Source organism: Fundulus heteroclitus, chromosome 21 (assembly GCF_011125445.2).
Source record: "Fundulus heteroclitus isolate FHET01 chromosome 21, MU-UCD_Fhet_4.1, whole genome shotgun sequence".
In the NCBI taxonomy this organism is placed as follows: Eukaryota; Metazoa; Chordata; class Actinopteri; order Cyprinodontiformes; family Fundulidae; genus Fundulus; species Fundulus heteroclitus.
Window position 1 is genome coordinate 2,484,879 of NC_046381.1, and position 144,179 is coordinate 2,629,057.

Below are 144,179 nucleotides of genomic sequence, written 5' to 3' on the forward strand. Positions count from 1 at the left end.
GCAAACATTCGACCCATTATGTGAAAACTGCCTGTTATTGTCAAAAGTATTTGTTATCTCTTAACGATTCGGGGACTGGACCGATCCAGTCAGTCTGCAAATTGACCACGGAATATAACCCCCCTTTGCTGAAGCAGGCTCGGTCTAGTGCCGTGTGGGTTGTAACTGGCTGCAGGTTAAGCAGCCTTGTACATACTCCTGGTGTCCTGGGCCATTGAAGGCCGGGGCGTCACCTGTGGGAGAGTGGTCAGATTAGCTTTGAGCTTCTGTGTTTCTCCCCTACTGGTGAATTCATGGACGTGTGTCAGGTGTGATCCCAAGTTCGTTTGAATCTTTGGGCTGAATGGGCTGAAACTCATAAAACAGCTCCTTAAGTGGCTGTTTCCTCTGTTTCAGTGGTCATGCATCAGCTTTTTCCAGCTGTTGCATGATTTCTGTTTCGAAGCCAGGCAGGGCTCAGGGGTGAGTCTCCAATTCTCTGGTTGATTTGGTGCTGGTTCTGTTGGGTTGGTTGCTATCGCTACACCAACAGATTTCCTTCAGCTTCAAGCGTTGCACCACAATGGATCCAGCAGGCCGAGCTTCATGTCGCCTGATTTGGATCATGCTGGAGGAAAGGTAAACACGGTGTCTGGAGAGTCCTGTCTGCAGTCAAGAATAAGGCAGGTCTCCGATGGACGGGAATGCTCAACTCAAAGTAGTGGAAAGAGGTTTTCGATGAGCACCCAAGAGGTTTCTTCGCCACCACTTGGATCGGCATGCGAGTTGGATTCTCCACTAAAAGGTAAGCTGAGCGGTTGTTCAGCTCAAGCAGGGGTGTGTCAGAGGATTTGGAAATCGGCTCTGTGGAAGGCAGAAATGGTGCTAAAAGTTCTTTGGGCTCCTCGGAGCATGTCACCTGGTTGATAGGGACGGACAGTCCACTTCCAGAAGTGAGGGGCTTGGGAGTCCCCTACTTGGGCCCAAAGATGACCATGATAGCAGTCAATGAGTGGGGCTAACCTGTTCAACAGGTCCTGACCCACAAGAAAAGGTTCTGTGTCCAAAGTACATATGTAGATGGGGTGCACCAGGGTCATGTCACGGAAAGTGATGTCTAACCACGCCCGTTTGGTGATGCATGACTGATCCTGAGTGTAGCTAGTGATGCCCACGTTACAGGTCTCCACCTGGAACGGTTTCCCAAGAGACACCATAGCTCTGGTCACCTCATCAAACAAATCTGAGCACATTAGACTGATCTCGGAACCCGTGTCTAAAAGAGCATTTGCAGTTACACATCCTCCGATAACTGTCGAGCAGTATAAGCGGTGTGCATTTTCATGATGGTTTAGCTCACCTAGAAACCTTAGAAAAGGGGCTTTCTGATCACCTGCTGATGGGATCTTAGAAGGTTGTCGGTGAATTTTCGGTTGGTCCCCCCCCTTAATCAGATAAACTCTGTTAGAAGGGGAAGCCTGTTCCACGCCTAGTCATGCTGGCTGGGGTTTTGGGCCTGGCTTACCTGGAGGGTCGACAGGATTGGATGGTGGCTGGTACGGCTGCGGCGCGATCTGACGCACTGTTTCGGCGAGCGACCTGCGAAAAGTCTCCTCCATCTCCTTTCTCATTGACTCCTCTATGCACAGGTTCCAGCCTTTGTGGTCATGTGTGCTTTTCGACCTTTCCGGCCTGTCAGCTTGCTTACCGTATCGAGCTGGATCCGGCCTGTGCCATTTTTGAAACCTCTCACCTTCCATGCTGCCATGCTGACCTCTCCTATCCTGAGAAGCTTTCTTCTGCTGCGGCTCAAAACCATGTTGCTTCTTAGGACCAAATCTAGTTTTAGGTTTGAAGGGAGGCATCTCATGTCCCTCCAGACCTAAACTCTTTTCTGGTTTGGCTCGAATCTGCAGAACCTTTTTATCACTATCGGCTCCTTTGTTGGGCCGGGACACGTGTTTCCCATGCCACCTGCGCGTATTTCCTGATTTCCTGCATGGTAAGTTTCTTGGTTCTACAATGCATGGTAACCTCATAACGCACGCTTTCATGAAGATTATGGAGGAACAAAGATTTGAAAGTGTGGTCTTCCTCCAAGCCGGGAGCATTTCGTCCCTGAAGGTAAGCAGCCCGCAAGCGACGGTAGTACGCTTTTGGTGCTTCAGTTCTCTTTTGCTGAATTGCAAAAGCTCCAAGAGTTGCAGAAGCTGGGTCTGTAAACACCGAATATTCTTCTCTTAAAGCCTGACAAAGAGCTGAATAACGGTCACGTGTAGCTGGAGGGAGGCTTTCTATGAAAACATGGACACTTCTGGACGTGGTTTTCCAGATAAGCTTCAACTTTTCTCGAGCTGAGGGGCTATATAAGTCTAGCAGACAGCGCTCTACCTCTCTGAGATAGTCACCAATGGTGGATTCTGTATTGCTAGGATCAAAACGCTCTATGTCTCGGGCCAGGGACTCAAGTTGACGCATCCGCAGTCCCTGTTCAGGGATCGGAGCTGGTCCATCTGAGTCCTCTCCTGACGACTCCTGCCTGTGGTAACCACGGTGGGAGGGAGGCTCCAGTTCTGACCACCTACCTGGCATCGGCGGCCGTTTGTGGGACGCAGGGGGACCCCCCCTGTCATGAACTCTTGTCTGTGGACGCAGTTCAGAGGAGTGGGGTTCACCTGTGTCCCAGGAACGGTGCTCTCGTCGCCCTGGTGGGGGGAAAAGATCATAGCGAGCCGTGTCAGGGGTCAGGTGGGAAGCAGGTGTTTTCCCATGATTTACATCATGTGGATCAGTCCTGATTGCCACCGTAAGTTGTTTAGGCATTTCTTTCTGTATCACACTGCTATATCTGTCCTGACCTTCGCTTACCCTTCGCTCAGAAGGTGTCTGAGGGCCCAGTTCATCCAATGTCCTCCAGGTGTGATCTCCATGTTTTCCTCTGGAGTCCTCACACTCAGATCCTTCTGTCTGCAAGCTAATGCGATCCTCCTCTCGCTCCTCTGTGGGATGACAGCTGCCCTGAACACTTCTCTGTTCTAGCTCCCTAACTCTTTCCTCAGCTGCGATCCGCATCTCAACCTCTCTGTTACGCAGATCGGTCTCTAGCGTTAACCTTCGGTGGTATAACGCAGTTAATTCACCCAAAACATCTGCTACCAATCTATGTTTAGGTTTGCTCTGGACCTCCTGCACCAATTCCTGAATTCTCCTCTCACAGTCTTCTATGCTAAACTGATTCAGATGGGTTTGTTCGTCCGGTGTCATTTTAAGCAGTGAGCTAATGACATCCTGGGCCTCCATTCCAATGGAATGGTTTGGACCTTCAGCTCCTTTGACTGAAGAACCGCTACTATCCATTCTTTGTCAGCTATGGATAACAACACAACAAGTAACACTGTAGTTTAGCAGAGCGCTAAATGACAGACAACAAATAACAACGCTGTATTCCAGCTTAGCACTAGGTAACAACGCATACGCTTTAATTTAGCTCAGCGCTAAACAACAACTGCTAACAACAACTGTTAAGTGGCTTCACTTTAACTGTTAACAGCAAACACGCACTATGACTGGCACTTTAACTGCAGTAAGTGGGTTCAAATACGTGCGTTTAATTAGGCTGCGCAGGGGAGAATCAACCCTGCGACTTACAACTCCTATGTTTTAGGAACGGTTAATATGCTTGTTTAACTTTGAGAAAATTAACTTTGAGTGACATGGGCCACTAACCTTTCGGCCAGTGATTAAATGATAAAGCTGTGGCTTTGTTTGTGATGTAAGTTATTTCAGAACAGGTGCTCTACACATGTGTGGAAAATAGCAAAGTGTTTTGGAGCTTCAGAGGTGGCAAAGAATGACAGTTAAAAACCGCTAAATTGCAACCTTAGTTTCAAAATCACAGCTCAATTTTGACCACTTATGATGAGCAGAAGGGGGATAAGGGAGGAAAGAGAAAAAAAAATGAATAAAATAAAATAAAAAAAGACAAAGGGGCGTAACCGTAAGGTAAGTTTAAAGAAACTGACTTTCAAAACTGTCCCTCCGGGACACTGAGCGATCTAAGCTGTCTTTAAAACCGTGACTGCAACTACCTATCCTGGCCACCAGATGGAGGCAAGGTCTCTCTTTTCAAAGCAGAACACGACACAGACTCTGATTGACAAGTAGCAGACGCTGGCTGCTGTGTATTTCAATCTAGCTGACTTCCAGTCCAGAAATCAATATTCAAACCCCAGGTTAACAACCTCAAACCACCACAAACACGTATATATTTAGTAATGATACCTCCTTAATCAATTATGACTGAATAGTCCTTTTGGCAAGGTGAGCAGTCAAAATGCTGGAATATGGATTGTGTTCATTCAATTCATAAGTTGCTGGTTATTCGATTTAGTCTAAAGGAACGCCAATAAGTAGACTCCAGCCCACACCGGGAAAAGCCAATTTATGCTATGCCATAAGCTGGTTGAATATGCTTATTATTATTATTAATTATAATTTGGTATTATAATTTAAATAATAAATCATTCAACTCAAAATTTTGCTATAACAAATATAGTTCAAATGGTGGTGATGTTAGCTATAAGCTTATAAGTATTTATACCACTAATGCATTAGTTAACTTGCTGTTATGAACTCATTTATGCTGGAATAAATGATCAGGTCGGACTGTTAACCGACCAGGTTTATCCAGCAGGCTGTGAGAACCCCAATGTAACTGCAATTAGAGTTTAAATCCTTATTCCTTATCACCATCCAATGATATTGTCTCTGTATTAATGTCAGATGTTAACTCCAAAGGAGGTTAGCTCTGATTTCTGAATAACCATGTAACTGTGAATTGGACTGAACACAAAACAATGTCTATTCCGCAGTCGTGGTTTTATTGAACCAAAAGCAATTCCCTGTTACAGTAATTCTCTGATTCAAACAACTTTGGAATTCTTACTCATTACTAAACTAAAACATGCAAAATATATATGTGGAAATAAAGAACAAAACAAAAATAAACAATGGATTAAAATGAGCGGTTAGCAGATCTTAACTTAACTCAAAAGTTGTTTAACACCGCCCTCGAAACACCGGCATTTCACGTATCAGCCTTGATAGACAGAACAGCTTCGGGAATCTCACTGGACGCTTTGATGTCTTACACAAAGCTAGTTCAGCTAAGCTACCTACAGTTCAGATACACGTGACCCTCCCAAGATGGCTGCTACGATGACGTATGAGGGGAGGTCCTAATGACGTAACCACGCTTACGCTGATAGGATAATGCCTCGCTTCGAGAGGGGGGGCAGCTAACTGGGAGTTTAAAGCAAAGCCCGCGACTTGAGCTCGGACAAAGAAATTAAACTGATAAGGAGCGAAAAGAGAGAGAGGGGGGAAGCAGGGAAGAAGATAGAAAGGAATAAAGCGGCAACCCACGGCGGGGTTCTTAATGGATCACAAATCAACACAGCAAATCAATTGTAAAATGCATGCACATACAAAGAAAATGTTCAGCAAAGTAATTCCAACTTCGTCGTGGAATAAAAGCATTAACCAACACCTACAAAGTTCTACCGCCTGCCCAGGCACTTCTAAACACCCTGTTGGTGAAACAGAAATGAAAGGGGAAAAACCCCGTTACTTTGAGTTGCCTCGGGGCTGGTCCGGAACGCTCCGAGTGTGGCTTTCTGGACGCGCTTCGACGAGCGCAGTTGTCCACAGGCTGCAGCGGCACGGGGAAGAAGCTCCTTCGTTTCTTCCTCCGGGTTCACAGTCAGTCGCTTTGTTGGCCAGACAAAGCGGGGTCCTCTTCGATCACTGGGAGATGCGGCGTCTCTCAGTCTTTTGATCAGAGGGAATTTAAAAGTACTTATTTAAGTCGACCTCCTGTTATGAAGCAGGGAATCACCGTTGCGTCGAAAAATCTCGGTCCAGCGAGCAATCGAACACGTGGCGTGGGAATCAGCTGTGTGCGTGTCTTCTCGGGTTGGCTAAAAGCCAGGGAAGAAGGAAGCTCATCGTGTGTGATCGGCTTTTATAGCCATCACCATAGCAACTTTATCTTGATCGGCGGCCATTTTGCCGTGTTGCGTGATGGGAGTTGGTGGCCATTTTGACCACATTGCATCATGGGTAACGCAGTCCGTTACGTCCCGAATTGATGCTGTTTCCTTGATCGGCGGCCATTTTGCCGTGTTGCGTGATGGGAGTTGGTGGCCATTTTGACCACATGAGTTGGTGGCCATTTTGACCACATTGCATCATGGGTAACGTAGTCCGTTACCGCTTTCTGTCACGTCTGAACTGGCACAACATACCCCCCTTTAGCTTTGAAGAGTGGGATGCTGGTCACAGTCTTTAAAGCTACAACCAAGTCCATTCTGGCGTGACGAAAATCCGTTGTGCATGAGTGGAACAACCTAATAGTCTTTCTAGTAGTCCATTGGGATTCATGCAGTTCAGTTCATCATCCAAGAGGAGGAAAAATGAAGCATTCATTGTGCCTGGGTCAGTGACCTAGCCTGGGCAGGACTAAGCTATAGCTAGTCGTTTCTATTGGCTAATAAGGCAACAATAAAGTAATAAAAAAAAAGAAATGCAAACTTCACAATCACCATTGTCAATACATTCATTGGTCATCAGGTTTGAACTTTGAACCAAAGAAAGGAGAGAGGGAAAAAGGGAAAGGAAAGAGACAGCGGTTCGTAGTCTAATCAGCTTATGACCTTCAAGGAGCTGGTGCTACGAACCTGGGAGCGACAAAGGTGAGGGCGTCAATCCTGGTTTGCAACTGTTTGATCTGCTTGTATGCTGCATACGCCATCGCGGTAGTGATGGCCCATCCAAATACAAGGAGAACCACAATAATGGTCATAATGTGAGTGTCGGTCGACTCTGTAGCTCTGGGGAAGCGAAGCAGAGGGACCGAGCTCAACTCTGATGGAGTGAGACTGAATTTAATCAGCTGGGTGCCTGCAAGTAAAAGCTGTCTTTCAATGCCGACATCAATGCTGAAATTGTATCCCTTAAAGACATTATTTCAATCTCTGAGTCATATTTATCAACGTCAAGGTGATGCAGAACCATGTTTCCAATGTGGACTGGAGCACCTTGAGGTGGGGAACAGAAAATGGTTTGGTTGGGCAGTTTTAGTCTAGTAACTGTGTCATGCTGCTCGTAGGATAACAGGGCTTCTGCCTCTGGGGTGCTAACGAGCCAGCGGTTACCTGCCCGCTCAATTTTGGTTTCCACACCTGCATCTTTAAGGGTCATTCTAGCCTGACAGTTTTGTTCAGGAGATTCATTAGACCACACAGGTAATTGGTAACGTCTCTGATAAATGGGTTGCTTGGGCATACCCAGTGGATGTCTTTGGTTTTGGTACACAAATCCAAATTAGGGACTAAATAAAGCTTGGGATCAGCATCATGATAGGCCAATATTGAGGGAGTTTGTAGGTGTACGTGGGTCTCACCTTGCCAAAAACCGACATTCAATACTGATTTAAGCCTATACACATTAGCTCTTTCAATGATGGGAAGGTTTAGCATAAATCCTATCTCCAAGTTGTCAGGATTTACAAATATCGGAATTGCACTACCTAGGCTGTGCGCCAGGTGTATTTGTGGTGGTTGCAGTGTTTCACTAGAGGCAGATTTGAGAACCTTTTCAACCAAATCTACTGGTACCAGGTACGGAGGAATCCGTCCTTCAGCAAGGCTATTTATGGATGAACTAACCTCTCGAGTGAGGTCCTGCATTAAATCTCTAACAACCTGAGTATACATCATGTCATTCTTTACCACTTCTGTGAGCGTTTCCAAAGCAATGCATGGTGTTATGGCTGAGTGTGAAATTATAGACGTGAAGTTATGTATGGACATTTGCTTTGTTAGTGCATGTTTAAAATGTCCTAATTAAACGTGCACTTGTCCTATTTAATGCTATGCATTGTTCTCTTCGGCGGGGGCGGAGTTAGGCTCCCTTCCCTGTGAGGAGAGTTTAGTGGACGGTTTAGTTCGGTTCGAATGAACCCATGTGTACTCTGGACTTTGCACGCTGGCTTCTAGGTTCTTTCGAGGCCACGCGAAAGTCGTTCGGAGACGGTCTTTTAAGTCAGTGATGCACTGGTGTGCCGTGTAGACGGTTGTCACACTGACGTCTTCGGGCTGGTAGATGAGATTCAGGGGAAGTGTCCTTTGTCTTCCTGTCATCATCTGGAAAAGTGTCATCCCTGTGGAGCATGGTGAGGTAGAGCGGATTAGCATTAGGACCAGGGGAAGCTTTGTATCCCAGTTCCTACCATGGCTGCTGGCATGTTCCTTTGACATGCTGACCACGGTGCAGTTCATTCGCTCCACCTGTCCGGATGACTGTGGGCGGTAGGTGATGTGGAATTTAACTTCCACGCTCAACATGTCAGAAAGCACGGTCAAGATGTTTGACGTGAAATGCGTTCCTCTGTCCGAGTCGATGGACAGGGGAAGGCCCCACCGGCTGAAAACGTGATTTAGCAGCAGGGCTGCTGTGGTGACAGCGGTGTCTTTCGGTGCCGGCAAACATTCGACCCATTCTGTGAAACTGCCTGTTATTGTCAAAAGATATTTGTTATCTCTTAACGATTCGGGGACTGGACCGATCCAGTCAGTCTGCAAATGTGACCACGGAAATATAACCCCCCTTTGCTGAAGCAGGGCTCGGTCTAGTGGCCGTGTGGGTTGTAACTGGCTGCAGGTTAAGCAGCCTTGTACATACTCCTGGGTGTCCTGGGCCATTGAAGGCCGGGGCGTCACCTGTGGGAGAGTTGTCAGATTAGCTTTGCAGCTTCTGTGTTCTCCTACTGGTGAATCATGGACGTGTGTCAGTGTGATCCCAAGTTCGTTTGAATCTTTGGGCTGAATGGGCTGAAACTCATAAAACAGCTCCTTAAGTGCTGTTTCCTCTGTTTCAGTGGTCAGTGCATCAGCTTTTTCCAGCTGTTGCATGATTTCTGTTTCGAAGCCAGGGCAGGGCTCAGTGGGTGAGTCCCAATTCTCTGGTTGATTTGGTGCTGGTTCTGTTGGGTTGGTTGCTATCGCATACACCAACAGATTTCCTTCAGCTTCAAGCGTTGCACCACAAATGGATCCAGCAGGCCGAGCTTCATGTCGCCTGATTTGGATCATGCTGGAAGGAAAGGTAAACACGGTGTCTGGAGAGTCCTGTCTGCCAGTCAAGAATAAGGGCAGGTCTCCGATGACGGGAATGCTCAACTCAAAGTCGTGGAAAGAGTTTTCGATGAGCACCCCAAGAGGTTTCTTCGCCACCACTTGGATCGGCATGCGAGTTGGATTCTCCACTAAAAGGTAAGCTGAGCGGTTGTTCAGCTCAAGCAGGGGTGTGTCAGAGGATTTGGAAATCGGCTCTGTGGAAGGCAGAAATGGTGCTAAAAGTTCTTTGGGCTCCTCGGAGCATGTCACCTGGTTGATAGGGACGGACAGTCCACTTCCAGAAGTGAGGGGCTTGGGAGTCCCTACTTGGGCCCAAAGATGACCATGATAGCAGTCAATGAGTGGGGCTAACCTGTTCAACAGGTCCTGACCCACAAGAAAAGGTTCTGTGTCCAAAGTACATATGTAGATGGGGTGCACCAGGGTCATGTCACGGAAAGTGATGTCTAACCACGCCCGTTTGGTGATGCATGACTGATCCTGAGTGTAGCTAGTGATGCCCACGTTACAGGTCTCCACCTGGAACGGTTTCCCAAGAGACACCATAGCTCTGGTCACCTCATCAAACAAATCTGAGCACATTAGACTGATCTCGGAACCCGTGTCTAAAAGAGCATTTGCAGTTACACATCCTCCGATAACTGTCGAGCAGTATAAGCGGTGTGCATTTTCATGATGGTTTAGCTCACCTAGAAACCTTAGAAAAGGGGCTTTCTGATCACCTGCTGATGGGATCTTAGAAGGTTGTCGGTGAATTTTCGGTTGGTCCCCCCCCTTAATCAGATAAACTCTGTTAGAAGGGGAAGCCTGTTCCACGCCTAGTCATGCTGGCTGGGGTTTTGGGCCTGGCTTACCTGGAGGGTCGACAGGATTGGATGGTGGCTGGTACGGCTGCGGCGCGATCTGACGCACTGTTTCGGCGAGCGACCTGCGAAAAGTCTCCTCCATCTCCTTTCTCATTGACTCCTCTATGCACAGGTTCCAGCCTTTGTGGTCATGTGTGCTTTTCGACCTTTCCGGCCTGTCAGCTTGCTTACCGTATCGAGCTGGATCCGGCCTGTGCCATTTTTGAAACCTCTCACCTTCCATGCTGCCATGCTGACCTCTCCTATCCTGAGAAGCTTTCTTCTGCTGCGGCTCAAAACCATGTTGCTTCTTAGGACCAAATCTAGTTTTAGGTTTGAAGGGAGGCATCTCATGTCCCTCCAGACCTAAACTCTTTTCTGGTTTGGCTCGAATCTGCAGAACCTTTTTATCACTATCGGCTCCTTTGTTGGGCCGGACACGTGTTTCCCATGCCACCTGCGCGTATTTCCTGATTTCCTGCATGGTAAGTTTCTTGGTTCTACAATGCATGGTAACCTCATAACGCACGCTTTCATGAAGATTATGGAGGAACAAAGATTTGAAAGTGTGGTCTTCCTCCAAGCCGGGAGCATTTCGTCCCTGAAGGTAAGCAGCCCGCAAGCGACGGTAGTACGCTTTTGGTGCTTCAGTTCTCTTTTGCTGAATTGCAAAAGCTCCAAGAGTTGCAGAAGCTGGGTCTGTAAACACCGAATATTCTTCTCTTAAAGCCTGACAAAGAGCTGAATAACGGTCACGTGTAGCTGGAGGGAGGCTTTCTATGAAAACATGGACACTTCTGGACGTGGTTTTCCAGATAAGCTTCAACTTTTCTCGAGCTGAGGGGCTATATAAGTCTAGCAGACAGCGCTCTACCTCTCTGAGATAGTCACCAATGGTGGATTCTGTATTGCTAGGATCAAAACGCTCTATGTCTCGGGCCAGGGACTCAAGTTGACGCATCCGCAGTCCCTGTTCAGGGATCGGAGCTGGTCCATCTGAGTCCTCTCCTGACGACTCCTGCCTGTGGTAACCACGGTGGGAGGGAGGCTCCAGTTCTGACCACCTACCTGGCATCGGCGGCCGTTTGTGGGACGCAGGGGGACCCCCCCTGTCATGAACTCTTGTCTGTGGACGCAGTTCAGAGGAGTGGGGTTCACCTGTGTCCCAGGAACGGTGCTCTCGTCGCCCTGGTGGGGGGAAAAGATCATAGCGAGCCGTGTCAGGGGTCAGGTGGGAAGCAGGTGTTTTCCCATGATTTACATCATGTGGATCAGTCCTGATTGCCACCGTAAGTTGTTTAGGCATTTCTTTCTGTATCACACTGCTATATCTGTCCTGACCTTCGCTTACCCTTCGCTCAGAAGGTGTCTGAGGGCCCAGTTCATCCAATGTCCTCCAGGTGTGATCTCCATGTTTTCCTCTGGAGTCCTCACACTCAGATCCTTCTGTCTGCAAGCTAATGCGATCCTCCTCTCGCTCCTCTGTGGGATGACAGCTGCCCTGAACACTTCTCTGTTCTAGCTCCCTAACTCTTTCCTCAGCTGCGATCCGCATCTCAACCTCTCTGTTACGCAGATCGGTCTCTAGCGTTAACCTTCGGTGGTATAACGCAGTTAATTCACCCAAAACATCTGCTACCAATCTATGTTTAGGTTTGCTCTGGACCTCCTGCACCAATTCCTGAATTCTCCTCTCACAGTCTTCTATGCTAAACTGATTCAGATGGGTTTGTTCGTCCGGTGTCATTTTAAGCAGTGAGCTAATGACATCCTGGGCCTCCATTCCAATGGAATGGTTTGGACCTTCAGCTCCTTTGACTGAAGAACCGCTACTATCCATTCTTTGTCAGCTATGGATAACAACACAACAAGTAACACTGTAGTTTAGCAGAGCGCTAAATGACAGACAACAAATAACAACGCTGTATTCCAGCTTAGCACTAGGTAACAACGCATACGCTTTAATTTAGCTCAGCGCTAAACAACAACTGCTAACAACAACTGTTAAGTGGCTTCACTTTAACTGTTAACAGCAAACACGCACTATGACTGGCACTTTAACTGCAGTAAGTGGGTTCAAATACGTGCGTTTAATTAGGCTGCGCAGGGGAGAATCAACCCTGCGACTTACAACTCCTATGTTTTAGGAACGGTTAATATGCTTGTTTAACTTTGAGAAAATTAACTTTGAGTGACATGGGCCACTAACCTTTCGGCCAGTGATTAAATGATAAAGCTGTGGCTTTGTTTGTGATGTAAGTTATTTCAGAACAGGTGCTCTACACATGTGTGGAAAATAGCAAAGTGTTTTGGAGCTTCAGAGGTGGCAAAGAATGACAGTTAAAAACCGCTAAATTGCAACCTTAGTTTCAAAATCACAGCTCAATTTTGACCACTTATGATGAGCAGAAGGGGGATAAGGGAGGAAAGAGAAAAAAAAATGAATAAAATAAAATAAAAAAAGACAAAGGGGCGTAACCGTAAGGTAAGTTTAAAGAAACTGACTTTCAAAACTGTCCCTCCGGGACACTGAGCGATCTAAGCTGTCTTTAAAACCGTGACTGCAACTACCTATCCTGGCCACCAGATGGAGGCAAGGTCTCTCTTTTCAAAGCAGAACACGACACAGACTCTGATTGACAAGTAGCAGACGCTGGCTGCTGTGTATTTCAATCTAGCTGACTTCCAGTCCAGAAATCAATATTCAAACCCCAGGTTAACAACCTCAAACCACCACAAACACGTATATATTTAGTAATGATACCTCCTTAATCAATTATGACTGAATAGTCCTTTTGGCAAGGTGAGCAGTCAAAATGCTGGAATATGGATTGTGTTCATTCAATTCATAAGTTGCTGGTTATTCGATTTAGTCTAAAGGAACGCCAATAAGTAGACTCCAGCCCACACCGGGAAAAGCCAATTTATGCTATGCCATAAGCTGGTTGAATATGCTTATTATTATTATTAATTATAATTTGGTATTATAATTTAAATAATAAATCATTCAACTCAAAATTTTGCTATAACAAATATAGTTCAAATGGTGGTGATGTTAGCTATAAGCTTATAAGTATTTATACCACTAATGCATTAGTTAACTTGCTGTTATGAACTCATTTATGCTGGAATAAATGATCAGGTCGGACTGTTAACCGACCAGGTTTATCCAGCAGGCTGTGAGAACCCCAATGTAACTGCAATTAGAGTTTAAATCCTTATTCCTTATCACCATCCAATGATATTGTCTCTGTATTAATGTCAGATGTTAACTCCAAAGGAGGTTAGCTCTGATTTCTGAATAACCATGTAACTGTGAATTGGACTGAACACAAAACAATGTCTATTCCGCAGTCGTGGTTTTATTGAACCAAAAGCAATTCCCTGTTACAGTAATTCTCTGATTCAAACAACTTTGGAATTCTTACTCATTACTAAACTAAAACATGCAAAATATATATGTGGAAATAAAGAACAAAACAAAAATAAACAATGGATTAAAATGAGCGGTTAGCAGATCTTAACTTAACTCAAAAGTTGTTTAACACCGCCCTCGAAACACCGGCATTTCACGTATCAGCCTTGATAGACAGAACAGCTTCGGGAATCTCACTGGACGCTTTGATGTCTTACACAAAGCTAGTTCAGCTAAGCTACCTACAGTTCAGATACACGTGACCCTCCCAAGATGGCTGCTACGATGACGTATGAGGGGAGGTCCTAATGACGTAACCACGCTTACGCTGATAGGATAATGCCTCGCTTCGAGAGGGGGGGCAGCTAACTGGGAGTTTAAAGCAAAGCCCGCGACTTGAGCTCGGACAAAGAAATTAAACTGATAAGGAGCGAAAAGAGAGAGAGGGGGGAAGCAGGGAAGAAGATAGAAAGGAATAAAGCGGCAACCCACGGCGGGGTTCTTAATGGATCACAAATCAACACAGCAAATCAATTGTAAAATGCATGCACATACAAAGAAAATGTTCAGCAAAGTAATTCCAACTTCGTCGTGGAATAAAAGCATTAACCAACACCTACAAAGTTCTACCGCCTGCCCAGGCACTTCTAAACACCCTGTTGGTGAAACAGAAATGAAAGGGGAAAAACCCCGTTACTTTGAGTTGCCTCGGGGCTGGTCCGGAACGCTCCGAGTGTGGCTTTCTGGACGCGCTTCGACGAGCGCAGTTGTCCACAGGCTGCAGCGGCACGGGGAAGAAGCTCCTTCGTTTCTTCCTCCGGGTTCACAGTCAGTCGCTTTGTTGGCCAGACAAAGCGGGGTCCTCTTCGATCACTGGGAGATGCGGCGTCTCTCAGTCTTTTGATCAGAGGGAATTTAAAAGTACTTATTTAAGTCGACCTCCTGTTATGAAGCAGGGAATCACCGTTGCGTCGAAAAATCTCGGTCCAGCGAGCAATCGAACACGTGGCGTGGGAATCAGCTGTGTGCGTGTCTTCTCGGGTTGGCTAAAAGCCAGGGAAGAAGGAAGCTCATCGTGTGTGATCGGCTTTTATAGCCATCACCATAGCAACTTTATCTTGATCGGCGGCCATTTTGCCGTGTTGCGTGATGGGAGTTGGTGGCCATTTTGACCACATTGCATCATGGGTAACGCAGTCCGTTACGTCCCGAATTGATGCTGTTTCCTTGATCGGCGGCCATTTTGCCGTGTTGCGTGATGGGAGTTGGTGGCCATTTTGACCACATGAGTTGGTGGCAATTTTGACCACATTGCATCATGGGTAACGTAGTCCGTTACCGCTTTCTGTCACGTCTGAACTGGCACAACACCAACATATTTTCTTTTTCTGCTGAACTGACATGATTTATTTCTCCCACTTATTTGTTGATAGATCATGTCAAAAGCAGGTGAAAGGGGCTTGGGGTGGAGGTGGTATATAGAGCATGACTGCTCTAAATCTGAAATGACTTCGTACTGCCAGAACTCTGTTTCTGTTCCCTCGGTATCTGGGGCATTTCAATGCATATGGAAATAGGTTCATGCATATCACACAGCCAGATAAGGTGGAATCTGTTGGTGATCGCTCTACTCATCCCAGAGCTTTGCGGAGCACCAACTGTGATTATATTTCAAACTGGTCGTGAAAGAAAAAAAAAAAAGAAATTCAAACTGTTAAAGCAAATGTTTGTCCTGCTGGGGCTGCCTCTATCTCCAAATGCGCAGAAGAAAAGTAGAACAAACGCTGGGAGGTAAAAGGTGAACAAAGGCATGGGCGGGGAACGACAACAACACGCATAAAGCCGCATGCGTGCTGCAGAGAACGATGGCAGAGATTTCAAAAACAATCAGCGTCTCCGAAAGTCTGTGAATCAAATGGAAGACGATCCCAGTGTAATTTATGGAATAATGGAAGGGAAAAGTTTAGTCCAACCGGTGCTGCATGCTTCCCTTTTGCCTGCCAACCTCCCACTGACCCCGCTATTAATCTGCAGTACAAACCCTCTCTGATCTCAGGGTCTCAGATCCTCAAGTGAATCATTATATGGCTTCAACAGTGCTCCCTGTTGAATGTCAAGTGTTTCCAGTTTGTGAGGTGACCTCTATTTTCGGCCTCATACTTCTGCAGCTTTGTGCGGAGGAGTGAGCTTCTTTCCTGGCAATATATTGTGCATTTTGAAGTAAATTGAGCGCCTCCCTGCTTGCCTTGTGTATAACACTCGATTTCTTTCTCTTTTCATGTCGCTATTGCTCTTTTCTGCAATCTGATTTTTTTTCCCACTTTGTCTTCCCTCTCTTTTACCTCTTACTGCCATAAATCTTGCTCTCACTCCAGGAGTTATAAAGACGGCTTTGCCAAATATGGACAGAGAAGTGAAGGAAGAGTACCAGGTGTTAATCCAGGCCAAGGACATGGGCGGGCAACTGGGAGGCCTGGCTGGGACCACCATTGTCAACATTACCCTCAGCGATGTCAACGATAACCCACCCAGGTTCTCTAAAAGTAAGTACTGGTATTTGTAAAAGTCTTTACTTCTTTTGATGCCCTTTATATTTTTTCACGTTACAAAGGCAGAATTCAACATATTCAATTTGAGGTTTTGCATACCTTCACAAAATGGCTTTTGTGAAGTTTTTAGAACCTATAGAATAAATATTTACAAAGTCAGAACATTTTTTTTGAAGAAAAATGTATTATTTATAGACAAAGAAGTAAAAAAGCAAACAAATTGTGGAATGATGGCCTTTGTAACATTTATGTCATTCTGTTGTAAAACTGCTATTCAGATTTAGCCTTGAAATACATAAAAACATTCAATTCTATCTTTCCCGACACTAGACTTTTCATGGCAATTAGAGCCTGACCAGTTCATTCTGACATTTTTTAGACAGTCAATATTTCCCATCCAAACTATTGTTGAGTTGTGCTTAAACCCCCTCCTCTGCCTTTCTCTATTTGGGTTAAAGCTCAAACTAGCTAGGGTTCTAAAGATCTCTCAACTGAAACAGCATTACCCTCCTTAGAGTTCCTGTGAGACCTTTTTAGCTAGATAAGTAGGACCGGTCTTCTAACTACCTCCCTCCTAAGGCCCCACCCTTTTTCAGTAAACAAGTTAGGCAGCCTAGCCTGAGGCCACCTACTTCCTGTCTTTCACCCTAGTTAACTGTGTCTCCTACTCTTTCACAACGGCACTTGTTATTGGACCGGTTATGTTTTAGTGAGTCAAAAAATCCAAAGGGTGTTGTTCAATAAGTTTGTATTCCATTAAGTTTGTATTTATTAAGTTTTAAAGACCTCCTAAATATTTCTAGAACCATGCACCATTTCCGTTTTACAACCACTAAAAGGTGACTCAATAAATCGAAAGTCCACAACTTGCAATAGAATTTTCATATGTTTCTTTAGTTAGTACGCTTTAGCATGAAATTAGTAACAGCATAATCAAGCAAACATAGAAATCACAAATTAAAATTTGACTAACTTCCTAACTTTATCTAAGCCCTTCACTCTGTTTCCTGGATGAAGGGGTTGGTCAAATGAAGAACTTCCCTCCTATTAATGGCAACGCTCCAATGTCCAGATGATGTCCTGCTCACAAAGGCTCACAGCTTGACTCTCCGTCATGGCAGCATGGACTGAGGTTCACCTCTTTGGCTCGACCAGTTGTTTCAGCTTCAGCTCCGACATCCGATGGGTGAGGCTGCCACCTCTGGAATGATCAAGTTGTTTTCATCGACGAGTTCAAAGCCACAGCGGCACTAACAGCAGACTCTGTGGATCACTGAGCCCAAATTCTAGGGGAGACACGAGGAAAGGCATCGCGCTTAGCCTCGCTGGTTCTCAGAGACCAGAGCTTCCGCAGTCCTTCCTTGGCCAATTGATCTTATTTCTTCTGTCTTCTGTTCCATAGGAGCCGCTTTACACCCAAACCGTCCCCTTTTTTCTGTGCTCCTAAACCGTTGGTGTGAGTTGCAGCCGTAGCCCCCGTTGATGTTGCATTAGGGCGCGACCAACTCCAGTCAACAGTCCAAGTCATTAAGAGCAATTTGTGCACACCTTAAGAGTGAGCTGTGGCTCTGGAGTCGCAGGTTGCATGCCTCTGGCTTAGTCAAAGACCGTATTTTGGGAATATGTGGCAATACTTGAAAATGCTCTCCATCCAATCTGACTGAGCTTGAGCTTTTCTGCAAAGAAGACAGGACAGACACAACATGTGGAGAAATACCTGCAAGTGACTCGCAGCTGGAACTGCAGTGAAACATGGTTCTAATAAGCGTTTAGTCAAGGAACCTGAATATATATGTGTATATATAAGTTTCTTAGTAAACCTCCTGTGAATATTTCTCCACTTTACAGCTCACTTGTTGTTATATGTTGACCTATCTCACTAATTTTCTCAAAGATACACTGAAGTTAGTGTAATGTGACAACATGTGGAGAGGTTCCCAGACTATTTACAAGGCACTTCACGATGAATCTACATTTTGCAGAGAACACAATGACCTGCCGGATGTTCATACATGCTTTAATAATAAAACAAACACTCCACAATTACAGCAACGCAGGGGGCTTTCATCATCATTTCTCTTCGTAATTGCTTTTCATTATTTGTCATTATGCCCCGTCGTAAGCGGTGGCCTGTTTATGTGGTGTGATTGCATCTCCAGCTACGACTCCTGGCAAATAAAGCAGGGTAGATGTTATTTTGCTCATGGGCATCCGTCTATATTTAGATCAGATTTGAGATTTGTTCCTCCAGCGTCGGGGATTCAGTCAGTGTGTTTAAACTCTGCATTTTTGCTCCATAAGCTGCTGCTAAAACCCGATTAACTCGTTTGCACCGTTTACTTAAACATGCGGAGAGCCAACATTTAAAATAACAAAGGGCGAACCAAAACGTCGGCCGCTCTGCATACTTCAAGCACATGTATTAAAGTGTATGCTAATTATATTCGTGATAAAAGCAGCAGGGGAGCAAAAACAGCAAAGCAAAAGATACCCCTCCGTACTTCTTTGTGTGCTTTGAGGTGACACGCGGCGCTCTACCCTGAATGTAAATACCGCCAGTCAGACGGTCAAGCTCCTCTGGCTGCGAGGAAAAGATGATATTTCCATAATGCTGTCACAGCACTCAGGCTTGGACCAAGTATCACAGCTCCTCTGCCGCTTCCCATCCTCCTTTTGTCTTCACCCTCCTTTACCTCTATGGGGAGCTTTTAGGTTTTGAAGGAGTGAGTGAAAAAATTACCCTTGAAGATTTTTGTGCATTATGCCGTGTCATTCCTGATTTCCAGGGCTGTGAACAACCACACGGCCTCTTTCACTCTTCTGACACGCTTAAATCTCAGAGATCATCATAACTTTAATATCAGACAAACATAACATGATTAAATGTGTTTTGTACAAAATTTTGTACAAAACCCCACTTGCGCAGTGTCTTGAAAAAGTATTCACCCCTGTGGCTCTCTACCTGTTTTGTTACAGTCCAACCTGCAAAATAAATATGTTTAAATCTCATTTTATGTGATTGAGCTCCACAAAATGTTCTAAGGTGGTCCAAAATGGAAAAATATTAAAAATGTTTAAGAAATTAAATAAAAACTGAAAATTGGCATGTGCATACATATCCAACCCCTTGCTATTAACCCTTAAAAGGTTCTGATGCCACCAATTACCTTCAAAAGTCACATAATTAGTGAAATGAAGTCCACCTGTGTGCAACTTAAGGGTCACATGATCTGTCGGTATAAGCACACGTTTTCTGAAGCGCTCAGTCAAAAGCTGCGGTACCAGTAAGCAAGAGGCATCACAGCATGAAGACCGACAAGTCAGGGACAAACAGTTACAACTGAATTCCAGCTGCAGTCAAAACTCAGAAATTCTGACTTCTGAGTCAGAAGAACAAAACTGAAACCCCTCACTAAACTCAGACTTCCCACTCGAAAAGTTGGAGACAAGTTCTAGGCCGATTTGCGGATCCAATATGGCAGCTCCTCGTTTCAACAACTGTAGGCTGTGTTGAAAAAACATGTTTGTTTTACAGGACACCATTGTAAGAGTGCGTCTAACCTCAATGTTATATCTTCTGAAGAAGAATAGCTTCAAACATAATTCAAAAGAGGTACAACCACTTTCCTAGCCATAGCCATAAAGGAAATCCCAACACCTCTAACTTTGTTAACTGGAACGCTGTTAACCCGGGTGTGACATCATTCACAGCTCCAAGTTCCGACATCTGAAGATAAATGGATCGCAACATCAGTTGTTGAGAAGTACAAGTCAGGGTGGGGGTATAAAACAATATCATAATCTTTGATGTTCCCCTGGAGCACCTTGAAATCCATCATCTTCAAATGGAGGGCCCATGGTGCCACAACAAACCTGCCAAGAAAGCGCCGCCAACCAAAAAACTCACAGACCGGGCAGGGAGAGCATTAATCAGAGAGGCAGCACAGAGAACAAAGGTAACCCCGGAGGCGCTGCAGCTCTACAGCCGACACTGGAGGATTTGTACCACAATCAGCTTTACACTCTGTAGAGCTGGGTTTTGTGGAAAAGTGGCTAGAAAAAAAAAAAACATTTACTTAGTGTTAAATATATGCTAACTTGTTGTCTACCAAGTAAAACAATCCATCTAGCCCAAAGCCAACCCATCCCATCAATCCAAAAACACCATGCCCACAGTGAAACATGGTGGTGGCAGCATCATCATCTTTTTTCAGCAGATGCTGCTAAATACAAGGAGAATCCTGAGCAAAACCTTTGTCATTTGAGACTGGGACGGAGGTCCAACTTCCAGCAGGACAATAACCAGAAGCATCGTTTGCTTAAAGGAGAACCATTTGGATGGTTTGGAATGGGCCTAGTCAAAGTCTAAACCTCCGCCTAACTGTGGTTAGTCTTGAAGATTGCTGTTTACAAACAAGATATGAGCAGAAATCCCTGTAGCAGGATGCAGCAAGCTCATAGAGACTGATCTAAAGCCACTTGCAGCTGGAATTGCTGGAAGCTTTACTAAATACTGATTTTGGGAGGTCAATTAAAATAAGTGAATGCAATTGACATCTTGTGTTTGTAGGGTTAGCTTTCATCTTATTTAAATAGGACAATGTACATTAGTCAAAGTCCTTCACGTAAATGCTCCAGATTTTGTCATATAGGTAAATTTTCATCTGCATCCCCTACAAAATGTCTTTCGAAGGTGGCTTTATAAACACTAGCTGTGAATATGAACACTTTTTTTAAACAAAGCCCCAAATAGCATACACTGTTGAAAACAGCATCTGTGAATGCAGCTCTATGTGATGCACAAAAAAAGAATTCCTTTCATGATGTGAAAGGTGTTAATAAAGCATATGAGAAAGGATGAAGTGCTAAACTAAGTTTTTAGCAAACAGCAAAAGCATTTGTTTTGTTTTGCCAAGAGAATAGTGCTGAGGTTGCTCAGGAGCAGGGACTCAGGACTTTTGCAGTGAGCTTTTTACTTTAACCACGTAATGAATTCAGTTTACACTTGAACCAGTTTCATGGGAAAAGTTCATCAATTTGTCAACAGACCGGGCATCACAAAGGCTGAAAACGACTGCAATGGCTTAAGATCTTTTGCTGATTGCATTGAATGAATACCAAAATGGTAAAAATAATTTTCTATTCTGTGTCATAAATCACAATCTGCAGACAAATAGAGAAATAGCCACTGAAAGACTGCAATATATTGTATGCAAATGTGCCTTTTGACTTATTTCTTTAGTTGCAGCATACTCTCTTAATGCTTTATAACATTTTGTTTTAGAAAAGTAGAAAATCAAATAGGGGTCTTAACCATGTTTCACAAACACTGTATTTATTTCCCACCAGCTAAAAAAAACAACCAAACCAAAAAATGTTCTTTCCTTAATCCTATCTCGCTCCAGTTGGAGTCAATTTTGTCAAATCAGGGCAAAAGTAATCAAATTCTAAAGGAAAGAAAACCAGATTTTCTTGAAGTTCCCTGTGCTGCTTTTTGCTATTTCAAAACTGATGTATTTTTGGAATTTACCGAATTCAATTTATAAGAAAATGCACAAGAACAAAAAAGGGAAGTAGCTTAGCCGTTCAGAGGCCAGCAATCTGAATTACTCACAGAATTTCAGTCACTCAATAAAATGTCCCAAACGTATGTAAGAAGGAATCCTTTCTGAAAGAATGCCTAAAGTGAGGATGGCTTGTATTTCTCGAACTGATAAAATAGCAAGAATACTATCAGTTGTGTAAGTTTCCCAAAAATACATCCCGAGACAGGAGATCTTACACAAGGTCATGGACTCTGAATTACCCGCTCGCGCTTCATGATCTCAGGCTGCATAGGCACCGGATCTGAAATGCAAGTGAGAAGTTGTCAGTTCTCTGGCACAGACAGAAACTAATCTTTAAGCAGATCTCAGAGAGGGATGTGAGGCATAGAAATGATTAATTTCTTTCCACTTCAGGTGTAAGAGATTATCAGTCACTCAGCTGTTTGCCCGTCTGTGGATCTCTTTTCTTCTTTTTTTTTTTTTTTTTGCTACATATAGACTTACAGCACCTAGAATATGGTGGTTTTCTTGGTCTTACTGTTTTTCTTTCAGACTATTCCAATGAAGCTGAGTGGCCTTGATGTCTAAAAACTTCAAACTCCAATAATATCATACAAAAAACTAAAGGCTTGACATCAAACAGAGAGAATCACAGCTCCTTTGCTTATGGGTGAATGCTGTTAGACATCCTTTGGTGGGTGTGGGAATAACAAAAGAACTAAGGGTGTGAGGAGCTTGCTGTGTTTCTTTTTGATGTCAGGTGATGATAGCCGATAAACCTGACTGTGCACTCATTGTCTTGGACAGGTTTCTTTCACCTAAGAGTTCCTGAATCCTCTGCAGTCGGGTCTGCTGTTGGCAGGATAAAGGCCCATGACTTGGACATCGGGAGGAACGCTGAAGTGGAGTACATCATTGTACCCGGAGATGGAGGTGCCATGTTCGACATAACCACCAATGAGCACAACCAAGAGGGGATCATCATTCTCAAAAGGGTACGTTGACTACATTTTTGAGTGGGATTTCCACTTCACACCAACTGCACTATGACATTTTTTCCCGTTGTAATATCTTTCCTATCCTTATTGTAACAAGACATAAGGTCACTTTCTTGGTGTCTCTTTCATAAGAGGATGTAGGATGAGGCTTGGGGCCTGATCTGCAGGAATATGGCTAGTCGTTCGGTTTTTCATCCTGAAAAAACAAAGCTGGGTCAAAAATATACGCTTTAATTTACCATCTCCATTTTCATTCCAACTCTCATTTTTGGTCGAAAAATGTGGACCATAACCAAAAATCAAGAATGTTTATTTATGTATTTGTTTACTGTCACCATGTTTTATTTTGGTGACATTACCTTTGAGGCAGAAACCGGCTCAGGATACACACAAATAACATGACACACATACACATCAGACTTAGTATTTACAGTTTCTTTCACACATTAGAGCATGCAAGTTGTATAGGAGTCCGAGGTTTCTGATATCTGTTCCTTTGTGAGTGATATGAGCCATGTTACATTGATCAGTCTCTCATTCATGAATCTAAAGTAATGAGGTAATTTTTGTGCCTTAATCATTTACATAATTGTGTAATTTGATATTCTTGAGAATCAGAGTGTGCAAATAGGCAACAACAGTAGTGTGATTCTAACATGATGGATCAGTGGACATACTTCTGGCCCTTCTCGAGACTCATGCTGCATATAATATAGCTTCCCACAACCCCCTGCGCTCTTCTCACCACCCGTGCTAAGTCCTTCCTCTCCTGCACTGTGCAGCTCCCATATGATACTGAAATACTGAGACAAAATATACTTTCTATGGTAGCTCTGTAGAAGTTCTTTAGCAGTGTTATTGTTTCACCGTGCCGTGTCTACGGTGAAGCACCCTCGGTGGACCCAGCTCGTTTTACCCAGTCAGGCGACCCCCACCTTCTATTACCTTGAATGTAGGACGCATAAAACAGACAAGTATGCTTTTAGTTATATTTTATCTAGGTAAAGACAGAGAAATAGTTACAGTCACACCAGCGCTGATGGGCCCCTGATCGGCAGGAGGCCTCGAGTGCTCATCACACAAACATTATAAAGGGATCTCGGGACACACCCATACAAGGGCGGTACACATCCAAACTGTGACATCAGCAGGGAAGCTGCGTCACCTCCAGGGTGGTATCTGATAGATATGTGCCAATCTTTTGGGTCAGTGCCATCTAAGTGTGCCATGCAGTTCTGGGATAAACAGCTCGTTCCACTTGACCTTGTTGATATCCTAACAGTCCCCCTGATGATGTGTCATTATGGCACATCACCAAAGATGATCAACCAGTGGAACGACAGCTCTCAGTCTGTCCCTCTCCCAGAACAGTCGGTCATTCCGTCCAGTCCAAGCAATCCAATCACGTCAGCTTCCGGCTTCCAGAGTCCATCCATCTGTGATCTCCATGGCAGTCGATAGTGCGGTTCAGTCTCTGGGGTCACACAGTCTCTGCTGGTGTGACTGAAAAGCACTTTGTAAAAACAGTCCAGTTGTCCGTTAGCCCCCCCTGTTGGTGTGCCCCAAAGGCACATCACAACGAAAATAGTTCCAAGAAAAGGGCCGGACAAACCACAATGGAAACATCTTAGCATCAATCAGCATGAATACTTCATAATTTTTTACTCAAGCCCACAGTCCAAGCATTTTATCTACAATTTAGGGTTCAACTATTTGTGCTAGGCCTGTTTTAGGTTCCTATGCGCACATTATTTTAAGTTTACTTTAGACTAGATAAGCTAAAGATGTACATTAATCAAGGCCAAATTTGTCTACTCTACCTCCACCCCGAAAAACCTCCTACTTGGTCCTCCACTCTCCATTCCTATGGACAAATATCCATCGCTTTCAACCTCACAAATCCAGGAGTACCAGTAGGGGGCATCATAGGGCAGGCTGAGTCTTCATCACAAAAAACCATCTCTAAGAAATGGCAAAAAAGTGATGGAGCCCCAGTCAAGGGCACTCCCACTCTGGGCCAATCTGAGCGAGAAGACACCCTGTATTGAATCTAGAAATTAGCCTTACCGAGTAACTTATGGATCTGTGATAGCCATCAGATCCTGGTTCTCTATATAACAAAGCAAAAAGTTAGCAAGAACTGCAGGTCTTGGTGTGTGTGTCTGTAACAGAGAGTTTCCATTCTTAGTCATAAAGCCATAGCGATCATCATAATGCAACATCACAGTATAAACATCATAACACATAAGATCAAACATGGTGATGGAAGTCAGTGGAGAAGAAAAAGGAAAAAATCAGTTTTGTGATATAAAAAGTGTCTGTACGTCAATAACGCAAGTAAAAACCGTCAGGCCAGTCTGAGCACGTGGCAGACATGAATCTATTCGCGCATAAGTGGTCAGCTCAGTGTTCTCAGGCAACTGCTCCTTCATGGCAAACAGAAAGAAGAAAACATAAAAAAAATCCATAGGTCTCTGGCATGTTACTCCCAAACTTCTTAAGTCCTCTTCTTATTCCTCAGCATGGACAAAAACGATTTAGTTGGATGGTAATGAGTGTCCTGTCCTTTTTCAGGCAATAAGCATTTTATCCCCAGGAAAATGCTCTGTTGAGATGGTTGGCAGACACTAGGCCTTGTTTACTGTTGGATAACAGAAACAAGGTGTAATTAGTGTTCTTATCAGGACTCCCAATCCTTCTGTCATTTACCTTCTTCAAACACTTTCACATCTAGATATTTCCTTTCACAATTATTGTGCTCTTAGCTTAACCTCCTTTGCTGTAATCATTAGATCTTGCATTACTCTTATATTAATGGAAAAATCTGAAAGTTCAACTTTTTCTGCAGCAGCACTCCTCTATGATTCCTAATCAAAATTTCCCCCTGTGTGTCTCACCTTACAGTGTCCAACAGCTGAAAATTCTCTGCAACAGAAATTTATCATCACACGTTCCATGGCTACCGTGTCAAGGTTAATCTCAACTTATTTAGTACACAAGGAATTGTATTAAAACCTTTCAGAAACTTCTTACTGAACCAGCTTTAAAAATACCTCACATTTTTCTAACAAGACCAACAGAAAAACCTTTAAGTTTGTAAAAGAAAGTTCTACCAAACATATTTGCAGAATGATGTTGTGATATTAATCAGAAGCAGCCCTATGTACTTCTTGTCTTATTTTGAAAAGCTCAACCGGGAAAAAGAAAGTGTGTGCCTGCCCGTAGCGCACACTGAGTTGTGATTGGTTGCTATTCAGGAAGTGGGTGTAGCCCAGGGCGGAGACAGGAAGTAGTTCTGTGAATCCGTTTCAGCTTGACGTGCATCAGACCAAAAGACTTGTAGTTGAATGCGCCCTCCACCTGAAGCGAAGAGCAATTCTAACCCCATTAATTCTTGATTTTTTAATCACTTCTGCTTGTTTTAACAGACCGCTTTTGTAAGCGACCCTGGTTTTTATCTTATGTCCCCCTGTTTGAATCTTGTTTGAAACAAACCTTTAAACTGTAGTATGCTGTGAGCAGTAACTCATTGTTGCTTATTAAACACATCGCCCCCTGATCATGTAAGTAGCTCCATACTGCTCTAGGTCTTTAAACCTTTTTCAGTCATTCAACATTAGTTTAATTGATAATACATCCAAGCATAATTATATCCCCAAGTAAATCAACCCTTTAACAAGTATCTAGTTCTTGTTCTCATGTGTTTAGTTTATCCTTGAAAAACTTTAAGCAGACATTACTCCGAGTGATTTTCTTACCTTGTCATTTATCCATTATTACTACTGTTGCTTTTTCTACAGTATGTTCAAATTTAGGATCTGTGTTTTGTTAACTTATATCACCCAGTGATCTATAAATCCGTATTTTATGTTTGCACCGTCTTGTCCCAGCATATTAAAAATTCCCATTCTAGAATTTGCTTTTTTGTTTCATCAATCACTGTCTGTTGTGATTATTGAAGAAATTGTGCAGTTCCTTTAAACCCTCTTAAATATTGACCACCCATTGGTAAATGATCAGCTTTAAGTTTTGCCCTTCTTCTAATTCTTTGTTTAGCCTTAGTATCTGCACCTTAAATTGACGAATAGTGGAATTCTTTGTATAAACACTTCTCTATGTCCGTATTTGTTTTGGCCTCTATAATTTTGTTCTTTGCATTTTAAGTGTGAACCTGGTCAGGATAGAGAAAGTCATCTCCGATGCTCCTTTTGGCAACCCCAGCAACCCCAAACATAAAATTGTTCACAGTCAGTGTTAGGTTATAGGTAATCCCTGTGGGAACACGACATCGTCTCCTTTGTTCAACCTGGTTCCAAGCGCCTGGGTCATCGAAACACTCCACCACCTGCGACAAATCTCTGACATTTTCAAACCACAGCAGCCATTCCTGGGTGTCCCACACCCCCTGTCTGTGAAATGTCCCCTTGTCGTAAGCCCAGGCTTTCAGTTTCTCTCCTGTTAAGTGTCCCCCTTTAGAGCCCATTTACCCCAAAGAGTCCAAGAGTGTGTTCTAGGTGCGTTTCCTGAACGCCAACCTCTCTATGTCATGTTCATGAAACCTTGTAGTTGAATTCCATCACCTGTGAAGCAAAGCAGTCATGCATAGTTCTTTTCAAGATTTTCTTTATCACAGCAGGAGTGTCACTGTCTGATGCCATTGCAGCTCTGATGTTCCTCAGAGCCAACCTTCATGCATTGATATCATGTTGGAGCTGTTATCCTCATCTTGTGTCCAGGAGTGCTTCTGCTGTCCTGACCAGATACCAAACGTCCAACTAATCTAATTGACCTCATTACTTTTCTGCATGTACAAGAGGACGATCGTTAGATTATCCTGGTCTAAAAGACCACTAGGTTAATAGATGGCTAAACTATGTTTATGTGGTTTTTTTTTTTTTTTTTTCTGGATGTTTTAACATTTAGTTAAAGAACAACTATTGTGCTATTTTGTGTTCAAACAGATAGTTGTTAGGTCTTCTCAAACCTTTTAGGTAACTGCGTACAATTCCAAACTATTTACACTGGTGCTTCAATCCTAATTTACCCAAGTTATTTATTAGAATAAGGCATTATTATTCCAAACTTCCAGTTTTATCCATTTAAGTCCTTAACCTTTGTGTTGCTTTACATCCTAATAATTAATTTCTTAGTTGCGCCTCTGCTTACTTTAAGATACCCAGTAAATGTTGTGCTCACAATTTCTCCTTCGCTTGAACAAGGTTAAAAGGTTTAGAGTTTATTCTGCTTATATTGAAAAATTAGCTTGCTCACTCGTTAGTTCATTCGTTTATGCTATTAACTGTTGCTGTAATGCCTACTTTAACTTTTTCGCCCATTGATGTTATAGCATACATTGTTCTTATCCACTTTCTTTTTACGTTTAAACGGCCCCTCTATGTAATCCCCTTACTGTAATCCCCAATATAAGTTGTCAAACCTTTTAGGTTTAGCATAATTACTTAAGCTGCTCTATGCTCTCATCCCGTAACTTAATATTTTGGTGCAAAATGGATGTCTATTAGCGGTGTTCCCTATTTCTTCTCGTGCATGATGTATTTTATGTAGCTTATTGTATCTTAAAGGTGCCTCTTTGAATCTACTTCAAAACCCCCTGTGGGGTTAATAAAATTCCAAAACATATCTATATGTATTTTAAATGATTTAAATAAAAACTTCGTTAGAAAAGTAAAAGAAAATCTTTCTTATCTTTGCGAACTCTACCATCTTTGTTTCCAGACCAGTACCACTTGTCCGAATGCGTTTGACCCTCTTATCGCTCGCTAATAACAGCTCTGACTTAAAACAATTAACATCCTAGGGGTTTAATAATAATCTTGATTGCTTTTAATCTGAAAGTTTTCTTCTAAGCGCATCCGCCAATGTGTATGTTTCTAATGTGTGTTTCGTGTTTTAATTATGTGCAGGAAAATCTGATGTGAAATGCAGAAGGGGTGTCTGCCAACTCATCTTTGTTTCGTGTTGCGGTCCATTGAAGGTTATCCGATGCCTCTGTCTTTGCCCCCGCAATTAGTTGTCCATTTTCAGTCCTCATGTCTCAGTTCAGCACCACAACATCGTTCCAGGACGATCATTGTCCATGAATCTTCTTTCTCCCATCGTTGTGTCTGAAACCACAAGAATTCTGCCAGCATTTTGCCAATATGGATTTTGTCCAAAATCAAATTGTCTTATAAAAGAATTGTCCATCTTCATCCGTAGTGTAGTGTAAATAAGTTGAAAAGAAAAAAAATCAAAACAAAAATTACAAGAAAACTGTCTCAAAACAAAAATCTACCACATTGTTCCCTCTAAAACAAAATTATTCTTGAAGTTCTTCACCTTTACCCCAGATCTTGATCCCTTAAAAATTTATCCAAGCAAAATATTTTACAGACAGTTCAACCTCTTTGTATAAGTTAATTAATAAAAAAACATTTCTCTTAACCTTGTAGCATCACATTCCCCATTAAACCTCTATGAAGCTTCTGCAAAAATTACTGATTTTTTTTTTTTTTTTTTTTTTTTTTCCAAAATTTGATTAAAAACTGGATTAGGCAGGAGTCAAGTACATCACCTTTTTTTTTTTTCCGTCCCCTGGACCACTGTGGCACCGCCTGGTGCTAACTTGTCTCTGAGAATGCCTAAGAAAAGAGACTAAAATCTCTCCGTTAGCACATTCCAATTATATATGACCAGGTTTCCTTGCAAGAAAAAGCAGAGAACAGGATAGAAATGTTAATGTGAGTCAGTGGAGAGTGGAACAGTTGGAAGAGGTACATGAACAATTTCCAAAGCCACCTTCTTACCGCTAGAAGGATACTGAATACTGAATTGTACTTTATAACTAAATTTGCCTTGCCTTGCCAAGAAGGTCTCAATATTACCTGTCATAAGTTTGTTAAACTTAGCATAATTTAGTCACTTTTGTCAATCCCTGCACGTCCATTTTAGATCATGACTTCTTACCATACGGCCTGAAAGAGCTCACTTTCCAGAGTCTTCTGTCGGAACAAAAGGTGGCTCTACAGTTTCATCTCACATCATCTAAAAGAAGTAACTCAGAGAAAAACAATTCTGTTAGTGTATTAGGTGACAAAAGAAAACCTGGTCTTTTTTTTTTTTAGTGTCTTGGTTCTTGGTTGGTCCAGGGGAGGTAGGAATCTCTTGTTCCTTTTCTTTCAGCGTTTTGTATTAATACTTCTCCTTTTCTTAAATTATCTGCCAAACAACCTTAAATGTTGTCACTTTTTTGCCGCTGGTGATGTAAAAATTAAAGCAAAGGAATCATTTAACAAAGAAATAATCAAAATACACAAAACAATAAAAACCCGAAAGTAAAAAGTCTCCCAAAGCGTGCATTATGTGTGTTCCAATATCTTATAGCATTCTTTTGATTTCTTTCTAGCTCTTTCGATCATGCAAACTTAGTTATTAATGCTTTTCAATCTTAATTGGTTAAGGGTGAAACTTTAAAGCAACCGTTTTCTCTTTCAGGCTTTTGAGCTTCTAGTGTTTTTCTATACATGATAAGAGTTTTCCCCGTAATTCAGCACATTGAGAAAGCTACCCAAAAACATAGAGATTAGAAGTAGAATCTAACTCTTCACAAGCTGGCTTTATTTTATTTTTTCCCTCTGACATAGTTTTCGTGCCCCCAGGCTAGAACACACAGACCCAGCCTTGCCATAACATTCAGATGTTTACATCATGGTCAGATTTGTTTATCATATCTTTTGTCCTGCTTCAGGTTAAACTGACCCTCTGAGGCTTGCCTCTGCTCAGCATAACTAATAACATCAGATGCTTTTGTAACCGATGACATGCTTAATGTTGCCTTGTGATACCTTAACACTTCTCAAAATTTCTCATTAGCTGCATTCAAATCCCCAGTAAAAAGAAATAAAATAAATTAATACAGAACCCTTAGAAAAGCAACCATATTTAGTCCCATACAGTTTGTTTAAAGCACAGTTTGTCTCATCTATTTAAATCAAAAATCATGTATATCTTAGTGCTCTTAAATTCTTCTTTTTAGGCAGCTGTAAAATCCTTAGTTAAAAATGTCCCCTTAAACAAATCCCATCCGGTTCCATTTCTCCCAAACAATCTCCCATATTCTCCCCATATGCTGTTTGCCATTTTATTAATGTTCTAAAATTACAATATAAAAGCTTTTACTCTTATTATTTCAGCTGTCATGAATTCATTGACAAACACAAGCCAAACGCAATCTAATAGCATAACTGAATACACACCAACGCCTCTGGTTGCTGTATTGCATAATTAAGCTCCAAACAACAAAAACTTTTATCCCCAGTCCCAAGTATTTCTTACAGCCCTGGGATATTTTCTGTTTAAGACACGTTAGCATATCTCAGTGTAACAATTTAATTTGCCCAGATATTTAATGTTAAAAAAACAAACTTTGTTATTTAAATCTCTCTTACTTTTACCTTTTTGTTAACCTAGTCCATGCTCAAAATGTCATTTGAATTACGGAGCTGCAGTTCTCCCAAAACAAATGATCATTTTGAAACCATGAACAATAATTTTTAACCGAATTAATTAATTCACACAGAAGAACGTTTAGTTACAAACGACACATACATACGTACAGTTACATACATACAGATACATAGAAACTGACGACATTCAGACAAACAAACACACGCAGGCCTTTACTTCTGACAGGGAGGAAGGGCTGGTCAGATCCTAACGACGGTTAGGGCAGCTTCTTTCAAAATGCCCTGGGTAACCACACGTCCAGCACAAGGGCACATCATAACCTTTGGTTGGTCCCTTTCTATGATTTCTGTACTGCTGTGTATCTGTGAATTTGCTGTGAATTTGTCCCCATGGAGGATTCTGATACATCTGAAATGGGACTTCTGGAGGGAGGGATCCCACAAACTGGTCTGAACCAAACACAGGTGTCGGGGCCATAACCATCTGAGCTTTTGCAACATTCTTCTTCTTCCTCCTCCTTTTACTTTGATTGTCTCTCAGCTGTTGTAGCTGTTCAGCTACGAGTTGTTGTTTTAAGTTCTGTATATCACTGCTAAGTTGCTTCATGTTTTTATCATCTATATCCAGCTGATGAACCAAAGCTGCCATCCATTGATCTAAAGGCATATCATAACTCGCAACCATTCTATACATGTTCTGCTTAACATCCTGTACCTGGCCCTTTAACATTGCTTGTTTAAAGAGTTGCTGCAGCGTGACTGATAACGGACAAAAGCCTGTGTGGTTTTCCCATACTTTCAACATCCTGTTCACATATGCTGAAGCCGACTCCCCTGCACAACGTGTAGTGTCGTTTAAAAGGGCAGAATCCGTACTTACCGGATAAAACGCCCTCAGTGTGCTCCAAAGTTGCCGTGCCACCGGGGCCAGAGGGGCAGCTGCTTCTAGTCCGTCAGTTCCAGCAAAAACTTCAACCGCATGTACCTCTTGTGGTTCCAGGTATGCTGATAAGCCAGTTCTCACATCACCAATAGCCAATACATACCCGCTTAAAGTCTCCACGAATGCTTGGATCCAAAGGTGCGCCCCTTTTCTGGGATCGGGGAACATGTGCCTCAGATAAACGTTGTCAGCACATAAAAGAGGGCTGTAAACAGCTGCATTCACCTGTCCTGTAGCACTGTGAGTCTGAAACAATGGCAGTTGCACACTTTGTTTTGTTGCAGGTAAAGAAAGATCAGTTTCGCTAGAATGCCGGCTACATCTGGGTCTTACGTCACAGCTTACCTGTCCCCCACATAATTCTATACCAGGCACATGCACCGAAGGGTCTGATGAAGTCACCACACTCCTGGCCTTCGATAACAGCTCTCCACTATCACCAAACAGATTGTTTTGCATAACAGCGGCTGCACCAGAAGCAGAGTAACAGGGGCTGTGTACTTACCTTCTTTTTTGAAAGAAGATGATTCCCTTACCCCCTGCAGATTTTCACTCTCTTGTTGTTTGTCGAGGCCTGAGAAGCAAATGCTGAAATACAGTTCAGTTATTTTTATCAAGCCTGCTATTTTGATTTCCTCTTTTTGGTATTTTTCTCGAGCAAACTCACCTGCATCACCCGTTTCTACTTGTGCTAGGGCTAATCTATTTTTTAACATCTGTAAATAGTAAGTGCACATTTGGGCCTCTGGTGGTGACCCTTCTGTATCACCAAAAACCCCGTCTCTCCTCATTTTTTCACACCACTCCTCAAATTGTTTTAAATAGTTTTCAGCATCTTTGTGTGGGAAGTTTGCCATTATGCTCCTTTTTCCTGTCTCCAGCAGTGTTCCTAAAGAACCCCCCTGGAGCTCATTTTCTGCCTGATTCTCAGCCATTCCAGCACTCACACGTCTTGGCCAACCTGCTGGGACAGCGTCCTGACCCCGGTCCAATGAGAGCTTATTTTTTATCTCTCAGACACCAAAACTTATTATGTTCCTATATGCCTTATTATTGTGTTTTTACACGGCAGTTTCAATGAGCCAGTGTACTCAGGATGAGAAGGCCCTTACCCTTCACTTCCACGGCTCAAAGATAGTAACGTGTCTCACACACACACACACACACACCCACACACTTTCTGGCCAAGCTTTAGTTAACTCTGTACGTACTTTTTTCAAATACCTTTGGATTGGCTGCTTTTAAAGTTCTTTAAGAGAACTTTTTTGGAACCATTGAAACCAAAAATCCAACTCTTATGCGCTCTGTAGGTACCCTTTAACTTACCTTTTTCAAATATCTTTGGATTAGCTGCTTTTAAAGTTCTTTAAGAGAACTTTATTGGAGCCATTGAAACCAAAAATCCAACTCTTACGCGTTCTATAGGCACATATAATTGGATTAGCTGCTTTTAAAGTTCTTTAAGAGAACTTCTGGAACTATCGAAACCAAAAATCCAACTCTTACGCGTTCTATAGGCACATATAATTGGATTAGCTGCTTTTAAAGTTCTTTAAGAGAACTTCTGGAACTATCGAAACCAAAAATCCAACGGCTTTTTGATCTTTTAAAAGCCACGCGTAATGGCGTGTCTGTCAGAATGGCTGCTTTTATGCTAAACACAGAGGAACACGTATTTTCCTCTGTGCCTAACAAGGGGACCTTTTAAACCCTAAATTCTCAAGGTGCACAGTATTTTCGGAACCCTGGCCAAGGGTTCCCGGACTCTCACCTCTGTGACCGCACGCAAATCCCAAGTTCTTATCGACACGTTTGCAAACAATTATCCTCAAACCTTTCTCTCTGCCTTTAGTAGTACAAAAAGTCGGCCCTCCAGGAAGAAAAAGACACTAGGAGATGAATGAAATCTCCTTACCTTTTATGCGGCCGCACGCTGTGTGTTTTTCTTCCGGAATGACGTCCTGGCCAGAAAACGGAAGGTGGTATGCCGCCTTTTGGGTCCGGGCGGAAACACCAATTTTGTTATTGTTTCACCGTGCCGTGTCTACGGTGAAGCACCCTCGGTGGACCCAGCTCGTTTTACCCAGTCAGGCGACCCCCACCTTCTATTACCTTGAATGTAGGACGCATAAAACAGACAAGTATGCTTTTAGTTATATTTTATCTAGGTAAAGACAGAGAAATAGTTACAGTCACACCAGCGCTGATGGGCCCCTGATCGGCAGGAGGCCTCGAGTGCTCATCACACAAACATTATAAAGGGATCTCGGGACACACCCATACAAGGGCGGTACACATCCAAACTGTGACATCAGCAGGGAAGCTGCGTCACCTCCAGGGTGGTATCTGATAGATATGTGCCAATCTTTTGGGTCAGTGCCATCTAAGTGTGCCATGCAGTTCTGGGATAAACAGCTCGTTCCACTTGACCTTGTTGATATCCTAACAGCAGTTTAGAGGAAAGTCCAGTTCTTTTCAGTTTCCTGAGGAAGAAGAGTCGTTGTTGGGCCTTCTTCACCAGGTAGGAGGTGTTCACAGTCCAGGAGAGGTCAGAAGAGATGTGAAGGCCCAGGAACTAAATGATGTCCACTTGCTCCACCACCTCCCCCTGTATGCAGAGAGGAATGTGTTCAGTCTTCCTGGATTTCCTGTAGTCTATTATGACCTCCTTGGTCTTATTGGTGTTCAGGATCAGGTTGTTCCTGGAGCACCAATGTGTGAGATTGCTGACCTTATGTCTGTAGTGGGACTCCTCATTATTGGAGATGTGACCCACCACAGTGGTGTTGTCCGCAAACCTCACCACTGTGTTTTTGGGGTGTGGACAGCAGAACAGTCCTGGGTGAAAAGGGCTGAGTATACAACCCTGTGGCGTTCCTGTATTGAGGATCAGTGAAGCAGATGGACCTTTCCCTATCCTCGCCACCTGGGGTCTGTTGGTGAGGAAGTCCCTGATCCAGGAGCAGAGAGATTTCACCCATGGTTTCTGGCTAGGAAGCACTTTGTCTTTGTAGGTAGGACAGCATCAATACAGAAGTGAATGTATGAAAGCACAGATGATGTATAGTTCTCATGATCAGCGCCTTTTTTAAATACATCCCAGTCAGTGTTTTCACAACAGTCTTGTAGAGCTGAGCAGGCCTCTTCTGTCCAAACCTGAATGGTTTCTGTCACAGGTCTGGTTCTGCAGATCAGTGGCTTGAAGGCAGGTTTCAACTCCACCGCAATGTGATCCAATGCACCAAAGTGAGGAGCTGTGACAGCTTTATATGCTCCTGGGATATTGCCATAGACTTGATCTAATATATTACTGTCTCTGGTCGGGAACTTAATGAATTTATGGAACTTTGGGAGCACAGCTTTAAGCTCAACATGATTAAAATCCCCTGCTACAAAAAGACGAGATGCGAGATGCAAGCATCTAAAAAAGCTTCCTGCATACACTGTCAGGGCTCAGCCATAGAGCAGCGGTAAGGAGGCACAGTAATCCATGGGTAGCTCCAAGTATCCACAGATGACCTCCACAATGTGCCAGTTGTGGTGGTTTGGGGGTTTACTGGATCAATGTTTCCTTGGTCCCTCCCGAAGGACATGTTTCAGGCATGCCTTAGTAGGAGATGAGCCTGTGACAAACCCAGAACTTGCTGGAGTGGGTACATATTCCTTCTGGCCTACGAACACCTCGGGGTTCCCAAGAATGATCTGTAGAGTGGTGTGCTTGGCTCTGCTACCTGTGATGTTACCCTGGTTTTTTGGGTTTTTTTTTTGTTTTTTGTTTTTTTTACAGAAGGCTTTTAAAAAAATTTTGTGAGAGACCCGAAGATAAACTGAACTGTTTTATATAACAGATTGAAGAGGGATAGCAAAAACGAGGACCAAGGTGATAAGAGAGAGAGAGAGAGATCTTGTCCGATTACTATTTGCCTATATTTGTTGAAACGTGCAATACCAAATCATAGAGTAGCTTGTACATAAATACACCTGGAAAATTTAGTATTTTTTGTATAAATGTCATGAAATACAGTCTATAAATGTAAAATATTTTGTACTGAATTCAATTAAAGAGATAACAAAACAAAGCCTTTTACTAGTTGTCAAACTGACGCGAAACCCTAAAAGCATATGGTCGTTTCAAGCCCTGGCAAAGCTGTGTTGTACATCTGTCTTAAAAGACAATACATTTCAAATCAGCCTGCTGGATTTCAGATGTTCTGATTGGCACAACCCACTCATTGAAACTGAGGGTTTGACATTAAATGACATTAATCCATCTCTAGATCCTCAATGTAACAACAACATTAATCGATTAATTTGAATTTACATTTTTTTAAGAGTTTATTTTTAGAAAATCTAAATTTTATTTTGCCAATGCACTCATATGGTTTCCATGAAGAGAACAACATGGTATGCTAAATATATGTTTTGGAAAATATACTGTGAAAATATTGCAAAGAGGAAACCTTTTTTTTTTTTTTTTACCATAATACGAGGCATTTTAATTTACTCATTTACCTATGTTTCTTAATTTAGTTTGAAGTTACATAAGTGAAGTGAAGCCCATTCTTCGGTCATTGTGTAAAACCACTAGCAGAAAACATTTTGTTTTATTTTGATTGTTTACAAAGGCAGGGCCGCCATCTTGTTTTACAAACACGTTTCACAGCTTGCTCTTAGTTGCACTTTCAATTCAGGTCAACCGGCAGATGACCTGCTTGACATAAATGCAAATTTTCAAAACAATTTATTCAATGTCTTTTAGTAAAATGAAAATGAGGGAAAAAAATCGATTGGTCCGATTTGGTACAATAAAATCTGACGTTTTATTTTTAAGCCATATCGCCCAGCCCTACTTCAACATATACTTTATTGACGATTGTAAGCCCTTTCCTCTTACTCCTGTTATATGTGTTTGTGTTTCTAAACTACAGTGACTAGAAATAAATATCAATAGTAAAATATCAGATATATTCACAATATGAAATCCATGGCTTGTAAATGTTTTTTAAACAGTCTTATGAAATTGTTATGAAATTGTCTGTAATGTACTCAATTGTTGTGATCTGTGCCGCTGTCTTGGCCTGGACTCTCTTGAAAAAGAGATTAATAATCTCAATGGGGCTTTCCAGGTTAACCAAAGGTTAAATAATAAGTAGTATTGCTGGTTGCATTTCTGTTTTAAAATAATTCAACCCTGGACAACCCCACTGGTTCATGTTTTGGGCAGAGGCACCTTCAGCATTGTAAAATTATATTTATTTTTTTTAGTTTTCTTGGTAAGGAGCAGCACACAGCCATCACTCAGGAAAGCGCTGAACTTCTGAGGAACCGCCGGTGGTTGAATGCCGCATTTGAACTCTGGCATTTCTTTCAAGTGTTAGAGGCTGTCTAAACCCTGTCCAAAAACTCTTGTGCTTCGACAGATCAGCAGCGAAAGAGAAACATACAGTATGAAGCGCCGAGCCCTGCCCCGCTCGCAGGACTTTTTTTTAAAAATAGAAGAGCTATCGTACCTGACAGGGAATGGAAGAGGTGGGATGCAAGCAGATACAGAAACGTCTCACAACCATGGAGGCTTAAAAATAAACAGCAATTCTTAGTCACTTGGGGGAGGGGGAGCATGAAGGGGAATTGGTTTTTGCAGTTCCCAGAGTCAACATAGACTCATCCACTTGCTAGGCTTTGACTTGTGTGACTCACACTCTTTTTTATTAGATTTTTTTCCCTAAAATATATATCTGCAGCTTTGTTTAACTAAAAAAAAAACAACAAAAGTTGTCCAGGTGTTGTGCAAAGCAGATGTTAGGTCAGAGCCTGTGATCTACGCCTCATGCGATGCAGAGTTCTTGCTGTCCGTGCCATGAAGCACAGCTCAGAGCGATGACATAAGTCTTTCTGAGCGCCTGTGCTATCTAAAGCATTCACTTAGCATGTCAGGGCTCATTTGCTTTGCCATATGTTGCGATGGATTAATGCACCCACCGTGCTGTGACCTCCCCTCAAAAAAAGGTCTTACAAAAGTATCTCATTTAATACCGACTACTTTTACCACATAAAACATTTTTAGAGTCATAATATCTCTTTAGAAAATGGCAAGTGGCACAAAGGAGCGTGCTACATTAGAGACATTTATTACTCCCTAGATAAACCCTCAGAGATACATCATCTCATTTTCGAAAGGGGACCCGCAACTGCCAGAGGTGAATGAAGAAAAGACATTAGAGCTTAAGACTGAAATTAGAGCGAGAGAGATGGTGGTGCAGCCAAAGAGATGAGTACTAATCTGCTAAAAAGCTATACTGTGAGAAGATTGATGGGTAATCAATTGTTGCATTGGCAAAAATGTTTAAATATATATATATATATATATATATATATATATTTCATCTGAAGACCATTTTAATCACATATCTCCAGGACACTGGAAGTAGATTAACAAACCTACTTTAAGAATTCTTAATACGCTGTACTATATCCATGGGCATACTTGTCATATTTATTTGGGGATTTTAAGTATACATTTAAAATAAAAAATTCCCAGTGTCATTACACAACAAATAACTTCAACAAGTTTGAATTAAGTAATTACATAGTGTATGTGGGCATCAACGAGCTTCTAGCATGAATATTTGACCTCTATTATTGGAAGAGTTGGTAGGTTAAACTTAAATTTATTGGTTTTCTAGCATACACCAGGCTTTTAAATCTAATCTAATGATGTCCTGGTTTTCCATACATTTAATATTAGCCTTCTTGATCAATTCCAAATGCAATTAGATGGGTGTTGGGGCTCACACAAAATGCCAAGAAGGATATTAGAACATTACGCAAAGCAGGGCAGCAGCATCATAGTGTGGGAGTGTTTCACTGTCAGCAAAACACTCCCACTGAACCCCATGGGTGGAACAAGAAAGGATAAACTATATCCAACATTCTTGTAAAGCTCTAATCACATGCTAGAAGATCATAATTTGGACACAATCAGATTATCCAACACAACATTAATTCTGAACACAGCAAAACTGGGTTTAAAATGAGTAGAGTCGGCAAAATTAAGCATTTGGAGGGAAAGAGAATGGGATGCCAATAAATCGACCAATTCTAATAAACTCCAACTTTTTGTTGAAAAATATGAAAATAGTCAACCGGAATTATGATGGAAGCTATTTCACGGCTACAAAATGTTGCATCTACTGGCTAAGAGACATTTATTCAAATATTGTTGCGGTTCTATGTGTACATTTGAGCCTGAATGTATAATTTTGAGCCTACATGGATTAACACAAATTCACAATCATTTCAAACTCATGCATCCAATCCTTATTTTCAACGGACATTGAAGTTAGACGCTGTATAATCAGTCCACCCGGGAAAGTAGCCATTCAAATGAATCATTAAAACCCCAGATTTAATGAGATTCTTGTGAAAGCGTATGCATGTCCTTCTAGCTGGAACCGTAGCTCTCGAAATTAGTATTTATCAGAACCCTGTGTTATGGAGCTAGAACTTCACCAGTGTTTTACGGTAAAAGCAGACAGTGAAATCCTCCGTCGGTCTTTATAACGTGCTCTTATAACGTGGTCGGGACTTTCTGGTTCATAAAAGTCTGCTCATTAAGAAAGTATCTTCTCATTTGTGTACGTGGGTCTGCTCTGTCGTGACCCCATCTCCTCAGGGTGTGTGTGTGTGTGTGTGTGTGTGTGTGTGTGTGTGTGTGTGCGCACGCAGTTAAAAGCTTGGAGATCCATCATGTCCTCAAGCATTAATAAAATTAATATCTCGCTTTCCCCCACAGGGCTCGCCGCAGAAAGCGAGGACATGATGATATTAGTTCACTTTAGGCGCTTAAAGCGTCCAGCCTGATGACAGTGGGTGGCTAATGCGCATTTATGAGTGGTGCTTGGAAAGAGAATAAAACAAGAGCCTCAACAAAGTCTCATTAAGGTTTCAGGGGCCAACTCTTAAAAGGTGCACCTGCTATTACGATAATGGTGAGCGTCAACAAAAGGGATATTAATAGAATAACAAATACAGGAAATTAACCTGGGCCTGATTACTTGGCTATGTTTGGCCAAAGTAACTCAAACTAAACCTGCCATTACTGAGAGATTCCGACTTCCTGAACCTGCTTTGATTGCCTTTGTTCGCGGCATGAAACAGTAAAGAAAACCCTGCAGCAAGATCTGCTAAACAGCCCGCACATTGTTACCTTCCCTTACACTGTATGCCTCAGGTAAATAACAGATACCCATGTTATACTTCTACCTGTTTTCAGTCAACATCATCACCAGTGTTCAGTGTCACGCTATGTACCAGTTGCAAAGCATGGAGCACAGGCATGTTAAAGTGGCAATCACCCACAAGAGAGGCTACACGAGAAAACATGTCCCAACGTAAGCTTTGAACCCGCCGACGCCGTTTCCCCGCCGACGCCGTCTCGCGCCATCTGAGTCGGCCCACATAAGAACCCTGCGCGCCGATACCTTTCTGCTCTGTTCTCTGCGTTTCCCTTTGGCAGGATGCAGCAGACCCCTGTGGTGACTTTAAATGCCATTTGTTGTCAGAGGTATTGAGATTCGGAGGAATAAAGAACGGCAAAGGAATGCCACGTTTGCATAATGCAAAAGCCCCAAACAATCTGTGTGATATGGGGGGGGGGGAGAAGTAAATGTCAGTGAGTGATGATTTTTGTAAGCAATGCTTTTGTGCGAGGATGAGATGGGTTTCCTTCATGCTATTAATTCTTTTATCTGCTGAAAATGCTTTCTGGATTTGGAGATGCAGTTTGGTATCCTCGAGTTCTGTTATTATTTCCAAAGCCCTAAAGATTTGCGACTCTTTCTAAGGGAATGCGGTTGGGGAAATAATTGCTGGAAATTAAAAGCTGTTTAGAAGACTTAAACAGCCACTAAGTTATATGGTAGCTCCTCTCTGTTGTGGAGAAATGGAAAATCAACCGAAATCCAGAAACAGAAACATGTTTAATAGTCTATCCAGCTATTGGAAAAAAAAAAACTAATTACATTTCCTGTGACTGTTAGGGTAATTGGTCTCTGAATTGCCATTAGGTGTGAGTGTGTGTGTGGTTGTTTGTCCTGTGTGTGTCTATGTTGCCCTGTTGCTGTGAGGGTCTGGCCACCTGTCCAGGGTGTACCCCAACACTTGCCCAACGACAGCTGGAGATAGGCACCAGCAACCCTGCATGGATCAGCGGGTATAGACAATAAATGGGTGGATTATCTGTAGGATTAAGCTATGGAGAGGGGCTGGATGACTCCATGACTTAAATGGGCTTATTTTTTTTATTAACTTTATATTTTATTTTATTAACTTTATTTGGTGGAACGTTCTGGGTCGCCGTCATTGTGGAAAAACCCATACATGATCCCTTTTAAGTATTCTGGCTGACAGAAGAAGATTGTCTGACAAGATTACTTTACATTGTGTCATCTAATGGCCTCTCAGTGTGGTGGAGTCATTTCGAAGGATGCTGTTCCCACCTCAACCATCTACCAACTTCTAAATCACTGGACATGAATTGACAACGTTAACACATCTCCTCGAGTATAGTTTTATTCTGACTCCTAAACATTCTCAAGATCACCCTCCAGATCAAGGATGAATGATGCTCTTTTCTTCTATTTCCCGGTCATCATGCCAATAGTCATTACCTTCTCATCAAGCTTTTCGCTGACTGTCTTATAGTCCATTTCATCTTTTCGGTAGAAGTGCTGTCTTGTACCCGTATTAATTTGGCTGCTCTCTCCCTCAAGGTGTAAATCATTCAAGTTTTCTTTAAAAGTTCTCTGCTTTATATTCTGCCTCCTCACATTAAAACCATCCATAACCGTCCATAATTAGAGAGTGTTCATTTCTTTTCACCACAATTGATGTCCTACAAACTTCAGCTCTTAAATGCTATAAACCACTGATTATTGTTTTTGTAACACAGAAATATCAATCTTCTTCTCGCTTCATTTTATCAGCCAGACTTCAAACTTTCCTATTAAAGGCTCCCCTTCACATCTTCTCATGCAAATTCCGGTCTGAAGGATCAAAAACGCAGCTTTCTCATTAAATCCGCACCTTCTTTGCCAACAAAATACTTTAAAGGAGCTATGACAAACCCCGCTTTTGTCTGTTGTTTTAATCTGGCATAAAGCACATATTTCAACTGATTGCAGAAGTAAGAGACGAAAGCACTTCAGCCTGTTTTTGTGCCTTTTGGGGCCTTTCTGATGTAAGTGTCTAAAATGTTCTTTGGGGGGGTTATGCAAATCCACATCTGTTTTCTTTCCCCTTTACGTATCAGACAGAGAGGTGTTCGTTACCGGGTACATTTTTAGAACATGCCCCGGCACACGAGCACACAAAAGGTGCGTGATCCTTTGATCCGCAAAGAAATATGCAGCGGAGTGAGTAATTGATTCCCAGCTCAGTGCGGGAGCCGGCTGAGAGTACATGCAGAACCTCGCATGGACGCTGAATGCGAGAGATTCTCGTCATCTCAACGATACATCATGTTTAGTGACCTTCTCATTGACATTAATGGCGCAACAGAAAGAGACGGTGTGCAGTTCTGATGTAAATGAAGACATTTATTTGTTTACATCATGTATGCCCCTGAGAGATGGCCCGGAAGAATTTGCTTCTCCCATTGTTTCATTCCCAGTGTTTGAAATGCTTCCATTTAAAACAATAAGACATTGTGGTCTATTCCCTACCCTACAGTTGTGGGCTCCTGCACAAAGCCATACTGGATGGGTGGGATTGTGAGCCCATTTAATTGACCACATCCCCCACAATTGAATGCAGTGAACATGGGCTGTAAATCACATGGGGATGTAACATTTGCAGGACACAGATCCGGGGAGAGGAACGGAGCGGTTCCTTAGAAAGGTGTGAGTAGCAGGTAGCTAAAGATGAAGCCTCTGTGAGTCTTTCCTCTGTCTTTCCAGAATACTGACCCACCCACATGCTTGTCTTATTTCACAGCGCTGGAATATCCCCCGAGATAGGTGTGCAAATGTGTGCAGAGGATCCCTTTTTGCTCTTCTCTTTGACTTGCTTCCCTCGCACACATATTGATGAGGGGGAAAAAGGAAGAAGGGAGCAACGGGATGGAAGCGAAAGCCACATTGTGCACAAAGCGGAGTTTGGCAGACCCCAAATTAGAGACTCAGGAAGGTTGGTTATGATAAGAGGATCAGGCTGAGTAATGGGTTCAAAGGATGATCATCTGCTTCCCAGTCTGCTGATACAGAGGGTTGGATGGTGGAGGGGGAAAAAAAGAACAGCACGGAGGCATTGAGGGGGTTTACACACCCCATCTGCAAAACAGAAGATTATGGGAGACAATAGGTGAATCCAGCAGAGAATTCCTAGGGAAACTTGCAGACAAATGTGAGCACACAGAGTGACATACTGAACATGAAAAAGCATGCTCAAGGACACGACGGCATTATAAGACTACAGCACATATATGGAGAACATCCCTTGCATACCTTCAGAGATTCAGCAGGATAACCTTGGCTTGTGGAGGTAAAACAGCTTTCAGTCCGATTAAATGTTTGTCCATTTGCTTGTTTGCTGATCTTCTCTTAGGAATGGTGATGATGGGAGATATGCATAATTGAAATGTGCCGTTCTAAGCCCTAAAGGAACAGGGCTGTTTAATGACAGCTTGTGTGGCATAATATTTGCTGGCTCTTTCTCAGGGAACCCATTTTTCGTACAGGACTATCTTCTCACTGAGCAAACTGAAAGCCCCCACTGGCCACGATACACCGAGTAAAGAGTATTTGCATCAGACCTCTAGTGACACTTCCAAATCCACTGGCCCAGAGTCTTACAGGAGGTCCATTAAAAAGTGTCGGAGGGAGTCGCAGATGACTTGTGGATTGCAAACCTCTTAATGCCTAACAGACTGCTACTATGAAAACATGTAAGGGAAAACAAAAAAAAATCGAGGTACACAATCACGCTAAAAAGAAGGTACACTCCTAGAGTTTAAAAGAATAATCTGCTCTTTCCATTAGTCTACAATTATTCAAGTCTACGATTCAAGTGTACTGAAATTCAACATATTTCACGCTGTCAATGAGGGCATCAAGTGAGGCCGAGTCTTAAATCAGGTGTCAACTGTTGCAGTTGGTGGACTAAAGTGCAGGCAAGAGCTTGGGTGTCGCATGATGAGAAGAAAGGTGGTTTATTACAAATGAAATGGCAAACTTACAGGCAAGCAAAACAAGGAGCAGGAGCACCACAAGGAGCAGGCTAGAACAGAGGACCTGATAATGTGTATGACTGAACAGGCTGAATAAATAGAGGAGGAAACAAAAAGTAGGCAAACGGAGCAATTATTGCATGTGGAAGCTGAGGGAGGGAGGGAACAATGAACTGACAGCAACAGCAGGGGAGAAAAACCTAACTGGAACTGAGGACAGGCAGGCACGCAGTAGAATATGGCTCTAACGGAAATGTGACTAAACTATGTAAATCATAATGAAAAGAAAACTAGCTAACTGTGGGAACCGAATCTAATAGGCGGACAAAGAAACAACACTAAAGTGAAAACACAAACAGAACTGCACAATCCCCAGGAACCTTAAATTAATCTAAGACTTGGGGATTGTGACAACAGGCATTTGGAAGGTAGACATTTCGGCGCAAAATGGTGTGGTAACACAAGATATTAGCACTGAACTCAACGAAGCACTTGCTGCCGCTCATCGAAAAATAATTTCTAAACTCTTTGAAGACAGAGAGAATGACTATTATCAAGTGAAAAATGTTTAAGAAAGCTGCACATCTTTACAGGAGTTAATGTTCCAAAATGTTCATCCCAATGTATATTATCATACGTTGGGATGAATTATATGAGGCCTGTAGAGTCTAAACAACTTCACAGAAGTTACACCAAAAGTAAGATTTTCTTGAAATTAATGTATTTTCCTTTTTATTTCAGCAGCTAAATGAGACTATTTGGCAATAGAATAAGATGATGGAGATTAATTGTTCTTGTGTTAAGTGTAAAAATCTCACTCCATTGGCAAGTAGTCTTGTTTAGCTGCTCAAATATAAAGGAAAAATATACAAATAAAAACAAAACCCTCCAACTTACTTTAAGTTCCCTTTTTGCAGTGTGGTCAGACTCTACAGATCGTCAGTTACCTTGTTCAATGTTAACATTACCGTTAGTCAGGCTGAATAAGTGTGGCTTGTTCTTTTTTTTTTGTGTGTGTTTTGCTAAGAGAATGATTAATCTGTATAAAAAAAACAATATGGCAGCAAACAATAGGTTTGCAAAGCTGAATATGACCAAATAAAACTACTTCTGTAACAACGTCTGTGGGACCGATGAAACAAAAGTAAAGATGCTTGGTAATAAAGAAAAGCGACATCTTTGGAGAAAAAACAACCACAGCGTATCTTCAACAAAACCTCATACCAACTGTCAAGATTTGGGCTTGTTCTGCCAACACAGGGCCTGGGCAACTTTCAGCTATTCAGATAACCATGGACTCGTCTGTATACCAAAGTATTCAGGAATGAAATGTGCGGCCATCTGTCCAACGGGCAAATTGGGTCACCAACAGTACAATGATCCCAAAGAGAGCAACAAATCCACAACAGAATGGTTGGGAAAAGAAATTAAATAAGTTGTTGTAGTAGACCAGTAATAGACCTTCATCTGTTTGAAATCATGATGGAACGTTAAAAGTCGCAAACAAACAAATGTCCTCTGAGCTTAAGTGAATAAACTGTTTTCTCAGGTATTTTTTTTTACTTTAAATGGCTAACGGCTGTAAATGTTGCCTTCAATTATGACTGGTAATTTCCACATGGAAAGCAAACGTTATGTCTCTTTTCTGATATAATGTTCTAATACATATTTATTTGTTAAATAAATATCTAGCTGACTATTTTCTTTTTAGAATAAGGTGTTTAAGGAACTAGGTTAATTCAAGGAGAAAGCTGTTAATACTTAGACTGAAAACAGAAAAAGGAAAGAGAGCGAACTGGTAGAGGCCAGATTAAGTCACTTTTATGGTGTGCATAGGGTTTATTAATATTGAAGCATTTTCTTTTTTCAGTGTTGGATACTTTTTGTCTATGTCGACTATTCCCAATAGTTTTATAGTGTACAAGTCACCCAGAGGATGTTTATTAAAAAGTAAGTGAAAGTTTGGCTAATGCTATTGTTGCTAAAGTTTGAAAAAGCACAGTCACCCCTGTTTGCTTTAAGAAAATCTCAACTTTTTAAAATCTTTTTTTTCCTTTTTTTTTCAGGGCAGCTCGCTTAGGTCCCACAAGATCTTAGAGGGGAACATTTCCTTCAGTGAGATATCAGTGTAGCTCCCCTAATGCAGTCAGACTAGCTTAACCTGATCGAACCGAGCACTTTTACTTCTACCTTCTTCTTTTTTTACGTCTAACAGATGCCAGTCAAAATATTCTCTCATTTATCGTCAGTTTATAGTAAGGAGACTGAAATCAGTGTAGACTACAAAAACAGTAGTGACAGAGAAAGTTGTGGCCACAAACATCATTATTCTTGCCGTTCTCATTACCCTTTATCTTTGTTTTCCTTTTCAGGATCGGTATGTGAATTTCTAAATTCCCTCGAGCGACCAAAACGGTGTCGTTTCCGTGAGAAATTTATCCCCATGATGATGCTCTGACACATTTACAGCTTCATAAATAGCTGTACTACAGTTGTCAGGAATCTGCTGACTGCTCGGTGTAAATAAAGACGCGGTTGTGGAGAGAAGTGTGAAGCAGTGAACCAAGGTTTCAGTGTTGACATGAGCTTGCTGCATGGATAGGAAAAACAATTGAAGGGTCTTGTGACAGATATGCCAGGTAAGTTTGACAATTTGAGGCGCTGGAAATTGACATAGTAAATATGTGACTTATTAAAGCAAGAGATTTGGAATGACTCAAAAATGAACAAATAGTGTGGATGTGCTTTTTTTTTAGTGAAACATTTTTACTGCCATAGAAAACTCAAATGGTAAATGTTTATACTTGTATATTTTTAGCTTGTGTTCAACCTGTGCTCGGTTGTTTTCTTTTTTTTTCTTTTACCATTAACATCTTATTGGTAATTGATTTAATGCCACTCGGAAGCGTATCTTTTTCCATTTAAACTGTGCAACATTTGGAAGGAATTTATATATATATATATATATATATATATATATATATATATATATATATATATTCCCAGAATAAGCTGGAGATGTCACTGGGGAGAGGGATGTCTGTGGTTTCCTCCTGGACCTGTTGCCCTTGAGAAGACAATGTATGTATGTATGTATGTATGTATGTATGTATGTATGTATGTATGTATGTATGTATGTATGGATGGATGGATGGACATTTGTAAATGAAATAAACATGCATTTTGGGGTTTAGCAGCACAGTTGAGTATATGGTTTACATATATGACAAAGTTACTATAGTTTGAAAAAGCGGGAGCTCAAAGATCCTGTATTGAATAAAAAGTGACCCAAGAATTGAGGCATCTTTGGGCACTTAGATCTAAAACTGCCAAATGACACAAATGCCAAGTAATCTCTGAATCATTCTAGCAAAACCTCAGACTATACAAACCACCACATTGTCAAAGTTTTCTATTCAAAACACTTTTACCCAAGCAGTCTCAATGCTAAGGTATAATTGAAGTGTTCTAAAAAAGTAGATTATTGATAATCTACCTTTTCTATGATCTTGGCTTGTCAAAATTTGCCATGTTCCCACCACATGCTATAATAATTTAGTGGAATCTTTTACCTGTGCCCTGCGATAGACTGGCAACCGGTGCAGGGTGAACCCTGCCTCTCACCCATCGACAGCTGGAGATAGGCACCAGCACCCTTTGCAACCCCAGTAAGGATAAGCGTGTTAGAAAATGGATGGATGGATGGATGGATTTTACTTGTGTGAAGGCTCGCTAATGCCAGCCTCATTTGGAAGTCAGGTGAGAAAACAGTGACATTCGCTTAGTTTTTTTTAATCACCCCTCATTAATTATTGACTTAATTATACCAAAGCCATTAAATGAGTGCAGTTTAATATCTCAGTTATACTTCTTCTTAGTTGGCTGTTTTTACAGTAAATATTTTTATGCTTTTCTGCCTTCCAAGTTTATTGAGGTGCTACCAGGCATTAAAAAAAAAAAAAAAAAAAAAAAAAAAAGTAAAAATTCCTAGCTCTACTGAGCAACATAACACTGGGTTTACCGGTCGTATGCTGCAGCCACATGGCATGAGATCAACCGTGTCCTGCTCAAAGACAAGGGCTGAAACCAGCCTATTGATTGTAGGGCTGAATGTTCCAGTGGGAGGTGGAATGAGTTATTTTTGTCTCCATGTGGCAGGGACTGAAACGTAGGAGGAAAGGAGGAAACAATACCTTGGAACAGCAGGAGATTCAGGTGCCAGGCACAGAAGAGTAACACCTCACCAAGCGACTAAGCAGGGTGCAACGTGTCTGTTTGTGCCCTGCGCATGCATGTGCTATGCCTGAGTCAAGCGAGGAAGAAAAAAAAAAAAAAATTATATGAGCGGAGTGACAAAGACGGCTGAGGTGCTGCTTCGAGTCGATTAAGTGTCCTCTCTCTGGTGGGTTTGAGAGGCGTGGGTGTAATAGATTAAACTAGTGTCTCGGGGCTCATCCCAGGGCTAACCCTGTCCTATTAAGAGTGGCAGCGCAAGTCTTTTGCAGTCACTCTACTCCACTGCAGTGTGGACAGAGCTTCTGGCAAACCGCTCAAATGGCACTCCACTGTTGTGAGCAACCGAGAGGATGGAGATGCTCGGAGGCAGCCAAGGACACAAACCGATGTGACTGATGGCAGCACAATAAAGTGAGCATCTCTTCTCCACAGTGTTAAGACCCCCCCGGTATTTAGAGGGACAAGGAATGGTTCTCTGGGGCATGTAAGCTTTGCTGTGTGGAAGAGAAGCCATCTTTTTTTTTTTCTCTCCAGTCAGTCGTCCACCGATGGCCAAATATCAGGTAGAGCAATGATTTTAGACTTAGACTTAGACTTAGACAACTTTATTTGTCATTTTGCATGCACAGAGTGCATACAGAACGAAATTTCGTTGCATACAGCTTGTAAATTTCAGTAAAAATTAAATTACAGTATAAGGTGCAGCAGTGATTTAAAAGTAAACAATTTAAATGTAGATAATGCAGGAGAAGTCAGTGTACAGGATAAAGTGTACAGGATCCTTTTAAATAGGATCGTGCTGTGGGAAATTTGCAAATGTCACTTACTTAGTCTGAAAACATTTGAAAATTAATATTATCGTCTTCTTGAAATGTTCCATTGTCATATGTCTGTTGTGGCAGCATGTAACAAATCGAACGTTACATCTTAGAGATGGGGGGGTTCAGGGATGCATGTGACAGGTAGTGGGGGCAATCACTGAGAAGTTCTGAAAAAGGAGAAATCCTGACTCCGAACTCGGCCCTGGACCAAATTCCGACCCTGATGAATATCCTTGTATGAATGGTGGCCAAAAGACGGCGAGCTTGAGACAATACAGCAAAAGCAATCTGTCGTTGACATATCCCTTCACCAGGGAGGCTACAGCGCTGTGTCTGTTGCGCTTTGTGAGTGGCAAAATGGGATCCATCAGCACCGTCGTGCCAAACAAGCCGAAACGCAGTCTCCAAAAACAAAACAAAAAAAACACCCGTTGCTTCAGAGTAAACCAACAGACTATTTTGTCGAGAGAAACCACAAAGGTGCATGAGAGAGCCCTTAAAGCTAGCAAGTCGATGGAAGTTGCTTGACTCATAGCTAAATTAAAAAAGTCCCATACTGTGGCAGAGACATTAATGCTCCCTGTCTGCTGTTGTAAATGAGTTGCTCGGCCCAGGCACGGTTAAAGACATGGTTTAAAGTCCCTCTCTCAGACAACATAACTGCCAGACATATTGATGATATGTCTGCAGACATAAAAAAAAAAAGAGTAGGAAATTTTTGTTGCAACTTGATGAGTCTATAAATATTAGTGCACATTCTCAGCTCAAGATGCCATAAGAGAAAAGTTACTTTCCATGGTGCTGCCAGAAAAAAAAACAATTTGTGAGGACATTTTTGGGGGTTACGTTGGAATATCTTCACCGAAGAGGACTTCGGAGGGAAAACCGCACAAGTGTGTGCTCAAAATGCATAAAAGGCATATTTTCATCTCTGTAAAAGGGATTGAGAATGGAGCAGAAAGCCTTATTTGTCCACGCAATGTGCGATGGTCGTGCTGACCCACTGTATGAACTGAGATGTCCGATTTCTCCAATCTACTTGTGAGCGAGTGGTGTACAAAGTTGGCATACCTGGAAGATTTCTTTCATCTCCTGAATGAAGTGCGCACACCGACAGAAGGCCGAAACGAAAAGCCGCTTTCAAGCGCAGATAAACTGAACGGATTCCGTTTGAAGGTGCACCACTCGCAACGAACACGTGCAACGTGTCAGCCTTGAGATGTTCCCACTCACCAAGAAACGGCAAGATGTCAGCGCCGCCGCGCCGCGTGAGGTAGCAGGTAAACATCTGAAGACTCATGAGGACAAGTTGTCATTTTATTTCACGTCAGCCAGCACTGAACGCCTTGGCTGAGTGAGGCACCCATACAGAAGGAACCAACTGAACGGAAACAAGATCATGGTTTAATGTAAAGGTTTGCTAATTGACCTGTGGGCAGTTTTTGGTTGACTGCTGCCAAGGAGTTTGCCATTTCAGTGTATCTCCCGTTTTCCACAACATATCTGTGCGAGCTAAGTTTTTCGAGTCCGACTACTTTAAAAACTAATTTCAAAGAGAGACTAAGAGCTGTCATCTAATCAGATACAGTCGCTGAGTATAAATAAACTGAGACTGTATTGTCATTATCTGCATAATGTATGTATGGATAATGGATAACTTTATATACTATAAAGTGTATTTTTGTAAATTTTCTTTTGTTGGTGGTATGACACAGATTTTGCTCTTTAGTATTCTACAACATGGAATTTAGCTGAAACTGACAGACACGACATAGTGCCTTGAAAAGCACCCACTCATATTATTTGAATTTTTACACCAAAACATTGTAGACCTATTAGGATTTTATAAGAGAACATCAAGAGAAACTTACGCATATTTGTAAGTTGGATGTAAATGAGTGCAACATTTTTCAAAGTATTTTACTAATACAAATCTGCATTTATTTGGTGTATTTATAATTAGTCCCTTCTACTCTGATATAAGACCCACTGCCACACACCGCCTTCAGAACTCGGCTAATTAGTAAATAGGAGTCAACATGTGTGTAATTTAATCACAGTAAAAATCCAGCTGTTCTGCGGAGGCCTGAGAGGTTGGGTAAAGGAAAGATTGTGAACAAACAGCGTGATGAATATCAAAGGACACATCAGACAGGTTAGGAAACAAAGTTGTGGAAAAGTTTAAAGCAGGGTTAGGGGAAAGGACAACATGGGGAGTCCAAAACTGAACTTGTTAGCCTAATTGCAAAACGGGAGATAAATAGCAACATGGCCGTTTGTAGTGTCAGTATTATAATGGCAGCATTGGCTTGACAATTGCTTTTCTTCAGCACAGTTGATGAGAAGATGGATGAAATATAGAATATATAGAATTCTGGGAGGAGCTTCAACCATCCAGTTTGATAAAGAGCAAAACATACAGCCAGAGCAACAATGGGGTGGTTTAAACGATTGCATATTAATGCACACCATGCCGTGGTGTGCATGCATCCCATTTTTATTTATAAAAATTGGTCCCCATCTCTCAGTTTTACGAGACGCTTTTATTCTAATCCACTTTTCATCCTCTAAACCTCACCTTCATTGTGCACGGTCATCTGACATGCAGCAACCAAAACACACACCTGTGGTTTTCCAATAAGAGTGTTGAAGCTGAAAGACGGATCAAAGAGCCTGAAATTTACAAAAAAAAAAAAAAAATATTAAGCTCCTCAGCATAGCCTTTAGTGCTGCTGTTTGTAATAATATTTTGGCACATACGGCTGCAATTAAAAGTCTGTGATATTTTGGGCATGTTCGAACTCGCTTTGATTTGCTCTCAGCGGATAAATCAAGGGAGGGGGTCTTAATGATTCATGAGTGGTATTGTAAATATATAATACTCTGGTTAAATAGATTTAAGGTCGCTCAGTGTATCATAGATTAAACATAATTCTGCAGCTTTTCCCTGGCTATTTCATTTCCAGCCTCTACGGGTAATATTTGTGTCAATGACTACAGCAGTGACTGAAAGCCTTCTTAGTAAGCGAGCACACTTGTACAGTACATATCATATCATTTTTGAGCTTCTAATGGCTGATTTTAACTATTCTGTTCTCAGCTTGGAATATATACACACAATAAAACTGCAGTGAATTTCCTTCAATCCACACATGCAGTTGTCAAAAAATTAGCATACGGGTTAAAACACGTACATGCAAACTAACTTAAAGAAATTAGGTAAACTTAATTCATTAAGCAGCTTATACCAAGCTTCTGCCAAAGGCAATCTAATATGTGAACAGTATTCTTTGTATTATTGGTGGAGTTTACCCCAACAGCATGGGTTCTTGGCTCAAATCTAGTTTTCAATTATAGCCCAAAAGTGTTGCAGTAGGATTGAGAGCAGATTTTGGAATTGCCATTCTAGAGCATTTAGTGTTTATAATGATATATCAATTAGAGAATCAGTTCTGGTGTGGGTTTGGTATCATTATGCTGCTAAAACACAGTCTAATGACCAAAACTGTCAACATCGCAGGAAAATATATTGGTTAAGATGTTCAGGAAACAGAATGACATCCACTGGGCATTACCAGAATGCCAGTGTCACAGTCTGGAGTGAAGCAAAGTGTACATCAACATGGACTGAGAGGTTGCTAACTAAGAAAGAAGCACCTGCTCCGAAATGTACAAATTTAAGGTACAGTGAAAATGTCCACCTACGCAGTTTTTAAGTGATGGTTTCATTTCTAAGGAGAGACAAAGCTTTTCAATCCAAGCAATGGGAAATAGTCCTAAGGATACTGTGTCATGAATAAGCTGTGAAACTGAACTTCTTGGTTCAATTTCACATGCCATACCTTTTCTGCCATAAATCACTTAAATAGAAGCTGTCTAACAACACAAATTAGGCTGAATTACCACAAAACAACTAATTAATAAGGACCAAGCCGTTATATCAGTCTGGGAAGGGTTACAAAGTCACTTCTTAGGCTTTGTGAATACAGTGAAACACCGTGAGAGCCGTTACACAAATAAAGAAAATATGATCGGTGGCCAGACTACCAAAATAACTCAAGGAGCGCCTCAACGAGTCATCCAGCAGGAAGTAAAAGGATCCTTGAGAACATCCTAAAGCGTGTGATTCATCAACAAGAAGAAGAAATTGAGCAAAAATTATGTTTTTTTTTACAAACATATTGAATATTTACAAACATTCATTTATTGACAACTTTTATTTAAGCCTTTAATTTTACAAGACAGTCCCATCGAGACATGAGGTCACATTTTCAAGAAATACCTGTAGAAGCCATCTTACAAGGTACAATTACTTGCAAACAAAAGTCATTCAAATGTTACACAATACAGTACTTCAAATCACTGCATCAAACTCTGCAGATTAAATCAATAAAACTTGTCGTGGGAAAAAAATTTTTATCATCAAAGCGCTGCTGTGATGCAGATCGCTCGGTCAGGTTCAGTAAAAGTATCTGTTCAAGATGAAGGTAAAGTATCCATCAGTGTGAGAGTTTTTTTTTTTTTTTTTGTACACAAAGACAGGAGAAATGCAAAATATTTAGAAGACAGTGTGAGGACCGGCTTCTCTGTAAGTTGTTGTGAGGAATGACTCCTCGGTTATCTGTTCTGTGCAGCTGCATGAAACCAGCTCTGGCGAACGACCTTCAGCGTGTCAAAGCAGAGCCCCGTTCCACACAGAGTCCATAAGGATGGTGAAATAAAGACATAACACGAGTTCAACACAGTCTTAAGACTTTGGAAAAGAAGGTTCAGCCATGAGACTTTAGGAAGCAACAGCATTTCTATTATAGTGCCCTAAGTATACAAAAATGGCCAATTCTTTTTCTAACAGAGCATTGTGTGTTGGTAGAAGCGCAGATGTTTGAGGACTATTTCAATAATCTTTACAGTACCTGAATGTGTCAAACTGGACAACTTGAGATTCTGCTGTTCCAAGTAGTTAAAGAAGCATAAGAGAATACCTTTTAGCTAAGCTCTGTACTTATTGAGGTTTGTTTTTTTCATTTTTTTTATTTGCCGTGGACTTCTCCATGAGAGATTTTAAGCTGAAGTGCCCTGGGGTTATACCGTATGTCAATGATCCTAAGCACACCAGCAAGTCCACCGCTGAATGACTCAAAAGCAATAAAATGAAGGATTTGAAGTGTCTTAATCAAACTCTAGCTTCTTTTCATATATTTGACATCTTTTGTTGTTCTTTGATAAATTCAATTATTATTTGGAAACAGGATATTTTTGCTCCGGTTTTCTCTGATGCTAATGGTTGTTTGAAGGATGAAACATTTATGGATGACACAAGAAAAAAAAGAACATGTGTCGGCAGACATTGTGCATGTCTGAACCTGTAGTTCTAGTTTTGACCCATTGTAAATTAGGAAAGATCCACAGTAAAATCAGCCATGCGCATCTAATTGTTGTTAAATAAAAAAAGAATGCATGCGGTGTTGTAAAATCATTTCACTCTGAAGTAAAAAGCAGTTCAAAGAAATAATTTTAAGATCAAAGTAAGATGGAATTCACGCCCAGGATGAGTCTCTGTAAACTTCTGACCGTATCTTAGGTTTGGAAGGATTATCGGATTCTGGTATTGTAATTCTAAACTGAGCACAGCACCAAAGTGAGAATCTATTAATTATGCATTTCACTCTGGTTCTCCAATCCCCAAAATAAACACTAAGCAGAGACAAAGCTGCAACCAACACTTTCGATTCGAGAAACCAGACACAGCTCAGGGAGGGTTTGACTTAAGTTCTTGGATATGTCCTCAGAATATTCCAGGACAATCTGCCAACGTGCTCCGTCACTGTTTTGGGAGTCTGATGATGTAAGGACGTTTTATTATGTTTGAAGTGTAATACCGAAGCAGGGAGACTGTGATGTGTTGATTAGTCCCTTGTTCTAAATTAACTAAATCCCTCGGAACATGGCAGGTTCAATTGTGAGGGGAGAAAAAGCAGCTTCGTTCAGTAGCACTTCCAGTGCAATGAAGGTGCACATTTACATATCAAAGGCTGCAGCGCCACGTCTAGAATTTCAAGTGTGTTCTGTTGTGATGTTGAAGAGCACCCGCGCTGACATGAGAGGAACTCGCGCTGTCCTCCTTACAAATTCCACTGTTGATACACTTCCTTGTTATGTCCACAGTAACACATGAAAGGTGCAGAGCAGCCCGAGCCGTAATGAGATGCTTTAAATGCTCAATTGAGCGCGGCAGAGGTGCGTGCATTTTGTTTAAAGATAACACACATGTGGATGGGTGTTAACAGATATTCAGATGGCGCTGGTTCGGGAGTGCGTAAGTAGGTCATCTGCGAGAAACGGGGAAAACATGTTAAATCATTTCTGCACTCTCGGAACAAATGGCCTTTTTCTCCCCCCCCCCCCCCTCCCCTCTTCCATTCTCAGGATATTTCCCCCATGGCTCCAGCAGATCTGATTTGATTCCCTCTAAGTCAAGCGTTGACACATTAGCACATCTTCTCATTAACTTAGACTTTGTCATTACCCCCTCCTGGTCCCATTTTATTCCAATTTAACAACAGATATCCCAGACTTACTTGGACCATCATGTATCTCAGACACATTTAAAAGCCAGCGAAGCTCTTAACATTAGCGCTCTGTAGCCAAAGTGGAATATGTAAATCAGTCCAAAGAGCGTGCTTGAAAGCTAATTATGTGGCAGTCAGTGAACTGTGACGTCTCCATTTTTCCACAATTTAAACTTTTCCATCTTGACAAAGTCTGTGATTAACTTTTTTCGAATGCATGGAATTTTGTGCTAAAACATAAAAAAAAAATGATTTAGGGAAGACACATTACCCTGCGCTTCCCCAATCTTTAACACATAGATTACAAAACATGATTTCTGACATATAGAGCTGCTCAAGCGCAGAACCAGCTTAGCTGCCGTGCTATCAGAGGAAACAAAATAAAGTAAATACAAGGGATGATTACCTCTATTCCAGTAAAATGCTTTACATTGATGTCCCCCTAGTTAAATCATGAACAAGCTCTGATCAACCAAACCTATTGGTTTAATTCCACATGTTTTTTTCTGAGGCCTGATAACTGCCAGCGCCGCAGAGTCAAGAAATTACTTAACTAGTACCTGTCTGACAACGTGAAGTAGGCTAAAATACTTCAAAACGTGATGAAATCAAAACTCGGTAATGTAAAACAAAATCATAGATGAGAAAAAGGTCATTGACATCTTTCAGCGTGTAAATGGGAAGAAAAAAAGCCATTTCTAATATTTTATGACTCCAGTGAACCAGATCTTGAGAAAAGTCCTTCCCAGGAGTGGCCGGTCCACCAAATTGCACCAAGATAACATCGAGAACTCATTTAGGAGGTCAGAGGAGAACCCAGAACATTATTTAAAACAGCTCACTTGCCTCAGTTGAGAGTCGTGCTCATTATTTAACAATAAGAAAGAAGCTGGATAAAAAAAAAATGCTGTTTTCCATATAAAATCCAAAGCTGATAAAGAAGAACACAAAGACCTGTCTTACACAAGGACCTCCTAATTCTGTGGACTGACAACTTTCCACAACTGGAACATTTTGGAAGGTTTGTGTCCCCTTTACATGCGGTATAAAACCCACACAGCGTCTCAGAAGAATTGCAACATAATGAAAAACAGGGTGGCCGCATCGTGATGGCCTGAGAGTGCTCGAGTGGCTGAGAACAGAACCATGAATTGGGCTTTCTACCAGAAAACTCAGAGGGATGACGCCCCGCCATTAGGTTATGAATTTATGCTCAAGCGCACCTGAGTTATGTAGCAGGACTACAATCTGAAGCGCAGCAACAGACAATTAAAGGTTTTTGAGTGGCCTAGTCAAAGTCCGGAATCACATCTCATAGAGATAATTGCTTCGAGCATCTCAGTGATGCTTGAATATCTTTTAATCTGGGTCAAACGAGAGAGGTTAGACTCATTGGCAATATGTGATGCCATTTGTAGCTGTTAAATATGGCACAACCCCATAAAAGATTTTTTTTTTTTTATTTAAATTTTTTTTTTTTTTGGGAGGATGAAATAATTGTGTTTTCAATTAAGGCCGGGTTGGTTTGGATGCCTTTTTTTCCCCCTCATATGCTTATGCTTCAGATGTTTAATCATCTGAAGCATAAGTGTGACCAAAAAAAAGCCAAAGGAGGAAATCTGCACCGTGGGCTCAAAGGAACTTGTCAGCAGGAACTTCAGTACACCCTGCTGTGTTTGTTCAAATATTTTAACACCATAAAACACATCATAGTGTTATCTTCTGTAAACTGGGGTTTACATAAAAAAAATGAGAAGGTTAAATAGGGTGAATGGGGTGGGCCTTCGTCCTAACTGTGGTGACACGGCAGAGCTTTGCCTCCTCCCTGATGAGAAACTGGGTAATGAGGCCTGGTGTTCACCTCCTGCTGTCCACCCTCCCTTTGCCCTGTCTCCTCCATCCTCCCTCCACCTGTGCAGAGATTTCCGCTGAGCTAGGCACAATTGTCCCCGGTGTTGGCTTGGGCTCAGCATGATCTATGTTTGACTCACTTGTGATACACAAAAACAAGAGCGTGCCGTGTTATACAATCCAACCGTTGTGCGCCACACACTTTGGCTTCTTTTCCAGCTGTCTCGCTGTAACCTCCACATAATGAGAAGAATTTGATTACATATTTGTGCCTTTATTGCAATCTGACTCAGTCCTGGAGAACGGCAGGCTCTCTTTAGGTGCAGACTTCCAGGAAATCAAATGAACTAGCTCAGTATAGAGAAATAATAACTGCTAAACGCTCTTATCCTTCTTCGTTGGCGTAACTCGATTGCCGCGATTGGCGTTTCTCCGAAATGCACGCTTAATTCACTTTGTACACAACACTATTGCTTTGTCTCCTGTCTGTGTTGTCACTCCTTGGGAGATATTGAAAGGGACAGAGTGGATTTCCTCCTAAAGGATATTTTCGCTGGGCCCTGCCAGTTGCATTTGGTGTGCAATCAAACCAATCACAGCAGTGGATGGTCAGTGATTGCTTTCAGATTGGCTTGCCTTCACATAACTCTTTTTTTTTTTTTTTTTTTCCTTCGTTTTATGGACACCTGCTGTGAATGTGAGGCTGTGAAGCTGTGGGGACGTAGCAGAGACAGAGGCTGAGAGATGCGCCTGCTATCACTGTGAAATCACACCTTCACAGTCTTGGTTCGCTGCTAGTGATTGGGCTCTGATCAGATGGCTAATTCATGCACAGATACGCAGTCACAGTTATCCTGCGTTACAAAAAAAAAAAAAAGAAAAAAAAACAGAGGTTTGTAAGGGTATTTAAATCTGTTGAACTTTTTTTTCCCCACTTTTTGTCGTTTGTCAATGGATCAGAGGGGTATCAGAGTCAAGGGGAATGCAACTCCATCACACTCTGTTCTGATTTTTTTATTTGTCAAAAAAATAGGTTGAAAACCGTCGATTATTTTCAAATCTGCCGATGTCTGAAAGCGAAACCTGTTATTTTTTTCTTGTAGGATTACCCCCATATAATTCCCCCCATATTCTCATAAACCCTCCCATCCCCACAGCATGATACTGCCACCACCGTATTTTACTGTTTATGTATACTGAAAAATTACCCTCTAGTCACAATTTACAAATTAGGAAACTTCACAGTTAAGCAATTGACTACCTTTGATCATTTCTTATTTTTTTGTGTTTGTGTGCATGTTCTTGTACTCGCAGCTGAGCCAGAAAATGTTTTACTCATTTTACTTGCAAAGTGAGGACTTTGATGTAAAGTGAGGACCTTTTTTTTTTTTTATCCTCACTTTTTTTCCGACCCAGGGGTTTGGCTCATCACTAAGGTGTCAATTAGGTTTGGGTTTAGGGTATTTACTGTAACCTAACCCTAAAGGTTAGGCTCAGGGTTGGGCAATAGAAAGGGTTGAAAATGAATGGAACTCAATGGAAGACAAGGGGGTCGTCAATGTAACAAGGGAGGAATTCCCATGGACACATTAAATGTTTCAGATTTTTGAAAATAATGCATGGTTTTCCATCCGCTTCACAATTATGCTCTACCATGCATTCGTGGGTCAGAAAGAAAATCCCTATAAAACGCATCATTATGCGGCTGTAATGTGTCAACACGTTCAAAAAAGAAAAAAAAAAAAAAAAAGAAAAAAGGATCCGGGAGGATAAAGACTCCTGGAAAGCGCTGCACCAACTTCTCCATCTCCCACCAAAAAACCACCTTACAGCAGTCGCTGTCTCCTTTCATCCTCACATTTTTTCGCAACACCATTACCTGCTGTTTTCACTTGCTGTCTTGCGAAACAAGAGAAACCCCAAGTCCTGGGGCAGGGAGATAGCATTGCTGCCATAGCGGTTACATGTTAGTCAATTTGAAGTACACCGAAAGGGAATGTCTCTCATGTGACTCCGGGCCAGCAGAGCGTGACCGGCTGCAAGCTCGCCCAAGTATGGTCGGTCACACATGACGGGGCAGCAGACAGGCAGAGGCATGAGCGCCGGTTTCATCGCTGTCAGATGTGAGCACCTCAGCCGCAGACATATCGCGGAGGCAGGTTCCTTCCCCCCAGCTTTTGACTAATTGACCCTGAGCCGATGTGTCAGAAGCCTGAGGAGGAACAAGATATAAACTCTGAGCTGTTTAGAGGTTTCAGAAAGTAAGGTGAAGTGTTGCTGAACCAAGTAACAGCAGCTTAACTTTTAGCGCTCGGAGGACGGAAAGCTGATGTTTTCTGATTCAGAACTTTGAGGATGATGAGAGGAAGATTGCTTAAAGGTGCATTAACTTTTTTTTTTTTAAACTATGCCCAATCACAGCCACGAGCTTTAATGTGCTTAAGATTTTGTGCATTAGTGTAACCCAAAGTAATTGCCTACATGTAAAGCAGAGGGAAAACAATAGGTGGTTTACAAAACTTTTGCACATAATAGTCAGAAAAAGTGTGCTGTGCATTTTTATTCGCCCTCTGCCCCGAATCAATACTTTGACAAATCACTTTCCACTGCAGTTTGAGCAGAATAGCTCAGTCACTGAGCGTCTGTGAACATCAATTTTTAAGTCTTGCAGCAGATTCTGAATTGGATTTAGGTCTGCGCTTCGGCCCGGGCCAATCCGACGCATAAAAAAAAACGCTTTGACCTTAACCGTTCCATCGTAGCTCTGGATCCATGTTTAGGGTCGTTGTCCAGCTGGAACGGGGATCTCCGTGACTTAAATCTTTTCATCCTTCCTCCAGTTTGTCCTCCATTATTGCCCAATATTTTTTCCAAACTATCTGTCCATAAATTTTCCCTTTCCCTGCAGAAGAAAAGCATCCTGAAATCATGATGCTGCTACCACCAGGGTGATGGGCTAGCTTCCCTGTGTTGCACATAAGCCAAAATAAAAGTTACATTTTGGTCTCGCCAAACCACAACATCCTCTTTCACATGTTTGCTGTGTCTTCTACGATTCCGCCTCGGGCTGGCTTTAAACTTCTATAAAATGTTCTCCCCGACCTTCTTTTCTAGCAAACCTCTGAAGGTCTTCACAGAACGGCGGGGCTTATAGTGAGCTTAAATCAGGCCTTTAATTAGATATCTTCTGAAGGAAATAGGTTGCCCCATATTATTTGAGGGGTTATGAGAAGGAAGTGATCTGAATAAAAATGACACATTTTTCACATATATATATATATATATATATATAAAAAAATCTTCCCTACAGTTATGCACGATGTTATGTATGTCTATCATATAACATTTTTATAATATGCATTGGAGTTTGCGGTTGTAACGTGACAAGATATGAAAAGATTAAGGGCTGTGGATATTCTTGCAAAGCCTTGTTTTCCTGCGTGAAAAGAGCACTGAGGTCAAACTGTAGTCAGCTCTAAAGCTCGGAAGGACTTGCAGCACTACTTGAAGAGCTCTTAACGCTCAATGAATGAACTCCACATGGAGAGGAGATGAGACCAGGAGAGCTAACACACTTCATATGATGGGAAATTAGGTTTCCAAACTAAATCTGTCGATGCAACTTGAACGGTTCTCCTTTGTGTGTTTGTAGCCGCTGGACTACGAAAGCAAGAAGGCGTACACCTTCAAGGTGGAAGCGACCAACGCTCATTTGGATCCGCGATTTCAGAGCTTTGGGGCGTTTAAAGACACAGCAACGGTGAAGATTAACGTCTTGGACGTGGATGAGCCTCCGGTGTTCAATAAGCCCTCCTATGTGATGGATGTGTACGAGGACACGCCCGCGGGCACCATCATCGGGGCGGTGACGGCACAGGATCTGGACGCCAGCGGCAGCCCAGTCAGGTAAAGTTAAAGCTTCGCAGCACACAGTGTTTTCACTTGGCTTTATATCGTCCATCACCTTCTTGATCGCAAAGCAACAGTTCAAATGTTTCCTCGGAGTAAAAGTAGGTGCTATAAAGGCGCATTAAAAAAGTTTTTTTTTTTAATGCCTTTCAGCTGGTTTCTCTAAACAGTGTTTCTGCCCATTTTTTCAAGCCTATTACTTTGCTCACATGTATTCAGATACAAACCAAGTTCAGAGATGTATTTTTTTTCTCCAAAATACAGTATATCAGTACATGAAGTAAATGTTCATTAGCGGAGCAGTGTGATTTATTTTAATGCGTAGTTAGACAAAAAGATTATTGACATTGTATTAATTGGCTAGAGCTTAGCAACTAAAGTATGGGTTCTTATCTGTTATTCATTTTGCTGTTAAGTGAGGCTATTTATTTCTGCCCTTTTTGGATGTATTTTCATTTAATTATGGCAGGTGCAACTAAAAAACTATAGACCCTCTAATTGCTGTCAGACCAAATGCAAAATATTAGAGTATCATCTATGGATGTTATAACCAAACAAAAATAACTAAACTAAACAGCTTTAACTAAAACATTTTTTATAACCTCAAACTGATTTAAAGTTAGATTTTTTTCTCTGAAACTAAGAAAAGTTTGACATTCTCTTCTAATAACATGGCATTGGATGCAAAAGACAAGCAACAAACTGGTTTATATCAATGTGCTGTAAAAAAGTTAAAAATAAAAAAATCATATTATTAACACCAGGCTGATGAGGACACTGTTAATTTTAAAATACACTGCAATTAGAAGGATGTTACTTAAACTAGCCCAAATGGCACTCAAATATGTACTCACTCCTGTTAATATTCAATGTTCTTGTGAGGTAGAAAATTTTTATCATTTCAAAACTCTTTTTCTCCATAGAATGTTCCATATATCCACTACAATTAGATGATTAATCTTGACAAAAATTGCCCTTCCATGTGCAGAAATTTGAACTCTTATTACAACGCTGCCACCACCGTGTTGGGCAGTGGAAATGTTGTTCTTTTGGTAACGTTCAGTGTCGAGTTTCGCACTCATGCTTTGGAATTGTGGCAAAAGTTCGTGCTTGGTTTCATGAGACTATAACCCATGAAATATGTCGGGAAGCAGAACTGTCTCTGTTCCCGACACAACCTTTCTATTTGAAACAATAAAAGAGCTCAAATTTGTTATTTATTTAAAAAGCATCTGAATGGTAATTAGATATTGGTGCAAGTTCAGCCTGGGCGCTCAGAAGTCACACAACCTCATACAATACTGCTTAGCTTACTATTTTTTGTTGTTCAGCAAAGACAGAATTATTTTTCTTCTGTGATTTTTTTAAGGGAAATTTGATAACTGAGCATATTGGAGAGGTTCTATTCTGAATAAAGCCAGGTGTGTATAAACGCACATCATAATTGGATTGATTGTGTGACCATATAAACGGGTTAATCTGATTATTTTTTGCTTTTTAATCCGAATACATTTCAATCCGATCATTAAATTCTGTTAATTTAAACATATCTTATGACAGCTGAACTTGACTTTAGGGCATCATACTCACCACATTTTATGTTAGATGTGTACTAAAAAAGACTAAATGCTTAAATTATATCAAAATGTGCTTTAATCTAAAATGAGTTTAAGGAATTCCAAACCTATGCAAACAAGTTGTTGCACCTTTTATTTTATTTCAACGTTTAGTACTTTTGCACAGGTTTGTTAATATTTTTGTTCAGTTATAAAGGATATATGTTACATTATATAAAGAAAAAGTGGTAACATGTATAGGCGTAGTTTGATTTTTTTTTGTTTTGATTTTGTTTTGCATGTCAAAAACTTGGTAATCTGTGGTTGAGCGAGTGAAAAAAAAATATTTTATTTGCTGAATATGTGTGACATTAAATTTTATGATAGCTCAATAAAGATAACGGATCATAAGATTTAACCTCTACAGTTAGAACATGCTTTCCACAGTCTGAGAAGAAAGTGTGTATTTGTTTGACTGAAACTTTGTTGTCTCTTGTAAAAGTAGATTTTACTTCCGACCTTCACTTAAATCAGAAGGCACTTACTGTACTTCAAATGTCCCATTTGACTGGATAGCTCCAGTTCAACGTAGAAGGACGTGTTTTGAATTTCAGAGGATAAGCACGTGTGCTAAATTTTGAATAGATAAGAGGAATTAACTTTTCCATTTGTGTTTAAACAAATATTCTGTGATAAGGCAACTCTTACTATTACCCTCATTAAAGGAGGCACATCATTTGTCGGTGTTATCTGGTGGCAGGTGCTTTGAGCCTAGAGGCCTGTGGTTGTAAATTATACAGATTATTCCCATTAATTTGAGTTTATATACATTAGGTGACGACAGGATCGACGCAAGATTATCCTCGCTATATCTTCTCTTTTGAATTTGTTAATTAATACCTTTGTATTCTTGCCACACGCAGAAGTAAAATTTTCTACTTTCTTTAGAAGCATTCCTTCTGCACCAAACCGCCTCTTCTATTCTTTGAAAATTAAAAACCAAACGGGAGAAAGACTGTGCCAGTGCGGCCGGTTGATTGAAGGTTTTAGATCTGTAATTCATTCATCAACGTCCGCAGTCTTCATTCATCAATGTCATCACGCTTTTAATCGCAAAAAGTTTTGTCAGCTTTACTCATCGGTTGAGAACTAATCAATCTATGTAGAACATTTGACTCTGTCTTGTAAAACCCTGCTAGCGTCATCTTCTGGCCAGTCAGCGATTGTCTGTGACACAGGGTGGCGCGGGAGGAATATGCAAGCCCTTATCAGCGGTCTCATTAGAAATGCCTGCACCTGCACGCACAAATAAGGTGTTTCAGCAAATTAGAGAGTGGATTACTGTGTTTGATCATTTGCTCAGAGAGCTGCCTTTCACAGGCGTATGAGTTCTTTTCTTCCCCCTGAAACCTTGGGATGGTATTTCATCCACAGACTCTTTTAGAAATCACTCCTTCAGATATGCTCCATCAATGGCAGTGTTCTGTTATGAAACTTTCAGGAAAGTCTTCAAGGTTTTTCACCCAGTCTGAATGAAGGCCTCCATTTTCTACGTTACTGTGGTTGGTCATTAATTGTGAACTCTGGCCTGATTGTTCCATATTAATAAAACAGATCAAAGTAGTGGATTTTTTTTATACACCAACTTTGGTGGATAGTAGAACATATCTTTTGGATAGACCAGACTAAAGCAGTGTGTTTTGACTCTCATGTACAGGGCTGGGTTTAATGAAAGCTAGCTGCCCGGCGTGGCCAGAAATGTATGATGATGTGGGCTAGTTTCACAGCCAAATGACATGGGGGCCTCTTCGTCTTTCAACTTCTCTGTGCACCAAGGTCTTCTGGAGGTTAAATGTGATACTACCTGCCCAGCAGCCGACTCTTGGGCCAAACTGGGCCGTGCGAGGAATGGAGCAGGGTCGTGTAAAGGCGTTTGGGCCTAATTTCCTCCACATCACGAGACTCCATTAAGTCAAACCGAAAATGAGCGGTTCAATATGCCGCTGCTGAAGGTGTGTCTGTGAGGAATCGAATTACAGGTTGTACTTAATTCTTCCGAGCCTTAATTGAGTTTGGTGATTTTACAGTGAACCAAACTGTCTGGCAAAGCGCTTTCCCTCTTGACGATTATCTGTTTGTAAACTGAACATCATCGGTCAGTTTAGCAGAAGCTGAACATGCTTCACTAAACCCAATTCACACTCTGTCCACGGCATTCTCTATCTGTCAGTCTTTCTGCTTTCCTGAGCACTTATGGGACATCACTACCTCCATTTTTTTCACCTTAAAACATTCATCAGCTGTGGATAACAATAGCTAGTCCATTGAAAAGACAAAGAGGGCTTTGAAAAATGTATAAGGAACCCCTTTTTGTTATTTTTTTATTATTAATCTACTTACCACTTTTACTCTGTCAGATCGCTTCAGAGTGATGGGTACTCAGTCTTAAATGGCGAAGAAAGAGAAATATCTGTTGCACAATGAGCAGTTGTTTTACCATGAATATTTCATCACGCGGAAATCAAAAGAACAGCGGAAGCGGAGATTTGTTCAACACGAAAAAGCTAATGCCCTCTGCTCTGTGGATCACCACTTTGTCTCTGGTCTTTAAATATTCATCACTAGCAGAGATGACATTGTTATTTTACACGTTCTTCAGAGGGGAGCAGCCTTGCATTGTGCACTTCAAAACAATGGGACTCCATATGTCCCGTCATGCATAGAGAATCATGCTTTTAGACTTCAAACCAAAACCCATTCAGCTATTTAGCTCTACAACTTTATCTCCAGCGTGGAATACAGAGAGTCCATCATGAATACTGCATTGTCGATTTATTCTTCAAAAAGTTTGGGCTTTAAATACTTAAAGTTGGGCTGAAGCGTCGCCTTAGATTGTAATACTACAAATTACACAACAGCAATGAGGCACACTGGTCACAGACTCTAAAATATCACATGAAATATCAGCATGAATGTGAGCTCTGAAAATCAATGGTCGTGGAAAATACACGAAAGCACACGCCTTCCCTTTTACCTTTTACTGCGTTGGGCTTGAACATCACGCAGAGGGACCGAATGTTAGTGCTCTTCAAGGCAGAAGATAAGAGTAATTAATTTTCATTGTTACGGCTGTCACCGCCATACGCTCAGAGTGTAAGGAGACTCCTCAGATGTATGATTTCCTTCTTACAGCTGTTGATCGGTTTTGCTGAACTAACGCAGATCAGTGACAACCAAAAAAGTTAATGTTTTCTGTCCCATATTGAATACTGTATTTCTTTCCAGTGTTGCCAGATTGGGCGGGTTTACGCCCCACTGGACTTCTTTTGAATACATTGGGCTTGGAGGAAAAAATGGCTTTGGGTGGGTTTTTAAAATTTGGGCTGCTTTTCCTGTTTTTAGGAAGTAGTCATGGGAAAAGTTCTATCAAAATAGTTGTCATAGTGTGGCAGAAAAGAAAAAAAAAACAATGTACAGGATAATAAAACTACATTTCCTTGCACTGAGTTTATTAGTTGATTTATTTTGAAATGTCTAAAATCTGATCAGCCTGACATCATCAATGATTAATTGTCATTGGTCAATCAAGTTTCACTATGAAATGGTATCGGTCAATGTCAATTTTAAACGCCCCAGTAGGACTTCAGCTGATCGGCTTGTTTCACGGCTGTCGCTGTGTGAAAGAGAAATGTTAGCCTGAGCTTTACTTGTGTGAGAGAAAAAAGAGAGAAAGAATTGGTTACATGGGTCTCCGATTACATATTTTGTGGAGATACTGTTTTTGTTTTAGTGCTATTGCTTGCTAATAGTGTGTTCTTTATCATTTGTATGGTAATGCGTAATAATTTAATTTTGTGCTTTTAACATGAGATCAAGAGAGGTTATGATTTAGGCTAGTTGTTTTTTTTTTTAGTGTTGGGTAGGTTTTGCGTTGGTTTTGGGCTGGAAACGGTCAGTCAGATCTGTCTTTCTTCTTTCTTTCTTTTTTAGGAGATAGTGAACGGATAATCCTCAACCTTTAATATTCTCCGTCATGACATTATGAAAACCAAGTGAAACACATGTATCATCCAGTAATACCCTGTGAAATGAAAAAGAAAAAAAAAAGACATCTTTCCCTTGGGGAAAAATTACAAACCATTGATCTTTTGAACCCTTGATGGGAGTTTGGTTCCAGTATTCATCAAAGAGACTCACACTAAACTGGTTCGACACATTCATGTTCACTTCAAGGCTGCATGCAAGGCAGAGTTTGAGAGACGGCGCGGACAAATCAAATCTGAAACCCTCATGAAGTGGTTTGGTTATGTTCCTCATTACTGTAAAACACTAAAAGGTGCTGAGTGGATGTTTCTGTTAATTATAGTGAAGTCCAGTTTAAGGTTCTCAAGTACAAAAAAAATTCTATAAAGAAAAAAAAAATGTAATTTTGTGCTTCAGGATCAAAAAGCTCACAACAGAAAAAAAATGAAAAAAAATGAAAAAACACACAGTATGGTGTATAAGAGAGGCCACCTTTTATAAGCAAGTCTAGGCTCAGCCTCGTGAGAAATTACAAACGTGCTTTGTGGAAGTGCCCATGGGCAAGGCTTCAAATTCCCTCCCTGTGAACTCTTTGTAAAGGGGAATAAAATATGACTTTCCCCCCTAATGGAATTCCATTGACGATTGTATAATTATTAATGAAAAAATTGTGTTTTTAACATCAAATAGCATGGAGTGATGAATGGGGCTGTCACTGGCATGTGCTTTGGTCTCTGATCTCTCTCGCTCTCTGTTTTTCTTTTTTCTTTTTTTTTTTACTTTCATTGAATTCCATAGTTTGCATTCAGAGTAGCGAACTAACACCAGAGACAAACTCCAAAAAGAGAATCCGTGCTGATTTTGGACGCCAATCCGAGACATTTATGTGCTTTTGTTGTTCATTGGCTGAGGGGGAGATTGATACGCTTTCGACAGTCCCTAAAATGAATTTGTGTTCCCAAGAAAAACATTAGCTCAGCTCGGCCAAACGTGTGCTCCATTACTCGATTGGGATGCATGTGCAGTCCTCAGCACATTTTCTGGAAATGACCGCTCAGAATGAGTGATGAAGACAAGTCCAACATCTCATTACACCTAACTCATATAAATACAGCGGGGAAAATAAGTACTGAACACGGCAATGTTTTCCTCAGTAAATATATATCTGATGCCGCTGCTGATAGGCAATCCCCAGCAGGTGCCGGTAACGGTCCAAGTCATCCACATTAAACAAATAAGTCCACAAATTAGGCTCTGTGTAATTAAGGTGGGATGGCACAGGGAATAAGAATTAAACACACTCATTTAGTTTTTTTTTTTTTTTAGATTTACTCTTACTAACCTTATTCCAAAACCTGTTAAATTTGCTTCCTCTCCAAAAGTGAAAAAGTGAAAACTAAATACATTCGAAATACAAAATAAGACATCTCATTTACACAAGAACCCACAGCCTGCTTCTGTCGCACTAGTGAATTCAGTGAGACCTGATTTGGATTGGAACAGACTAGTTTATATACAGGAAGGTCTCACAGCTTATAAGAGCAGACATGAAGCAAGAGAGTCAAATAAATTGTCTTCAGGACTAATTAACGGAAGGACAACGAAAACCAATGGAGGTTTAGAACATCCCAGAAACCACAGTTGTCTTCATTGTTTGTAAATTTAATAATTTTCGAACTATCGTGGTCCTCCCTGGATACTTCTGCCCAACAAAATTAGGTCCTGAAAACAGAATGGCCAGGTGGACAAAACTCACGGGAAGTCTCCAGAAAAGCACTTTAGAAAGAAGAGAAACTGAATTCTCTGGTCTGATGGAACTTCTTGGCCTTGTTCGTGTCTGGAGACACACTGCCGCATCACATAAACTGGTGAACACGATCCCTACCACGAAGCATGGTGGTGCCAGCATCATGCTGTGGGGAACCTTTTCTATGACAGGAACTAAAACTCCTCTATATTATAGAGGATCTGCCTTGCATTTCGACTTTGTCATGGTTTTTAGGTGTTTGGCCCACATGCAGAACACAGTCGGGAGACAACAAGCAGTTAAGATGTTAGTAAGCACTGCGGGGGAGAAAGGGACAGATAAACGAGAGCAAGTGCGGTAATCTACGCTGCATGAAGCTCTGCTTACCGCCAGGTATGGAGAACCTGTCCGGGGGAGGTGGAGTGGAAGAACGGACTCGGCAGTTCTCTTACTCTTGGTGGAACGAGGTGACTGAGCGACAGGTTAGCAGGTGGAACAAAGGTGGGGGAGCCCGATCAGCACCACAGCAGAGAGCAGGAATGGAGAGCAGCTGAAGGAACCGGGGTGAATCCAGGGACGGGAACTTTAGTCCGGCTTGGTAATACCTAGAGGGCTCGAGGGGAATGCCAGAGCAGGATCTGAGCGGCGGGGATTCAGGGGCCAGTCTTCAGCGCTAGGAGAAGTGACTGGTGAGTAATCCAAAGCACAAAATGAACTACGAGAAACAGGAGACAAAGGTTAGCACAGAGAATCTGGAATATCTGAGACACAGGAACGAGGAACTGTCGAAGGACAGTGTTCACTAAGCGTACCACAACGGTTTAACACTCCGGCGTCCTTCAGCTGACTGCAACCTGCTTTTAAGCTCCAGCCGGAGCTGCCGAAAGGACCTGCAGGTGTGCACCACGTCCACCTCTCAACTACAGTCACCTGTGAGGGAAAAAGAGAAGCGAACAGGCCGTGCAGACAGCACAGCCTGCAGTATCCTGACAGAGTTAGTCCATGAGTATTGAAAGATTCTTTAGAAAACCCTGTTCCAGGCTGCTCGGGATCTCAGACTAACCACACAATTCATCTTCCAGCACAGTGATGAAATGCACACAACAAACATAACAAAACAGTGGCATTGGAAGCAGTCTGCGAATGTCCTTCAGTGGCCAGCAAGAGCAACCAGCTAAACATCTATGAAAATACCTTAAGGTGGCAATCTACGGATGCTTCTCTTTTTACCTGATCTGCAGAGAAGAATGGAGACAATTTCTTGTCTGAGAAACCTATTCCTCCACACAAACTCTCTTCACAACTTGAAGTTTCTGGGTGGTTACTCTGATCTTCTGATCATTCCACAGACTTTCAGCTGAATTCAAGTGTAGTGATGGACTTTAATGTTCTCTCAGTTATATTTTCGTTCTCTGAGACCAGCCAAAAGTTTTCTTGGGATTAATGTCTTTGCTTTAACCATTATTATTTTTTTCCCTTTCAGATGATTATCAAGAAAAGAGTGGCCCTATTAGTAATGTATATTAATGAAATATGTTTACAGGGAAAATAAAACATTGACGTGTTGTTTACCACTTATGTTCCTCGCTGTGTGGCTCCAGAGGGAGAATGACTGCACCGATAATTCTCTCCTTTATGCCGTTAAACAAACATTTTCTCTCTTCCAGGTATTCCATCGACTGGAAGAGCGACTTAGACAGCTACTTTGACATCGATCCGGTGGAAGGAACAATTTCCACAAACGAGCTGCTTGACAGGGAGAACATCGCCCAGCACAATATCTCTGTTGTGGCGACCAAACTCAGTGAGTATGACAATGAGCTCAGCAGTGATTCATGCAGGTGTCGCTGACCTTCCTCTGCCATAATCTGTGTGAAGGATTTAACGCTCTTTTACTCAAGTCAATACTCAATCCCATTTTCCCAGAAAGGTTTATAGGCGACCATAAACCACGATGGCCGGGTCTCCCAAAGGGTTGTATCTTCAGGACAATGTCTGCTCCCGCATTGCTCACCCCGACACTGTTCTGTCTTTCTCTTGATGACACTTGGAAGAAGGTTTTGTCCACAAAGTCAACTTTTACTTACCCCACAGTAAAGTTTAAACCACCCCGAGTCTTTTCACAGCAGGCAGACACTTCCCTGCCGCAAATCGAGACGGACGCTGTCGCTTTAAGATGTGTCATCAAGCTAATTATGTTTATTATGAAGGAAGTAGAGCGAATTCCCGCATAAATAAGCAAATCCATCGTCATCAAGTCATCAAATCGGCTAAGAACCGTCAAAGTCATTATCCCAGAGGCAGGCTGGCGCTCAATCAAAATTACACCCGCTGTATATTCATTAGGATAGACTGTGAAATATGGCCTGTTAAAACTTGAATCATTGTCGCCTTGGAAACTGATATTACTCACTTCCCCTCAAGGTCACATCAGTGACATTCTAATTGTGTTTTCAGTGTGTGTGTGTGTGCGTGTGTGTGTGTGCAGTCATGGTTTCTCATGTGGTTTTATGCATTAAAATTAGAAGACGAGGTGAGTTAAACGGATTCGGCGCCGGTGGAGGAGGAGCAGCAGCAGGCAGATGGGACTTTTATAAGGTTGTTGCTTGTTTTTGGTATGCCATTTTGATGATGGAGTGAGGAAGGATTTCTGCTGATTTCACCCCTTTCACAACTGGTTTTTACATTTCCTTTCTCACCCTCGTGGGTTCTCTCTCTCAGGGGAACAACGTTTTTGCCATTTTTCCCCCTCATCAATTAAAAAAAAAAGAAGAAAGGAAAAAAAACTGTTAGCTGACTCAGTGTTTAAAACAAAGATAAAGACAGCAGCTCAGTTTGTGTTCCCGCCTTGAGTTCAATCTGTCTTTGACCTTGAGTTAGCTTTGGCAGAACTTTGCGTTCTGGGTATTGAACAGCTTTTATGGCTCCTCTGTGCTGCGCTGTATTGTTATCCCTGGAATAGTGTCTGTCTATTATGTGGGTTTTAAACCATGAAGAGCAACAGTAAATGCTGCTGTGCAGATACCTTCGGTGCACATAGAAAATATGCATTTACCGACAAGAGGTCATGCAGTAATGTCAGAGCTGTGTTAGCTACGTTCATACCTTTACTCAGCCACGATTTCCAGTTCCCTTGTTGAGGACTAATTAATGAGTGAGTAACATAATTGTAAGCATGGCATTTCCAGTTTCATGAGGTATCTAATAAAAGAAAAGCCCCAGCAGGACACACTGTATAACATGCTTAAGTCACCTTGATTTTATCATGTTTATTATTTGGATTCATAGTCCAAATGCAAATGTTTCCCTATATTCACTTGGCTTACAGTAATAATTAAGTTTATAACCCAATTCTTGGGGTTTTGTTTGATTTTTTTTTACTTGTATTCTTGGCAACAAATGTTGCATTGTGTAAGGCACCAGACTGCAGACCTGGTATTTCAGCCTGACACAGAGAGCATTTTGAGAGGTTTATTTTAACAAGGGAACTGGTGGGAGTCAGAAAACCTCTGCAGAAACAAGCAGGAACACCTGACACAAGCTTAGTGGCTGGTAAACGGTCAGTATCATCAGAAAGATTTAGTAGGATGCCACTAACCTTTTCAGAAGAAAGACTGTACTGCACAAAAGGAGCTAAAATTAAGTAAAATTGTCTTGAAATGATTGTATTTATTTGTGCAGGTAAATAAGATGATCTGCCAATGGAATGAGTATTTCCACCCCTATTAATTAGATATACTGCACTTGAAATAAGATCATGCAGATGATATGTTCCTATTTAAGTGCAAAAATCTTATTACATTTGCAGATGATCTTATTTGCCCACTCAAATCAAGGACAAAAACACCCTTTTTAAGAAAGTTAGTTCCCTTTTTGCAGTACGGGCACTTGATCCTGTTGGTTTGTTCCCTGACTCTCCAGAGAGGCCTGTGAGAGCTGTCCGTGAAGAAGGTAACGTCACAGCAGGCAGCTTGGCAGCAAAGAGAGCAGGATTTAATCACTCTTGTGGCATCTAATAGATTGTCAGAGAAAATTCCAAAATCCAAGGGATAGGCAAGGGTCATACGTGGAGGCAGAAGTCAGTTTACAAACCCAGATGGTTGGGCAAGGCTCGGAGGTGGGGGCACAGGAATAACGTTGCTGTCCAGAGATCAGAAGCTCGGTAAGGATCCGGCAAGGACAGGGCGAGGCAAGGAAATCCAGGGCATAGAACTGATGTTGTAACGTGTGGATCAAGCAAGGACAAAGACAAAACACTGGACATCTTTCATCAATTTGGCATAAAACTTTATTTTATTTTATTTGACAACTGATTTTCTGATGAGACATGTCCTGTCTGGCAGTGTAGCCCAACAGATTTGCTTTCCCAAGTGGAGCCTTACTGCTTTCTTTATAATACTGTGATTCTCATGCAAAAAACTTTATTGGACATAATTTTGGGATTATTTCAAATTCAATGGACACAGAAACAGGAAAAAGAGGAAAAAAAGGAAGGAGAAAGATTAGGTAAAACATTGAAAGGGAGAAAATGTGACAAAAATGGAGTAAAGGAAAAAGAGAACCCAAAATAACATCCTCACAGTGTGCTTCTAAGATAGAGAGATCGAACAACTGACTAAACAGAAGAAGCATGACAGGTACAAACAACCAATGCTCATGATAACATCAATGAAAAATAGACAGTATTATTTAATACAAAATCTATTCAGTCGAAGTAAAGCTAACTTTAGGGTTTATTTCTATAGAAGTGCATCTGTAAACAGCTGAATCCATGCACCAGTAGACATTTGTGAGAGTGCACTTGAATATGTAAGTTTTATCCATACAAAATGGTGAATATTGGTTGTGAGACCCAAGGGCACCCCAACCCCCTAGCAGAAGCCGGGGGTCCAGGCCCAGCGAAGCAGTCACCAGAATGAGCCAGTACACACCTGAGTAGCCAGCCCTGGACACCAAGCACCACCAATGCACTGGCTGGCTGAGGCGCCAGTCACAAGTCTGATGTGGGGATGGGCTCCACATTTAGTGGAGACCTGAGTTGTTCCAGGAGAGGACGTAGTGCAAAACCCAGCCTGACAAAGAACAAGCATACAGTCACAGGCATGCAGTCACAATTACATGTTCCCACCCGAGAATAGACATGGTACACACGTTTGCATTCCCCACACATCCTCAACTCCCAGGTCCAGTAGTCAATACACCTGAGGGGTGACCAGCCCGGGGACCTGTGGGGGTGATCCCCTTCACCAGGGTGGAGGAGATCAGAGCACACAAACCACAAGCCGAGACCAGCACCTAGCACTGTCCTAACCTGGGCAAACCCGGCCCATACCCTAACCCCTCGCTCTGGCCCCAGCCCCGACGACCCTCAAACCCATCCGTCCAACACAATTCGAACGAAACCGGTCAACCGGAGCCAGGAGGACGCGCGCATAGCAGCTGCTGTCACATCTCTTTTGTCAGAGCCAACGATTTGCAATAGCCCTGGCCTCCCAACGGATGCCAACCCATGAACCTCTTACCCACCGCAAACGTAAGCATGAGGCTGATTGAAGTGGAGCACGTAGGCAGAGATCAAGCAGTCACTAATCATGACGTATTGTTAAAATCCTGTTTTTTCCCCTTTAATGTGGCCATGTTTGTTAGGAAAATGCCTTTGTAGATAAAGAATTGAGTATGTGGATTGCACCCTTGGTTGCCACATCCTCTCTGCCAATGCCGTGCAGCTTTTGGTACTAGCAGTGTGATGATGTGAGTCTGGCATCAAGCCGATTGAAGAAAAAAGACTCCCGTCAATAGAGGTGATGGAGGATTGTTTGCACTTCTGATGTTTAGTTTTCCATCAGATCAGTGGTCAACCGAAGTACTGATAACTATTACTACAATGTCTGAAGGTAAAAATTGTTGAGATGTACTTTTACTGTTTGGCCTTGCTAACTGCTATTGGCCTTGGCAGGGGACACATTGACTTGCCAATCGCACTATTTTCAAACCGTACAGTTTGGAAACTGTTAATTTTGGTTATGGTGGTGATGCGTGATAGAACATGCAACCCATATTCTGAGGTCTTAGTCCTAAATGCGGCTGTTCTGGGTTCAAGTCCTGGCCTTTGGAACTTTGTCGCATGTCTTCCCTCTTGCCAACTCCATATACAGTCAGCTGTCAAATAAAGACAACTAGTGTCAAAAAAATGTCAACGAAAAAAAAATTGTGTAGAAGTCATACAAATATCTAATTTTGATTCCCCAGATAAAAGGGAACACATCATTCATACTAATTCATTCTTACCTTAACCCCAACATCCAACATGGCTGCCTATCATGTAAAAATAAGTAGTTGTACTAGGTTTCTATTCACCTTTAAGGAATTTTTTTTATCATTAAATCTTTAAAACTAAACAATCTTTGGTCGTAACTGTGATTCTACAACATCTGGCAGCATAAATTGTTGCCGTTATCGCCTTGTGTTGCTAACTGTAGTTATTTTGCCAATAGATCCCAATAATTAGCAAATCCCAATGGGTTTTCCCAACTTGCAACTGGAACACAGTGAATTGTTGGTGACGTCAATCCCAGATCTGACTGTGACTTCTGAGGTAACTAGAACGCAGCGATAACTAGAGCCTGGAGCAGCTTCAGACCCCTCTGCATTCCTGTTTTCCATCAGCAGTAGAGTATTGTAGACGTTTGTAATAAGAACATCATCTACAGTGTCCCCTATTTACGTAAATAGTTAACATCTAACTATCCAAAAACACTTTACAATGTACATTTCGGATACAACAATTCCAGACACTGAAGAAAACCTTTCACTTTACTAGCGTTGAAGAGTTTTTATCTGTCCGGTAAACCCCAAACACTGCAGTCATGCGTCATAAGGACAGCACCGTATGTTGAACTGTCCCAAGGCACAGTGTGTGTTGTTTGCGGCGTGCCAAGGGAGAGCATGGACTGAAGCAACGGCGTGTTTTTTTGCCAATTAATCCTAAACCCATTTTTTTAGGGAGTCAACATGAGTGGAAAGATCTATTAAATGCTATAATAACCTTACCAGGATGCAATTACGGAGCACTCTCACTCCCGTATTTATGGCAAACGAATTTCGTTTCACACTTTTCATGAAGTTTTGAGTCGTGAGTCTGCATACTTATTCTGTCAGTGGTTTTGCGTTTAAGAGATTAATACCCACATCTATCTGTGCTTGATTGCTTGTAAAACTGTAGATTGTTTCATTAAAATGAGCTTAATTAAAACAAGTGAAGTAGAGCAGCGAAGCAGTTGAAGCAGAGAAGTTTATGACTATTTTTTAAGCATTTCCCATCAATGCAGTGTTGTGATTTCCTATATCATGAAATGGAGTATAGATTGAAGGCTGATGCAGGCCAGGTTGGAATGTATCCACTGTGCTATTGCGCCATCAAGTGGTCGCAGCGATGTACTGCTCATAACATAAGTCATAGAGACTAGTCTTTCAAATGATATAAGAATTTCTTGCTTTTCAGCAGCCATAAGTGAGGGGCTTTAAAGCCCAATATTAGAGACTTTATGACCTGAGAGAGCATAAAAAATCATTTTGATAAGAGATCCGGAGTATCTTTGCTGGATGAGCATAAATGTTAGTCTCTGGGTCAGCGCAAAGCAGCAAATCCCATGCTCTTTGTCATAGCAGGGTTGGGAAGATTGCTTTTTCCATCAAGGTCAGAGACGGGTTGCCATCTGAGCCATGCCTGCTCTTCCAATCCTTTCAAGATGACTACACAACCCCGTTCTCAAGCCCCGCCACCACCTACACACCTAACCCAGGCAACCCGCAATTCATGCCGTCTACACACACTAAGCCTCCCACTGCACAACAAAGCCCATTCCCACACCAAATCCATAAAGTTTTCCCCTCGCACGAAGAGAACATTTCCCCATTGTGTCCCTGCAGGGAGGCAACAGTGTAACAAACAAGCCTGAATTCCAGTTAGTCGCACTCAGGGGGGCTTTCAAACTGTAATTACAGTGGGCGGCACATTTTATTGCTCAAACCAGGAGTGAAAGATTAGAAAGAAAATATCCTTTTACATTTCACTAAACTTTAACAAACCTGCACATTTTAGATGAGTGTATTTATTTCAAATTTGCAGTGTCGTAAAAGGAAAAGGTCCATCGACATGTTCTGGACACGTTAGAAGTTTTAAACGGGGTGATTTACAGTGCATCTTTTCAAGGACATGGTGACTGTATATCCAAGCTCTGCAGCCTCTTTAACCAGTCATGCATTCCTTTGCAACAGTAATAAAACTGCATGCTCGGCCGTGTCATAAAACGGTAGTGCTGTAGCATTCCACTTGGTGTCAGTGCTGTGAAAAAGAAGAAAAAAAAAGGCTGTTTATCTTGTGCTACTCTCTGCAGACAGTCCGGTTCTGACCAGCCGTGTGGCCGTCACTGTGCACGTCCTGGACATCAACGAGTTCCCCCCTGAACTGGCCAGCCCTTATGAGACCTTTGTATGTGAAAACTCCAAAGTGGGACAGGTACCTTCACTATTAACCTCTTTCTCTTCATTTCAGATCCTCGTGCCTTATGCAGAGCAAATTAGGAGTTATTACTGAGTTGGCAGCTGCTGACTGGAGTCTTCGGGTTAGCTTTATGTAATAGAAATGACACCCCATTTCAGTTTTATGTTTCAGATGCAAGGACACAATAAAAACAATCTGGTCTTTTCCAGTTTTTAAAATGATGTAAATATAACCTCAAAAGTGGATGGTAGCAGAACAAATTCTATATTCATTAAGCAGAGATACAGCAATGCCAAAATGGAAAAGCTGTGTGTAAAAAAATAAATAAATAAATGACACCCCAGGATTTGGTACCTTGTAGAATCTCCCTTGGTGGCAAATATTTTAGGATATCAATTTGTTTTCTGTGTGACTTTTTCAGAGTCTCACGTTGTTGTGAAGACATTTTAGTTCTCTCTTCTTTAAGACGTTACAGAGGTTTGCATGAATTTGTTTTTGCTCAGCTCTAATGAGGACCCAACAAAGCATTTCAGTCTGCCTGAGGTCTGGACTTTGAATAAGCCACTGCAACACCTTCATTGCTTTCTTTTGTCAGATATTTGTCATGATTTGGTTCAGTCCACCTTCTGTATTCTGCCACGCCCACCTGCTCTACTGTAATCAGCCTAATGTCTCGCACCTGTTATGTGCTGCATCTGTTTAATTTGCTACTTACACGCTCCACAGTTCAGGGTCTACAGTTGGTTCAAGGCCAGATTATTGAGAGCTCTTTCCAGTAGCTGGTCAGAGTTTTTCCTTGTCTGATCACCACATTGCGACCATAATTCTGTTTCCTGCATTTTCCTGCCTTGCCCTTGTCAGACTTGAACTAAGCTTTGGCTCTCTGGACCATGACCTTGTTTCTGTACCCTGACCTAAAAGCCTGGCTAACGTTTGGATTTGTTTTGCTGTCTACCTGTTTATGGCCCTTGCTCGTTCCAAGGATTCTGAAGTACTCTCTGCCTCATGACTCTGCAGTGAATAAAGCCTGCTCTCGTCTCTGCCAAGTTAACCAGCTTGTTCCTGCAGAGGGTTTGAGACTGCACCCGGGCTTCTTGTTCAAATTTTTCTTAAATGCAACCCTGTTTCTGGCTGAGTTTTCGAGTCCTCTGTCTGGCTCCTGGCAATATTCTGTTGCAGATTTGCCTGTGTGTTTTGGATCATTGCCCTCTCTATGACCCAATTAGGACAAGTTTCAGCTGTTGGACAGATGGCATCAGATTTGACTTTAGAATACTTTGGAATAATGAAGAAGTTACCATTAACTCTGCAGAGTGCTCACGAATTTCCAAATAATCCTACTTGCTCAGTCTTTTCTATAACACGCTAAATATCTAAGACGAAGTTCTTGTTTTTATTTTTTTTATGTAATTTGTCAGAACATTCCACATGATACTTTTGGGTTTAATTTTATGTTAAACGCTAAATTGACCGAATTTATATAGCACGTCCCTAGTCATATTGATTAATTGCTTTACACTGGAGCTACATTAGCCCAATCACACTCACTGCCTTCCTCATCGAAAGCATATCTGTAGAAAAATCCTCAAAAGTCTGGCAACTGTCGTAAGTATTTTTCACTCTTAAATAATCAGTCTGGAATGATGTGCTTTCTTTGGAAGTGGGCATAAAAAATGTAATCTGATTACCAGGAAACAACAATTGCTTGTCTAACATCATCGCTGGCATCTTTTTAGTCTTGTTGTCATGTTAACACTCACCTGCATGCCCCATACCGGCACACTGCCAAACCTCTTGCCTTTAGAAAGGTGCCACACTTCCGAATCATCAATTAATGAATGCCTTTTGTCATGACTGCCTATGACTTTCCATCTTTAATCATAAAGAAGCATCAAGAGGGTAATCAGTTTTTTACTCATGACTTTTCCATTTGTGTTTCCTGAATAAATGATTGCAGCATTTAATGTGCTGTGTTACTTTAATGAGCGTTTTCCTCTCACACTTTAAAAACAATTTTTAATTTGACTTTGTAGTATGTGGAGATCAAATACATTATTTATTTATTTTTTTGCTTATTGGAGCACCGAATCGCTGTTATTTTCCTCTGTTAAACCTATACGCAGATTTCAGCTAGCATATTTATATCATTAGATTTTCCTTCTGTTGCAAATGATATGTATAAAATATTGAACTGTCCACATTGCAGAGTTCAATTTAGTCGGGGAAGCAATAATAAAATTTAGCAGTGCTCTGCATACACCTACTACCCAGACTGCAGACTGTATGTTTGAGATGCTGTGCAAAAAATTGCCTGGGCCCTTTGTAAACTACCTGTGCCTGTAAATTAGCCCATTAGCCAGAATCTATATGCAGTTAGTGTTGCGCTGGAGCAGCTTCTCTGGCAGTCCATCAAATCACCTGCGGACCCCTCTTCTCACACTGAAGATGTTGCTCTGGTCCTCTGGCCAGTTGCAATCAAAACAATGTCTGTGGCCTTCATTTGAAGGCACTGCCATCTTTGCCGACATGAGCATCTGCCATGTTTTCTTCCCCTCATGATTGGGAAGAAGCTGCTTTGGTACTTGAAAATAGAGTGTACTGCCCTCCTAACAGATAAGAGCTATGCATTTTTATCAAAATGCTCGCTATTAAAAAAAACTTCTGATGGAAAACCAGTTTTGAGTCTAATTAATTCACATTTATCTTGCACAGTGAAGTAACATTTTCCACGCTAAAATTGGTTTCCCATTTATTTGTGTATTTATGCATATTTTTGTGCTTAAATAAACTATTGACAACCTCTATATTCAATTTAAATAAATATTTAACAAATTCCCATTTTCATAGCCTTCCTTAATGCAGCTAGTTTACATTATTACCATTTGTAAGGCAGCTTAGCTCCACAGTGAAAGTCTTCTTCTTTTATATATCTTCTGGAGGTCATCTTGACCTTCATTGCTTTAATTTGAAAAAAATATGCTACAGACTGATGTAACAGCTGGCTAAAAATGCTTTGCTGTCTTACTGGAGCATGCCTCTGCTTTGTTAGCCTCAATTATGGCTTTCAGAGCACCTGGCATCTGTTTGAGTAGGCTAATGGCTGCTGATTGTTGGAGAAAAGTTTGACGAGTCAAACTCTTTATGGAGCTTTGAAATTTCCAACACCTGCCCATACTATATATGATGGCTCTCAACAAGCCATTGCTATGGAGATCTATAAATGTTGGCAGATGTTAAATACATGGGACTATGAAAATCTTTGTAGGCTGACTAATATAAGTTTTACATGACATGCAAAATTAATGCTTCATCTTCAATGGGCACCATTTCTAAATGAGTTCAACTATATAGAACTATATGGATATTTTCTAATAAGGATGACTGATAATCTGCGCACACTTGCCTTTAATCCACCTGGCTAATGTCCACTCCTTAGGGGATAAAATTATTGAAGTGCTACTTCTCAACTCTAAAAACATGTACTTCTACAGATCTTCTGATCTACTTTCATGTTTTTGACGCCAAATTCTGACCCTACCATCCAAATGTAGCAGCAGAAATTGAGACTCATCAGACCAGGCAACATTTTTCCAACCTTCTATTGCCCAATTTTGGTGAGCCTGTGTGAAACTGGCCATTCTCCTATGACCTTTGGCATCAACAAGGCATTTGTGCCCACAGGACTGGATATTCTCTCTTTTTCGGACCATTCGCTGTAAACCGTAGAGATGGTTGTGAGTGAAAATCCCAGTAGATCATTCGTTTCTGAAATACTCAGACTAGCCCGTCCGGCACCAACAACCATGCCACATTCAAAGTCATTTAAATCACCTTTCTTCCCCATTCTGATGCTCGGTTTGAACTGCAGCAGATCGTCTTGAACATATCTGCCAATGCCTAAATGCATCGAGCTGCAAAGAAGTTCCAAAGAAGTACCAGACACATCTCCACTGATCTCACCCACATAGGTAATGCGCTTTTTGACCCTTTCCCATCAGGTAAAGCCTCAAACCCAAAACAAATAAACTTAGAAACAGCTTCTTCCCAAAGGTTCCCACAGCTAAGCAAACTGAAAAGAGAGAACCCAGGTAAAAAGTTACAAGGTTTAACACTTACCGACTGCATTGAAGATGAGTCCCTGTTGGAATTACCCATTTCTCCAAACGCCTGGTTTGGTCCCAAGTTAACCAAAAACTCGAGTGTAAAATATGCAAACAAAGAGTTGCAGGGGAGATTGGGTTGATGAGAGGCAGGCGTGGCTTACGTTAGTACCCTTCCACTGGTGATGTAAATCTAGGAGCAGCACCAAAATCTCACTTGGTGGAGAGCTCGCTGTTGTGGGTTTTTCTGGTTTGTACAAAGAGCCCACAAAAAAAAAAAAAAAAAAAAGTTACTTTAACACCTCCTGATGTTCTGGACTGTTTTAACTGAGATCCAATACCAACACACAAGTTTTAACATTAAAAAGTCGGAATTCCAGGTGAGGACTCCTTTAATACTGTCATGGTTTTAAGGTGTTTGGCCCGCATGCAGACATAATCGGACTCAGGAACAGTTTAAGATGTTTATCAAAGGCTCAGCAAGTTCTAGCACACAACTGTAGGAGACAGGAGACAACATCAGATCCAAAAACAGGGATTTCAAAAACTCACAGGTACGAAGATCAGGAGACAGGATCATGGCCTAGGCATACCTCAACAGGGTAACACTCTGGCATCTTCCAGCTGAGTGAGCACTTCTTTTAAAGCCGAGCTGAGCAGCCCTGATGAGCCGCAGATGTGGGCCACGCCCACCCATCAACTGCAGCCACCTGTGGAGCAGAGTTGGTGGAGCAGAGACACACAGAATCCTGACAAATATGTCTTATGATATCCTTTTTCAGAAAGTTCTGAAAGTTCAGCAAGATTCAAGACAAAGATATACATTTTTGAAGATTAACAAATCCACACATTAGCTTACGGTGCAGTTGCAAAATAACCCAGGTACTTGTTTGTCCTTCTGTGGGCAAAGTAATAGATAATTATTTGATAAGAGCTCTCAGGAAAGCCAGTTGCAACATGCAGACCTAATTTTAAATTAATTTATTCTCTCTTTTTACCGTTATATCCTTTAACCTTTGCTATATATCCGAATACTCGCTTTTGTGCCTCCTTCCCCACCCCCTCCCACAGAAAGCATGTTTCCCTGCAGTGTTTCCACAGCATGACTCCACCAGGTGTTGCACACAGCTGGGGAACGATAAAGAATTGTTGATCTGCTTCTTGAAAAATCCATCGTAGATCTCTCCCAATGGTTATCCGCCTCAGCACAGCTGAAGTACACACAAACTGCCTGTTTTGGAGTGCCTCACGCTGTGGCCCCACTGATTGAAAATAATTCGTAACCATGATGAAACCAAGCAAGGAAATCAATGGAATTTCTCATGTAAATGTGTGCCTAGAAACAGGAGGAAGCGTGGAGATCTGCAGACAAAAAGATTAGGGGCTGATGCGGTTTTATAGAGAAGTTCTCTTCCTTATTTTACAAATAATGGTTCCCATATTCAGTTGGTCAAGTGTGAAATGGGACAAAGCAGAAAGGAAACATAAAACAAATGCTTCCCTATTGGGTATATTTAATGGAGACAGTTCTCTAATGTGTTTCTGCTGTTTAAGGTATTTGCTGTGCTGTATTGAAATGCTAAACCGGTGAATCAGCCCATTATGCAGGAGTAATTACACTGATATTTACACCATTTAGTGTGCATCCTTATCTTTCTTTGCCTACAATGCAGCCGAGTTTGAAAGCAAAATACATTTGAAGCTTTCACATATACAATGGCACACAGTAATAAGCAGCTGCAGCCACACTTAAGATCACAGGTGGGGTGGGAAGTATTTCTGAGTTGAAGCAAAGGGGGAGTTTTCCATGACAAATTCTAATTAAAGAGCAAATGCTATGCTGTTTCGGCTGTTCCTGCCTGCAGGGTTAAATAGCATTCATTGCATCCAAGATGTTTGCCAAATTACAAAGATGCATTTAAGAAACATTTTTTTTGAACCAAAGACCACCTGCTGAACTGCCTGAAAAAAAGCAATTCCCTCCCTTGACTACACTATCACTGGGAAACCATTTGCTTAACATCTGTTTAATCGCTACAGCAACATGCCTGAAAAAGAAAGGAAAACGCAAAAGCTGCTTTGCACGTTACCATTCATGACAAAAACAGGCTGGTTCTTTTTTTTTTCTTTTTTTATGAGTATCCTGAAAAATGTGTCTTTGACAGAAAGGTGTCATGTCTTTCAAAAAGCAAGTCTCTGCTTTTGAACATCAACAGTTCAGTGCTGTCAAGACGAATGATGATCCTCAGAAATAATCATGAAAACAGACACAGCTGCACGATAAACCAAGCCCTTCTTGCCCCTGAAGCACATACCATTTTAAATTCAACTAAAACCTAAAGTAAAGAGGAGATAAAATATTTTTTTCAAGCAACATATAGAAATGGTAAAAGGGGAAAACAAAAATAGCAATAGTCTCTATGATTGAATTTAACTTTGTAAATTGCCTTGAGATGAATTGGCGCTATATAAATTAAATTGAATTGAAAAAAAAAGGTAAAAGTACCTCCTTTGTGTCACTGTTGTCGGAAAAGCCAGGATTAGCAGTCAAAAGGACGCTAGATCTCCACTTGTTCTTCTGCTTAGCTAGTGGGTTGACTGTGGCACAACTATCTGCTGTGGGAAGTTAAAAAAATAGCAGTTTCAAACTCTTATTACCACTTAGTTAAAATATTAGACAGTTATTCATGGAACTATTTTGCATTTGCTTAAAAGAAAACAGAGGCAAGGGCAAAATTAAAAGTAACATTGTAGAAACTGAATCTCTGGCTTAATCTCTTGCTAAGGAATTAGCCAAAGCGGAAGTGCGTGAGCATTCGCCATAAGTGCTGTACGAATAGTGTACTCGGTAAGGAAGGAGGTAGGAAAAGAAGCCTGTATGCTTCCTATCATAGTTCATTTAGAATAGGGAGCTTGTGATGTCCCTTACTGATGCTAAGGAGCTGTAAGGAATCCCACAAGCCAGAGAGAAGAGATTCGATAGATAACAGCGTAACAGCAAAGATCTAAATGAAAAGCAGCAATGAAATCACCAGCTGTGATGTTGCAGGACACATGACTTGTTAATGTAATAACATGTTGTAGCATTGGGCCACTTGATGTTGTGGAGTCAATAGTTTATGTTTGGTTCAGATTATCAGTTGCTACTTGTGGTATTGTATGGTAGCTCCATGTAATAAGCCATTTGGTTTGACTCCTGTGCTCCCTTTTTGGTCACTTGTTGCCGTCGTTAAAGTCGTTTGTGCGTATGTTTTAATGGCCATCATTAATTACATCAGGTTGATCAATTTTAAACGACGTACATCTAGATTTGTTTGAATAGTTCAGCCCCCTGCATCTTTAGGAAGTCATTAATTGGGTTTGACTGGGAGGTCTATAGTTTTTGAGTAGCACACTGGTCACAGTTTGATGGTAAGGGATTAGAAACACTGTCTTGGTGAACCCTTTGGGACACCATCTTAGGGAGGGGGTGTTACGACCCCTTGTGGTTAGACTGAGCATTTTCCTGTCTTGCGACACTAAATAGTGAATGGCCCTTGCCCTCAGCTTTTTCAAACCCTGGGTGCAAAGGAATCTGTTTCTGCTCTCCTCCACAGGTATACCGCTGCCTCTTTTGCTTTGTAGGCACATTACAAATCTGCCACATGCATTGCACACTCATGCACACCACACTCCACTGATTTTACTGACTTCATCGCTTCATATCAACAGTTTTGGTTTTAACCTTAATATAATTTTAATGAAAAACTCTATTTTAACATTAGTAAGCATGGTGTGTCTCCCTTTTTGTTGTGGCCTTTGACCCAGGTTGTAACACATGTGATTATATATATATATATATATATATATATATATATATATATATATATATATATATATATATATATATATATATATATATATATATATATATGTTAACCTTGAAAAGAAAGGTGAAAAGAATACCATATTTAGCTGTTGTTTACCTCTGAAACCACAAGCATTTTTCAATGCACTCATCTAGAAATATACATTTCTGTTTTTGGCATATGCAAATCATATTTTATAAAACTAGGCCCACGGATTCCTCCAAAACACAGCTTTCCCCAACGTGTATTGTGTTTGATGTGCATTGTTGGACACTTGCTATCATTTCGACTAACTGATTCACTAACAAAAAAGACGGGCATAATAAATTAAACACTAATTAAAGTGACTATTAGCTACAACAGGCCATATCTATCAGAAAGCTAATCCAGCTCGGCGGAGATCGAAAGTGTGAACTTTACAGCCGCAGCGGGGAGCACAACAGAGCACTTATCACAGCCAGTGTCAGCTTTACTCCCCTGCAGGGAATTTTATTCAGATAGGGAGAGGGCAAACACGATGAGTGCAGCAAAGTTGGAATAATGTAACGCGACAGCAGGGCTGATTAGTCATTCCTGTTTGTTGGGGGTGGGTTGGGTCTCGTGACGGGCCAGGAGGTCTTCAGCGGGTCAGTCCCAGTGACTGAGGAGGAGCAGAGTGGTTGCAGAACTGCACTACAGGGACAGGAAGAAAGAACGTTGAAAACAACCGCGGGAGGGCAAACATCTTAAGGAAACAAACATGTCCAGTTGACTTCCTAGTTGGTTTGACTAGTAAAGCACAATATACTGTATATCCTGTCAGTTTACCATTGGGTTTATTTACCTTCCTTTCAGACACTTAGACTTATAACTTGGTGGGCTAGGAATCTAATTGAACATTTTTGTTGCCTGCACCGATTACATTCAAATAAAATTACTTTTGCACACAAATCACCAAAGTCGCCCAGATGTCATAAAAGTCTAATTCAGTCTTTGCAAATAATCTTCTGTAATGATCTGTTTCTTGTTTTTCTCCTTTTTTTTTAACAATCTGTGTTTCTTAGCGTGATCTTGACGGAGAGTTGCACACTATTTTAAGGAGGATTTCTAAATATCAGGAGGTTATTTTAAAACGGCCTCTTGTGTTTATGGACAGTTTACTTAATGCAGCTAAAAACAGTGATTGTGAACACAGGCACCACGGCCCAGCCTTCGCTTCCCTGCAATCACCATTACAAAAAGTATGGAGGAGTGTGATGGCGATTGTGTTACGCTAGTATTTTCACTTTTTATTGTGGCTCAGTGTTTAGTTTTTATTTTGTCGTTGCTGTTGTTTGGATTTTTTTTTTACCAAGTTAGCAGGCTAGATGATAAATTAACTTTTATTTGATTGTTGGTCAACCCTAGCTCCTCACAAATGTTTTTTTTTTCTTTTTTTTGCTTAAACAATGCAACTGAAAGGTCTATTTTTATTGGAAAATAGAGAAAAGTAACTGGGACATGCACTTTGACACTAAAACTGTTTGGTTCGTTATGTCTGGCTATATAATCAGAACGTCAAATACAGAGTCGTTCTTGTTTTAAACCCATTAATTCTGTTTTCGCTGTACGATAAACATTTACAATTCTTAATTCTTGTTTTATGTATTTTTATACATACATATTTACATAAGCTATGTGTCCTTCTCAACTTGTCTGGGATTTAGGTTTCCGTTACAGGTTCTGATACGACTTTGAAAAACTTGCGGATTTCCTGTGAATTTGGTGCGTAAGCAGCTTCCTCCCTTCACATATAAGAAGGTAGAAGGTCCCATAAGCAGGAATTGTGTAAGAAATACTCAGTCAGAAATAAAATAAAAACACACACGCAGGGGGAAAAAAAAAACATTTTTCACAGCAAAGAAACACAAGAAACTATATTAGAAGAGGAAATACTACATGAGCTCCTGTGCGGACCCTTCACACTGCCTTGTCTCACTCTAGAATTACAACCAGTGAGCAAGCCCCAGTGGTTTTAAATGAAGTGAATCCATCACACCATATGTTGAGGTGATGTAGAAAGTGTCCAGCTGCTGTATCCAACATGACAGGGAGAATCATTCACTGCCAGGTTTCAGGGCTGGAAGGTTCTGATATCCACCCTGTTCAACTCTTGCTGGTGCAGCTATAAAATTCCACACACTAGTTTCTCCATTTTGATGAAATAGAGGATGTTGGTGTACTCCAGTACACAGAAATCTGAGCTGAGCGTTTGAAAAGTCTGGGGATGCTGAATGGCTACTAAAATATATGTAAAAGAAGGTAAACATTTTATATTAAACTTTTTTTTTTTCTCATGCCCACCAGGTGATTCAAGTCTTCAGCGCGAAAGACCAAGACCTGCCAAGTGCTGGGCAACAGTTCTCTTTCAGAACGTCAAAAGAAGACATCAAGAACAAGAACTTCACAATCAGAGACTTTGGAAGTAAGTATTTAGACGCACATAAACAGTGTCTTTGACCAGGAAATGCAAAACAGTCATGGGTACCTTTGGTGCTACCTGTATAACAAATATTAACTTTATTGGTAACTACTTTAAAAGAAAATACAACGTTAAAACAAATTAATCTCTTATTACATTATAACTATTGTAGAATAATATCTCATTTGGGATTTTTGGAAAAACGCAACCTTTAATTTGAGTGTATTTATTCAGTGGAGTAAAATATATATATATATATATATATATATATATATATATATATATATATATATATATATATATATATATATAGATAGATATATAAATGCATAAAAATCCCATGTTGCAAACTTGCTGCTCTCAAATTTACTGTCAACTCGGCGGAATCCCTGAATAGTAGCTGTAACTAAATATATTTCTGTATTCTTAATTAATTACCGCTAATTAGTAAGACGTACTTCCCTGATTCTGTTTAGCATAAATGTGATGTGATCTGCACACCAACTAATAATTAGCAGATAGACAAGGAATAAGTATTTTCTTTCCCATCACAAACTTAAGCATGTACAGTTTGCTAAATGCCCCTCGGACTTTTCACATGTGGCGAATATTTAGATTTTTGGCAGCAAACACTCCACTCTTAACCATGGTGGATGATCTGTGATGCTGTGGGTCTATTTATTTTCCAAAATACCCTGGGGTTACGTTTGGGGCGGATGGAATAATTTACTCTTCTGAGTGACAAGATGTTTTCAATGAAATTCATTGGATTCTGCCAGGAAAAACGAAAAACGGGGCATCAGTGGGTTTTTCCATGGGCCAATGATCCAAAACACATTGCCAAATTAACACAGAAGTGGTTCATTATACACAAAATGAACCTTTTTCCCTCGGCAACCTCATTCCCCTGACCTACATCATACAGAAAATGTTTAATTTACGCAATTTACCAGAGGTGCCAATAAGCATGTTTTATATATGATGATTAATGTTACGTCTTTTTAATGTGGAAAACATAACTTTGGAATCCAGCATGTAACTACTTTCAGCTCTCTGGATACATTTTTACAGATAAAGTGGCATCCGTCCTCAGCCTGCTGCCTCCCTATCTACATTCTCAGATGTTAAAAAGACGGCTCAGTCACAGCCTACGCTCCCAGGATTTGATTTCTTTCAGTGTCCCCTCAGTTTGCACAGAATTTGGGGAAAAGGCCTTTCCCTATTCTGCTCCATCTTCCTGGAATACACGGCAGCAAGAACCGAAATTGTCCATTTTGATCCCTCTGGGTCATTTTAAGCACATTTCAGAGGAAACGGGCGGGTGGGGGCATTTCAAGTCATATATATATATATATATATATATATATATATATGTTTTTTTTTTTTTTTTACTTTGCCCCCTTTTAAATGCCAAAAGAATGTTCTCTGATTTTGCTGTTACTTTATGTAACGGATGTATGCTTAACAGTATCGATGTTCTAAGAGTCCTCAACAAGACTGGACCAAGAATCAAAATAGTTTGGTGGAAAAAGCCCAACAGCAATCAGTCTTGTCGAATGGTACAGTACTAATGGAAAAATCAGATCAAAACTCATCAGGAGACTAGGGCAAACCACAATGGAAACAAGTTAATTAATCTCATCTATCTAAAACTGTATATCATTACGAAAGCATGCAAAACAAAAGCTTTCCAGTGGGTTTCCCTCCATTTGTCCATTCGGCTAATTAGTTTGAAAGCCGCTGTAGATCAAGAAGTGGTTGAAGCCAGCATAAGGTCGTTAGGTTGTCAAATTGCTGCTCTGAAAATAACTTTAAAGCGCACGGCGATATGATAAGGCCACGTGTGACACTCTCCAAGCCCTTTGAAGTCGAGCCGGAGAGACGTGCGGTGAAAAGTGGGACATGGCAGGATGAGGCCAGGGGAAACGAACGGATTCACCGTCCTTGACAAGCCCAGGTCTGAACCTCTGATCCACTTTTACCTTTTGGACACACTGTCTTTCACTTTGCTGACTGCCAGCAGCCTAGGAAACACACTCTGTGGATCCAGAGAGCGGGATCTGATAGGCAGGGACAGCAAAGACAAACACCGTAGGCGATGCACGCAGGTTCAGCCCGACAGAGAGCGAGGGAGAGCGCAAACAAAAACCATGGCTGTGCACAACATGGAAGGTGTGTTAAAACGCCTGACCTCCTGTCAGGAAAAAGTGCAGGCTTTGTTGGTGCAACAAACTTGGCTTGACAGGGGTCAGACATGGTGGCTGTGGAAGACAGAAACAGGCAGGTTCGAAGTGACATGTCCCCCCTCCCGTGTGTACATTGTCACCCTCTATTCAACTTGCCATGCTTACACCTCCGGCTGTCTTCTCAGCTCGTTCCTTTTCCGTGTTTGCATCTCCCCGTTGTTTTTTCATTTATTTATTTATTTTTTCAGCCAGTATCTATCACGGCTAATTTCAGAATCAATTCTTGCTCAGCGAGCAAAGAGATTAGAAAATAAGAGGGGATCTCAGAGCAGAGGAAGACGTGTTGGGTGTGGTTATCCGAGACCTTTAATAAGGTGAGACTTTGATACGTGGGTGTTTTTCATTTCATTCTGAGAGGTATTTGGAAGGTGTTTGATATGAAACACAGTCAGAAATAAAAGTTTCACTTCTCGTTCTTGGACCTCTAGACTTTAAAAATAACCAGAGAAGGTAACATGATTTGTTTGAGTTTGTTTGTTTTGTCTTTTTTTTTTTTGACATCTCTAACCTGTAAAGATGAAAAACAAGCACCGTATCCCACTGAGAACAAATAATTTTTTTGGAATAAACGTGATTCAGCGTGCCTCGTCTCTTTTAGACAACACGGCTGGAGTTGTGACCAAGCGAAGCGGCTTCAGGCGACGGCTGCAGGAGATCTACTTGCTGCCCGTCGTGATCGAAGACAACGGCTACCCGCCGAAGAGCAGCACGGGGACGCTGACCATTCGCGTGTGTGGCTGCGAATTAGACGGCTCCCTCCTAACATGCAGCGCTGAGGCCATCTTTCTTCCTGTGGGGCTCAGCACAGGAGCTCTCATCGCCATCCTTCTGTGCATCATCATCTTATTAGGTGAGATCTGGCAAAAAAAAGAAATCAAATCTGTCTTTCGATACTGTATTATTGATAGCTGTCCATTGTGGCCAACTTTGGAAATGAAAAATAACTTTGCTCTTTAAATGTTACTTATCGGTGAGATGCCCATGCGCAGGATATTACATAAAGACTGAGATAACCAGAAATGAGTTTAGTCTGACTTGCAATTGATTTTGGCTAAAATGTTTACATGTATTTTTTTTTTAAGTCTGACCTAAAACAGAGCTGCACTAAATGTGACAATTACAGCTGTGTGTAATTTTGCAACCAATGCTGTAAAACCAGTGAGAAAGAAGGTAGCAAAATGCAATACGGCCTGGATTTTTTTGGCTTGAACTTGCAGGTTGCGTTTCTGAAATTCACAGATTACTTTATCTGAAGTTGTAACCTCATTTGAGGTACCGATTCATTTCAGATAAGCAAAGACTATTGTTGTCTTCAAACTTTTTTTTTGTTTTCAAAGATGGCACCTGTGAGATACAGCAAACTTGCAGCGATCGTCAACTCTAGCCTTCGAGGGCCGGTGTCCTGCAACTTTTATGTGTCTCTGCTTCAAAACACCTGCGTCAAATAATCAGGTCATTAGCAGAACCCTGACTGCATACTGAGGGGCTAATTCAGCCATTTGATACCGGTGTGTTGGATCAGGGACACACCCAAAGGTTCCAGGACACCGGCCCTCGAGGACTGGAGTTGACAACACTTGGCACACTGCATTTTCTTCCTGGGAGTCCTGATCAAGACAAACATATTATAAAACTGTTTTTTAACCATCATCTCTCACATATTCAGTTTACATTCTGAGGAGTAACCTATAAGCTGGAGTAAAGAGACTTTTAAAGTTGCTATTAACTTTCCAAAAGTAACATTTTGTTAGGCGGATTTTAAACTGTAGGTTCCAGAAAAAATACTTGTATATAATAATCATCTTAAAATTGGAGGTAAATTCCAGAAACAATCGCATGTTAGAAAGTGACCTGCAAGTTTCATAAAGTAGCCAATGAGTTAAAGAAGTAACCCATAGGCTTCAGGAATTTAACTTTAATATAGTGCAGGTATCGTTTTCTGAATATTTCAAGTCCTAGAAGTAACTTTTATAGCTTCTGTTAATGTTTAATAAAATATTGCGGGAGTGGGAGTTATACAAAGATAACTGTTAAGTTCCCTGAAGTTACCCAGCATTCAAAGAAATTGAATGCTAGGTTATTGGATGTTATTGGGTGTAACTTCTGTAACTTCCATAGAGTTACCAGCAACTTACAAAAAGTAAGCTGTGATTTCAGTAAAAGAAAACTCTAAGTTTCAGAAGGTAAATGGTGATTTTTTTTTTTAGACTTTTAAAAATTCTTGATCAGTTCTAAGCCATGTTCAACAAAGTAATGCATAAGTCCAAGATATGCTCTGGGTAGCATTTCATTTCAAATGTGACAATGATAAATATTTGTCTTATCTTAGTTCCGTAACTTGTACATTTCCAAAAATGACTTATTCATTCTAAAAATTCACCCTTACATTCCACTAACATGACCTGTAAATATTGTAAGCAAGCTTGATGCTTTCAGAAAGTTACTGGTAAGTTTTAGAAAATACCCTGAGAATTCCAGAAGTGGCTTTAAAGCTTCAAATTTAACCTGAAAATAAACTTTAACTTACATAAAATAACCTCAACACTTCAGAAAGTTACCATGTTTTTTTTATAGAAAAAAAAAACAGGTGTTTTTCCCTTCACATTTTTTTCAATAATTGGAGGGGCTTGCATTAACGATCAGCAAGAAGGTTCAGCTCAACATAGAGCCTGAAGGCAGGAGAAGCTGTTTACCTGGCATTTTTTGACAAGGTGTGCCAAAGCCAACTGAAATGTAATGATCTTTTTGAAATAAATTGTGATAAAGACTTCATTTGATTAGTTCATGTCCTCATCTGGAGTTTAGGTTCTTCTCCGTTTCTTGCTTTCGGGGGCAGCTTCGCCCCGCTCTGCGGAGGAAAATGGTGACAGCCAGATTCCAGGATAGTGGTATTGATCACCACGTCTAACTCTTGTCAAAAAGAGAGATGTTGACATTTTATGAAATGTCAAACTGCTGACATTTCTATTCCACCGCTATACCTTTGCCATTGGTGATTTGTGCTGCTTCCAAAGTCAAGAGCTTTCAATTTGTTGCCGTTCATTAGTTTGCCAGTAAAAAAATAACTAAAATTTTAAGCAAAATTCTACAAAAACTTGATTTTTAAGACGTTGCAGACGGGATCGTCTTATTTGGATTGTTTACTTCACTCCGATCACCAGCTGCAGTTGGATGATAGGTAGGATTCATATGCAATCTGGACTAGAATTTAATAAGTTATTTTCAGATCTGGATAAGTATACAAAAAATAACTTGATTATGTGTGTATTTCCATACTTTGCCCTCATCCTGCTATCTAAATCTTTCTGTCCATCATTCCTTCCATTGAGAAGAAAATATGATTTTTTTTACATGAAATATATGAATATGACCTCCCTTCATGTACAAAAATCCTTTTTGGTGGCCTAGATACAGTTTCAACAATTCCCAATATGCAGTTTCCCTCTTTTCTAGCTTGTTTCTATGAATATTTTAACAATATGACCATGCTAAACCATGACACCTGAAAAACAAACGAATTAATCAAATAAGGCCCGTTAAATCCTTGGAAGTCTCTTGGGTTTGATTCTGATCTCTCATTTTGCATTATAACTTTCTTGGATATTCAACATGGTTCCATTTAACTGAAAAGCGTTTTTTTTCCTGTTTTGGCAGAGCTGGCATTTTCCAAATGCAACCGCATTTAATCATAAATGCCATATATGCTCATTCAATGGGACGCTAAAGATTAAAGGGAGGATCCCTTTAGCTCTATAAGCTAATTGAATCTCTCTCTCTCCTCTCAATGCGTCCCACGCTAGTTTCCCGCAAGGACACGGTTGTAAAAAGAAAATGCTCACCACCCCCCCCCCCCACACCTTCCTTTAATGTTCTGCTATTAATTTTCCAAACTCATCTGCATAGTTCATGAGGACTGAATGTAGTTTATGGCATCGTTTTCCAAAATCCTGAATGTGGGAGGTGTGACTGCTAAAGAAATCCTTGTTTTATGCAGGGATTTCAGTTTAGCTGTGACCTATGAGTTTAGCTCAATTTACGTTTCTAATTTACGCCCAACATGGAATTCCAACCCTGCCTCATAACTAATCCCCTTTTACACGAGCCCTGTGAACGCGTTCTGGGGAAATATCCATTTGCAGATGGGTTTTTTTTTTATTTTTTATATGTAATAAAAAAAAAGCTGGTGGTGTGCTGTAGAGCTGTGTCGATGGGTCCTCTCCATCCATAGGCCGTCTTCAAAGCTCCCAGTTGACACTTCCCCCCTTAAGGCTGAGGCTGATGCCAAAACTGTCAGGCTGCCCCAGAGATGGGAAGTGGCAGAGAGAAGCTGAACTCACACTGTGAGGGATTTTCCACAGAGCCACTAAGCAGGATTTGTTGGACAAAGCAAAAGCAATGGTGCTAATGAAACCATGAAAGCAGTGTGGAGGCTTCAATTTGCTTCTTATTCCCTCCTAAAACCGATGAGCGCACCTCGTGGCAGGTGGCAGTGTGCAACCAGGATGCCCTACCTGCAGAAGCTCTAAATTGCTGAAGTCTGCAAATGTGCCACTAGGGGGCGCTGGGACACCACGAACAGTTTGATGAACTCATTTGCAAGGGGAGGAAAGCCGAGAAGTTAGATGACGGAGGGTTTAAAGCAAGAGACCTATTTTTTTTTTTTTAGCTTCAATGTATTTATTTGACTCTTTCATTTCACTGACTGATTTCAGAGTTATTCTTACCATTGCTCCACCTCCGAGGTGCAGCTATACATCACAGAGCCAGAAGAAAAACACATATTTACTGCATTATTCAGTGCACAGACAGAAGAAGGGACACAGAGGGGAGATAGACAGAGTAAGACAGATTGCACTGACAAGAGGGAAGGGAGAGCAGGAAATTTACTGCTTTGCATCGGGAGGAGAACACAATAGTGGTCCACTGTGTTGTCTAACATGTGCTGGAGTTTAGGCAACCTCTGCATCTTTTGTTTGCTTCAATTAGTAAATGGGACTTTAATTAATGTACATGTGGGCATTGGCTGGGTACTGACATCAAAGAATAGCAAGGATTGAAAAAAAAAAATATGGCACCAAGACTGTTTAAATGTTTCATCCAAACAAATCAAGTTCTTTCATTGAGATGCCACAGAAAGATCTGGCTTTGTGAAACATAAATGAACACAGTGCCGCCCCTCCCCTACCTGTTGCCCCGCACTGATGCCCAGCTGAGCAGAAGAAGGCTGTTATACTTTTTCCTCTCTTACAAAATAAGGAACATTAGGTTTTATGTAAATATGTATAGTCCCAAAATCGCACAGTTATTTATTATAATCAATAATACTATATTTAGAATAATCAACAATGTGACTTGAAGAAGTCCTACTACCTGTTGTACTTTTGAAAAAATCCACAATGACATGCTTCAATATATTTTTCAGACCAGCACAAACAAGTCACGTTAAATCCCAATAAAATACGCTTGTGGTTGAAAGGTAACATGTTTTTAAAGGGTATAGATGCTTCTGCTTTAAACTTTGTTTTGCATTATTTTAGCAGAAGTCGGACTAATTCTTGTTTTCACATTTGAAATAAAAGTCATTAGAAGATGTTACATGCTTTTTGTCTACAATTTTTGTGGTGATAAAAGCTGATTGTGGTATTTCTACCAAGTTAACATTCTGTGACAATCTCATAGCAACCCATGTCTGGGTCCATAGGTCTAAAACTGCATATTTTTGCCTATTCACGGTTGTCAGAGCACAGACCAAAGCAGACCGGCAGGCTTTAAACTGCATGTTGGAAAAAGTCCAAGCATACAGATAGAAATCAAGAAGACTTTTGCATGAAACTTGCACATCACTGTTGTTTCTACTCACTATTAAAGGAAATTAAAGGAAGACAAGTGCCGGCCGTGTAATTGAAATAATGAGCAAACTTAGATGTCTGAACAGGATTCAGAGTCATTTAGAGTCAGATCTCTTAGCCCGTACTGTAGGCACAGCGGGGCCTGTGAGTTAATTGCAAATGTCAGTATGTTAACATCCTCACTAGTTGAATACAATGTTCATCATCTTAGTGCTTCGTGTTAGCATGATATAAATGCTAATGAGATAATAAACTCTGATGGAAACAGCAGAGCCTTGCAGGAGCTTCCACATAAAGTCCTGGAATGATTGAAAAAAAAAAGTTTAATGGCACCAAATAAAATCCCAGTTGTATGACCGGGAAATTGAGAACATGTTCATGTAGGGATACTCTCATAAATTGTTATCTTTTAATCATCGGGGGAACTGGTAGCTTGAGAAAATACCGTAAAATGCAACAGCTGGCTACATTATTCGCTTTGCTAAGTTAAAAAATGTTTTTTTTATTGGAGTGATGAATTGTGCTTTAAATTATTTTTTTTACTATGCAGTGATGACTGTGCCAGTAACCTTCAACTTATAGGAAATAGCCACAGAAGCTGTCAAACTACCGTACAGATCTATAAAAACTACAAAATACAAATAAAAATGTTTAATCTTTAAAATCTATGTCACACAACCTTTTAACTATCTTTCCAACTATATGGACAGGTTTAAGCAAGTAGCTTCTATTTTTTTGTCCACTTCCTGTCTTCTGAAGTGTAAAACATCTATCCATCAATCTGTTATCAATACCCGCTTATCCGTGGAGAGTCACAGGGGGGTGGGGGGGGGGATGGGGGGGGGGCAGGTGCCTATCTCCAGCGTTCATTGGGCAAGACAGTAAAACATGTCTGCCCTAATTAGATAGCCTGCTCTCTTGACTCTCCCATTTGAAAGCTACAAGAAATGACAGATATTTAAGCAAAACACAGATTTTTTGCTGCCTTTGCATTTCCAGTCCTCACACAATCCATTTTTTATAAAATAAAATATGTATTTTAAAAAGCTCGTCCCAGAGCAGAGATTTTGAAAGTTCCACAATCTTAGCCACTAATCAGTTTCCGGTTGGTCAGATAAGAGCCACAGTTTCCTGTGGAATCTGTAAGAAGTAGAAGATCCATAATGTGAATTCAAGCATCAACCCAATGCAAACCCGCATCATTGAAAAAAAAATAAAAATACAATTTCATTGAAGAGGGTACAGATCGGCAAATTTAAAACCCTAAACTGAAATCCAGGAACAATTTGTGGTTTGATGAAATCACGATTTATCTTTTTGGGTCTAGAGCTTGCAAACAGTTTATCAGACAAACCTTAAATACTGAATTTAAGCCACAGTATAGCATTGTGGCATCATGCTAGAGATCATACAGCCGATGAAAGGAAATGATGCTGAAACGAGCGTCTCAACAAGACAATAAACCTGAAAACAACAGTAAAGAATTGCATCTTGCATCGTCCAGACCAGTAAGATTAACGTTATGGGGCAGACAGGCCGATCCTTAGCCCCTTATTGAACCCATAACTTGCAGCTCTTTACATTAAACATGCTCTTTCTGAGGCAGAGGTATTGTGCAAAGTGGTCCAATTGACCCGGGCTGGGAGCCCTGTTTACAGAAGTCAGAAGATGTAGAGCAGTTTTCAGAGACTGTGGTTACACAAATATGAGTTCGGTGATTCACAGGAAAGATAGATTTCCCTTTTTCTATTTAACTTATATTTATGCATTTAGTTTTATTTTATTTATTTAGTTAGCTGAAGAGTAAGCAAATGATTTCTTAATTTGCTTTAACAGAACAATCCTGTTTTTTCCACTTGTTTTTCTTTCCGTTTCCGTTTGAAACACAAGACACCACCGTTCATTAGGGATTAGGATGTATGGAAATAAAACCAATTTAACAGATTCTGAGGTTTACTCAGGTTTAGAAAAACTATCAATATTTTGAACACAACTGTACATGGGTGGACTGGTATGAAATTGTGAAATTAATTGATGATGGGGTGAATTGGGTGCTTTTGGTGCCATCATGGATACTTGGCTTATTCTTTATTGTCACAGTCAACAAAATTCCATTTTCCACATACCATAGCATTAAACACAGTCTGATCAAAAGGCACCTGTACTTGGGAAGGTTGTGTCGAACTTAATAATTAGCATTGTTGCTTGTATTACTAGTGTGGCCAGAAATATGTAATTAAATAAAGTTTAGGTTTAATTAAACTCATTGACATGTTTTGAGCTGCATATCTTCTAAACCAGGGGTCTTTGACCCTGATCCTCAGGACTCACTGCTTGCATATTCAATGAAATTATTGCATGACTTCCTCAGCAGCCATCAGGCAGCAGGGGCCTGTTAATTGCAAATTATTTAAGTCAGCTGTGTGGAGGCAGGGAAACACCTAAAACATGCAGGACAGCGGGTCCTGAGGACCAGAGGTTAAAGACCCCTGATCTAAACTACTCAACGTGAAGCTCTAGGGCACCGACAAATGGCCTTTTAACACACAGCTATCCCTGTTTATTTCCACAGTTATCGTTGTACTCTACGTGGGCTTGAGACGGCAGAAGAAAAAGGAAACCCTCATGTCATCCAAAGAGGACATCCGAGATAACGTAATCCACTACGACGACGAAGGAGGAGGGGAAGAGGACACCCACGCTTTTGACATGGGGACCCTTCGAAACCCCAAGGTTGTCAAGGAGAACCTGTTCCGCAGGGACATCAAGCCCGAGATGCAACGAGGCCCCAGGCCGCCCGCATCTCAGGACAGCTCAGACATCCGAGACTTCATCAACCAGCGGCTGAAGGAGCACGATACGGACAACTCGGCTCCGCCCTACGACTCTTTGGCCACGTACGCCTACGAAGGGGACGGCTCTGTGGCCGAGTCTCTCAGCTCCATTGAGTCCCTTGTAGTAGACTTTGAGGAGGACTACGACTACCTCAGTGACTGGGGGCCTCGCTTTAAGACTCTGGCGGGGATCTTTGGGGAGCAGTCAGAAATTCATTCAGATTCGACGAACACAGAGAACACACACTGATGTTCCTCACAGACTCAGAAAAAGGGAAGATGTGACATTGTTCAGATTTTTTTTTAATGTTTTGCTATTGCCTCATATTTTTTTCATCATCGTTTTCCTCCAAGGTTATTTTTTTTTTTTTTACAGCTCACCGTTTCTAATTTATATGGCAATTTTACAGTTCTCAGTCCCAAAATTGTAAAAAAAAAAAAATATATATATATATATAAAATTATGTTCCCATGATTAGATGAGCATCCATTCAATTTCTCGTCGATTGAATGTCGTTTCACATCTTACATTTTGTTTCCTCTCGGGGAAGACGCACGGAAATGTTGTCATTTCCTGGAACATCCTTTAAAGTGCCTCAATATAATTGTTGTTTCACCTGCTATTTCATGGCACATATCCAGTAAGTCTTTTTTTTCTCTCTTTCTTTTTTTGGAACCCCATAAGTAAAGCTGATTCAGTCAGCATGCTGTACTGTGCTCAGACTGGCATCGAGACCAATGCCAGAACCTGTGAGGTGAATGAGCTGGGCCAAGACTGCCCAAAGAATGTTTTGAATGTTATTTATTGTTCTATTTATTTATTGAATGCCTGAGTCTGATCGAATGTTTGTGTATTTATCTATTTATCTCTCAATCATCAATTGGTATTTTTTATTTTTGGAAACACTTGAGGATTTTTGTAATTAATGCAAAAGGCCCACGTGAAAATGTACGTTTCTGTTAGTTGGATCCTGTAAATAGACTTGTACTAGAGTTGTAAAAAAGATAAAGTTAGGGCTGGCTAAATGCTACAGTTTGGTCATGTAATAAGCACTGTTTTCGTAAATAAATGCCACTTGGACAGAAAAGCTTTCTTATGTTTACTGTGCCGTTTATATCCATCAGAGATCCCCGGATCAGGATTTATCTGTCCCTGTTATTGATTTGAGTCATATCTATACTGAGTTCCAGTTTGATACATTAAAGTTTATAAAATTAATACCATTTCCTGCATATCCTTAAAATCTCATATTTAAGTTGCCGTAAAACACATTGCTTTTCATTAATGAGATTAATGAGAATCAGAGATTGGCTCTGCTGATTTCCATGAACATTCATTCATTGCTTGTTTTAGCAGGCACAGTGTGTATGACACGAGTTGCTACGAAACTGTTTTATCAATTTAAAGCTAAGACAAAATCAATTGCTGACATTTTGGATTGTCTTTACGATTTTCCATTAGCAGTAAGTGAATTTAGTATTAGTAGACATAATTTGTGAAGATTACACCGAGCCTATAGATTTAGCTTTTGTGCAGGTCAGTCAGCTGACATGGTAAGGCTATTTTAAAAGTTTTATTTTTATAACAGGTGATGGTGGCAGAAGAGACAGGCAGGCAGGAATGGCTGAGGATAAATGAGGTGACTGAGACAGTTGACCAGGCGATGATGGCAGACACATACTTGACCAGACCATGCAGACAAAAGCAGACTTGACCATATGAAGCGGGCAGGGACAGAACTGATCAGACGATGCAGGCAGATACTGACTTTATCAATTGCAGCAGACAGAGACAGACTTCACCAGACCATGCAAAGAAAAGCAGATTTGACCATGCGGTGCGGGCAGGGACAGAACTGAGAAAACATGGGGGAAAAAAACACATGCAGATGGTAAGACAAGACGAGACGTTCTGGCAGGAAGTGGTGAGTGAGGCAGGTATATAAAGGCAGAATACAAGGTGGAATGACAATAACATTAGTGGCAGCAGCAGGTGGAGCTGATTATGGTAATGAGTGGCAGCTGGGAGATGACTGAGATAAAGGGGATAATGATCAGTCCAGAAACATAAACAAAGAACATGACAAAACATGATAGGGCTAGTGTTAGCATTTTTTAACTAGTTGTTTTAATATGACCAAACAGGAGCCAAAATGTTTATTGCATATTTTCTAACATGTTTAATTGTGGTTCCTGTTAATTGTGTGCAGACAGATTTTACAGAAACAAATATGCTCATAAACGTTGTGCTTTGCTTTAAATGCCACACATTGTCAAGACTGCTGTCCAGCTGCTTTATGTAAAGCTTTTCCTGAACAACTGAAGATACCCGAGCACTGGGCGGAAGAGAAAGATAAGTACATGAAGCAGTCAAAACAGTATATCTTTCATAGTGAACATCTTTGTTAAAGAATAAATAAAAAACATGTATGATCTTTGAGAAAATCTGGACGCAGATATTTCCAAATACAGCATGTTCAGTTCAATTACATTTTTTATATATATTTTATTCTATTAAGCCAGCCAGACAGATTTGTTAAAAAGCTTGAAAGGAAACCCAGCAGATTGATGAAACCGCTCCTCCTGAAAGTGCAGAGCCACAGCGTACAGTCGCTCGCATGGTATCGCTGACTTTGCAGCAATCCCTCATACTGTGCATGCATGTAATGACAGTGGAGATGAGAACAGTAAGAAACCTTCAGTTCAGTTAAATGTTCCATTTTACATAGAGAAGAAATTTTCACCAATACATGAAGTGTTTCTGGAGTCTTTGAATTTGCTTGACGAAATTATTACTAAGGTGATATTAATCATTTTCCTCTGGTAGAAAGTTCCTTTTCATACCAGAAAATGGAACGACTCACTAAAACTAATAAAGGCTTACTTTGAGTTTTCCTCTTTCTTTTACAACCTCCACATCGAACACTTATCAGCATGATCTGGTAACTCGATTCATCCATTTTTTCCTACCCGCTTATCCATGGAGGGTTGTCTAGGGGCTGGTGTCTATCTCCTGCAGTCAATAGGCGGTCAAGGGTACACCCTGGAAAGGTCGGCAGTCTATCACAGGGCAACAAAGAGACAAACAACCATGCATGTGCACACTCACACCTAAGGGGAATTTAGAGTAACCAATTAACCCAACAGTTATGTTTTTGGACCATGAGACGAAGCCAGAGTCCCCAGAGAGGAGCGATGCGTGCACAAGTAGAACCTGCAGACTCCATGCCGAAAGACCCTGGGTCAAACCTTTTTGCTGCAAGGCAACAGTGTGACCAACTGCCACAGTGGAACTCTATCTCAATTACATTTAGTTTATTTATTATTGTCAATTCACAACACATAATCTCCCTTTACAAAGTAAGTTCAGTAGAATCATACACAGTCTGGTTAAAATGTTTCCTATCTGAGGTTATTCTTGAATATGATGCATTCTGTGGTCAGGAAACGATAAGACTTCTTTAATTTTGCAAATTCTTGGAGCATCGTTAGGCTGTCATAATGGTTTTTCTTGATTCTAAATACATTTTGTCCCAACCTAAACTACTGTAGGACAGTCTAATATGCCTTTTCAAAGCAAGGTTAAGTAGGTTAATAAAACTACTATAATGTTCAGAAAAGCTGTTACCTAAAATATAAAGATGTATGTCACTTCTTTCTAACAATCTACCAGGCTTAACTGGAGAGAGAGTTATTTTTTTCTGAGACTTTCACAAAAATGTTTCTTAAAAAAAGATAGGCTCATGAACGGTGTGTGTCAACTAAACATGTGGGCAAAGTATTACATTTAATGTAATTTATATTCCATGATGTTGATTACTTTGATGAATCATGGCAGACCTACTTGACTTTTACAGCTAGTCCTTACTAAACACAAGCCTTTCTCCTGCTAGCAATGGCTTCCTGTGGAGCAGTTTTCTAAAGGCTAGGCTAACCCTAACATGACTCATCGGGTGCCTCCATCCCTGCCAACATTAATCCTAACAACAAAACTCAAGGGTTGGCTGTGGCTTTACCATTGATGGGGAAAAATATTGACTTCTACTCTTAAATGCAATCTTGAAACGAACAAATGCTGATTTTTTATTTTTTTTTGGTTTCTAAAAAAAAATTATACAGATGTAATTTGATAAATAGGCACAAAAAGCGCCCAACCACAGAATCCACCGACCAGAAAGCTGTGTCTGTTGTCGTTTCCTGAATAACAAATGAATAAATGCCTTAACGGCTAGCCTAAATCTCGCCATGATCCTCTAAACATTCCAGCATTGAGGAAAAGCAATCTGGGTACAAGAATTGCATGTCACACATACAAGGTATCAGCCCAGACTATTTCTTCAGTCGCTGAACAGAGTGGCAAAGGCCTTGCCTGCCATGGTCTGGTGACGGCCTAATGGAAGGTCTGGACGATAGCCAGTGCAGTGACATGCAATCCAGAGCTTTTAGTGGGGGATGTGAAGTGATTCCCCTTTCTGTCTCACTCTATCACATTCACAAGGTATACCCAAGCGGAGCTTTAGCAAATGTCTACTGATGTGTTTAAATGGGCATTAAATGAACTATGATCCTTGTAGGCCGCAGCAATTGCAAGGGCAGGGATAAAAGTTCACTCATACACCCTCGCATTGCTTCTGAGTGATGGTGTTCTGTAATAAACACCAACATCTACTGTCACTGACACACTTCTGCACTCACTTTTCCAAATTACACAACTAAGGATTTTTAAGTTTTATTTCTTTATATGTCAAGTGTTAGGGTAAAGTTTTAAATTCTGTTATATTTAATTTAGCCCTAAATAAGCATGATATTCAATCTCTGAAGAACAAAACACCATTCTCCCAGTTTTAAACACTAAGAACTAAACATGGCCCAAATGGAGCTGAAATGTATTTTAATCAATAGGACTTTTCCAATATTTGCATTGACAGATTACAATTATTGGCAAAATTTTCTGTTTTGAAATAAGCTTATACCTGTTCTATTAAATCCTCCAACTGAACAGCTGCAGAATTGGAATAAAACTGTGACCTAGATTACAGAAAACAAACCTAAAATGACTGATTGGTTTAGAAAAAGGTTAGTAACCAAGCATTAGGATTGTAAGCTATCGAATTAATTTATTCGGGAAAATCGGATCGTGTTAATAAGTGTCACACCAAACAAGCAATTGATTGTTTTCCCAAATTATTTTGTAGAGTAAATCAAACTAAATAATATTAGCTAGTCAAATAATGATGGAATGAAGAGCTTCAAGAAAAACATCACATTTTTACATATTTTTTGTAAGATAAGTGGAAAAAAATGTAGCACAGAAACAAATTGCTCTTGTTAGAAGTACTAATGCCATACATTTCAGTTCAGTTTATTTATTTAGCGAACATTCACAACAGCATTTTCAAGTCATTTACAAGACAAACAGATACAATCAAATCACATAGAGTGATTTAAATTGAATTAACATTTGGTCCTAGTTTTAATAGAACAATAAGACTGTTTCTACCGCTGGTTAATAATACCACAGCTATATTACTGACCTAAATATGGCTGCAATATTTGTCTCTTGTTCTATATCAATACATATAGGGCATGTTAGATAACACTGTTTAAAATCAATTGCATATGAGAACGAGTTCAAAACATTTGCAACTTATAGAGATTTTGTAAATACTTAACTTGTAATTTCACTTGTAGTATTCTCACATCATATTTATAACCAAGGGGGAACTAAAACAGAGGGTTGGTAGATTTAGTATTCTTTATACATAATTGCATACAGCAGTGAACAACCCAAACAGAAATATAGCCTACCAGCTAAATATTCTTGAACACACTTGTTGCATAGAGTGTTAGTTTGTTTCTGCCACTTTGCTTGTTATTCTGCAACAAAGGGCCTGAAAGGTTGATGTGAGCTATAATTAGCCAACCGGTCTCCACATTTTGGTGAGTCTGCAGCTGGATTCTCATTGTGCTGAGAGACATGCTATCCCCTGCAGCTGTTTGCAAACGTGAGCAAGAGAGTAATAGGTGTAGCTCAGAATTAAGCATTTCCTGCAGGGAAAAAAAATCAGAGCAATCCCCTCCTGTTGGCTCAACAGATAACTGACACAGCAACAGGTGTGTGTGTGTGTGTAAGGAGGGGGGGGGGGGGGTGGTGCTCAATGCCACACGGGTCAGATAAAACCCTGTAGGCCAATGCCTCTGGCTTCTTGCTAAAAGGGGTTTAAACAGCAAGAACCATATAGCAGTATATTAAACTGACAGAATAATGAGGAGGGTGTGAGGAGTTCATCCTCCAACTCTCTTCTTTGTGCTGCACTCAAATACCAATCTGGTGAGTTCATAAAATCTAAATATTGGCTTCCCCGTAAGTCACTTAACAAATCAGCATGACAAGTTGAGTTTGAAAAGTAGGAAAACATGCTGAGTTTCCGGACATTCCGGCATCGAGAGCATTGTTTGGTTGGGAGCCAATTTGTTTGGAGCATTCAATTACCGAATCAAGCAAGCTGCACTGCGATGCAGCGAAGACGAGCTGTCAAGGCGCCTTTTCAACAAAGTCTTCTATTGTCGCTGTGGAACAATCTGCCTTTGCAGAAATAAATGAATACACATTAGCCAGTTTGTTATATTAAGACTTTCCAGTTTGCTATGCCTTGGCTTCCAATAACACCTTAACACCACCCCACCAGAAGGTTAGGGAGTGTAGCGCTAATTATGCTAATGTTAATACCAGCCCCTCCCCTGCATTCTGCATGCGGGTGAAACAGAAATAAAGCTGTCACCGCTGCAGCCGAGTGTTGTTTTAGTCAACAGGTTGGCTTTGCAAGGCGGTGCTGATCTAAGCGGGGTGAAATTGTATTTCTGTTCAGTCAGACAGCTTTGTTAACCCCATTAATCGTGCGGCTGCACCAGTGGCTGACCTGGACACAGACATGTGAGCAAACACACCATCTATTATTGAACTCTCAATACATGTGTGGGTAAAATCTAGACAGTAACGAAGCGGGGGATTAAAACAAACTACATGAACTAGTATTGTTTAATTGGTTTGGTGCAGGGATTATCTGCGAATGCCAAAATCATGCGGGATAGCAAATCAAAAGCTTCAGATATAGAGTTGTTGCTGAAACTGGGTCAGGGAAATAATGACTGATGGCTTTGATATGAAGGCCACAGGTGGCTAATTGCATAATACAGTATGGGTATCAAATCCCATTTATTTCAAGTAGGGGGAAATTGCCCTCATGTTCCATGTGATATATATATATATATATATATATATATATATATATATATATATATATATAAATAAAATGGTTTGTGCACCAGCAGTGACACTGCAATATCAAGGCATGCAGGAAGCTCATTTATTTGGCCATAACTTAAAAAAGTCTGCTACTAAAGCAGAATCCGATCCATGTTGACCCATCGATGTAGAGTTAAACACACATTAAAATATCGTCCTTTTTGAACATTTTAGACAAGAATAAAAGTGGCAGGAAGGTCAAACCTGTCTCTAAACCAAGTGCTAAGAGAATAAAATGTTGTGCAATGTCTTCATTTTCAGCTCGTTGCTGTTCAGAAGTTATTATTCCAGAGGCCGGGCAATCCTTACCAAGTCAATTTGTTTCTCACACAAGAACCATGGACCCATCTGTCTTATGTTTGATTTCAGTTTGACATGTGGAATATTTGTGCAAAGCTATGAAAAACACGTATCAATGTAAAATAGTTTAAAAAGTGAGAGTTTTAGCTTAGTAAGATCTCTTTAAATATAGTGTATATATACTGATCAAGTGGCCGGTTTAGATATTGACATGTTTGGCTTTTTGTATACGTTTTATTTTTCAACACTTTTTCAGTTATACCTATCAGTTCTCTCCTACCAAATGAGCATGATCAAATAGCTAAAAAAAATGTTTAGAAGAGAAGATAGGATAAAATTAGACTTCTAAATGATGTTGCAACTGTGTAGTTATAATTAAATATTTTAGCCATAAAAAGCATAATATGACATGTTTAATATATAGGAAGGAAAATGGGGAAATCACTTAAGATCTAAGATACAGATATATATATATTTACAGAAACTCATAATGTCTTACTTTAAAATAACTTACTCAGAGATAAGTATTAAACTTTTTTATAATGAGACTTTTGGACAAAGTCTCTTTACACAGAGACTTAACCAAGCTTGTTTGGAGAAGTCATTGTGGGGCTTCCAGCCTAGGAACATTGTACTAACTTTAAAGCATGGTGATGGCAGCATCATGCTGTGGGGCAGTGTCACTGCCAATAGCATTTGTGGCTGGAATAATGGGACTAAAGGACTATAACTGGGTGTCCAAACAGGATAGTGATTCCAGACATACTTCCCAGAAAGCTTAGAAATGGATAAATCAGGTGTTTTGCCTTCAGTCATTAATCTTCTGACATTGTCTTTCTAAAGTCCTGACCTCAAGACATCATAGAATTGTGCACTGTCTGAAAACGGTCTCTGTCCCAGAAACCAAACCAGTTGTAATTAACTCCATCAATACAAGGAGAGAGATTGAAAATGCAGCTGAAACTGTCCCAGAAGTTTCTTTATGGCAAAATCTATCTGGCCAAAAGGCATGTTGTTGCAGGTACATTTAACTAAATATTAAAGGGAATGTATGCATAATAATATGTTATCCTCTCCATAACTGTTGAGGAACCATGGCTTTTATTATGAGTAACTATAGAATTATGTGTTTGAGGCAAATGAGGCAACTTTTAAAACATGTTTAAAATAGAAATCATATAAACTGCAATTGAATTTTATAAGTCAGAGTTGTATTATTTGGTAGATGTCTGCTTTTGTGCTGATGAAAAGTAAATATACTAAGACAGTTACCTACTATAGTAGGGTAACTACTTAAGAGCAACATATAGGTAAGCTATGGGTTGCTCGTAATGTTTCAATGGAACCCTGTTGGAACTGAACTGAATTATCCTTTCAACTCTTCAAGAATTACTCTACATGTGTGCTAAATGTAGCTACTCTCAACTGTGAGTAAAAAAAATATATTGTCAACAACATGCTGCTTTAACAGCTTTCCTTAAGATACATGCTATATAACTCAGACCTTTCATGCTAGCTATAAGAACAAGATACAGTTCAATGTCTTCTTTTTAGCAACTATGTCATACTTTGTAAAAACATTTTTCAATGTCTACCTTAAACGCCATACACAGGATGGCAAATACCATTAAGCTTAATGTCTGTTTCTTGCAAAAGTTAAAAAATAAAACATGACCATTCATCTATAGCACCACAGGAAAGTCAAAGACTTGCCCAAGCACTGCCTACTTGGAAACATTCTGCCCTTCAAGCCAATTAAGTTGATGTTCTCTGATATAACATCCTTTAGTTTTAAAACATTCCTGAATAAATTCAAATCACTTTTCTGAGGAAGCACATGAGCTGAGAAAACACTTTCAGGTGGATGGTTGTCTTATGATAAAGGATGTTGAGTGAAAATAAACTCACAGGAACATGGAGGAACCAACAACAGCGAACACACCCACACGAAACACGGGAAGCGCCATACAGAAGAGGCTTGGCATCAAAAGGATCTCACAACGAGTAACCAAAAGTGAAAGGCTGGGGACGTGGTAAGCGGAACCAGGAGCAGGTAAATATTCAACACAATCGATAGCAGCTGAGATGAGAGCAACTCTAAGGAGGTGAGGAAAATTTGCTAATTTAACACGGGCATGAAAACAATGCAAGAAGACACAGTGGAACAACAGTTCAGTTCAATTAAATTTTATTCATATTGCACCAATTCACAACACGTCATCTCGAGTCACTTTACAAAGTCAAATTCAATCAAATCCTCCAGACAGATTGGTCAAAAAGTTTCCTCTCTAAGGAAACCCAGGAAATAGCATCAAGTCTTGACAAGCAGCATTCACTCCTCCAGAAACAGCGTAGAGCCACAGTGGACAGTCGTCTGCATTGCTCTGAGAGCACTTCGCTCTCAGACTGCAGGTCTGCTGGTGGTTCCTAGAGTCTCTAAAAGTAGAATGGGAGGCATATCCTTTAGCTATCAGGCTCCTCTCCTGTGGAACCAACTCCCAGTTTTTGTCCGTGAGGCAGACACCCTGTCTACTTTTAAGACTAGGCTTAAAACTTTTCTTTTTGACAAAAATTATGACTAGTGGCTCATGTTACTCTCAGCTACCTTTATAGTTTTACTGCTATAGGCTTAGGCTACTGGAGTATATCAGGATCTAATTTTCTCACTCTATTGAGTTCTACTGTTCTTCAATTATGCATTATGTGTTGTCATTTCTGCTTTAACTTTCTGTTCTCTCTCTTTTCTCTTCATAGTAGGTACACCTGGTCTGGCGTTCTGTTAACTGTGACATCATCCAGAGAAGACGGCTCACCCGCTACTACCATCTAATGTAGAACAGATTACTAGATCAATGTGTGCTTCTGTGCTTTTTTGTCTCTCTTGTTGTGTCTCTGCTCTGTCTTCTGTAACCCCAGTTGGTCGAGGCAGATGACCGTTCATACTGAGCCCGGTTCTGCCGGAGGTTTTTCCTTCCCGCTAATGGGTGGTTTTTCTTCCCACTGTCGCTTCATGCTTGCTCAGTATGAGGGATTGCAGCAAAGCCATGTACAATGCAGATGACTCTTCCTGTGGCTCTACGCTTCCCCAGGAGTGAATGCTGCTTGTCGGGACTTTGATGCAATCAACTGGTTTCCTTATATAGGACATTTTTTACCAATCTGTATAATCTGACCCAATCTGTATAATATGATTGAACTTGACTTTGTAAAGTGCCTTGAGATGACATGTTTCATGATTTGGCGCTATATAAATAAAATTGAATTGAATTGAATTGCTGCTGGCTTTGCAGCAATCCCTCATTCTGAGCATGCATAAAGTGACAGTGGAGAGGAAAACTCCCGTTTAGAAGACTGACTGGGGTTAGAGAAGACAGAGCAGAGACACAAAAGGCACAGAAGCACACATTGACACAGGAATCCTTTCTATGTTTTAATATGGTGATAGTGGATGATTGTGTGACTGTGTGCTGGACAACTGTCAAGTCAGCAGTTTTCCCTCATAATTATGTAGGCCATAACATGGTCTTTTGTATGATTCAATACTTCTAGAAACTAAAATTAAGTTTTTTTATGAGCTGTAGGGTATAGTGATCAAAATGAACAAAAGCAATAGCCTGACATCTTTACTTCAATGTGGATTCCATTTGTGATTACTGATAATGCCTTGGCTGGTTAGTAAAGGACTCAAATGCAGAGCAGAACTGAAGTCAGGGTGAGGTTTAAATTGGTAAAAATAAATCTTACAAAAAGGGTCTTGCTCAAGGAAATTGAACAGGACTGGGCATGGAATAGTTGGAAAACAGACAAGGAACAGAAAAGAGAGAACATGAAGTAAATGGCAGAAACCAGAGAAAACCTAAGGAAACCAGTGAGCCTATATACTGTGAGCGGGTGTGGTTAATGACTTGTAGTATAGATGTGTCAATCAGGGGACATGTGGAGCAGCTCAGAAGGAAGGGTAACCAGGAAGACTGAGGAAGGGAGGCTAATTAACAGGGATGAGCTAAATGAGCTAAACAGAGATTCACAGAAACACTGAATCCAGGGGAAACAATACTAACCTACGAGGAAGAAACTGCAATACACATGGAATGAAATATAGTAAGCTAAGGGACTGAGCTCAAAGAAATAACTAATAAGGCAAGAAGCAAAAACACAATGAACAGTGAATAAACAGTGTCAGAATACGAACCAAAACCTAACACCTGGAGATAGTGACAGATATTGCTGCTGGAGGCAGGGGCACAGACATGTGCATTAAACATTGAATGCTACGATGACTCAGCTATCACCTTGCTCCCCTCTTAAAGTAGCTATTTTATTTTAAAAGGGAAAGTTCACCCATACAGATGTCTAGCATTTTCTAAAGCTTTCTCTGTAACATCAAGGAATCTGATACTCTATTTGAATAAACACCAAAAAGGCAAGAAAAGGAACATATTGGTTTATCTGTCTATAAATCAGGTTTAGTGACTTAAGTCTAAAAAAACACGCGCTTTATTCATAAACAATTATGTTCTTTTGAACAAATGCAGGAAATAAAGCAAGACTTAATGAAAAACAGTTAGACAACCCTAATAATGATTAAGGGAGGCTTTAAGTTGTTTTTTTATGCTCACTCTCATGTTTTAAGGTGGGATAGATGATTGTTACTATAAGGAATGCTTAAATTGCTGCCTGTTCCGTGCTCACTCTTGTCTGCGCCACTTCATTAAATTAAGAGAAGCACCTTTCTCTTTCCACTGCTGAATGACCCAAAGCCATATGCTCCGTGTTCTGTTCAGACTCAGCGATGCCTAAGTTCTCCCCACCCTAATTCATTCTGTCAACTCTCTTTTTGTGTCTTACAAACACAAACAGACACAGGCCATTTCCTTTGTGGGATCTGCCCCAAGGGACTCCATGTTTGCCATTCTCAAAACAAGTTAAGCTGCCTGGAGCGATGCAAATGGGAATGGTGTTACCAAACCAAATACGACACAGCTATTACCATGTAATGTAGTCTAACTAAGTGACTCATCAAACATTTTATGACTGGCATAGCTTTTTATTAGATTTATTTGTAATAGTCTTAAAAATAAAACTGCTATTTGTTTTGCATTTACTTGTCTTGAAATGGTTTTGTATCTGTACAAAAAACATGACTCTTATGACTCTCTATCAAATGCAGTGATGTTTTCAGAAATGTATAAAATGTCTTTAACCTGTTCTACCAGTTTATATGAAGGTCTGCTAAAAGTCAGGGTTAGAGAAATGTTGAATTTCGCTGAGCATCCTTGCCTGAAGCTTTCCTTCCATGCACTGCTGATACACTAAACGTGCGGAGGAGCCAGACTTCTTGAGCAGATTTGACCACAGATCTGTGAAATTAAACAGATTACTGATTAACACCAGAAAGCCCTCAGAAAGACATCTCTGTCAAGGTTGCACAACGTCATTTCATGAAAGTTGTCTGAGGAAAATTTTAATTCCTGCAAGAATTGTTTTTTTTTGTGGTTGTTTTTTCAAGCAAGGTTTCAGACAGTGGTGGGAAATTTCTTTTTGACCGCTTCATTTATCAAATACCTACCCAAATTTGTCTTCGTACTCTGGACTTTGTGCTGACATTTGGCATTGGGTACGAGCAAATAACAGTGATTCCTCACAACCCTGTGCTTTCTGATGCTTTTCTAATAACCTTAGAGCTTAATTTATACGAGTACTCCTCCCCCAACTCATCTGTAGTGAGAGACTTTACAGCTATGACTTGCAAGGGAATCTTTCTTCTCTGAGATCATCGGAAAAAAAATATAATAACGCATGTGTCTTATTTACCAAAGTCAACAGGTTTTATATATATATATATATATATATATATATATATATATATATATATATATATATATATATATATATATATATATATATAGGTCACCTATTGGTGACCTATTTTCACCAATAGGTGGACTATTGAGCCTGTCTGTAGACCAAAACAAGATGTGTGACAAGCCACACCTCTCTCTTCCTCCACTCCAGCTGCAGCCCCCCCCTTTCCTCTCCCCTTCTAACCCATCACCTTTTATGCGCATGTTTGCACAGCAAAACAGCATCATCTTTTGTCTATTGAAGAAGTAACTCATACATTTATAATGATCTTAGCAAGATAACTGCTCTGTTCTTGGGATTTTATGGTTAGGCAGAGGCTAAGCCCTGAGGTAGCAGCTGTTCACATGGACGTACAAGTACACACGGCCGCCCTGGCTTTCTAAATGAAAGACCAGAAAACAACACAGAGAGATTGCGTATTCCTTCGAAAATTATACCTTTAGTTCTTCACACCATTATTTTTTAGTTCAATCTAAAATAAATAAATTTTGCGTATTGCTCCTTTAAATGTAGCAGATAAAAATAAAAGGAAAAAAAAAACATGATATCAGCAGAAGTAACTCTGGTGTCAAATCCTGTGAGAAGTAAAGACTAGTGCACAGACCCATACAATTTTCCTTGAGGCAAACTGATAAGGGATACAGAAAGACTGACACCTGCCACACTGGACAATATAAAACCATCCTATGCAAACATTTCATTATATGTGAGGTCAGTACTATATTTCTCAGTTAAGCTGTTAGTAAATCCAGTGGATTCCTTGGTGATACAATACAGAAAAGATGAATTCCACATTGCAGGCGTTTTGCAAAGGAAGGTAACAAAGAGCACATTGATTATTGGATGAAAACAGTTGATTGGCAGACTTTTAAAGTAACTGGACAAACACCATTATTACAGTGTGCTACCAATTTATTTTTTAATATCACTTAGTTGCTTGCAAATCCCCTAAATTAGACTAGGTTAATTGGTGGTTCCAAACTGACATTAGGAGTGTATCTGTTATTGCTCCGAAGATGGACTGCAAGATGTTCAAGTATACATTTAAGAACCCCTACAATTCTTTGCAGGAGAAGGGGGGTTCACAAAATGAGTAATGCATTGTTTGTCTGCAAACAAAACAGTAATATAACACACAATGCATGCAAAAGAGTGGCAACGTCAAATGTAGTTAGTAAATACCAAAAATAAAAAAAATTAAATAAAAAACAAGACTATATCCCAGACATGCAAATATCATTTTTGATTTCTCACAAAGTACAAAGTGTACATTGTGGGAAATAAATTCAAACACACCCTGTGCTTGCTTCTTTGGTGATAAAACTACTTATCCCCCTTTTTGTAGTAAGAAGAATTTCTGTCTTGATATTTTTTTTGAAAGAGTCCACTGAGAGCACTTTAACAGCTAATTTTTTCATTATCTTTCATTGAATAAAAAAAGAGAGTGACTACTATATATAAAGGCACTTACGTGTTACTCGCTGCACCCGTAGCCTTGTGGCAATGATGGAAAATGGAGAGTTGGGGCACTTATTTTCAAGGGTCTCTTCTTAATCTGCTGTGCTGTGGTTTGCGCTTTATGTGTACAATGCACTGAAGGAAAAAGCAACATTGATGTAAATGAAGCAACACTTCTGGCACTTTAAAATGCAATGCATACTTACCACCTTGCCCCATTTGCATCATTACAATACATTAAGATGTTTGAGATTGGCGTGTTTTTGAAAGATTTCTTTGAAATTCACTAACATTTTGAATTAAGTAAAAATATTTAGCCTAATGACTTTGTACCACTTGACTTTTATGACCCAATTAAAAGGAATAACATCTGATAGAGACTGATTACTCTAAAACTTTCTATAAAGTCAGAGTATGCAGATTTTTGACCATTTCTCTTTGAGCAATCACTCTATATTATGGGTGTTAAACTGTAATCCTCAAGGCCCGTGTTCTTCAGGTTTTAGATGTCTCTGTGATCAATGCACTGCAGTCAAAAAAAGGACTCTATAAAACGTGATTGCTTGAAAAGGAGAAAATTCAGTGATTTGATTCTGGGGTATTTGAACACGGATAAATCTTAAAATTGTTATTGTTGAGGACTGTAGTTTGTAACCCCTGCTAGATAGTCCAGATTCATGGGTCCTTTCCGACAGTATGCTTTCATCTCACAGAAAAATGTCGATTTGTTGGTTGGGTCAACTGTTTCCTAGTTTATTTGTTCATGTTATTTGTGTCACCATGCTGCTAAAAGACACAAGAATCCCTCATTTTTAGTTTTCTCTCAGAGGCCACTAGGTTTTAAATGTGCTGGTATTTCAAAGAGTTCATCATTTCTGGTTTTCCAACAAGCTTCCATGAGCCTTTGGAAGATACTGGCCCATAGTATCAGAGAATGTCCTCCATGTGGCCATCAGGTTCTCTTCCACATATTCACACTCTGGCCCACCTGGAGTGTTTGTAGCCAACAGCTCAGTCAGGCCTGCAGTGTGAAAGAAGCTTTCACACTGCAGGCCGTTTTTTGTTGTTGCAGAAAACAGATTGTTTTTTTGGTTGTTCACCTTGTAGTTGTAATGTTACCCTTATCAGACTCAAGTGTGGTTCAGACCTGACCTGCATGCACAAAACAACCCATCAGGTTTAGCCCCCCATGTTTACAGAAGAAAATATGGATATTAGACATGTTTGTGTTGGATCAATAAATACGCTTGTGATAAGTCTATAATTTGGAATGAGATAACCTTCAAGAGTACGTTGACAGGATTTCTTTGACACACTTGTGAAAAGCTGTTATGCGTTTAGTTAGATTAACCTGATATTCTAACCGGACACAGAGTTATGATTCTTTTAAAAAGGTTTATTAAAGAAAGGATGAATACTGGTAGCCGATGAGCCAGGCAGGCTTAGGCAGGAGACCAGGAAGTACAGATGGCGACGTGAACCGAGTCAGGACAGGAGCAGCAGGAAGGATTAGACTGAGCAGAACTATCAGGAAGTGGCTGACCAGAACCAGAGATGATGGCAGGGGATGACCAGAACAGACAATGCAGGCTGAGGAAAAACCAGAATGGGCAGAGAAAGCAGCTGGTACTCATGGGGAACAACACAATCTTTGAGAAGCACGCCGACACTGAAAGCGCACATCAGTGCTGGCTGACCACAAACAAGTAAATAGAGTCCAGCTGGCTGAGCAAACAGGAACTGGTAGAAACACAGCAGCAGTGCACATGAGGCAAGACATGATGCTCTGGTAGAGAGTGAATGGCTAAGGCAGGTATAAGTAGGCAGGTGAACAGGTGAGCAGAGCTGATTGTAATAAGTTGAAGCAGGTGGAGCTGATTGACTGAAGACTGGAAACTGAGCTGATTGGATGGGGACAGATGGCCTGTTGGCTGAGGGAAGCAGATAGCTAATTAGGCCAGAAAAGTCCAAAACGAATAAACAAATCTAAATCATGACAAAAGAATTATTTATGCAGTGTGAATAAAAATGAAACCTATAACTCTGAACAATGGAGAGGGAGGGCACATAATTAAATTAGCTTTTTACCTTTTTGATGAATGTGTAATTCTTTTTGTTGCCTATTTGTAGACTATCCATCCATCCATCCATTTTCTAACAGGTCTATCCCTTGTGGGGTCACGAGGAGTGCTGGTGCCTATCTCCTAGGGGTACACCCTGGACAGGTCACCAGTCTATGGCAGTATTTGTGGACTAAAAAAACAGTTTTCCCTGGCATACCTACCAAGCAACCAGCTAACACACATTTTGTCATTATGGACTTTCTATAGTAGGAATAGAAAACTATAACAAAATATGTTCAGGGGTCTCTTTCATAAAACATTGTGTAGAATCCATGCTAAAAGTGTATGTACTGCAGAAAAAAAGGAGTATGGCAAAAAAAAATAATTTAGATGTATACAAAACATGTGCATGCACACCTGCAAACTCTTTTCCTGTATAGATCACAGCTGCACCTGAACGTTTGTGTACCACGCTTAGCCCCATGTTCAGCCCTCTACAACCCCAGATTCAACCATTAACAGTCAAGGCAAAGCACCTCATCAATGTTAATGTGTATTTAAGCTGATCATTTTTTTCATGGTGAAATAGTAACCATAGAGAAAAAGCAAAGAAACTGTGAAACATTCCCAGAGTAGTTTTACAAATGTGTAAATCAGAGGTAAAAGCACAGATGCTGTCCACACTAAAACAACTTCTTAAAAACTGAACTTGATTGTTGTTGTAAACGCCGGATGACAGCCTCACTGAGCCAAGCTCCGTGTTAAAATCCCTGTGATGGTTTTGTGTTCAGATCAACATTCTGAGGAGGAAAGGAGACTAGGAGGAATTAGAGGTTTTTACCACAATGATAAAGAACCAGGTCAAGAATCAAGAACATGGGTCAGATTTGACATGAGGACCGCACATTTACCCGTCAAGTTTTTTTTATTTTTTTTTTATAGATCCCTACTTTTGAGTGGAAAGTGACGTACGAAAGCTTTATAAATGAGGCCCCAGAACAGTACAGAAAGACGAGAAAACAAGCACAGACTGTTCCCGCATCCATTTTCATTGTTCTCTGTTTTTTTATCACATTTTGTGTTGTTTTTGCATTGTAGAAAATAAAAAGCAGACTTTTTACTATGCAATTTAGATGTTTGTTTTTTATCTTTCTTAACTAAAACCCTTGGATGCATTCTTAATTCTTGTTTTTTTATTTTTCAAAAAGTCACTCAAGAACAACTTTGAATAATACTAAAACAATAAGCTTTATAATGGGAGTTCATCTATTTCAAATGCAGCAGAGTTGATGGTAGCCTTTTCCCAGCTACCATACAGACATAATATATCTGCTTTTATGCTCCATCTGCTTCACTTGAGTGGAGAAATGACATGCTGTCAGTGTCAATCAAACTTTCTAATAGGCTTGATAATAGCAATTATGTTTTCATCATTCAATGAGTTGGAGATCTAGTTGTTATTTTTTCTGACATGTTCAGACATTTTGGTGTTTAGATGTTTGGTATTAGATGATTTCAAAACATAGTGTTTTTTCTGCCAGATGTTTGTACCCAAACCTACCTAAAGTACTGCAAATATATTGTAGTATTTATAGGTGGTATATTGATTACACTTAATACGTATCCCCCCCCCCCCTTTTTCAACAACCTTTAACATTTACTTGACACTGGTTTGATGTGTGTAGCTGCTGCTATCATGTTAAAAAAAAAAAAAAAAAAAAAAAACAACTTTTGTGCAGCTTCTATTAGTGTAGGAGACTGCATGGTGACAACTGCGAAAAAAAAGGCAAAAATCTGACCAAAAAGGGATTTTTACTCATCAATGTATGCATTACTGCATTATGTTTCTGTTGGGAATGTGGATACGTGATTTTAAACGAAAAACAAATGACATTTATATGAGAGGCACCATGAGACAAAACCTACAATTGCATAAAGACAACTAAACCATTTGCATAAAGACAAGTAAACCCTCTCACAAAGACCCCTTTAATCACATATACCATCAAACTCTCTCCCATATACCATCAAACTCTCTCCCATATACCATCAAACTCTCTCCCATATACCATAAAACTCTCTCATATATACCATAAAACTCTCTTCGCATATACGAACAAATGGTCACGCATACTCCATCAAACTATCTCCTATATACCACCAAACTGTCTCACATATACCATAAAACTCACATATACATCAAACTCACATATACCATCAAACTCAAACACATATAATGAGAATTGCTATGTTTTCGCAAGGGAAGTTATTTTGATCAAACAGGAAGACTGTTCAAATCTCTGTTGTCTAATTAGCTGGCATCTTTCAAAAATAATCACATGCACATCCACACTGCTACTTTGCAATGAGAAATTCACTATATTTGTGCTGAGTGTCAGGTAGCATCACTTGGTTTAGGCTTTTTTTTTTTTTTTTTTTCAAGACAGCCAGGGGCGTTTTTCTGGACTGGAAACATTAGTGGTTTAAGCCCAGGCTCAAGAATTTTTGATTTTCATGAGACATCTGGCTTATTTAAAATTAATTACAAGTATACAGGACATGTATCAGTTCTTTGTCCTGGTTTTGATTAAATACAAATTATTCTGACATTAAAAAAAGAAAGGTTGCAATAACTTTACGTGTTTTTTTGTTAGTAGTTAAAGCGAAGAATGGGAAGGGACAGAGTTTACAAATTAGGGAAAAAAAACATTTTGCTGAAGAGGATAATGGCATCCTTTGGGGGTATTTAAAGACATCTTAATTTCTGCTAAAACTGAAGTTTTTCTGAAATAGAGAAACTATGTTTACTAAGGGGCAAATACATCTTCTTCTCTTCTGTCATCATAGTAGATGTATAAGAGTTTAATAATACATGTAAGATAGTTTAATAGTAGATGTAAGATAGTTTGATGGTACATGGGAGAGAGTTTGATGGTATATGGGAGACAGTTTAATGCTATATGGGTGAGAGTTTGTTTGTCTGAGAGAGTTTGATGGTACATGTGAGATAATTTGTTGGTGTTTGTGTGAGACATAGTGATTATAGCAGTGTTTGTGAGAGGGGTTAGTTGTCTTTATGCAAGTGAATAGTTGTGTTTGTGTGAGAGTATATGTAGGCATGTGTGATAAATTGTAGGTTGTGTCTCATTGGGCGTCTCATACATTTACAAATTATTTAGCAAGTCTCAAATCTTTACGGGATAATTCATGTAATTTCTCAAATATTTCAAGTTTGAATGAATCGTTTAGTGTGAGGAGTATATATATATATATATATATATATATATATATATATATATATATATATATATATAGTATATTAGGAAACCATGTTCTAAATGTTATTTTAAAACCTTTGAAGTTACGCGTACACATCCTCCAAGGTAAATATAATTTACAGCATAATGAGCAAGGTGCTGCATTGGACAGAAATGGTACATGGCCTGTACTTGTATAGCACTTTATAAAGTCCAACGATCCCAAAGTGCTTTATACTACATTTAGTTATTCAGTCACACATTTACAGGTAATAAGCTACATGGTAGTCACAGCTCCTTAGGGGCAGACTGACAGATGTGAGGTTGCCATACATCGACCCCATCTGGCCCTCCTACCACGGCCAGCAGACACTGTAGGTGAAGTGTCTTGCCCAAGAAGAATCGAACCACCAACCCGCCTGTTACAGGACAAACTCCCTAACTCCTGCACCACTGTCACCCCGTGAAACAACCCAGAAAGGCCTTTTGATGAACAGGGACTACATTTTTAATGATACAGATATATTAACAATTAGAGAATAAGATGCTGGAGGTAAGTTAAGTTTATGGTTTATGGAAATGGCCTGAAGTGATTCAATGCACAGCTAGGTTTGACAGTCTGAGTTATCTCCAAGCTTACTTTAAGATGTCCTACAGGTTTCTATTTAAGTTAAATTCGTGATTCTACATAAGTTTCAGTCAAGCGTGGTAGGTAAAATCTAAAGTATTTGGTCAATCACAGTTAAATTATAGCGTGACAACAAGGAAATTAGCTTTTTATTTAAGGCTATTTAGTTTAGATAGATTTCCCATGATTAATTGACTTTTGTTAACTTGGGTTATCTTTGTCTGATATCAAAACTTGCTTGATGATTTGAAACATTTAACTACGTAAAAAAAAAAAAAAAAAAAAATGAAACTTTTAAGTGCAAGAGGAACTGGGTTGTCCTTTTGACCTGAGAACACGTTAAGATCTTCGAACATGAGCAGGAGTGCGTCACTGGGGAGATGGACACCTGGGTTTTCCTCCTTTACCTGGGTCCAAGACCTGAGCCCAGATAAGCATCAGAAACTAAATGGAGCAATTTTAGGCAATTAAAATCTCTTACTTGTGGTTTCCATATCCCAATTTTGATCTTCGTTTTATCACACCGCTATGCCTTTTTCAGCTTCAATGAAACAGCTGCACATCAGCACCCCTGTCATACTCATGCAAGATAAAACTGAACAAATGCAGCCACATATTACACAAAAGGTAAAATGAACATTTAACATCTCCACAAGTAGAAAAAAGATTAGAAAACCTCAAATCCCTAAAAACACTATTATGATTGGAATTTTGCACAAATATGTATGCGTCAAATTATTTTTTCCCGCTGTAAAAAGAGACTAACTGTAGAAGGTAAATACAAAGGTAATCTTTCTTTTTAACAAACACAAAGTTTGAGAAGTCTGCACTATTCACACACCGATTATCCTAGTTTGGATGAAGGGAGTGGGAAGATTTACAGTGTTTGGAGTGAGTACAGAGAAAAAAAAAATATGCCATAGGAGTATTTGGTATTTGTATTCAGATTGGCTGATCATGTCAGAGGTGTTTAGGGACAATAATGTTGGGAGCAACTGCAGACTGTGACTTTGCCAAAAGCGCTTTTTTTGCTGAAATAGTTGTTTGCCAAGATAAAATGAGGAATCTCATTACCCATGTCAGTTTTGTTCACTGATGAGACGCAAACGGCTCCAACTCAACAACTGCCAGGGGCAAGGAGGGAGTGGAGGAAATATACTAAACCTCCCAGACCCGTCACTTTATTCACATCTAAATGCAAACGTTTACTGTATAATTCCGCACGGCATGACAATCATTGTCTCGTCAGAGTAAAGGATGAATCTGAGTCGTGATCCGTTACCAAGATTGTAATCCCATTCAGCAAACATGTTGCACTCAGCAAATTCCCTGACTCACAACTGAACAAGCAACATGTTTGTGGGGTTTTCTTTCTAAAACCCTGAACTATTTTGTTTATGTCGGGCCATTTGGCTGCACTTTCTCCCTCCCTCTCTATTCCTCAGCGTTTCGCCTCGGCAACAAGCCCACCTGCAGGTTAAGTTGGTTTCCTTCTGGATATAAACAGGTGGCTTTGCCACTCATGCATCAACTCCTTCATGTCCTCCGAGTTTGGTGTATATGGCTGCAGGGTTTGGCTCTTAAATTGCCATTGCATTTAGATTAGCTGTTTATTGTGGCCTTGTTGAAGTAAGCAAGCGATCTGATGTGTCTGTAAGCAGCTTTAACCAAAATGCTATACCTCTATTCATTTTAAATCAACCATTGGGGCTCTGCTTACCTGAATAACTGGCTGCACGTTGCTTCACTTTGTTGTAATGCAACTGCAAGAATATATCCTTCTTTCCTTCTAAGACACCTGAATAGATATGATAATACAAACCAGTGGTGGAGTCAAGGCTGGTATTTCTGAGACCAAGACCATGACTGAATCTTTAGAATTACACTATTTTTTAGGACATTGTTGTTGTTTCTTTTCTAAAATAAAACACTTTACACCCCAAAATGTAGAAATGACTTTAAAAGGGATGGTTACTCAACCAGATCAGCGTACTGGTTGTAATAATTACAATGGTACCACTTTATATTAAGGTCCTTGTAATAAGCATTAGTTAATAGGTAATAAGACCTTAATAAGTGCCTACTAGATGCTTATCAACATTATTATTTGTTTAAAAGACTATATAAGCATTAATAGACTCCTTATGATGTTGTTAATAGCAGACTATAAGATATTTATAATAACTTTTAACAAACTTGTTAAGATCTTTATAAGTGTCTAATTGACAGTGTTACGTGTTTATAAGACGGTATATGAATTAATAGTATCATTACTTATGCCATTAAGTTATTAAATTGTGTCACACATTGACACACAGTCTGTGAACTGAATTTAGAGATTCAGTTAGTGTAAAAAGACAAAGCTTTAAGTTTCTGTTTTTGTTTAAAATTAGTTTGTTTAAAGGCAAATCAAGGTTTGAAGGTCTGATTTTAGAAACTATGACAAAAACATAATAGAACTAATGATTTCTAATATTACTCATAAGTGCTTTTTATGTAAAAGTAAGATTAACTGGCTTCATTTAGACTCATTGTGAGGAGGGTTTTCTGTGAGGTTGCTCGGATGATTCCCAGCTGGGCTCTATTTGGTTACTTAAATATTCTGCTAAGCAGCTCTCTGCTGCTGTGACCAATCAACACTTTTTAAGTCATTATTCATCCAGTCAGATTAATCCCTTATATCTGTCAACAAAAGTCACCCTGGGCTGTTTAGAGGTGGGCAGGTGCTAATGACACTTAAACATATTTCTTTACAATAAAATATAATTGTAGGTATGTTCATTTAAGGTATAGTGGACGATTATTTCCAGAAATGTAGGTAAGAAACACCCAAGTCCCTTTTTAAATAGCTGTGCATGGCCATCCATCAAAGTATCTCCCAAATACTCTCTGTTCTTACTTCTGTCTTCTGAGGCCTCTCTTCTCATAAACCTGTAGGACAGTTTTCTTCTTGCGACTCTCAGCCTTGTTCAAAGCATACGGTGAGATCAGCGGAGCTACAATGAACAGCTGGAACCGAAGCTCACTGGACACATAAACGCTAGAAGTTTGAATGCACAACATGGGGAAACAAACAAGGAGCGAGTGCACACATTGGCGCTGCGTGAGCACGTCAGAATGATTTGCATGTGGGACAACCAGTTGATAAGGTGATTCCCCAGAATACGAAGCCAAAAACAGATCGTCCACCATGCCTTCAAGTGAATTGGTGCAAACTCTCAAACCATCCATTTTAATTCCAGGTAGTAAGCTAACAAAACAATTAAAAAGCCAAAGGGGTGAAAACTTTTGAATGCCACTGTATAAGGTCCCTGGTTGTCGTCAATCTTTGGTTCATCTGCTCAATAAAGCGCTATGCAGCTGTATTATGTTCTGTGTAATTTTACCCTCATTGTCTGGTTTTATTTAGTTTCATCATATTCGGTTCACAATTTGAATATTTCTGGACCTTGGAGTTTGTTTTTGTAAGCTTATTTTTTGTAACATTAAGCATATTTAGTTTTGTTCCACCTCTGCCTTCCCTTTTCCTGCATTGGGTTCATCAATCCTCCTTTACGATAAAGGGTTTTACCTTTTGATGTTGGATAATGGGACAGAAATGGATGAAGAGGTTAATTAAGGATTCAGAAGTCTGGCCTATTAAAATGCATTTCCAGATTCTTATGGACTTAACTTTTAAGCCACAAATACGTGCCATGTACATACACAAGATCTTATGCCAGTTTTGATTTTCTATAAAACGACCAGCAAATTTAGAAGAAACAGATCTGCACCATACAGCAGTTAAATATTAAAACATGTTTGTAAAAGGATACAACTAACTTAGCCTATTTAACTGTTTGTGTAAGAAATAGTATTTCACTGAGAGCAGCTAAGAGTACAGGGAATCTGATTGAACTGGGAAACTCAAGCCTGTTTGCAGTGAAAAAAACAAGTTTTAACAAAGTTAAAGTCGGATTATGTGTCTCTCTTCCTGCACGTTTGTCATTGTGTAAGTGAAACTACTTCGACTATCCTCTTACAGCTAACGATTGGGTGGAAAAGAGAACCAAAACAAAGACCAGGCTGAGTTTTCAAGTTAAGATCATCAAAGTACCCTTGAAAACGTTTGATTTGACAGGTAAAGGGAAGTTTAGATGTGGTCAAATTATCAGCCAGCCTCTGTTTCTAAGCAACGCAAATAAAGCAATTCCTTCAAAATATGAGATTAAGAATTTCAGCAGGAAAGCATGAGGATCTATGCTAAAACCTTTTATTTATCAACTGATTAAATGGTGACTAATAAGGGCAAATTATACTAAAGGGCTGTAGATTTTAGGTAAAAAAAAATAATAATTTAGGTGTACAGAACTACACAATATTCATTTTAGCTTCATGAATATAGAAAAGTCTTTATTTACATTTATTTTAATTGTGTTGATATTTTTTTGCAATTGCAGTAAAGTATTATTTAATTACTTTTATATACATTTTACCTGTGTTGCCAATAACTATATAAGATGTTGGAAAGGTTTTAATTGCCTTATGAAGCCAGTTGATCATTTTTAGGTATTTTCTGATTGCAAGAGATAAAAGTTATCCAGCAATATTTCAGTGGTAGATTGGTTGTCTTTTTCCATCTAGGAGTCTGTGTTATCTTTGCAGGCTTTAAGGCTTGCTTCCCATGAGTTCAACGGCATCAGTGACTCAAGATTCATTTGAAGTAATTGTATTTCTGTTCTACAAATTTAAAAATAGCGTTTTCAGATCAATCAGACAACAACTGACAAATTGTATTCAAAGAAGGCAACGTAGATGAAAGTAATTCCACCGGTGGATTAATGAAGCTTGAACGTTTTTATGTCCGTGACGTTGTAGTCTTTGTATATTTCTGAATAATCCTTTCTTGATACATTTTTTGCATTGTGTATTTATACATGTGCATATAAAATAAATTATCACATTTGTGCTTTCCACATTGTCATTGCTGTCAAACAGTGAACCAGATCGTTGTGTTTTCGAATTCAGTATTTCACAGCTGGTGAAGGTGCATTATCTCTATATTCATTTTATAATGGATTTCCTAAAATGCTGCTTCAAACCTCATGGTTTACATGCGTTTCTAGCTTTTACCAATACCAATCTTTTTTTTTTTTCATTACTATAAATTATGTTTGTCACTGTCACGACCAAATTTCCCCATTGCAGGGCAATAAAGGAATTTGTTACTTTACCTTATCCTCCAAATACAAACACAGGTGGCTGTGCACATATACAATAGTTTTAACAGTCTTGACAAATAGAGGAAATATGCACCTTTAGTACCAAGCGACATTAACACGGATGACCTTAGTGTCATATTACAGCTTTGCTAAAATAGGTTCAGGGAAAGAAGACTAGCATAGGGAAACCTTCATAGATGAAGGCCAGAATACATTGTGTGGAAATTATCCATTTTGATGATTTTTGAACATAACAGACTCATTCTGACTCACCATATTGCATTACCTTTAAATAATTGCCGTTGTTTTCTTTATTATTCAATTCAGCTGTCTTTATTGCACTTCACAAGTAAGATACTTTTTAAATAATAAAAAAAAAAAACTAAACCAATTTGCTGTAACACAAAACACTTAAGTTTTTGTTAATTCCTGCTTTGAAAAGCTTTGTTCTTGTCTACTTTAGAATTATTTCTCAAACTACATGAGCAACGGATCACAATTTATCCCATAGTCCTTTCAGGTGAACAGTGTTCAAAGTGATACTTCACTACTGGAATATTATCTCCCGGCGTTTTTTAGCTCATGAAAGTGTTCTGGATGGAATCAAAGTAAACGTTTTCTGTCTCATTTTCTCAGTCTCTGAAATCATTGTGGAGAATTTTAGCCCCCCTCTTCCTTACAACGTTGCTTCGGTTTTATTGACGCCTGCAGGAATTTGGTTCTGCGTGTCCCTTTTTAGGTCCAACCACAGCAAGTCAGTCAGTCTGATGTCCGAAGTTTGACAAGCCCATTCAAGCAGCTTGATTCTTTTTCTTTTCAGCAAGTTTGCTGTGTATCACTTAGGCAGCTGTTAGAGATGCTATCCACTCTTACTCACTCTCCTACTACCTCTTGCTCCTCTCCAGTAATGCATTATGTGCAAATATTGCTACCATTAACCATGTTCTCCTTCTTTTTCTCTTCATATAAGTTACATATGGCTCTCTGCTTCGATGAAGCCACCAGAGCTATTACTGCCATTAACTCTTTTGCATTTTCTTTACCATGGATAGTATTCATGGATCAGTGCTTCAGTGCTTTTCTTACAGTATAAATGCTCTGTCTTTTAAAAGGTCCAGTCCGTAGCAGCAGATGGCCACACACACACACTGAGCAAGGTTCTTGTGTGAACGTTTCTTTCTGGTAAAACAGAGTTCTCCTTTCAGCTGTTGCCACATGCTCTGTCAGGAGACAGGATTGCTGCAACGTCAGTGACTCGGTGCAATCAGCTGGGTTTTTTTTGATAGAAAACATTTTAACAAATGAAACGTCAAACTGAACCCAACTTCATTGTTTTATAACTACAGTCAAATTGAAATGTAATTAAATCTGACCTAATCCTAACCCTGAAATTATTCTTATAAACAAATCGGATCTGCTCTTTTTGTAAAGAGCCTTACCTCCTGACATTGTGAAACGGCGCTGTGAAAATAAAATGAATAGAGATATATTGGGCTCTGTTTTTGGATTCTTCTCCTGTGGACGCTTCAAGCTTCTGCTCTTGGATCGTAAAATTATTTGGTATAAAGACATTTATGTTTGACTTTAATAACTGCAGCCTGTCCAGATCCAGCGGCTGCAAAACAAGTCCAAATAATCAACCCTCCACTTTTGGCAAGACATCTCAACTTTTGCTTGAGCTAACTAAAGGACATTGGTTGTAGATTCCGTAGGTTGTTGCTGGTTTATTCAGACACAACGTAGCAAACCCAAGTGATCTGCACTGTTTTAAGAAGAACATTTTTTTTTATTTCTAACCATTCCATGCAAGTTTTCGTCATAGACTTTAACATGTAACATGCTAACTGAGGGCTGTAGAGTCTGAGGTAGAGCTCTTGGTTTTGAGTTGATATCACTTTGACCATTGTCTTATCTTGGGTTAAATTTACTGTACTTAGATTTTCCCTTCAAGGAGGATTTTTCGAAAATATGTTCAACTTGGGAATAATTATTCTTATTGTAGAATGATGGACTCATTATTTGAAAATAACCCCTGTGTGTAATATTCTGGGTTCTGTTCTAAGTTATTTCACCCTCCAGTCTTTGGTTCTCTGGCTACTTTGAGTTTTGTCTTGTCTAGATTCTTGTTTACTGTTTTAGTTTATCCTGTTATGTCTTCATCAGCTTTTTAGTTTAGGTTTGGTTTTTGATCTGTTCTTGTTTTGAGCTTCAGCACTGATGTCTGGTCTAATTACTTACTCTGCACACCTGCCTAACTTCACCCCTGCTGCAATCACCTCTCACCGGTTTCACCTGCTTCCACCTCCATATAAACTGTTGAGACCAGACATCAGTGCCAGGTCGTCTTGTTGAGTATGGGTGAGTCTCCTCCTGCAAGTTTTTATTTATTGGTTTGCTTTTGGATTTTTGACCCCTTGTCTCCAGATATCTGAGCCACCCTGTTTCTGTCTGTTCCTGCCCTGACTGCCCAACTGGACTGTTTTGTTTCTCTGCCGTTTTTGGTGCAACAGGCTTTTTGGATTTTGCCTCTGTTTTTGATTTCTGTTATAAAAGATTCTTCTTTTTAAAGAAACCTTTGCTGGTCTGTCTGAATTCTGGGTCCGCTTCCTCTGCTCATTGCACTGCGAGTCGTCCTAGATTGCAGAACAACAGAAACTTCTTCGCATACGCCACCACTGACGCACACACCTGTACCCTTGAGTGCAGCAAACTGCTAAAATTGAAGTTTTTACAAAGACGGTTAGACTTGCTGATTGTTTAATCAAGAGCATTTGATTGGCAGCACCTGGCTGCTACTTTCCTCATAAATCATATGGAAGCAGTAAATGGCTTTATAGCATTCATACCCTCTCCAACCTTTAAAATCTCTTGAGAACTCATTTAATCTGACAAACCTTCCTCTTGTTACATACTAACATACAAAAGCCACTATTGTCCTGCAGTTTTCTTCTCGTTTTACAAGAAGGCACATATTTTTTATTTATTTTTTTTAACAAAAAGGCACATATTAAGTACACGTTCTTATAGAAAACATTGAGACCCTGTACTCATAGACAGCCATGTATAAAGCTTATTACTCTGACCATTTAATAGCTCGTGAAATGTTTAAAGTAGTATTTTTATTTTGATAATTGTAACTTTTTCACACACACTTATTTTGCTATATGGAAAATTCTTCCCTTTGCAACAAACAGCCCACACTTTGTTAGTAAAATATGAATAATCCTCACCCAGCAGCGAAAAACAAGAGCGCACACACACGTTTAACAAAAGGTCAAGAATATTGTTGTCTTTAGAAAACCTGTGCCCAAAGTTTTAGTCCCAAATATTTTTTGTTCAAATACTGACAAATGCACTTTTCCCCAAAAAATATTTAGATGAAAAATAAAATACAAAAAAACCCAAAAACTTTCTATTACACTTCTGGCTTTTGTTGTGTTAGCACAGCAAGATAATCCTTTTTTTCTTTTGTACTTGAACGTTTGACTTGCCTTTCTTTTTCTTTTTTGTACATCCCAATGTAAAACTGTTCTTCGCTTATCTGTGTATTACCAGTAGCTGCAGTGGTAATAGAGGTCAATAAAAGCTAGGGTTATAAAAAAAAAAGATATATGAGGGAAAATGTGTACTACTTTATTTTTATATATTTTAAGTATCAAATACCTTAAGGAATTATTCGAAAAAAAGTGTTTTCTATTTGTGTTTTTGTAGAACCTCCTTATAAAAGACAGTTAAATGGAAATTGTCACAACTGTGAAGGGAAAAAGGTTCCCAATTTGGTAATTGTCCACTTTGGGCAGCAATTATAGTCAAGTGTAATCCATATTAGTTCGGTCTGATCTAAAAAGCTTTGTAAAAACTAAATTTATTTCAACATTATCCTTCTGCTTCGTGTGCTCCCATGTGCTCAACTCGCCTCCTAGATGTCTTAGCGTATAGGTTACCACAAAAAACATGAGCTTCGCTGGCATTTTGTAAGACCTGTGTATCTGTAAACCCTTTGCTTTCAGAGCATGGGAATAAAATGTGAAATAAACATGAACCGAGCAGATAACAGAGCAGTCAGACAAGGTGACCCAAGAGAACAAGGCTGTGTTTGGAAGATACGGAGATCAGTGAGGTCATCCATGACGGCAGACTCTTATTGTTCAAACTGCTTTTTTCCCCCCAATTTTTATCCAGTTGGTGAAATAAACTCATAATAAACTGCATACTTTGCACACCAGTGACACATTTGATACAATATGTAACACTGATACTTTCTGATCTCTGTTTACATTATAATGACCCTTTTCTAAATGTATTATTTAACAAATTTAAGTATAATTCTATCAGGCATGCAATGTTTGGCTTGGACAGAACAGATTAGGTCCAGTATTAGGCTAGTTGGCTTCAGATAGAAGAGCTTATGCAATTAAATATGCTTAAAGGGCACAAATATCTGATTGAAAGCACTCTTAAACCATCTGTGTAATTGAGAAACATGTTGCTGGTAATGTGCAAGTTTCCCATCCACACTACTTCTGGGTTCAATTTGCAAAAAATAAAACAGAATAATTCATGGATACAGATCAGCACCTAAATATTTGGAGCAAAATTTAAACTCTCACTAGGAGCAGTAGGATTTTCTATTTGATCTCTGCCAGCTTTTTAAAAATCTTTTAACTTTTCACCTTCATTCACTTGCTTGGAAAAGTATTGCTATATTATGAACATTTTCAAAAAAAATCACATTAGGTAAAATGCAATGGATATTATCATGATTGTATTTGATAGAAAAGCAAAAAGTGATACATAATTTTGAGGCTGAAGGATATTTTGTTTTGCAAAAAATAATAATTAACAAACAAAAATCTGAGAAGTATAGCTTGCGTTTTTATGGAGCCATCCTTACCTCCAAACAAAGTCAAAGTTCCAACTGGCTTTTGAAGTCACTGTGTGCGTAATTTATCCTCAGCATAAAACCATCTGCTTTCTGAAGGCCTCAGAGCTTTGTTAGAGAACATTAGTGAACAAAGAGCATCGTGAAAACCAAGAAAGGCAGCTGACAGATCAGGTGATCCGTTGTGGAGAAGTTCAAAACAGAGTTAGGTCATGAAACAATACCCCAAGCCTTGAAGATCTGTCAGAGCGCTGTTCAATCCATCATCTGAACTCAGAAAAGGTACGGCATAACTGAAAACCTGCCAAGACTTTGCTGGAAGGAAAGGAGAGCGTTAATAAGAGGAGCAGCCAGGAGGTGCCTTTGCATAACTCTGGAGAAGCCGCAGACATTCACAGCTAGGGTGGGAAAACATGTCGACAGAATAACTGTTTGTCATGCCCTTTATACAGCTGGCTTTTATAGAAGCGAGAGTTGGTCAGCTCCTGAATCATCCGGGTCAATGATTCAAATAATCATACTCAAACAGGAATCATGGGTTCAAGGTCAACATCTAACTGCAGGTTCTATGCTTGGTAACGCTGCCTAAATAAAGCCAGTAAGCAAAAATAACACCTTCTACAGAGACCAGCTTTTGTGATTTATGTAGAAATTTTCTGAAAGAAATCTGTCTTGGGGTAATCTGACACCTAGTGTCTGTTGTTTCTTAATTTTGTTTAGTTATTGTAACTCAGTTTGTTCTCTTTTTTCTTCTCCATCCATCCATCCATTCTCCGAACCGCTTTATCCCTCATGGGGTCGCGGGGGGTGCTGGTGCCTATCTCCAGCGTTCACTGGGCGAGAGGCGGGGTACACCCTGGACAGGTCGCCAGTCTGTCACAGACTGTCTTTTTTTTGTCTTTTTGTCTTTTTTTCTTCTTTCATTGCTAATAATTGTGTGTAACTATCTGCATTTGCCACTGTCACACCCAATTTCCCCGTTGTGGGACAGTAAAATTTAATGATACACATACTCCCTCTGACTGGTTAGTTCACGCATCAAACCCATTTGAAGGAACTATACCTGAATTTATTTTTGTCTGGTTAAGAAAAACACTTTTTATGCACTGCGTTTTGAGTTAAAAGGCGTAATTTAATAGTAAAAATTGACTGATTGCGTGATCGAGCGAGTCCAGGCTTTTATTTTTGTAAGAATAAGCAGCAGAACAGGGACAACCAGGGACAACTTTTCTCGGCCAATGGCACGACGAGGTGTGGGGCCATTGCTAAGCAGCAGCTCCTCCAGCTCGTGCATCTCAGGGTATGTAAACAGAAGCACACGGCATGAATATAAGTGTTGACTATTCACATAAGAGAATATCATTTAGCAGAGACGTAGCCATTTATGTCAAAGGAAATTAAGAAAAGTCCCTCAACGAAGCCTTGTTTCTTCCAGAGGATTGTGCATGAGCTTGAGGTGCATGTCTAGTCTATCGCATGTCGAGGGTTTGGGAAAAAAACAATTGGGGGAGGGGCTTACAGATCAAAGCAAACTCTTCTCCTCACTCATGGTTCGAATTTGTGCAGAATCAGGAATAGTTCCTTTAACTTAATTTTGGTATGCTGTTAAACACTTGTCTCCTGCCTACCCTCGCTTGCCCTGAGACATGTGTGCACTAGATTCATAAAAGTTTTATGTCACTTTTATGAGTCAGGAATGTCTGATGACCTGAAGTTTAAGCCAGGAAAGCCTCATGCATACAAATCCGCACATACCTTCTTTAGTGATATCCTGCTTTATTCAAAAGATGACTCAATGCGGTGCATAAGGGTCAGAAAAACATAAAGAATATATTACTACTATTATAGTAATACAATAGCACTGACTGTAAGTGGTAAAGGAAAAACACAGCAATAAAAAGTGGTTTGCATTCCAGCTAAATTGATATCTTATGATTGGATTGTCCCTCTATTGCTTCTCTTAAGGAAAACAGTGAAACGCTTGATTGTCTTTTCCCCCCAATAATAAATGAGTTGAGAAGCATTACAGAAATTGCTACATAATAAAACATAGGATTGTACATGTAGGAAAATAAGTTATTTCAACACAAGTCGGCAACATCTGCTTGTCAACCTAGGTTTTGGTTCATATGGATAGAAATGACAAAGTTTATTTTGATTTTTGCCTTTTTATCACTCTTTTATCACTTCTAAATTTAAATATCAAACAAGGACAGCCTGAGTAAATACTAGTTCTCTTTTTCAAATGATGGTTTGATTTATCACAGGGAAAAAAAAGGCTAATCAAATCAATCTGGTCCCACATGAAAAAGTAATCACCCCTTTGGTAAATCATTAAATGTTTGTTATTACCCAAATTGCCTTTAAAAAATTAAACTTAGTTAAATTTAACAAACCACCCCAGGCCTGCCTATACTACCAGATTGATAGAATAAAGAAATCCCTTAAACTGGGCCCACCTAACAACATGAAGTAGCCTAAACACTTTAACATGTGAATGTGTTGGTTTGCCAAAATATTTATTGTAATAGCGGCTTAAATCAAACAGCTGCTTGTTTTCTAAGCAGAATAACATTCTAACGGCTAAAACCAAAGTTACCTGGACACATCCTGTCATCCTCTTCCTGTCGTTATTCTCCTCAATCACCTGCGTTCCATTGTTGTCATCCTGGATCCTGGTCAGCTTCCTTACATCAAATTAACTGTTTAAACTGTCTCATGAATGTGTTGCATGTGGGTCAGAGGCTTAGACAAGAAAATGACAGACAGTGGAAAAAGTAAAACTATATCTGTTTCTCTCTGATCTCTGAAGATGCTGTCAGCTTGGGAACTTACATTCCAGAAATCCCTGAAGACTAAAACACCGACAAGATCTTTAAAAGAAGCACTTAATAAACATCTGAATTTCCCAGCTGGAGTTGAGACTCGTTGGACCGACATATTCCAATCTGGTATTGTACAACTTTAAGGGGACAGGAGTGCCAACGCATGTGGTCTTCTACTCCTGCGGCTTGACAGAGTGCGTTTCATATGCCAGGCAAGCGGTTATTTAAGCTACTATTTCCATTCTATCACCTTAAACCATTTTATCCAAGTTTCTCTGCCGTCAGAGAAGCCTGGGTTTGTTGTTTTTAGTGCCGTTCTCTGTAAACTCAGGAGACATTTGAGTGGGGAAATCCCAGTAGATGAGCAGTTTCTGAAACACTCACAGAACCCCATGTGGCTCCGACGACTACTGAATATATGTTATAGTACAAAAAAAAAATTCATTTTAAAGGAGGAAGGAAAGGTTGAAAAAAAAAACATTTACACATGAAAATCCACCAGGAGAGTCTGGAAAGGTGTTCCCAAGTCAGCCACAGCGGCGCATGACGTGTATTGACTGCGTGTCATGGCGATGGTGTTCTGTTTATGCCTGTGGGCAGGTCTGCATGACTCAGCTCTTGACTGCAATCAGCTGTTGTGCTGCTGAATATAGTTCCTCCCTGTCTCAAGAGCTATAAACCTTCAACTGTATGCAACTTTTTTTTTTGCTTTTGTTCCAATACATCTGAGAGATCATTTCTTATGATTCGACTCCCTTAAGATGCTCTCTAAAATCATGCCAGACTGTTCAAAAGAACTCACACTGATGCTGGCCTATTTCAGTGACAAGCTCATCAAGGGAGCAGCATTTTCTTCTTCACTTTTTTTTTTTTATCTTTTACAAAACAATGCTTCACTGCAGTGGTCCAGCTGGCCGAGATTCAGATCTTTTCTGGGCTGTGGGTGAGCAAGACTGGATCCCTCACAGCACTTTGAAGCTGATCCTCGTTTTGTATAGGCATAAAAGAGGGATTCCCCAACTGAACCACTGATCTCAGAGAGAGTGGATCTTATCCTGTTCTCTTTTTGCCGCTACTCGAGCCGAGATATCACTCAAGTCAGACTGCTAGATACAAAAACAAAGAAAGTTTTGGGGGCTATGCGAAAGCACATAACGCTGGCTTAGTATGCCTAAAGGATGTTTTCTGATGTGTCATCACTGTCCTTCTCTGGAAACCTTCACCCGGTTCAACCCCACATTAGGCTTGTTTTGAAAGATCACCTTATTACAGAGAATTTCACCAGAGGCTATCCTCTGACACTCTTTTTATACAGGAGAAAATTAGCACTTTTTTTCCCCCAAAAGCAACTTTTAATGCCAAGTAATTATAGATGGAAGTGTGCGGCAAGGACAGCGGGCTCTCTATTTCTGTCTGTGGAGGCTGCAGGAACCAGCAAAGCCCAGCGGCCTGCTTAGGTTCCACCAATGCAACATTTGGATGCTGAAGAAATTGAAACAATACAGGGACATGCAAAAACAATGGAATTCTGTGAAAATAAATAAGAAGAAATAGACTTGAAATATTTCAAGTCTATTGTAATTTTCGCTTACATATAATGCAAACCCTCCACCAGATTTCTATTGGTTATTTTTTTTTCACACACTCAAATCTTTTAGAATAAACTGGGTTTTAACAACATTTCTTGGTTCAATTTCACATTGCCACTCCTAGGCCTGAAGACTGGCAGACCTGTTCAATCAAGAAATCAATTTAATTCAACCTGTCAACAACATGAATGAGTTAAAATATCCCAATAACCAACACATCTTGCCCCACATTGAAGAAAAAGTACAGGTAAGAAGCAGCAGTCAGTGTTATTTTTAATTTTGGAAAGTATTTTTAAATTCTTTAGGACCACAGCGTACCACAACCATTAACTAGAAAACAGGAAGCAGTGATGATGCTTCCCAGGAGGGATTGACCTGTCAAGGTTACTCAAGGAGGTCACAAAAAAATAACAGAACAACATCCAAGTCTGTCAGTGTTCATGACTCAACAATAAGAAAGACACTGGGCAAAAGGGCCTCCAAGGTCCAAACCACTGCTGACCAATACAATCAAAAAGAAAGACTTGTATCATATTTTAGCTTCTTCACCGTGGTGGCTGCATTAGAACCTTCAACATCTGTCCTAAGTTTTGGTGTGATGACAGCATTCTAGATCTCTCCCTTTAGAAGGTTTCCGGGTCCATCCCAATGGGAGGAGAGGCTGAGGCAGCTCGAGAAATTACTAAAAGAGACAATACAGACCTCAAGGCCTGGGAACACCCTGGGATTTTATCCAGAATAAGTCAAGGAGCATGGCCTTCATGCTTAGGGGTTTTAGACACCACATCAGCATTTACTCAGTTATTGTAACTGACATGAAAAAATGTGATTGGTTTCAATCTTGGCAGTATCAAATAAAAATACCCATTAAACGGCGAGCATTTGACTCTAACCAAATTCACCAGTTGAGGTGCTCAAGTCAAAAATGCTTGGTTCTGTGCTTTAAATGTTATTTTAAAGACCACACACATTTACTCTGATATCTCAAGCGGATCCATAAGAAGTCGACATGCCAGGGGGTGCTCAAGTCCTTTAGAGCTTTTGGATCCGTCCCTCTGCAACACTGGGCCCCACTGGCTGCACCGAGCTGTGAAGCTCTATGTTCGCAATAATCAGTTAGACATGATCGTTCTTTAAAGAGTAATATTGTAAAAAAAAAAAAAAAAAAAGCCTGATTCCCTTACCAGTAAAATTCTGTTATAAACATTTGTGTCTATACCCTTAGAGATAGGGTGAGGAGCTCAGTCATCCAGGGAGGACTCAGAGTACAGCCGCTGCTCCTCCACGTCGAGAGGAGCCAGTTGAGGTGGCTCGGGCATCTGGTTAGGATGCCTCCTGGACGCCTCCCTGGTGAGGTGTTCCGGGCACGTCCCACCGGGAGGAGGCCCAGGGGAAGATCCAGGACACGCTGGAGGGACTATGTCTCCCGGCTGGCCTTGGAACGCCTTGGGATTCCTCCTGAGGAGCTGGCCCAAGTGGCCGGGGAGAGGGACGCCTGGGCCTCCCTACTGAAGCTGCTACCCCCGCGACCTGACCCCGGATAAGCGAAAGAAGACGGACGGATGGTCTATACGGGGTCCGAAATTAACACTCGTCAGACGCCAAATGCGAGTAAATTTTCCGTTTGGTGAGTACATTTCAGAGGGCTCACAACTACATGTTAAATGTTTGTAACACATAAATTGTGATTTTCAATCATCATTTGGGTGGATGCTTCTATGTAATACTATGCTGTGTGCTTGTATGACAACAAACGCGCACGTACACAAGCATTTGCACACATGACGGGAGAACGACAGCAATTACGTCACGTTCGTTTGCTAACAACTACTGTTTATCTCAGGCTAATTACATAGCGGGATTATGTGGCAATATTTATCAGGAATCACTCAGACTTACTTTGGCCGGTAAAAAAATATGCTTGGCCGATTGATTTTTACGTCTACTGGCCAACTTGGCCGATCAAGCAGGAGGTTAATTTCGGACACTGTCTAAATATCTAGGTCTGCCAGAATACTAACAAGCTCAGGAGGCTAAATCCTTATGAGGCGCATTGACATTGGGTCCGGTCCACCAACATTTATTTAAATAACGATCATCTGAAATTGCAACACGCATGCTCAACGCACTCCAAGCTGTGGGGCGCAAATACTACGGCCCCAGATTCGCACACGTTACGTTTACGTTCTGCCGGATAGTGTGCGACCATCTAGTGTTGGTTGTCCCTGCTAGCTCATTAAAGGATCAAAGTGAATCATTTCTGTTCAATAAATGAACATCATGAGTGAGCCTGTATTTGTGACTTTATGTATAAAAGATTTATTACATTTTGCCTATATAAAATTAAATTTCTAGTGTGGTGGTTTAAGTGGTTTAATTTAAAACTGATCAATGTCAGGTTGTATGCATCACAAGAAAAATAGTTGCCGCTAGTAGGGGTTGTGTTTTTGTGCCCCACTTAACTTATGCCAGAGACACCACTGCACACTACACCTGAATCATTTAAAGGTTCATTACACCCTGCCTCTGCAGAGCTGAAAGGTACGTTTGAGAAGAGATGGATCCAAAAGCTGCCGAATAACAGCTCTCGAAGACTGGACTTGGACCTCCTTGCTATAGACACATATGTGTGGCTGTAAAAAGTAGTGAGGCGCAGTTCATGTTGTCTTTTTTTACTTAATAGTCTACTTAAGATTCCCACCCATTATTGGGTCTTAAACTGTTTATGCATTTTGTTTTGATGGAAAATGCACAGTGCACTTTTTCTGCTATTTCTTTTTCCTTTTTGCTTCCAAAGGAGCACAAGATGTGTTGGACAAACACTAAGTCAGACTAACCAATAAATGCGTAAAACAAGGAAATACAAAGAATTCTGAAATAAATAAAGTGCTGTGTAGGCGACCTGAGGGCTGAGTGCTTAGAGTTCGTTCCACATTGACATAAACACTCCCAGCTGAGTTGCAGCCAGTTTGAACCTTTGCTGCAATCAATTCCCCAGCTTTTATTTGTCACTCTTTTTTAGAGCAAGGACAAAAATCCTACTAAAAATAAAAACTTTCCTTCGGCAGGACTAAAAATTATATACCTGCTGTTTTGTTCCACATGATAACATGAACTCAATTTGTTGCTATTTGTCTAAACTTATAAAAACTAAGAATTAAATATTGTGCTCTGTTCATTGGGTGTTAGAGGGAAGGGTGCTTAGAAGAAAAAATGCATTCACATCTTCAGGATATATTTATAAGAAAAAAAATCAAAATAAAAGTATGTCTACTGTATGTTATACAGTATGTCTGTATAATATGATTGAACTTGACTTTGTAAAGTGCCTTGAGATGACATGTTTCATGATTTGGCGCTATATAAATAAAATTGAATTGAATTGAATTGAATTGAATTCTATAATCTTCCTTCTCTTCATAATTATTGTAGTAATTTAGGCCGGTCTATCACATAAAATCCCAGCAAATTACATTAAAGTCTGTGGTTGTAATGTGACAAAATGTGAAAAAGTATAAATATTTTTTGCCTAGGATTGTGTGTTCTGAAGTCAGAACAGATTGTTTTGCAAAATATAAATTTAATTTCAAATCCACACAGTACCAGCATTTCAACCTGGAAAGATTCACACAGACAAAAAAGAGGAAATTAGAGGGATTTATTGACATAAATTAGAAAAGTTAATTGGCTCTCGGACCCCGGCAGAGGACGTGAAAGCTGTGAATGTCTATGAGCTTTGAGGTTCATTTAGGATTAGGATTAGTGAAGCCTTCCCCCGGGGTCCAGACACTGGTGGTGGAGGTCGTAGGGGAAAAGTAGTCAGGTAAAGCTTCAGAGCATGAATGAGGAGACAAGGTGAAGGAGGGGCGCCTTATAAGCAAAGTCTTGTGAGATGGAATTATGAGGTCCTGGTGCAATTGGCTGGCGCTCGGATACTTGACAAGGCAGTCAGTGGAAGCATGTCCACCGGGGCAGTCTTCCAGCTTTAACTTTCATTTAAACTTCTTAAAGTTTTTCTTCAATTAAATAAAACATCTATTTTTATTGTGACTGTGTACATCTACCAAATGGAGAGTGAATTTATGTGATCAATGAAGTGAAATTAATGGTGCAATCTTCACCAATCTATCCAGCTTTTTGAAACATCCTATTTGCTTTATTTATATTCTGGATTCACATGAAACATGCTCTAAAGATATGGAATAATTTTAGATCAAGTCCAGAAGATGATTGCAAGTCACACTTATTTTAAAGTTTGCAGTTGTTTGCCCGTCTGCCACAAACACACCACATACAGTGAATGCATTGAAAGAGAAAACAGTGTATTATTATTATTATTATTAGTATTATCATTATTATGTCATTGCATGATAACTCCAGGTCCTAACCTGAAGAAGCACTCCTCAAAACAACAGGCTGACTGAAGGAATCTTGTCATAATGTTGCTCCTAAATCAATTGGTCCAGCTACCTGTAAAAATATAAAGGAAAAGGGAATTCTTTTATAAACGATTCAATCTGAAATAAAAAAAAACAAACAAACAAAAAAACATTAAAGATTAAAATATACATAAACATAACATAAAATCATTTAAATACTTACGTTTCAATTTACCAGTTACAAGTAGTCAAGTCTATATCATAGTAAAGTGCAAATATACCTGACTGAAAAAGAAAGGTGCGCGGTTAACTCCATTTTCTGAATAAAGGGGGTCAGTTGCCACCTCCTCTTATTCACCATGCCCCAACAATTTATTTGATAAGAACAATAATTTGTGAACATATCAGGCAGACTTCACTAGAGGAGAGGAGGAATTTGCCATCTGGTACAACCCTGATTATTATTTTCCAGTTAGCATTATTCATTTTACAAAGGCAGCAGCAAAGCAGGTAATTTCCTCTTTTTTCCACCTGTGCAAAAATTAGCACCAGGTTTTGGCAGGCGGTACTTTTTCCATTTACGTGTGTGCAAACATCTCTAGTCTAAGCATATGAAACTGTTTGCGCTGGATGTTATTTACATGACTTTTATCTTGGCAAACCGCTTTAGTGTAGGCAGAGAGAAAGAGAAAGAGAGAGACACTATTTTCAGGGTTAAACTGTGTTAGAAGCAGGACTGCTTTAATGTCCAAGCTCAGAATAAGAAGCTTTCTCTCATACCCATTCCAACTGTTGTAAGAAATAGGTGGAAATGATTTATTTTGTCACCGATGTGCTAGCTTCCTACATTTCAACTAGCGCCACAAAAGATGTTGCCACAGCGTCTTATTCCAGTGCCCATTATAAGGTCCCCATGATACCTGCCTTTTGTGTAAAAGTTGCCATAAACACAATATATATTGCCTCAACGGGAACAACTTGAACTGCAAGAAAGTTTTACCTTAAGGTGGGTGCGATCCAGTTCACAGTCCTCATGCAGGCTTGCATTAAACTGGAAGGCTTGAAAAAAAAAAAAACACTCGAGACAGCATGCAGGGAGACATATGATGTGTAACTTGGGAGATAAGAACAGAGCGCAGGATGTAAACCAGTCAGCAAGCATCACAGAGACATTTCCGTTTAAACTCGGAGAATAAAGGAATACAGTGGGAACAAAACTGCCCAGAGGCAGCTGCATGATTTTTTAAATACTAGACGTTAAACTCGTCAGATGTTCTGTAGAGATTCAAGTTGTGATGTACATGCGTGTGTGTGTGTGTAATTGAGTGAATAACGCAGTGAGTAGACACACAACGACGCAGGTTTAATTAGAGGTGGAAATATTTATTACCGGTATGAGTCTGTGTGTATTACTACATTACTTGGAGCACCTAGCTACTGTTTTTTATATAGCAAACTACTGTTTTTTTTTAGATAGAAATTCTGAAAGGAATTATATAAAATGGATGAAAGCTGATGCTTCATTAGGGCTGGTCATCTTTAATATCATCCCCAATTGTTTCCATAATTAACAATCTGTATCAGTAGTTGTTCATTTGCACAATATTCGATGCTGGAGTTTATGATTTTTTAAATTTATTTTATTTTGATGACTAGTACAGAGGAGGAAATTCTTGAACTAAAGATGTGGCTAGATTAAATGCCAGGGATTCATGGGTCAGAATGAAAAGCCCCAAATTGGGTCAATGGCAACAAGAATGCCTCATATTGGACAGTGCCTTAGAAAATTTATAACAGGGCTAAACTTTCAGATTTTGTATCATTACAACCATACATTTTTATGTATTTCCTTGGGACCGAAACAAAGTAGCACATAAATGTGACGAAGGAAAAACAGTGTGTGGATTTCAATATATTTTCAATACATAGTCATAAAGTGGTGTGCATATCTTTTCAGACCTTTGTCTCACAGCCCTAAATAAAATCCAGTCCCTCTAATTAATGATACTCATGATAAAACTACATTCTAATTTAAAAGTGTCTTTGAAAACACTCAAGCTACTGTATGCACAAGCCAATAAAACAAGAGCATAAAAATGATGTACAGAATAAGATTAAACAATGCAATTAGAAATTGTGCTATCTTGAAGAGGTGAATCTAGATCTGAACAGAGGAAGAGAGCCAATGTTTTCAATGTCTGGTGGGAGAGAATTTCAAATTGGGGAGGAGAGCTTTCACACGGTGTAAAGTCATCAGGAGGGTACAGCAAGGTGGTACAGGAGGACGATCTGAGGCCTCGGGAGGAAGTGGCAATATGGAGAAGAGACGCAAAAAAAGGAGGGGTGAGATTAACGACGGGCTGAAATTTTTACAGAAGGATTCTCAATACTACTCTGAATATAACCAGAAGCCAGATGGATTCGGGAGAGAGACCGAAGAGGAGTGAGTTGTCACCGTCAACACAAGAGGTGACAAGGTTGTGGATGAGGATAGAAGTCGGGGTCGGGGGATGGATCAAGACGATCAATGCTGTGAAGATGGAAGTAAGATGACTGGCAATATTACTAATATGAAAACCAGATGATAATAGGATAACACCCAATCTCTTGACTGGAGGGGAGCGAAAACTGGGGCACTGTTGCTCAAGAGGCGAAACTGATCACCTTTGGACAAAGTAGATTTATGACTTCTATTGTATCACTTCTTATTTTTAGGAAGTATAAAGGGAAAACCAGATTTGATTATCAGATAGATACGTAGGAATTTGCTTTTCTGTCGTCGTCTGCAAAACATTCACCTAATTACAGTAAACTACATTGTGTTGGTCTTTCAAAAAAAACACAAAAAAAGCACTATTGTAGTTGTTAGTTGAAAAGTGACAAAATATAAAGTTTGAGCAGTCAAGATATTTTATAAAGACACTGCAGTGTCCTTTTAATAGCTGAATCTCAATGTCAGTGGTAAATGGAAAGCGACATTGCGAGAACGGTTTTAGGTTGCACCATAGTCAACAGTTCAGCGACTTCTCCCGCTACCCTCCTACAACCAAATGACTTTACTCATTTGCTAATTGAAATTAAACTTGATTGTGGTTTGAGACCGGTCATTCAGAAACAGGCACAGCGTAATCATCTTTGGATTAGAGATGAGTAGGCCTAAATGTTTCATTTTAATGGACGGTCTTCTATCTTAAAACCAATGCTTTGTACATAACAAGATTACTAATCAATCCAACATGCAAGAAGGTAATTATTTACAGAAGTAAAAGACTTGATGGTGCTTTAAATGACCATAGCAGCAGTCCCCTAGTGAAAATGTTTAATATCTGCTGCAAAGTTCAATCTAAATCACCTGTGCAGCACATTTAAATACTAAGTCTGATTTCAGGCATATATGTCAGGCTCTTGATAGGGAACAATACATTATCCGGGGTGACTAAGGCAGAGCTTTCCATATTCTCAGAAAGAAAAACTCATCTCAGTTCCTGCATATACCTCACTGGAGATACACAGCCTAGAGTGTGCCCATACTCATCAATTCACAGTGACACGCAGTGACGCAGACTAGCTAATAGGATTTTGATAATGGGCCTAATACTCCCACAGGTGCTTTAATAGACATGTCTTCTGGTGGAGTCAGGATATTGCTTTGCTGTACGCTGAGCGCCCCAAAGACTTTTTAAATTCTTTAAAGGAAAAAGAGCGTCACTGATGACTTCTGTGTCTCAGAGCAGAAATGACAATGAGAAGTGAGTGGGTGTTCTCACATGTTTCTTTGAAATTATATATTTTCTTAATCCACTTATACTTTGATTAACTGTACAAATGTTACATTTTATTTGTAGTCATTTCACCATAAAACCATGTACTCCAGTTAGTCTAATGTAGACTCAAATAAGTTTGACTTATTCAACTTCCGTTGGCCTTTTTGACACACTTATTTGGACGTATAGTCCTATCTGGGAAAAAAACACAATAAATGTACTAAGAGGCAATAAACTTAAACACTTGAATGTCAGGCAAATCAGGCAAAAGGTAAGGTTTTTACACACCCTGCTCAGACACTCATTTGCTTATGGATCCCTCTTAGAATTGCACAGACAAACTTGTAACATGGAACCAAAAGGTTTCTTCTGCATATTCAGTGTCTTGTTTCCAGATCCTCTTTGCTTTCCTTCTTTGTAGGGTGCGAACTATGTAACTGAACGTGGAAATCTCCAGAGCAGTTCTGCAAAGTGCACTAAATGAAAATTCACCTCACTGTTTAAATAATTGTACACATGAGGGACTTCACAGAAATCTGTCTGTCTGTGTTTGTGAATTAAAGATGAGTGGATTCAAAAACTAGCTACAAATTAAACCCATATCGTGTGTTCATAATTAAATTTGACTGGAAATGTGTGAGATTTGGTTTTTGCTTTTACGCATCTGGTCTCATCCCATGCGTAACACTCCACAGTAATTTGTTGGCATTGTGAATTTACAGTTATGATAATTAACTTTCATTGCCATTTTAGGTGGCATTTTAATGTAGGTTATTTACAATTATTTTTATTTATTACTACAAAGCCGGAGTACATGGTTAGAGAATATTACCATTATAATGATTGGACTTTAGAACAATTAACATTTTTAAACATTGCAACTCCAATTGAATTAGGAAAATACTTATTATGCATGTGCATTTTAATGAATTAAACATAATGCAAAAAAATTAGTAAATCAGAGTTGTTCTTTTTTGTGTTTTTTTTGTTAATGCTTCAGTAATACATGTTACACCGCTGGGAAACCTGTTTATTTCCCTGCCAAATGTGCAGTGAAGCTGAATTTGTTGGTCGACCTGAAGAGTTGAGTTTGTGGGTTGTGCCCATGAGGAACTGCTAGGTCAGTTCCCTATTACTTATTCTGCCGTTGTTATTAGACCAGATATTTCAAGTAACAAAAGATTAAGTTAACCCACCGGGACCTCTGTATGGTGTCTTTATGTCGGTTAGCAGCTTGGTCACCTACTGCTGTGGGATAGCATCCCAGTGTTCAACAAGCACTTGGCACCTTTTGTCACTCTGGCAGGGGGCTTGGCAGTTTCGGCTCTGTGTAACACGCTCTGTCTTCAGTCAACACTGGGGGAGCCGCTACACACTTGAACTTGAACAGAAGCCAGCAAGTCATTTCGTAGACCTGGTAGCTTTTGTTTTCTGAGTAATAATAATAATAATAATAATAATAATAATAATAATAATAATAATAATAGCACCAAGACATGTCACTATCAAATGATGAAATTGTTTGTGTTCTTGTGTACAAAACCAAGATAACATCAGCCTTTACTACTCAATATCCATTGCTAAATCATCACAGCTAATCTGTATTATAAGTCTTAATCTAGATACCTATTAGCTGAGACTGAAAACAACTCAAGGGTGACAAAGTGAGACATTACCAATAATGTCTTATCAGCATTTATCATTGTACCTTGCTGAGCTACCAATCTGCAGCATAAATCCAGATGAGTTGCCATGCCGATTTTATGTGGTTGGACATTATGATTCATACCAAATAGTTTTTTTTTTTTTTTGTTCTCCTACACGTACTGAATTAACTCTGTTTATAATTATATCCTTGAGACATCTTGTTAATGAAGTATAATCGCCTTTGAGAGTCCCTCGCATCTGGCTAAGTTTACTTTTCTCTTTCAAACTGTATAGTAGTACTGATATGAAATTATGATTCGTTT

The 144,179-nt window shown here is 40.1% G+C and overlaps 1 protein-coding gene and 1 pseudogene across 1 annotated transcript; one reads left to right on the top strand and one right to left on the bottom strand.

Moving 5' to 3' along the window:
• The window catches only part of LOC118556962, a 24,093-nt pseudogene extending 24,076 nt beyond the window's left edge, over positions 1–17 (bottom strand).
• A 15,126-nt stretch (positions 18–15,143) lies between these two features.
• On the top strand, positions 15,144–99,134 carry LOC105931192 (cadherin-12). The gene is made up of 8 exons (XM_036125105.1): positions 15,144–15,979; positions 22,339–22,526; positions 61,290–61,543; positions 70,540–70,676; positions 77,269–77,390; positions 87,649–87,766; positions 90,608–90,859; positions 98,431–99,134. Exons 1-8 carry the CDS (start codon positions 15,838–15,840, stop codon positions 98,940–98,942), a joined length of 1,725 nt encoding a protein of 574 aa, XP_035980998.1. The 5' UTR covers positions 15,144–15,837; the 3' UTR covers positions 98,943–99,134.
• The last annotated feature ends 45,045 nt before the right edge of the window (positions 99,135–144,179 follow it).

What these genes read in the sequence shown, in the direction of transcription:
- LOC105931192 (XM_036125105.1), top strand. Translation starts at nt 15,838, where the DNA reads ATGGACAGAGAAGTGAAGGAAGAGTACCAGGTGTTAATCCAGGCCAAG. An exon ending in CCCACCCAGGTTCTCTAAAA is followed by an intron (nt 15,980 to 22,338) that starts GTAAGTACTGGT and finishes TGTCTTGGACAG; the next exon opens with GTTTCTTTCACCTAAGAGTT. An exon ending in CACAATCAGAGACTTTGGAA is followed by an intron (nt 87,767 to 90,607) that starts GTAAGTATTTAG and finishes CGTCTCTTTTAG; the next exon opens with ACAACACGGCTGGAGTTGTG.